This window comes from Pecten maximus, chromosome 18, assembly GCF_902652985.1.
Source record: "Pecten maximus chromosome 18, xPecMax1.1, whole genome shotgun sequence".
Lineage (NCBI taxonomy): Eukaryota > Metazoa > Mollusca > Bivalvia > Pectinida > Pectinidae > Pecten > Pecten maximus.
In genome coordinates, this window is record NC_047032.1 from 23336060 (window position 1) to 23457507 (window position 121448).

At 39.3% G+C, this 121448-nt stretch overlaps 3 protein-coding genes and 1 long non-coding RNA gene across 5 annotated transcripts; 2 read left to right on the forward strand and 2 right to left on the reverse strand.

Moving 5' to 3' along the window:
* Positions 1-15102: 15102 nt before the first annotated feature.
* On the reverse strand, positions 15103-47210 carry LOC117316711 (lipid droplet-associated hydrolase-like). The gene is made up of 4 exons (XM_033871463.1): positions 47130-47210; positions 39425-39572; positions 37522-37713; positions 15103-18452 (listed from the first exon to the last, which is right to left on the reverse strand). Exons 2-4 carry the CDS (start codon positions 39546-39548, stop codon positions 17758-17760), a joined length of 1011 nt encoding a protein of 336 aa, XP_033727354.1. The 5' UTR covers positions 39549-39572; positions 47130-47210; the 3' UTR covers positions 15103-17757.
* Positions 47211-47406: 196 nt separating this feature from the next.
* On the forward strand, positions 47407-84280 carry LOC117316833 (ubiquinol-cytochrome-c reductase complex assembly factor 1-like). 2 transcript variants are annotated; one of them, XM_033871613.1, is made up of 9 exons: positions 47407-47544; positions 50586-50684; positions 51448-51558; positions 55950-56022; positions 56494-56551; positions 71537-71645; positions 78871-78951; positions 81802-81915; positions 83535-84280. In XM_033871613.1, the coding sequence occupies exons 1-9, from the start codon at positions 47473-47475 to the stop codon at positions 83676-83678; spliced, it is 861 nt and encodes a 286-aa protein (XP_033727504.1). In that variant the 5' UTR covers positions 47407-47472; the 3' UTR covers positions 83679-84280. The 2 variants fall into 2 exon arrangements, with proteins under 2 accessions (XP_033727504.1, XP_033727505.1); XM_033871614.1 differs by lacking the exon at positions 50586-50684 and having other exon boundaries at positions 47410-47544.
* Positions 84281-87472: 3192 nt separating this feature from the next.
* LOC117316163 lies at positions 87473-92405 on the forward strand. The gene is made up of 2 exons (XR_004529837.1): positions 87473-89669; positions 89878-92405. It is a non-coding gene; the product is annotated as an uncharacterized LOC117316163 (long non-coding RNA).
* Positions 92406-93697: 1292 nt separating this feature from the next.
* LOC117316164 (phosphatidylserine synthase 1-like) lies at positions 93698-121035 on the reverse strand. Its single transcript, XM_033870674.1, has 12 exons — positions 120860-121035; positions 117768-117904; positions 116960-117078; positions 116431-116589; positions 115149-115300; positions 114708-114767; positions 113822-113903; positions 103677-103789; positions 102528-102593; positions 101687-101786; positions 101059-101121; positions 93698-100224 (listed from the first exon to the last, which is right to left on the reverse strand). The coding sequence occupies exons 1-12, from the start codon at positions 121030-121032 to the stop codon at positions 100075-100077; spliced, it is 1374 nt and encodes a 457-aa protein (XP_033726565.1). The 5' UTR covers positions 121033-121035; the 3' UTR covers positions 93698-100074.
* Between the last annotated feature and the right edge of the window lie 413 nt (positions 121036-121448).

Below are 121448 nucleotides of genomic sequence, written 5' to 3' on the forward strand. Positions count from 1 at the left end.
TAATCAGGTGAAAAATGACGGAGATATGGCACTTTGAAAATTTCAAAGTTTTTCCCGCCAAAATTCAAAAATCAGGCAAAAATGCACTTAAAATGCTTCTTCTCTGTCATCTATACACCTACAGACTTGATTTTTGGTACAACAATAATATATACGAGTGGCTACAAAACTAATTACTTTTCATTGAACTTGACCTTCATTCAAGGTCAAATAGTCCCAAAAACTTAAATTAAAAAAAATCTTTTAACTGTAGCTCTTTGTAAGTTCGTTTTTTTCCTTTCACAATCGGTTCATCTTGTAGATTATGGTCAGGGCTAACTTTTCCCTTAAACATGTTATCAAAAAACATGCCAAGGTCAAGGTCTAAGCGCGAGGTCAAATCAAGGTCAAAAATTCAAATTCAAAATGAGTTAATTTTTTTATTGCATTGCAAAGTGCGTGAATAATCAAGACAAACGGTGCAAATTTTATGGTTGGGCGTTAAAAAATGACGTAGAAATGGCACTTTGAAAAATGTTCGTTTTCCCGCCAAAATTCAAATTTGTCCTAAAAATGCACTTAATTACCCTCTGCTCCAATATCTTTACATACACAGATATGATATTCGGCACAGTGATAGCTTGTACGGATGCCTACAAACTTGTTTGCTTTTCAATGACCTTGACCTTCGTTCAAGGTTACAGAGGTTAAATGACCAAAAATCGAAAATTTCAAATTCTCTTTCAAACTGTTTATTTTCATCGTTTATTGAAGATAACGATCGTTTGAAGATGTTTGCAACGTTCCAGGTCAAAACGTCAACTTTATCTCAGAAAAAATACATAGGAAACCATTTTACTGCCAAAATTAAATATTATCCTACAATTGCACTTGAAATGTTTTTCTTCCAATACTCTGACACCAACAGACTTGATAATTGAAACAACTATAGCATGTATGACTGACTACAAACGGTATACAAATATTTGACCTTGACCTTCGAATTTCATGGTCACAGACAGGGTTAAATGTCAATTAATCGGTTAAAGAAGGGAAGCGAAGAGAAAACAAAGAGAAATCGTAGGTAAACGTACAAAAGCGTTCGTCAGAATGAGATCATGTCTGCGATCATTTTCTAGTTGGAAATCCCGTGTTTTGATCTTGATCAAATCTAGTTATTATTATTATTCTTTTCATTTTTTGATAACACTTTCGTTCGAAAACGGAAACGAACAAAACGTTCATATTTTGATACTTGATAGAGAACTTCAAGCCGAACATTACACTAACATTTTGGTGATCATAAATTCAAAGGTCAAGGTCACAGATCTAAAAATAGATTTTTTAAAAACGATTTAAGTACGACCCTAACTTCATAGAAGTTTGTTCGATTTCATCCGCACCCAGTGCGTCTTGTAGATCATAGTCGGGGCTAACTTTTATTCATGCCATCTTATGAGAGAATATGTCAAGGTCACGACCTCGCTTTGGGGTAAACAAATTGTCGGAAAAAAAATTCTGAAACTAAATATTTTTTTCATCTCGTTTGAAAGAGCATGAACCACTGAGACGGTGCGTGCAAATATTTTAATAATCGGATAAAAAATGACGGAGATATGGCACTTTGAAAATTTCAAAGTTTTTCCCGCCAAAATTCAAAAATCAGGCAAAAATGCACTTAAAATGCTTTTTCTCTGTCATCTATACACCTACAGACTTGATTTTTGGTACAACAATAATATATACGAGTGGCTACAAAAGTAATTACTTTTCATTGAACTTGACCTTCATTCAAGGTCAAATAGTCCCAAAAACTTAAATTAAAAAAAATCTTTTAACTGTAGCTCTTTGTAAGTTCGTTTTTTTCCTTTCACAATCGGTTCATCTTGTAGATTATGGTCAGGGCTAACTTTTCTCCGTAACATGTTATCAGAAAATATGTCAAGGTCAAGGTCTAAGCATGAGGTCAAATCAAGGTCAAAAATTCAAAAATAAAATTGAGTTAATTTTTTAAGTTCATTTTAAAGTGCATGTTTAATTAAGACGAACTGTGCAAGTTTTATGGTCGTGCGATAAAAAATGGCGTAGAAATGGCACTTTGAAAAATGTTTGTTTTCCCGCCAAAATTCAAATTTGTCCCAAAAATGCACTAAATTTCCTTTTACTCCCATATCTTTACACATACAGATTTGATTTTTGGTACAGTGATAGCTTGGACAAAGGGCTACAAACTTAATTGCTTTTCATTGATGTTGACCTTCGCTCAAGGTCACAAAGGTCAAATGATCAAAAATCGAAAATTTCAAATTTTCAAAATATTTTCATCATATGTGAAAGAAAACGTTATTTTAAAGATGTTTGCAACGTTAGAAGATCAACTGATCGGTTAAAGAAAGGAAGCGAAGAGAAAACGAATAGAAAACGAAGAGATTCGTAGGTAAAACATACAAAAGCGTTCGTCATAACGAGAACATGTCAGCGATCATTTTCTTGTTGGACGGGATAGACGATAAATGTTACAGGATACATAATACAGTACGGGATACACGATACATGGAACGGGATACACAGTACAGTAAACACGATACAAGGTACGGGATACACAGTTCAGTAAACACGATACAAGGTACGAGATAAACGATTCACAGTATAGTAAACACGATACAAGGTACTAGATACACGATTCACGGTTTAGTAAACCCGATGCAAGGTACGAGATATAGGGTACAGTTTACACGATACAAGGTACGAGATACACGATTCACGGTATAGTAAACACGATACAAGGTACGAGATACAGGGTACAGTTAACACGATACAAAGTACGAGATACAGGGTACAGTTAACACGATACAAGGTACGAGATACACGATTCACGGTTTAGTAAACACGATACAAGGTATGATATACAAGTACAGGTAACACAATACAAGGCACGAGATACAGGTACAGCAAACACGATACAAGGTGCGAGATACAGGGTACAGTTAACACGATACAAGGTGCGAGATACAGGTACAGTTAACACGATACAAGTACGAGATACAGGTACACTAAACACGATACAAGGTACGAGATACAGGTACAGTTAACATGATACAAGGTACGAGATACAGGTATAGTAAACACGATACAAGGTACGAGATACAGGTACAGTTAACACGATACAAGTACGAGATACACGATTCACGGAGGTCAAAGGATACAAAATCTAAAAATTTAAATTCTTTTAAACCGGTTTATTTTTATCGTATGTGAAAGAAAAGGGTTATTTTAAAGATGTTTCCAACGTTAGAAGGTCAACTGATCGGTTAAAGAAGGGAAGCGAATAGAAAACGAAGAGAAAACGAAGAGATATCGTAGGTAAAACGTACAAAAGCGTTCGTCAGAATGAGAACATGTCAGCGATCATTTTCTTGTTGGAAATCCCGTGTTTTGATCTTGATCAAATCTAGTTTTAAATGGGATTCTCTTTCTCAAATCAATACGCAACGTCAATTGTCTCGTATTGTGAAGTCACATTTTTCGCACCATTCTCGGAATTTCTTTCATATATGGATTGAATAGATTTTTTTAATTTTCATTGCAGCTTTGAATACCAGTAGCTAGCTTCGTAACTCGTGGCGCGCGGTAGCGTGCCTCGGAGGATATGTAGCTAGCTACTGGTATTCATAGCCGCAATGAAAATTAAAAAAATCTATTCAATTCATATATTTACATAACCTTGATTTAAAAAATTTATATCGAGAAAACGAGAAATTTTATTAAAAAGAAAAATTTGTCATGTATACGACGAAACGCCAAATTATTAGAACAGCCGGGAGATCCCGCCTATGCACCATCGTTTACCGTGTCCTTCCGCTCCGCAGTTTGCAGTAGTTTATTTATTTATTTTTTGCTTGTTATTTAAAACAAAGAGACATGAAATAACATCGAATACAATAATTTGTGTTAAATTAGATTTAATTTATGTAAATAGATAACAAAGAAAACATAATTTACGGAAATGAAACGAGGACTATTTTTCAAGCGTATTGATATTTTTTTCTGATGTTATGTGTGGAAAATCAGCACGAGAGACAACGTTTTTCATAGTGTATTCATGGTCATATGTTTGTTGTTTCCACTTGGTATGTTCATATCAGCAAAGCACATTAGGAATGTAAATATAGAAGAATGAAAAGAATTTTTCGATTAATCACATTTGAGTATTTACCATGAAAACAAAGAAAAATTAAATATTTGATTATATTCGCGAAGGCCATTATTTTATTATATTCGCAGAGGACAGTATTTCATTATATTCGCGGAGGACATTATTTTATTATATTCGCGAAAGACATTATTTCATTATATTCGCGGTCATGAAAATGAGTAACCATTAAATATTGATATATGATCACAAATTTATAGAAGTGTTAACTACAAAATAATTACAGGGCATGGTTGCGTGAATATTTTTACCCGCGAAGCAGGTCTGACTGGGACAACCGCGAAATATGATGTTTTATTCGCGGCTCAGGGAAATGTAAGGTTTTATTTCCCGGCCATGTGATGCGTTTCGGCTAATCACAGGCACTGTTTTAAACATAAGGTACAATAATAGTCCACAAACAGTCTCCCATCTATCAGCGCACAAGCTGTGGGTAAGGTATGTTCTGTGTAGAGACGAGCTGGGAAAGAGAACATGATAACTGGGCAATATTCCTCACATTTATCATACTGTTAAGTTGTAAGCTGACCTTGCTGAGAATTCTTTACGTACATTGTAATAGAGGCTCTTATTCCATTAACATTATGTTTGGCTTGATTCAGTATTTTCGGAGTAAGCGTCCTCTGTTATAATTAGAAGCTATGAGGTCTAGCCACTAATGAATGGAATGGGATCACCGTATAAATGCAGCTCAGATCACATGGCGTCACTTCCGTCAGCGTAAATCAAATGAAACCTAGCAAGGATTTCGACTTCGAGCAATCGCGTAAATATGACGTCATTTTGGTGCTTTGTTGATCATAGTCACGCCGAGGCTTTGTATTACACATCAATTTGAATGCAAACCAAGCACTACAATGAAATCGATTTCACATGTGCCGTTCTTTCAATTGAACAAACAGGGGAATAGCTTAACTTAAATCCCAGATTTAGCAAAGAGAAAGTGAAGTTTAACGTATTTTAATGTAAATATAACAATTAAACGCTTGTTAGATTGTATTTATTGTCAATATCAATGCAATCTGGGTGACAGATCAATATTCATGACGCCCTAATCATTCTATTTATCTGTCACCCAGATTGCATTGATCTTGCCAATAAATACAATCTACCAGGCGTTTAATTGTTAAAAGAATTCACAGTCAACCAACATTTCACACCACGCTATTCAGGGTAATGATGCCCATCAAAATGGTGAGATTAGCCAATTTATCAATTTTGCGTGTAAAACCATCGTAGACACGATTATTCTTCAACATTCTGTGTGCAAATTCTGTACTTGTTTACACTTTGGTGGACTCCACCGACTCGAAGGGGCTTGGCACGATTTTCCAAATGATGGTCCATATATATATGTATTAGACACTATAATACATATATATATGGACCATCATTTGAAAAATCGTGCCAAGCCCCTGTGCACCGACTCATTCACTCACAGAGATTCGAGATCCGACTGTCCATAGATCTTTTTAAAAAATTCAAGGCGTCCACACGATGTCTTCATCAATACAACCTAAACAATGGGTGCGCATTTAGATATGATTCTCTAAACATTATCAGAGTTGTTTTTTTTGGGGGGGGGGGGGGGGGGAGGGAGGGTTGATTGTCTATAAATGTTTACCTACGCAAACAATGATGACGCGTACATGATGGAGTATTCCCAATATCAGACGATGTAGCTAAAGAAGGAAACATCATTAACACTATTCCTAATGAATTTATTACCCAGCAATTAAATAGCTTGTCATAATTCCCGATCAAAGGGAAGCAACTTGACCCTACAATGTTATATTCCTAACTCATACTGCCCAGAATGGCCTGTGTTACTGTCTATCTTGGACTACTAAGTCTACTGTAAATTGCATCAAACATCATACATTCCAGTAGTAAATATAATACATATATTTGTATCTGAAGTGCTTTTCATATTCCTAAATCACTTAAGATACTAGATAGGAGCGAGACTGGATGGATGAACTTCTGTTTCTGTATTTCTGTCATAAAAGTTCAAGGTATATCCACATGCCGACATCTTTCCGTGAAGACTTTTGCAACATTCTCAATATAAACAGATTGGTCAGATTAAGCCATACAGCTGAGATATATAATGGTATATAAGTCTACACTTACGTCGTCAGTATCACACAGTAGACAGTGTATAACGATATATATATCACATCATACATGTCTCGGTAGATTTAATCGGCAAGGTTTTGGCCAGATAGGACTTTACGTTGAGTAACCGGCTTAATTATTTGTGAAATAGTAATTGGAATACCAGTAAGTTGATTGCATGTTGAATTATTGTGGAATTATTGTGACTATTGAAATCTACCATAGCTGACGCAGTCTTTCTGACTTATTTTAGACTGAAGTGTTTAGCAGTCATGTGAGGGAAGCAATGGAAACTGTCTCTAAGCCATGACATACACTTTATAGACGATAATCGCTACCGGACGCCTATCCCTTTAGGAGATGCACATGGAAACAAAAATGATATTTTCTGTTGTAAAGGACTGGGAGATGAAATGGTAGTATGCAACATAGCATTTTACAGAACTGACCGTATCTGATGGCCCAGGGGTAGGCCAAAACCAGGAGATATAATCTAGCTGTTGTAAATATATCGTAAGCCTTTTAAACAGTAACTGATATTGTCTTGTGACTCGCATTCGTTAAACAAAATCTATATATGCTTCAAATACGTAAAATACGGTATTACTGGTAAACAAGTGTAATATGTATGACACACTAAATAAATAACCATTGCTTCATCGAAATGATTTTCAAGAGAGAAAAAGTACATGCGTAAAAAAGGCACAGAAATAAGAAAGAGTCGTTTTAACTGGTTTCTAACTGCTATGTACGAATACAATTTTTCTAGTTTCTCTTTATTTACAGTTTAACCAAAATTTGGAGGATTTCTATTAGCAATACCAAAGCATAGCTGTCTTGTTCACTATTGTTTATTAAAAGTTCTTATTTATGATATCCCTACCATTGAAGCTGTGCAACCAACGGGCATGCCACATCAAACATTAGAATGTAATAAAAATAGATGAAAACAATTATATACTGTTGTCGTCGTCATATATATATTTATAACATCGCTATAGAAACGTGAGTATTGATTATTATTTGTCCATGACAAAAACACGTGAATCAGTTTATACACGATATAATGTTAAGGCCTAATTAGTTTGAAAATGTCCTTGTGGTCATTGATACATGTACCTTCATGTACCATTATCTTACGGATTATGAAAGGTCACATGATGGTCATTAATAGTTCATTTTGAAATCTCGTGGTTAATAAATATAAACAAATTATACAACAACAATACATAGAAACCATTTGTTTTGTGACTCGTCGTCGTCATGACAACCGCTTAGTTTACGGCAACCAATCACTGGACTTGATTTACCCTCTGACAGTTAAATATCTCTTGTAAAAGCTCATAATGCGTAGAATATATCAGGTTATGATATAAGTCGATAAGCATCATTTTAATGTTTATTGGATATATACTATTTACAAATATGTTTAATGAGTCTCTGTTCTTCGTATACGTACTTAGTACACGATCAGGGGTCTGATGATGTGATAGTCTTCATACATAACAGGCACAGTATATTTTAAATTTATGAAATTAAAGAATAATACAATATGGACTAGGATATTCAAGGTTTCCTTCAGTATAACAAAAAAAAAAAACTTCAGGGGTTTCAGTATAGTCAATAATCATATCTATCGAAAGAGTAAGCTAAATATTTACATAAATAGTTGTTAGATAATTCTCTTAATACATATAAATATCAGTCGGGTTTCCAACCAGGCCATTCCACTGTTCATCAGCTCATAGAAATTTACCATGAAATATGTGAAAATATGGGGAAAAAACAACCTACCTGTCTAGTTTTCTGTGATATTTCCAAGGCTTTCGACAGAGTGTGGCACATGGGGTTGGAAGTGAAACTAAAGAGTTATGGTATATCTCGCAAGTTGCTAGACTGGTTGGTGGATTATGTGTCTGATAGAAAGGAACAGTTATTTTTGGTAATAGTAAATCTGCTGTAAAATATACAAATGCCGGGGTGCCTCAGGGCTCCGTCATATACCCACTTTTATTCATCATATATATTAATGATATAACTGTCAATATAGTTAGCTTCTCAAAACTGTTTGCTGACGATACATCTCTTTTATCCTCCAATCAATCTCCGCATCTTATTGAACATACCATTAATAATGATCTTTCCAAAATACAATGTTGGGCTAAGAAGTGGTTGGTTAAATCTAATCCTTCAAAAACTAAAGCATGGCTTTTCTCTTATAATGAACTAGATCATGTAATTGATATACATTTTAATGAGGTAAGTATTGAACTTGTAAACTACCATAAGTATCTAGGAGTATACATCGATTTAAACTGTAAGTAGAGCTATCATATAGAACACATCAGTAAAACTGTCGAAAATCAATTTGGTGTCCTTCCTCAATTAAAATATATCCTTACTAGAAAAGCATTAAACAAAATATATAGATCCTTTATTCTCCCGGTTTTTGAATATTGTAGTGAACTTTGGGACGTTTGTTCTATTGCTGACGCATAAAGGTTAGAAAACTTACAACTTGAGGCTGGCCGCTTTGTCACTGGTCTACCTTCTTATTCAAGCAGACAATCGCTCTATACTGAAACGGGTTGGGAAACTTTGGTCCAGAGACGATCCCGTCGAAAACTCCAACTGTTCTTTAAGAAACATAATCATCTTACTCCTAATAATCTGAACACCCTACTCTCCCCTCTTGGTGCTAATAATTCGCAACACAATCTCCGTAATGCTGAAAACTATAACTTGCCAAACAACAGACTAGAGTCCTCTAATAACCTATCCTTCTTTCCCTCTACTATAAGACAGTGGAATATATTGCCTTTAAACATCAGGCACGGTGTATCATTTTCTGTTTTTAAAATGCCATTCACAACACACAGACTTACCCCATGTACCAATTTTGTATTCCTATGGTGAAAGAAAAAATAATATTCTTCATACACGTTTAAGAAACCATGCTAGTGCATTAAGGAATCACCTATGAGAGTGTGAGATAATGCATTTTATGCCATCTTGCGTTTTGTGTTTAAATACCAACGTTATATTGTAGGGAAAGGGCTTTGAATAAGTTGCATAACTTTTGCCCAATCCCCTTGCTATGAAAAGGCAATAAACTATGTTTAAATCAAATCATATCTTAACCACAAACGCTTTTCTTTTTAAATCACATCCAGTTATTTCTCCACTTTGTAATCTATGCAACTCTGAAACTGAACTATCATACATATATTATTGAAATGATATGAAGTGGAGAACTTAATAGAAAGCCTTATAATTGTATTAGATGTTCTTTTTATCCCATTCAATTTCAATAAGCAAATTTTTATTTTTGCACTACAATTTTAATAACGAAAAAACTGATACAATTTGGGCCATTTTTCGGCCAATCAGTGATAAGGATAATATTTTGCAGAACGATACTTCAAGGTCAGCTTCATATGGTATGCTATTCTAAACATCAGTTTTTTCTGGGCTCATAAAAATTCCAGGGGTCGAAGGTCACAGGCTGTAGATACAAGTTCAATATTGAATTTAAAATGATATATTTGAAGTTTCTGTTATTGGATTGCAGAGTGCAGACATTTCATTGATTTTAAAGTCTTTTTGACCAATTACTTATTCCTTTTGTCTATAACAACAACTACAATATGTATTTTTGAGTAGTGCCACAATACTGTAATCATGTGAATAATGAAATGAATTCTTATCAAACATTCTACAAAACCAGATGCTTCAGCAACTCATTTAACCTCAATGCACTCATCAATGTTACCTAAGATAATATCCTAGTTCAAAAATGTGTAAATGACGGTAAAAATCGGCGTATAAAGGAGCATTTCGAAAAGGTTGGAGAAATTGAAACCTCTTATGGAATTATAGTGATATAATCCAAATAATATATATGTTTTCTTTTCTTTTTGTTTTTGTTTTTTCAGTATCAATATTTACACTATGATTATGTGAAATACCATCCTACAGTTGGTTCTTCCTTCAAAAACTCGCCAGTGATGTTAAGGATCAACAGTGTAACAGTAATTTGTAATTTGTAAATGAAACACATGGAAGGAAATTTAGGAAAAGACCATAGAATGAGAATTTGTACATATAATGTATGGTAAAATGGAAAATAAAACCCTCGTAGATATGATATACAGTGTAAATAACAAAATGGTAAATAAAACTACACCACACAGGTTTTACATCATTCCAGCTCCATGCAAGGCACCAAAGTGTGTTAATTCAGAACTAAGGCAAGGAATAATGAGTCAATCAAAATAATTCATATTTCAAAAAAAAAAAAAAAAAAAATCTATCTGGTAGAGTTATGATATTTGATCATTTAGAATATTAGATATAACAGTTTATAATGTCTTGTCCTCTATCAGACATGGGAGTCTGGATATCTGATAATTTAGAATATTAAACATAACAGTTTATAATGTCTTGTCCTCTATCAGACATGGGAGTTTGGATATCAACCTTCGTATAAATGCATTTCAAAACAATATATACCAATGTCTCCACCCATCCTCATATAACCCAGTGATGGATGTTGAACCCCCAACATATGCACAAATGCACTTAGCTTTCGACATACATATCAACATCGATAGAACGGCTCGGGAGACAATTTTAATTACCAATCTTGGGCCATTGATCATAGCGCTTTGTGTTTTGAAAAGAAACAAATCGATATTTTGATTTGGCAGTGATGACGAATAGATGCAATTATATAATAACTATTTAACAGCCTTTGTAAAGTGAAAAAAAATCTAAAGACGCTTTTCATAAATCTCATGTAAAATGAAAACTCGTGTAGGACATCCATAGGACCATGCGTTACAAAGTGTAGTAGTACATTCACAGTGGTTATAACAAAGGTCATTATATGGGTCACCAAAGGTCACAGGTCAAATTTGTATTCAATGTCCATCAATATCGTGTACATGTTACATGAATGTCTTGTAATTATAGTGTCAAGTTATTTCAAAGGTCATTATATGGGTCACCAAGGGTCAAAGGTCAAATTATTAATCAATGTCAATCAATATTGTAAACATTTTGTATGCATTTTTTAAAACAGTGTAAAGTTATACGAACGGTCATCATCTTGTTAAATAAAGGTCACGGGTCAAAGTATCAATCAATGTCGATAAATCGTATACATGTATAGGGACATCTTATTTAAAGTGATGCTAATGGTCATTATCTTGGTCACCAGATGTCACGAGTTAAAGTGTTAATCAATGTACATAAGTATTATATACATTTTATATACACTTCTCATAACAACCTAATGTGATATCAAAGGTCACCTGAGGTCACAGGCTATTTTATTTTACCAATGTCCTTCAATATCGTTTATACATTGTATCATGTAAGCATATCTTATCACAACGTCTATGACAATATAAACTGGTACCGAGATCCAGTACTTTTATGTGGTTCACTATTCAACGGGGTTCATTTTCAACGGGTATGTAAAGAAAATTTAATATTTGGTTCTGTTTTCCATGGCATCCCGGTTCCATTTTCAACTTGACACCGGCGGAATGTTAATGCTTTTGTAAAGAGGATTTATTACATTTTTTTTTTATTTTGATAATGTTTTGCTATAAATATTTCAAAATAAATCAAAATATAATAATTTCAGGAGTTTTAGGCAACCGTGTTTATTTTGACGACTGTATCAAGATCTGCTGTTCCGAGTCGTCTGACCACAGACAGATTTTGATTATAGGTACATGTACCGTGCTTGTTGGAGAGATTAGAGTTCTATATAACTATCATTATTATCTATAACAGGTGAGGTGAGTTAAGCCCGCCTACATAAATGTCAATCAATGTATACCAACACACCTAAGATAATTAACCTGACTACCTATTAGGCTACTGGTACTGCATCCACGGTCTGATCATGTGATCACTTATCACTTGTCTGTCTGTATCTGTCCGTCGATAAAATTGTACATACATATATAATGTGTTTTAAATTTGAAATACAGTTTCAGAAATTAATTTTAACCATTGATGTCAATATTTTTAAGTTTCATAGGGGTAGGGAAAAAAAATGTTTGCAAATTTTTTCATACCCCTATGAAACTAAAAATATTGATATCAATGATTAAAATTAATTTCTGAAACTGCTTAATTGTTTAATATGACACAAGTCATGATTGGTCATGATGAGATTTTTTATGTCTGATTAAATACCAATCATTAATTGTCAAGAGACAGACTGAACAAAAAACAATCAACTATATTCAACAGCAGTAAATTTATTTTCTGTTAACAAACATTGAGAATTACAAAAAAAAAGTGAAATATATTAAGATTTAAAAAAATACAATATTGTTCATATCAACAAAATTTTAGCACTAACTTTGGAGTGCTGAATCGTATACACCATTAAAGCAGGTAACATGTACGTTGTGTGTGACCATATAAGGACACATACATGTAGCATTATCTGTGCACCTATATTTAACAATATGTGTTCTTAATAAAAGCACATAACAAGGCTGCTTACCTCCCTTATCTCTAAATCAAAGACTTAATCACTAAAAAATGAAAAGCAGTCTATGTATGAACGGTGCTAAGATATATGTGTACATATAGACAAAGAGCTAAATATAGAAGTCAAACATATTGACAAAAGCTTGTAAGTTTATTAAGACAAAAAATGACCCTGCAAAGATTATAATCAAATGGCAAAAATTGTCAACAAAGATTTCATCTGTAATAAAGTAACAATTATTAAAATATTGAACAATAACAATAATTCAATTGCATATAAATGTGAAAGACGATTGGAGATATTATACAATAGTGATAATGTTTTATAAACATGTGTTGAATTTGACAAGAGGATCTCCAGTAACATAAAATATGATTGCTCCCTTTAGGGTAAAAAAGATAAAATATAGCATGCTTTCAAAATGGCCCCCTTTTGGAGAGAAATATGTCAAAATGAAGTATATCTCCAGACAAATTGAATTTTTGGAAAGAAATCCCAAAAACTGGAAACAATGATTATTCCAACCAAGATTGTAACATATCCAATTCTTATTTAATCTGTTTGTACAGAAAATTCCTTTCCTTATGCCTCTTTATAGGGAAACCCTTTACATGTAATTTGCCAACTGACTTTATATGGTAAACACCAAAGGGAAGTATCCTCATCCCACACTCTTTGTAGGGAAATTCCCTCAATCAAAACACTAAGTAGGGAAATCCTCTCACTCAACACACTTTGTATGGAAATTCCCTCACTCAAAACATTGAGTAGGGAAATCCTCTCACTCGACACACTTTGTAGGGAAATTCCCTCCCTCTAAACATTGAGTAGGGAAATCCTCTCACTCGACACAATTTGTAGGGAAATTCCCTCCCTCTAAACATTGAGTAGGGAAATCCTCTCACTCGACACAATGTGTAGGGAAATTCCCTCACTCAAAACATTGAGTAGGGAAATCCTCTCGCTGGACACAATGTGTAGGGAAATTCCCTCACTAAAACAATGAGTAGGGAAATCCTCTCACTCGACACACTTTGTAGGGAAATTCCCTCACTAAAACAATGAGTAGGGAAATCCTCTCACTCGACACACTTTGTAGGGAAATTCCCTCACACAAAACATTGAGAAGGGAAATCCTCTCACTCGACACATGTTTTAGTGAAAACATCTACCACAGCCAAGTTGTCATAAATAAAAGCATCTTTAGATTTAACATGTACATATTTAAAGTGTATACACAAACTATCTTTTTCAACATTAAAAATTTTGATAAATACAATATTACTTGATGAAATGAAGTGACTAGTTTTAGCAACATGAAAAATGTTATATTATGTATGTATATTATAATCCTATATACTGATGCATACAGAATAAATAAAATTGTAAAAATGATTGTAAAATTGTTTGTTGTTTCTATAAGTGTCAATGTTGTACAAGAGATCCCTTAGGGGTCAGGGAACCCACCATCATCTGATCTATTAAACAAAGCTTGTTTTGTCTAGTGACAACATTGTAAGTATGTTTGTTTTGTCTTGTGACAACATTGTAAGTATGTTTGTTTTGCCTTGTGACAACATTGTAAGTATGTTTGTTTTGTCTTGTGACAACATTGTAAGTATGTTTTTTGTTTTGTCTTGTGACAACATTGTAAGTGTGTTTGTTTTGTCTAGTGACAACATTGTAAGTATGTTTGTTTTGTCTAGTGACAACATTGTAAGTATGTTTGTTTTGTCTAGTGACAACATTTTAAGTATCTTTGTTTTGTCTTGTGACAACATTGTAAGCATGTTTATTTTGTCTAGTGACAACATTGTAAGTATGTTTGTTTTGTCTAGTGACAACATTTTAAGTATGTTTGTTTTGTCTTGTGACAACATTGTAAGTGTGTTTGTTTTGTCTTGTGACAACATTGTAAGTATGTTTGTTTTGTCTTGTGACAACATTGTAAGTATGGTTGTTTTGTCTAGTGACAACATTGTAAGTATGTTTGTTTTGTCTTGTGACAACATTGTAAGTATGTTTGTTTTGTCTTGTGACAACATTGGAAGTATGTTTGTTTTGTCTAGTGACAACATAGTAAGTATGTTTGTTCTTTCTAGTGACAACATTGGAAGTATGTTTATTTTGTCTATTGACAACATTGGAAGTATGTTTGTTTTGTCTTGTGATAACATTGTAATTATGTTTGTTTTGTCTTGTGACAACATTGTAAGTATGTTTGTTTTGTCTTGTGACAACATTGTAAATATGTTTGTTTTGTCTAGTGACAACATTATAAGTATGTTTGTTTTGTCTAGTGACAACATTGTAAGTATGTTTGTTTTGTCTTGTGACAACATTGTAAGTATGTTTGTTTTGTCTAGTGACAACATTGTGAGTATGTTTGTTTTTCTAGTGACAACATTGTAAGTGTGTTTGTTTTGTCTTGTGACAACATTGTAAGTACGTTGTTTTGTCTAGTGACAACATTGTAAGTATGTTTGTTTTGTCTTGTGACAACATTGTAAGTATGTTTATTTTGTCTAGTGACAACATTGTGAGTATGTTTGTTTTGTCTAGTGACAACATTGTGAGTATGTTTTTTTTGTCTTGTGACAACATTGTAAGTATGTTTGTTTTGTCTAGTGACAACATTGTAAGTATGTTTGTTTTGTCTTGTGACAAAATTGTAAGTATGTTTATTTTGTCTAGTGACAACATTGTAAGTATGTTTATTTTGTCTAGTGACAACATTGTGAGTATGTTTATTTTGTCTAGTGACAACATTGTAAGTATGTTTGTTTTGTCCTGTGACAACATTGTAAATATGTTTGTTTTGTCTAGTGACAACATTGTAAGTATGTTTGTTTTGTCTTGTGACAACATTGTGAGTATGTTTGTTTTGTCTAGTGACAACACATACAGGTGAAATTTCAGAAGGAACAAAAAAAGAACTAGACAAATTGACCAATCAAAATCAGAAATCTGATCTGCCATTTTGATTTCTCATTAATCATTATCAGAACAAAGTGTGGCAGGCATAATAAGGACTAACACTGAATTTTTTCAAAGTTTCATGAAGATTCTGTCGGTAATTTTCAGAAACATTGATAATGGAAATGGTTTTATAAGACAAATGGAATGGTGGACTGATACACAGACCAGATTAGAAATAATTTGAAAATTCAACTCTCAGATGATGGTGGGCTGAAATTTCATAAGAGTGTAAAAGGTGGCTACATGTAAAAGAAATCTCAATGTGGTATACTATCTGTGGTTGAGGATACAATCAAAATGGCTATACACTTTAAGTAAAAACTTTGTATTTTGATTTGTGTATTGAGACAGTTACAGCTGATGGTGTATCACATTTACAATAAGTAAACATAAAATGTGCTACATCACCAACAATATAATCATTGCTTTTCAAATAAAGTCACCCACCATATAGAAATTTGTATAATTAACGCAAACAAATAAAGTCCTAATTAACAAAGACAAATGAAATCTAATTAACACAGACAAATAGTCCTAATTAACACAGACAAATGATATCTAATTAACACAGACAAATAGTCCTAATTAACACAGACAAATAAAATCTAATTAACACAGACCAATAGTCCTAATTAACACAGACAAATGAAATCTAATTAACACAGACAAATAGTCCTAATTAACAGACAAATAGTCCTAATTAACAGACAAATAGTCCTAATTAACAGACAAATGAAATCTAATTAACACAGACAAATAGTCTGAATTAACACAGACAAATGAAATCTAATTAACACAGACAAATAGTCCTAATTAACACAGACAAATGAAATCTAATTAACATCGACAAATTGGATATAACACAGACAGATGGAAACTAATTATCACAGACCAATTGATTCTAACACAGGCAAATGAAATCTAATTAAGTCAGGCAAATGAAATTAAATTAATGAACAAACAACTCTTTAAGAACACTATCTTTGTTTCTGTTAACATACCAGATAAACAACACTTTAAAGTTTTATTCCTTCTATTTCAAGGAAGACTATGCTCAAGATTCCTTCTCTCTAGAAGCTTAATAAAATCTATTAAAAAATGAGAAAAGTCTTCCAAACATGTTCAGGTATATAAGTAGAAACATGTGTTGTATTTAAGGCTTAAAAACACATCTTTTGTATCATGTACATCGTATATATCAACAAGTGAAAACCAAAAGAAATCAGAACTGATCATGAGCTTCTTAAAACTTACAATAGTTAAATGTTGAGTTCTGATTTCTTTGTGTTTCTTCAATTTTTCATTGTTTGTAATCTGTATATGAATATTCCGTATAATCACATGTCATCAAAATTGTTACTTTTGTATAAATAATGAATTAAAAATTATAAGAAACACTTAATGTTCCACTTAAAATCAGCTTAAATGTCAATTTTCTCATTCGTTGCATGGTACATGTAAATCATTCAAGTACAACACCTTAACATTTCGTTGAATGGTTGATGTAACTTAAAAAGTACACCTTTTATGATTTCTAAGTTTTGTAATGCTTCACTACAAATAATTATCTTAAATCTGAAACAAGGAAATGATAAACCAAGTGATGTTTTACTCAAAGAGTCAATCTTGAATGACTTTGAAATCTAATCTTTATATATCTATACTCAAAATACAAATTAATTGATACATATTTCTTGTCTTTTTTGTCCTATAAAGGTTTTCTAAATAAAAATTGTTTAATCATAAATAGATTATCATCCTACTTATCAATATTCCATGACTCTTTGATAGAAAATAAAATTAAGTTGTAATATTCAAACTTATCTTACATCTGGTTATTAGATTAGTGGCATCTCGAAAACAGTGTTAATTGCAGGCCATAGGACAATAAGAAAAGACATGTGCTTCCATTTTTGTTTCCGTAATAGTGTCAATGTGGAGAGTCGAATTGTCACAACTCCTTGAGGTTTTGTAAATACATCTGAAACCATGCCCATACAATGTCTGCCATTTCATCGCTGGCTTTGATCACAAACGCATGTTCATAGCCCCGATTACACAGACGGATATCAGAATTAAATGCCTTGTCGCGTAAATTGTAGAAGTATTCCCGCGGACACCAGGCATCTGACTGGCCGTAGTACAAACAAAGCTTGTCAGCATGTTGTCGGACTAGATCCTCCTCCAGTGTGTCGACTTGTTGCATCTCTTCGTTAGCCATAAACAGTACGTTTGCTAAACAGGAAGGTGTGAATAGTTCCATTGTTGCTTTATAAATACAATCAGGAATTTCTTTATGTGATTTTTTTGCACGAAAATGCCACAAAACAAGCTGATACTTAGCTTTAGTAGAAAGAATGGAAAGACTGTGAGCGGCTCCAACCGCAAGCCATCTTAGCCACTTGAGTAGAGGAGTGGCAAGCTTGCCGTTCGGTGAAGCTGCCATCTGTTCTATCGTTGGGAAAAGAAGAAAACATCTGGAAACTTTTCTTGGAGATAGCTCATTAAGCATCTTGAGTATCATGTAGCAACCAATTGAGTGACCAATCAAAATCAGTCTTACATCTTCTGGAACGTGCTTGTTGATAAACTCAATTTTGTTCTGGATTTGTCCCTTCAGTGTAAATGGTTCATTTGGATGGTGGCCTATGGAAATCAAATAAATGTTCTAAACAATCTGTCAAATATATCACACAATGTATGCAAAGTAACTTAGAATAAATGATTAATAACCCCAGGTACAACTTACAACCCGTCGATAAAAAGTGATCTAGGGGTGGACCCTGGGCTTGATTTTTCATTCTGGTTCATAGGAACATGCCAAGCCCTGTGGTATCAACTATATACCAAAAGTCTAGTGCTTTAAAAACTAGTCACATATTGACAATTAGTTTATTAGTTTAGGGTACACCTACACAATAAGGTCATTCAGAACATTAAACAAATTAGAAGTGTGGTTTTTATCAAGTGAGCATAATTCAGAATACCTGTAAGGGGCCAAATGTAAAAATGTAGCATGTAAGTCACCTCACTCAGACTTCTAGGTATTTCTCTTTAGCTTAGTGTAAAAGTAGAGAGTATATGTCACCTCACTCAGACTGGTAGGTATTTCTCTTTAGCATAGTGTAAAAGTGGAGAGTATATGTCACCTGACTAACTCAGACCCTGAACTAGTAAGTTGACCTATACTCTCCACTTTTACACTACTCCATCTTTAACAGAGTCTTTGCTTCAGCCCAAAGACAACTACAACCCAGGTTCTTTGGCTCCAAGGATGCCTCTCAGCCTCCTTTAGCTTTCACTTGGAATAGTCAAGGACAAAAAACTGTAATAGGAAGGAGTAAATAAAAATAGCCTTCTGTACCAGGCTTCCCATAGTGACCTCTGGCTCTCCAAGTGGATATCCTCCACTACGCTTAATGGAAAATCTTGCTAGCCTGAGCTAGTAAGGTGACCTTATAATCTCCCCCTTTACATCACTAGCTCGGACTAGTAAGGTGACCTTATACTCTCCACTTTTACATGACTAGCTCAGACTAGTAAGGTGACCTTATACCCTCCACCTTTACATGACTAGCTCGGACTAGTAAGGTGATCTTATACCCTCCACTTTTACATGACTAGCTCGGACTAGTAAGGTGATCTTATACCCTCCACTTTTACATGACTAGCTCGGACTAGTAAGGTGACCTTATACCTTCCACTTTTACATGACTAGCTCGGACTAGTAAGGTGATCTTATACCTTCCACTTTTACATGACTAGCTCGGACTAGTAAGGCGACCTTATACCCTCCACTTTTACATGACTAGCTCGGACTAGTAAGGTGACTTTATACCCTCCACTTTTACATGACTAGCTCGGACTAGTAAGGTGACCTTATACCCTCCACTTTTACATGACTAGCTCGAACTAGTAAGGTGACCTTATACCCTCCACTTTTACATGACTAGCTCGGACTAGTAAGGTGACCTTATACCCTCCACTTTTACATCACTACCTCGGACTAGTAAGGTGACCTTATACCCTCCACTTTTACATGACTAGCTCGGACTAGTAAGGTGACCTTATACCCTCCACTTTTACATGACTAGCTCGGACTAGTAAGGTGACCTTATACCCTCCACTTTACATGACTAGCTCGGACTAGTAAGGTGACCTTATACCCTCCACTTTTACATGACTAGCTCGGACTAGTAAGGTGACCTTATACCCTCCACTTTTACATGACTAGCTCGGACTAGTAAGGTGACCTTATACCCTCCACTTTTACATGACTAGCTCGGACTAGTAAGGTGACCTTATACCCTCCACTTTTACATGACTAGCTCGGACTAGTAAGGTGACCTTATACCCTCCACTTTTACATGACTAGCTCGGACTAGTAAGGTGACCTTATACCCTCCCACTTTTACATGACTAGCTCGGACTAGTAAGGTGACCTTATACCCTCTACTTTTACATGACTAGCTCGGACTAGTAAGGTGACCTTATACCCTCCACTTTTACATCACTAGCTCGGACTAGTAAGGTGACCTTATACTCTACACTTTTACGTCACTAGCTCGGACTAGTTAGATGACCTTATACTCTCCACTTTTACATCAATAGCCTGAACTAGTAAGGTGACCTTATACCCTCCACCTTTACATCACTACCTCGGACTAGTAAGGTGACCTTATACCCTCCACCTTTACATGACTAGCTCGGACTAGTAAGGTGACCTTATACCCTCCACCTTTACATCACTAGCTCGGACTAGTAAGGTGACCTTATACCCTCCACTTTTACATCACTAGCTCGGACTAGTAAGGTGACCTTATACTCTCCACCTTTACATCACTAGCTCGGACTAGTAAGGTGACCTTATACCCTCCACCTTTACATGACTAGCTCGGACTAGTAAGGTGACCTTATACTCTCCACCTTTACATCACTAGCTCGGACTAGTAAGGTGACTTTATACCCTCCACTTTTACATGACTAGCTCGGACTAGTAAGGTGACCTTATACCCTCCACTTTTACATCACTAGCTCGGACTAGTAAGGTGACCTTATACTCTCCACTTTTACATCACTAGCTCGGACTAGTAAGGTGACCTTATACCCTCCACCTTTACATGACTAGCTCGGACTAGTAAGGTGACCTTATACTCTCCACCTTTACATCACTAGCTCGGACTAGTAAGGTGACCTTATACCCTCCACTTTTACATGACTAGCTCGGACTAGTAAGGTGACCTTATACCCTCCACCTTTACATCACTAGCTCGGACTAGTAAGGTGACCTTATACCCGTCCACTTTTACATGACTAGCTCGGACTAGTAAGGTGACCTTATACCCTCCACTTTTACATGACTAGCTCGGACTAGTAAGGTGACCTTATACTCTCCACTTTTACATGACTAGCTCGGACTAGTAAGGTGACCTTATACCCTCCACCTTTACATGACTAGCTCGGACTAGTAAGGTGACCTTATACCCTCCACTTTTACATGACTAGCTCGGACTAGTAAGGTGACCTTATACCCTCCACCTTTACATCACTAGCTCGGACTAGTAAGGTGACCTTATACCCTCCACTTTTACATGACTAGCTCGGACTAGTAAGGTGACCTTATACCCTCCACTTTTACATGACTAGCTCGGACTAGTAAGGTGACCTTATACCCTCCACTTTTACATCACTAGCTCGGACTAGTAAGGTGACCTTATACTCTCCACTTTTACATGACTAGCTCGGACTAGTAAGGTGACCTTATACCCTCCACCTTTACATCACTAGCTCGGACTAGTAAGGTGACCTTATACCCTCCACTTTTACATGACTAGCTCGGACTAGTAAGGTGACCTTATACCCTCCACCTTTACATGACTAGCTCGGACTAGTAAGGTGACCTTATACCCTCCACTTTTACATCCACTAGCTCGGACTAGTAAGGTGACCTTATACCCTACACTTTACATCACTAGCTCGGACTAGTAAGGTGACCTTATACTCTCCACTTTTACATCACTAGCTCGGACTAGTAAGGTGACCTTATACCCTCCACTTTTACATCACTAGCCCGGACTAGTAAGGTGACCTTATACCCTCCACTTTTACATGACTAGCTCGGACTAGTAAGGTGACCTTATACCCTCCACCTTTTACATGACTAGCTCGGACTAGTAAGGTGACCTTATACCCTCCACTTTTACATCACTAGCTCGGACTAGTAAGGTGACCTTATACCCTCCACCTTTACATCACTAGCTCGGACTAGTAAGGTGACCTTATACCCTCCACCTTTACATGACTAGCTCGGACTAGTAAGGTGACCTTATACCCTCCTACTTTTACATCGACTAGCTCGGACTAGTAAGGTGACCTTATACCCTCCACCTTTACATGACTAGCTCGGACTAGTAAGGTGACCTTATACTCTCCACTTTTACATGACTAGCTCGGACTAGTAAGGTGACCTTATACCCTCCACCTTTACATGACTAGCTCGGACTAGTAAGGTGACCTTATACCCTCCACTTTACATGACTAGCTCGGACTAGTAAGTGACCTTATACCCTCACTTTACATGACTAGCTCGGACTAGTACGGTGACCTTATACCTCTCCACTTTACATGACTAGCCGGACTAGTAAGGTGACCTTATACCCTCTACCTTTACATGACTAGCTCGGACTAGTAAGGTGACCTTATACCCTCCACTTTTACATGACTAGTCTCGGGACTAGTAAGGTGACCTATACCTCCACCTTTACATAACTAGCTCGGACTAGTAAGGTGACCTTATACCCTCCACTTTTAAATGACTAGCTCGGACTAGTAAGGTGACATTATACCCTCTACTTTTACATGACTGTCGACTAGTAGGTTGACCTTATACACCCACTTTTACATGAATAGCTACGGCTAGATAAGGTGACCTTATACCTCCACTTGTACATGACTAGCTCGGACTAGTAAGGTGACCTTATACTCTCCACTTTTACATGACTAGCTCGGACTAGTAAGGTGACCTTATACCCTCCACTTTTACATGACTAGCTCGGACTAGTAAGGTGACCTTATAATCTCCCCCTTTACATGACTAGCTCGGACTAGTAAGGTGACCTTATACTCTCCACCTTTACATCACTAGCTCGGACTAGTAAGGTGACCTTATACCCTCCACTTTACATGACTAGCTCGGACTAGTAAGGTGACCTTATACCCTCACACTTTACATGACTAGCTCGGACTAGTAAGGTGACCTTATACCCTCCACTTTTACATCACTAGCTCGGACTAGTAAGGTGACCTTATACCCTCCACCTTTACATGACTAGCTCGGACTAGTAAGGTGACCTTATACTCTCCACTTTTACATGACTAGCTCGGACTAGTAAGGTGACCTTATACCCTCCACTTTTACATCACTAGCTCGGACTAGTAAGGTGACCTTATATCCCTCCACTTTTACATGACTAGCTCGGACTAGTAAGGTGACCTTATACCCTCCACCTTTTACATGACTAGCTCGGACTAGTAAGGTGAACTTATACCCTCCACCTTTACATGACTAGCTCGGACTAGTAAGGTGACCTTATACTCTCCACCTTTACATGACTAGCTCGGACTAGTAAGGTGACCTTATACCCTCCACTTTTACATGACTAGCTCGGACTAGTAAGGTGACCTTATACCCTCCACTTTTACATGACTAGCTCGGACTAGTAAGGTGACCTTATACCCTCCACTTTACATGACTACGCTCGGACTAGTAAGGTGACCTTATACCTCTCACTTTTACATGACTAGCTCGACTAGTAAGGTGACCTTATACCCTCCACCTTTTACATGACTAGCTCGGACTAGTAAGGTGACCTTATATCCTCCACTTTACATGACTAGCTCGTGGACTAGTAAGGTGACCTTATATCCTCCACTTTTACATGACTAGCTCGGGACTAGTAAGGTGACCTTATACCCTCCACCTTTACATGACTAGCTCGGACTAGTAAGGTGACCTTATACCCTCCACTTTTACATGACTAGCTCGGACTAGTAAGGTGACCTTATACCCTCCACTTTTACATGACTAGCTCGGACTAGTAAGGTGACCTTATACCCTCCACTTTTACATGACTAGCTCGGACTAGTAAGGTGACCTTATACCCTCCACTTTTACATGACTAGCTCGGACTAGTAAGGTGACCTTATACCCTCCACTTTTACATGACTAGCTCGGACTAGTAAGGTGACCTTATACCCTCCACTTTTACATGACTAGCTCGGACTAGTAAGGTGACCTTATACCCTCCACTTTTACATGACTAGCTCGGACTAGTAAGGTGACCTTATACCTCCACCTTTTACATGACTAGCTCGGACTAGTAAGGTGACCTTATACCCTCCACTTTTACATGACTAGCTCGGACTAGTAAGGTGACCTTATACCCTCCACTTTTACATGACTAGCTCGGACTAGTAAGGTGACCTTATACTCCTCCACTTTTACATGACTAGCTCGGACTAGTAAGGTGACCTTATATCCTCCACTTTTACATGACTAGCTCGGACTAGTAAGGTGACCTTATACCCTCCACTTTTACATGACTAGCTCGGACTAGTAAGGTGACCTTATACCTCCACCTTTACATGACTAGCTCGGACTAGTAAGGTGACCTTATACCCTCCACTTTTACATGACTAGCTCGGACTAGTAAGGGTGACCTTATACTCTCCACCTTTTACATGACTAGCTCGGACTAGTAAGGTGACCTTATACCCTCCACTTTTACATGACTAGCTCGGACTAGTAAGGTGACCTTATACCCTCCACTTTTACATGACTAGCTCGGACTAGTAAGGTGACCTTATACTCTACACTTTTACATCAATAGCCTGAACTAGTAAGGTGACCTTATACCCTCCACTTTTACATGACTAGCTCGGAAGACTAGTAGGGCCCTTAACCCCAGCATTTTAATGACTGAGTGGACTAGTGAAGTTGCTTCGGTTGATAGCTGCCCATTGTATCTATCGTGGACAGAAGGACTTAGACACAAAACTAGCTCGGACAAGGTGACTTTTCTATTTTCAGACTAGCTCACTATAAGGACTTATACTCATTAAGCACCATGAAGTGGACCTATATCAATCATTTTACATGACGTGCTGTGATAAATAATTGACCTTATACCCTCCACCTTCAGGTACAACTGGTTCATAGTAAGGTGAGCCTATGGAATCAAACTGTTTCTCAATACCAACTGTAAGGATTATACTCACTTACAATGAGTGAAAGTAACTTAGAATACCACTGACTTAATCAAACCCTGAATGTAAGTGACTATAACTCCTCGCACTTACATACTAGTTCGACTAAGGTGGACCTAGGACTCTCCATTTTCATTCTGGCTATAGGACATGCCTCCAGCCTCCTGTAGCCGGTAGTAAGTGACTATCCCCACTTAAACTAGTGGACTATAAAAACCTCCAGCTTTCACCATAGCTCGGACATAGTGACTTATCCTCCACTTTAGATACACCTACACTATAAGGTGACTTATACACTCAAACTTTACATGATAGCTCGGACTAGTAGGTGACTTTATACTCATACACTTTTACAGAATAGCGACTGTAAGGGGACCTTATAACCTAACTTTACATGCTACCTCGGACTAGTAAGTGACCTTATACCTCACTTTTAAGACTAGCTGATAGTAGTACCTTTACCTCTTTTAGCTAGCTCGGACTAGTAGAGTGACCTTATACTGTCCACCTTTACATACTACCGACTGGTAGGTGACTTATATCTAACTTTTACAGATAGCTCGACTATAAGGTGGACCGTTATATCTCCACTTTGACTAACTGACACTCGAACTAGTAAGGTGACCTATACCTCCACTTTTACATATTAGCTCGGCTATCAGTACCTTAACACGCCACCTTTACATGACTAGCTCGGACTAGTAAGGTGACCTTATACCCTCCACTTTTACATGACTAGCTCGGACTAGTAAGGTGACCTTATACCCTCTCCACTTTTACATGACTAGCTCGGACTAGTAAGGTGACCTTATACCCTCCACTTTACATGACTAGCTCGGACTAGTAAGGTGACCTTATACCCTCCTACTTTTACATGACTAGCTCGGACTAGTAAGGTGACCTTATACTCTCCACTTTTACATGACTAGCTCGGACTAGTAAGGTGACCTTATACCCTCCACTTTTACATGACTAGCTCGGACTAGTAAGGTGACCTTATACCCTCCACTTTTACATGACTAGCTCGGACTAGTAAGGTGACCTTATACCCTCCACTTTTACATGACTAGCTCGGACTAGTAAGGTGACCTTATACCCTCCACTTTTACATGACTAGCTCGGACTAGTAAGGTGACCTTATACCCTCCACTTTTACATGACTAGCTCGGACTAGTAAGGTGACCTTATACCCTCCACCTTTACATGACTAGCTCGGACTAGTAAGGTGACCTTATACCCCTCCACTTTTACATGACTAGCTCGGACTAGTAAGGTGACCTTATACCCTCCACTTTTACATGACTAGCTCGGACTAGTAAGGTGACCTTATACCCTCCACTTTTACATCACTAGCTCGGACTAGTAAGGTGACCTTATACCCTCCACTTTTACATGACTAGCTCGGACTAGTAAGGTGACCTTATACCCTCCACTTTTACATGACTAGCTCGGACTAGTAAGGTGACCTTATACCCTCCACTTTTACATGACTAGCTCGGACTAGTAAGGTGACCTTATACCTCCACTTTTACATGACTAGCTCGGACTAGTAAGGTGACCTTATACCCTCCACTTTTACATGACTAGCTCGGACTAGTAAGGTGACCTTATACCCTCCACTTTTACATGACTAGCTCGGACTAGTAAGGTGACCTTATACCCTCCACTTTTACATGACTAGCTCGGACTAGTAAGGTGACCTTATACCCTCCACTTTTACATGACTAGCTCGGACTAGTAAGGTGACCTTATACCCTCCACTTTTACATGACTAGCTCGGACTAGTAAGGTGACCTTATACCCTCCACTTTACATGACTAGCTCGGACTAGTAAGGTGACCTTATACTCTCCACTTTTACATGACTAGCTCGGACTAGTAAGGTGACCTTATACCCTCCACCTTTACATGACTAGCTCGGACTAGTAAGGTGACCTTATACTCTCCACTTTTACATGACTAGCTCGGACTAGTAAGGTGACCTTATACCCTCCACCTTTACATGACTAGCTCGGACTAGTAAGGTGACCTTATACTCTCCACTTTACATGACTAGCTCGGACTAGTAAGGTGACCTTATACCCTCCACCTTTACATGACTAGCTCGGACTAGTAAGGTGACCTTATACCTCTCCACTTTTACATCACTAGCCTGAACTAGTAAGGTGACCTTATACCCTCCACCTTTACATCACTAGCTCGGACTAGTAAGGTGACCTTATACCCTCCACTTTTACATGACTAGCTCGGACTAGTAAGGTGACCTTATACTCCTCCACCTTTACATCACTAGCTCGGACTAGTAAGGTGACCTTATACTCTCCACTTTTACATGACTAGCTCGGACTAGTAAGGTGACCTTATACCCTCCACTTTTACATGACTAGCTCGGACTAGTAAGGTGACCTTATACCCTCCACTTTTACATCACTAGCTCGGACTAGTAAGGTGACCTTATACCCTCCACTTTTACACCACTAGCTCGGACTAGTAAGGTGACCTTATACCTCTCCACTTTTACATGACTAGCTCGGACTAGTAAGGTGACCTTATACCCTCCACTTTTACATGACTAGCTCGGACTAGTAAGGTGACCTTATACTCTCCACTTTTACATGACTAGCTCGGACTAGTAAGGTGACCTTATACCCTCCACTTTTACATGACTAGCTCGGACTAGTAAGGTGACCTTATACTCTCCACTTTTACATGACTAGCTCGGACTAGTAAGGTGACCTTATACCCTCCACTTTTACATGACTAGCTCGGACTAGTAAGGTGACCTTATACCCTCCACTTTTACATGACTAGCTCGGACTAGTAAGGTGACCTTATATCCCTCCACTTTTACATGACTAGCTCGGACTAGTAAGGTGACCTTATACTCTCCACTTTTACATGACTAGCTCGGACTAGTAAGGTGACCTTATACCCTCCACCTTTACATGACTAGCTCGGACTAGTAAGGTGACCTTATACCCTCCACTTTTACATGACTAGCTCGGACTAGTAAGGTGACCTTATACCCTCCACTTTTACATGACTAGCTCGGACTAGTAAGGTGACCTTATACCCTCCACCTTTACATGACTAGCTCGGACTAGTAAGGTGACCTTATACCCTCCACTTTTACATGACTAGCTCGGACTAGTAAGGTGACCTTATACTCTCCACCTTTACATGACTAGCTCGGACTAGTAAGGTGACCTTATACTCTCCACTTTTACATGACTAGCTCGGACTAGTAAGGTGACCTTATACCCTCCACTTTTACATGACTAGCTCGGACTAGTAAGGTGACCTTATACCCTCCACCTTTACATGACTAGCTCGGACTAGTTAGGTGACCTTATACTCTCCACTTTTACATGACTAGCTCGGACTAGTAAGGTGACCTTATACCCTCCACTTTTACATGACTAGCTCGGACTAGTTAGGTGACCTTATACTCTCCACTTTTACATGACTAGCTCGGACTAGTAAGGTGACCTTATACCCTCCACTTTTACATGACTAGCTCGGACTAGTAAGGTGACCTTATACTCTACACTTTTACATCAATAGCCTGAACTAGTAAGGTGACCTTATACCCTCTACTTTTACATGACTAGCTCGGACTAGTAAGGTGACCTTATACCCTCCACTTTTACATGACTAGCTCGGACTAGTAAGGTGACCTTATACTCTCCACTTTACATGACTAGCTCGGACTAGTAAGGTGACCTTATACCCTCCACCTTTACATGACTAGCTCGGACTAGTAAGGTGACCTTATACTCTCCACTTTTACATGACTAGCTCGGACTAGTAAGGTGACCTTATACCCTCCACTTTTACATGACTAGCTCGGACTAGTAAGGTGACCTTATACTCTCCACTTTTACATGACTAGCTCGGACTAGTAAGGTGACCTTATACCCTCCACTTTTACATGACTAGCTCGGACTAGTAAGGTGACCTTATACTCTCCACTTTTACATCACTAGCTCGGACTAGTAAGGTGACCTTATACCCTCCACTTTTACATGACTAGCTCGGACTAGTAAGGTGACCTTATACCCTCCACTTTTACATCAATAGCCTGAACTAGTAAGGTGACCTTATACTCTCCACCTTTACATGACTAGCTCGGACTAGTAAGGTGACCTTATACTCTCCACTTTTACATGACTAGCTCGGACTAGTAAGGTGACCTTATACTCTCCACCTTTACATGACTAGCTCGGACTAGTAAGGTGACCTTATACCCTCCACTTTTACATGACTAGCTCGGACTAGTAAGGTGACCTTATACCCTCCACTTTTACATCACTAGCCTCGGACTAGTAAGGTGACCTTATACCCTCCACTTTTACATCCACTAGCTCGGACTAGTAAGGTGACCTTATACCCTCCACTTTTACATGACTAGCTCGGACTAGTAAGGTGACCTTATACTCTCCACTTTACATGACTAGCTCGGACTAGTAAGGTGACCTTATACCCTCCACTTTTACATGACTAGCTCGGACTAGTAAGGTGACCTTATACTCTCCACTTTACATGCACTAGCTCGGAACTAGTAAGGTGACCTTATACCCTCCACTTTTACATGACTAGCTCGGACTAGTAAGGTGACCTTATACTCTCCACTTTTACATGACTAGCTCGGACTAGTAAGGTGACCTTATACCCTCCACTTTTACATGACTAGCTCGGACTAGTAAGGTGACCTTATACTCTCCACTTTACATGACTAGCTCGGACTAGTAAGGTGACCTTATACCCTCCACTTTTACATGACTAGCTCGGACTAGTAAGGTGACCTTATACCCTCCACCTTTACATGACTAGCTCGGACTAGTAAGGTGACCTTATACCCTCCACTTTACATGACTAGCTCGGACTAGTAAGGTGACCTTATACCCTCCACTTTTACATGACTAGCTCGGACTAGTAAGGTGACCTTATACCCTCCACCTTTACATGACTAGCTCGGACTAGTAAGGTGACCTTATACCCTCCACTTTTACATGACTAGCTCGGACTAGTAAGGTGACCTTATACCCTCCACCTTTTACATGACTAGCTCGGACTAGTAAGGTGACCTTATACCCTCCACTTTTACATGACTAGCTCGGACTAGTAAGGTGACCTTATACCCTCCACTTTTACATGACTAGCTCGGACTAGTAAGGTGACCTTATACCCTCCACTTTTACATGACTAGCTCGGACTAGTAAGGTGACCTTATACCCTCCACTTTTACATGACTAGCTCGGACTAGTAAGGTGACCTTATACCCTCCACTTTTACATGACTAGCTCGGACTAGTAAGGTGACCTTATACCCTCCACTTTTACATGACTAGCTCGGACTAGTAAGGTGACCTTATACCCTCCACTTTTACATGACTAGCTCGGACTAGTAAGGTGACCTTATACCCTCCACCTTTACATGACTAGCTCGGACTAGTAAGGTGACCTTATACTCTCCACTTTTACATGACTAGCTCGGACTAGTAAGGTGACCTTATACCCTCCACTTTTACATGACTAGCTCGGACTAGTAAGGTGACCTTATACCCTCCACTTTTACATGACTAGCTCGGACTAGTAAGGTGACCTTATACCCTCTACTTTTACATGACTAGCTCGGACTAGTAAGGTGACCTTATACCCTCTACTTTTACATGACTAGCTCGGACTAGTAAGGTGACCTTATACCCTCTACTTTTACATGACTAGCTCGGACTAGTAAGGTGACCTTATACCCTCTACTTTTACATGACTAGCTCGGACTAGTAAGGTGACCTTATACCCTCTACTTTTACATGACTAGCTCGGACTAGTAAGGTGACCTTATACCCTCTACTTTTACATGACTAGCTCGGACTAGTAAGGTGACCTTATACCCTCCACTTTTACATGACTAGCTCGGACTAGTAAGGTGACCTTATACTCTCCACTTTTACATGACTAGCTGGGACTAGTAAGGTGACCTTATACCCTCTACTTTTACATGACTAGCTCGGACTAGTAAGGTGACCTTATACCCTCCACTTTTACATGACTAGCTCGGACTAGTTAGGTGACCTTATACTCTCCACTTTTACATGACTAGCTCGGACTAGTAAGGTGACCTTATACCCTCCACCTTTACATGACTAGCTCGGACTAGTTAGGTGACCTTATACTCTCCACTTTTACATGACTAGCTCGGACTAGTAAGGTGACCTTATACTCTCCACTTTTACATGACTAGCTCGGACTAGTAGGTGACCTTATACCCTCCACTTTTACATGACTAGCTCGGACTAGTAAGGTGACCTTATACCCTCCACTTTTACATGACTAGCTCGGACTAGTAAGGTGACCTTATACCTCTCCACTTTTACATGACTAGCTCGGACTAGTAAGGTGACCTTATACTCTCCACTTTTACATGCACTAGCTCGGACTAGTAAGGTGACCTTATACCCTCTCACTTTTACATGACTAGCTCGGACTAGTAAGGTGACCTTATACCCTCCACTTTACATGACTAGCTCGGACTAGTAAGGTGACCTTATACCCTCCACTTTTACATGACTAGCTCGGACTAGTAAGGTGACCTTATACCCTCCACTTTTACATGCACTAGCTCGGACTAGTAAGGTGACCTTATACTCTCCACTTTTACATGCACTAGCTCTGACTAGTAAGGTGACCTTATACCCTCCACTTTTACATGACTAGCTCGGACTAGTAAGGTGACCTTATACTCTCCACTTTTACATGACTAGCTCGGACTAGTAAGGTGACCTTATACCCTCCACCTTTACATGACTAGCTCGGACTAGTAAGGTGACCTTATACTCTCCACTTTTACATGACTAGCTCGGACTAGTAAGGTGACCTTATACCCTCCACCTTTACATGACTAGCTCGGACTAGTAAGGTGACCTTATACTCTCCACTTTTACATCACTAGCTCGGACTAGTAAGGTGACCTTATACCCTCCACTTTTACATGACTAGCTCGGACTAGTAAGGTGACCTTATACTCTCCACTTTTACATCACTAGCTCGGACTAGTAAGGTGACCTTATACTCTCCACCTTTACATGACTAGCTCGGACTAGTAAGGTGACCTTATACTCTCCACTTTTACATGACTAGCTCGGACTAGTAAGGTGACCTTATACTCTCCACCTTTACATGACTAGCTCGGACTAGTAAGGTGACCTTATACCCTCCACTTTTACACCACTAGCTCGGACTAGTAAGGTGACCTTATACCCTCCACTTTTACATGACTAGCTCGGACTAGTAAGGTGACCTTATACCCTCCACTTTTACATGACTAGCTCGGACTAGTAAGGTGACCTTATACTCTCCACTTTTACATGACTAGCTCGGACTAGTAAGGTGACCTTATACTCTCCACTTTACATGACTAGCTCGGACTAGTAAGGTGACCTTATACTCTCCACTTTTACATGACTAGCTCGGACTAGTAAGGTGACCTTATACCCTCCACTTTACATGACTAGCTCGGACTAGTAAGGTGACCTTATACCCTCCACTTTTACATGACTAGCTCGGACTAGTAAGGTGACCTTATACCCTCCACTTTTACATGACTAGCTCGGACTAGTAAGGTGACCTTATACCCTCCACTTTTACATGACTAGCTCGGACTAGTAAGGTGACCTTATACCCTCCACTTTACATGACTAGCTCGGACTAGTAAGGTGACCTTATACCCTCCACTTTTACATGACTAGCTCGGACTAGTAAGGTGACCTTATACCCTCCACTTTTACATCACTAGCTCGGACTAGTAAGGTGACCTTATACCCTCCACTTTTACATGACTAGCTCGGACTAGTAAGGTGACCTTATACTCTCCACCTTTACATCACTACCTCGGACTAGTAAGGTGACCTTATACCCTCCACTTTTACATGACTAGCTCGGACTAGTAAGGTGACCTTATACCCTCCACTTTTACATGACTAGCTCGGACTAGTTAGGTGACCTTATACCCTCCACTTTTACATGACTAGCTCGGACTAGTAAGGTGACCTTATACCCTCCACTTTTACATGACTAACTCGGACTAGTAAGGTGACCTTATACCCTCTACTTTTACATGACTAGCTCGGACTAGTAAGGTGACCTTATACCCTCCACTTTTACATGACTAGCTCGGACTAGTAAGGTGACCTTATACTCTCCACTTTTACATCACTAGCTCGGACTAGTAAGGTGACCTTATACCCTCCACTTTTACATGACTAGCTCGGACTAGTAAGGTGACCTTATACTCTCCACTTTTACATGACTAGCTCGGACTAGTAAGGTGACCTTAAGCTTATACTCTCCACTTTTACATGACTAGCTCGGACTAGTAAGGTGACCTTATACCCTCCACTTTTACATGACTAGCTCGGACTAGTAAGGTGACCTTATACTCTCCACCTTTTACATCACTAGCTCGGACTAGTTAGATGACCTTATACCCTCCACTTTTACATCACTAGCCTGAACTAGTAAGGTGACCTTATACCCTCCACTTTTACATGACTAGCTCGGACTAGTAAGGTGACCTTATACTCTCCACTTTTACATCACTAGCTCGGACTAGTAAGGTGACCTTATACCCTCCACTTTTACATGACTAGTTCGGACTAGTAAGGTGACCTTATACCCTCCACTTTTACATGACTAGCTCGGACTAGTAAGGTGACCTTATACCCTCCACTTTTACATGACTAGCTCGGACTAGTAAGGTGACCTTATACCCTCCACTTTTACATCACTAGCTCGGACTAGTAAGGTGACCTTATACCCTCCACTTTTACATGACTAGCTCGGACTAGTAAGGTGACCTTATACTCTCCACTTTTACATCACTAGCTCGGACCTAGTAAGGTGACCTTATACCCTCCACTTTTACATCACTAGCTCGGACTAGTAAGGTGACCTTATACCCTCCACTTTTACATGACTAGCTCGGACTAGTAAGGTGACCTTATACTCTCCACTTTTACATGACTAGCTCGGACTAGTAAGGTGACCTTAAAGCTTATACCCTCCACTTTTACATGACTAGCTCGGACTAGTAAGGTGACCTTATACCCTCCACTTTTACATGACTAGCTCGGACTAGTAAGGTGACCTTATACTCTCCACTTTTACATCACTAGCTCGGACTAGTAAGGTGACCTTAAAGCTTATACTCTCCACTTTTACATGACTAGCTCGGACTAGTAAGGTGACCTTATACCCTCCACTTTTACATGACTAGCTCGGACTAGTTAGATGACCTTATACCCTCCACTTTTACATCAATAGCCTGAACTAGTAAGGTGACCGTATACCCTCCACTTTTACATGACTAGCTCGGACTAGTAAGGTGACCTTATACTCTCCACTTTTACATCACTAGCTCGGACTAGTAAGGTGACCTTATACCCTCCACTTTTACATGACTAGTTCGGACTAGTAAGGTGACCTTATACCCTCCACTTTTACATGACTAGCTCGGACTAGTAAGGTGACCTTATACCCTCCACTTTTACATGACTAGTTCGGACTAGTAAGGTGACCTTATACCCTCCACTTTTACATGACTAGTTCGGACTAGTAAGGTGACCTTATACCCTCCACTTTTACATGACTAGCTCGGACTAGTAAGGTGACCTTATACTCTCCACTTTTACATCACTAGCTCGGACTAGTGAGGTGACCTTATACCCTCCACTTTTACATGACTAGTTCGGACTAGTAAGGTGACCTTATACCCTCCACTTTTACATGACTAGCTCGGACTAGTAAGGTGACCTTATACTCTCCACTTTTACATCACTAGCTCGGACTAGTAAGGTGACCTTATACCCTCCACTTTTACATCACTAGCTCGGACTAGTAAGGTGACCTTATGCCCTCCACTTTTACATGACTAGCTCGGACTAGTAAGGTGACCTTATACTCTCCACTTTTACATGACTAGCTCGGACCAGTAAGGTGACCTTAAAGCTTATACTCTCCACTTTTACATGACTAGCTCGGACTAGTAAGGTGACCTTATACCCTACACTTTTACATGACTAGCTCGGACTAGTAAGGTGACCTTATACTCTCCACCTTTACATCACTAGCTCGGACTAGTAAGGTGACCTTAAAGCTTATACTCTCCACTTTTACATGACTAGCTCGGACTAGTAAGGTGACCTTATACCCTCCACTTTTACATGACTAGCTCGGACTAGTTAGATGACCTTATACCCTCCACTTTTACATCAATAGCCTGAACTAGTAAGGTGACCTTATACCCTCCACTTTTACATGACTAGCTCGGACTAGTAAGGTGACCTTATACTCTCCACTTTTACATGACTAGCTCGGACTAGTAAGGTGACCTTATACCCTCCACTTTTACATGACTAGCTCGGACTAGTAAGGTGACCTTATACCCTCCACTTTACATGACTAGCTCGGACTAGTAAGGTGACCGTATACCCTCCACTTTTACATCACTAGCTCGGACTAGTAAGATGACCTTATACTCTCCACTTTTACATGACTAGCTCGGACTAGTAAGGCGACCTTATACCCTCCACTTTTACATGACTAGCTCGGACTAGTGAGGTGACCTTATACTCTCCACTTTTACATGACTAGCTTCGACTAGTAAGGTGATCTTATACCCTCCACCTTTACATGACTAGCTCGGACTAGTAAGGTGACCTTATACCCTCCACCTTTACATGACTAGCTCGGACTAGTAAGGTGACCTTATACCCTCCACCTTTACATGACTAGCTCGGACTAGTAAGGTGACCTTATACCCTCCACTTTACATGACTAGCTCGGACTAGTAAGGTGACCTTATACCCTCCACTTTTACATGACTAGCATGAGCTAGTAAGGTGACCCAGTATATACAGTGTTTGAACAGTGAATAAAGTATTTGGATAGTGAATACAGTCTTTGGACACTTTGGACAGTGAATACAGTGTTTGGACAATGGATACAGTGCTTGGACAGTGAATACAGTCTTTGGACAATGAATACAGTCTTTGAACAGTGAATAAAGACTTTGGACAGTAAATAAAGTCTTTGGACAGTGAATACAGTGTTTGGACAGTGGATACAGTCTTTGGACAGTGAATACAGTCTTTAAAAAAGTGAATACAGTTTTTTGACAGTGAATACAGCCTTTGGACAGTGAATACAGTCTTGGTCAGTGAATACAGTGTTTGGACAGTGAATACAGTGTTTGGACAGTGCATAAAGTCTTTAGACAGTGCATAAAGTCTTTGGACATTGAATACAGTGTTTGGACAATGGATACAGTCTTTGGACAGTGAATACAGTCTTTAAAAAGTGAATATAGTCTTTGGACAGTGAATACAGTCTTTGGACAGTGAATACAGTCTTTTGGTCAGTGAATACAATGTTTGGACAGTGAATACAGTCTTTGGACAGTGAATAGTCTTTGGACAGTGAATACAGTCTTTGGACAGTGGATATAGTCTTTGGACAGTGAATACAGTCTTTGAACAGTGAATAAAGTCTTTGGACAGTGAATAAAGTCTTTGGACAGTGAATACAGCCTTTGGACAGTGAATACAGTCTTTGAACAGTGAATACAGTCTTTTGGTCAGTGAATACAGTCTTTGGACAGTGAATACAGTCTTTGGACAGTGAATACAGTTTTTGGACAGTGAATACAGTCTTTGGACAGTAAATACAGTCTTTTGGTCAGTGAATACAGTCTTTGGACAGTGAATACAGTCTTTGGACAGTGAATACAGTCTTTGGACAGTGGATATAGTCTTTGGACAGTGAAAACAGTCTTTGGACAATGGATACAGTCTTTGGACAGTGAATACAGTCTTTGAACAGTGAATAAAGTCTTTGGACAGTGAATAAAGTCTTTGGACAGTGAATACAGTGTTTGGACAATGGATACAGTCTTTGGACAGTGAACACAGTCTTTAAAAAGTGAATACAGTTTTTGGACAGTGAATACAGTCTTTGGACAGTAAATACAGTCTTTTGGTCAGTGAATACAGTCTTTGGACAGTGAATACAGTCTTTGGACAGTGAATACAGTCTTTGGACAGTGAATACAGTTTTTGGACAGTGAATACAGTGTTTGGACAGTGAATACAGTTTTTGGACAGTGAATACAGTCTTTGGACAGTGAATGCAGTTTTTGGACAGTGAATACAGTCTTTGAACATATCATAGATATTTTTTTAGAATGCTATTCGAACCCACTAGAAATATAAAGAAATGTTCTGAACACACCATGATTGGACCTTTACCTAGATCTACAAAAATAAGTCCTGTAGCAGTGTCAGGTGAACAAGTGAGCACAATTCAGAACATGATTAAAAACATCATTATACACCTGTCCATCAATGACCTATATAATGGGTGATCGTTTAACTAGACCATGCAATATTTAGTACATACCTATACTCAAACGATCTGGTGATGAACAGCTGGATGGATCATTTTGTTGAATGCTTGATGAGTGACTGGATGGATTGGCTGGATCATGGACATGGCCTGTATGTGATACACCCCACACTGGTATACCACCTTCATTGGCACGAAACAGACGCTCCATAAATCTCTCGTAGTACTGGATTACACCTGGGTTACCTGTGGATTATATACAGTGTAAGTATACAGACACTCCATAAATCTCTCGTAGTACTGGATTACACCTGGGTTACCTGTGGATTATATACAGTGTAAGTATATAGACACTCCATAAATCTCTCGTAGTACTGGATTACACCTGGGTTACCTGTGGATTATATACAGTGTAAGTATACAGACACTCCATAAATCCTGTAGTACTGGATTACACCTGGGTTACCTGTGGATTATATACAGTGTAAGTATACAGACACTCCATAAATCTCTCGTAGTACTGGATTACACCTGGGTTACCTGTGGATTATATACAGTGTAAGTATACAGACACTCCATAAATCACTCGTAGTACTGGATTACACCTGGGTTACCTGTGGATTATATACAGTGTAAGTATACAGACACTCCATAAATCTCTCGTAGTACTGGATTACACCTGGGTTACCTGTGGATTATATACAGTGTAAGTATACAGACACCCCATAAATCTCTTGTAGTAAGGTATAGTAAGGTAGTCTACCATGATAAACACACATCCCCTATAGTAAGGTAGTGTACCATGGTAAACACACATCCCCTATAGTAAGGTAGTCTACCATGATAAACACACATCCCCTATAGTAAGGTAGTGTACCATGGTAAACACACATCCCCTATAGTAAGGTAGTCTACCACAGTAAACACACATCCCCTATAGTAAGGTAGTGTACCACAGTAAACACACATCCCCTATAGTAAGGTAGTCTACCACGGTAAACACATATCCCCTATAGTAAGGTAGTCTACCATGATAAACACACATCCCCTATAGTAAGGTAGTCTACCACGGTAAACACACATCCCCTATAGTGAGGTAGTGTACCATGGTAAACACATATCCCCTATAGTAAGGTAGTCTACCATGGTAAACACACATCCCCTATAGTAAGGTAGTGTACCATGATAAACACACATCCCCTATAGTAAGGTAGTGTACCATGGTAAACACATATCCCCTATAGTAAGGTAGTCTACCACAGTAAACACACATCCCCTATAGTAACGTAGTCTACCATGGTAAACACACATCCCCTATAGTAACGTAGCCTACCATGGTAAACACACATCCCCTATAGTAAGGTAGTCTACCATGGTAAACACACATCCCCTATAGTAAGGTAGTGTACCACAGTAAACACACATCCCCTATAGTAAGGTAGTCTACCATGGTAAACACACATCCCCTATAGTAAGGTAGTCTACCACGGTAAACACATATCCCCTAGAGTAAGGTGGTCTACCACGGTAAACACACATCCCCTATAGTAAGGTAGTGTACCACAGTAAACACACATCCCCTATAGTAAGGTAGTCTACCATGGTAAACACACATCCCCTATAGTAAGGTAGTGTACCATGATAAACACACATCCCCTATAGTAAGGTAGTCTACCATGGTAAACACACACCCCCTATAGTAAGGTAGTGTACCACAGTAAACACACATCCCCTATAGTAAGATAGTCTACCATGGTAAACACACATCCCCTATAGTAAGGTAGTGTACCATGGTAAACACACATCCCCTATAGTAAGGTAGTCTACCATGGTAAACTGACCAGTTTCACTGTTTTACTTTATCTTCTAACTCTGAAAGGGCTCTTTTGCTTCAATGCAGGTTTCATGTGTAGAGACTTACGGTCAAGAAAATTAAGTTCTTGAAAATGTTTTGTACCTGGAATGATGAGAAATAGAAGCCTGTCTGTAGGTGTAGATGTTTGCGGCCATACACCACACTTGAGGATATGTGTTGACACTCCGTTCAAAGGAACAAACTCACTAGCCCAAGGAATCTCCATTATAAGGGGTGATTGTGGTCTTATCTGAAAGCAAGTCAAAATAAATATGCAATCATTCCTTCAGGAACATTTGATGATTTCTGAGTTTTCAATACATCATAATAATTTTTTTATTTTTAATGCAAGCATATATATGTTTGGTGCACACAAATTTTAGTGCATTATTGAAGTAAAGTGTAACAAGCATCAAGTTATACTGGCAGATAGCTACTGGCTGACTAAGAACATTTTCCTACATAGAAACAATAACAAAAGATCCAAGAGGAATCTCCATAAAAACCATAAAAAGATATCAACTAAGTATGTCACATGTAAATATAGGATACAACAAATCAAAAACACATTGATAGTTGTGGATACAAAAGGCTGCAGCAGCAAATTAAAGTCACTCAAGCATAATTGGTCACAAAGTATTTAAAAAAAAAAAATGTTTTTACTTTACGACTGGAAATTGCATACACCAACTTGACACACAAAAAGTGTTTTTGTATTGGTAATGGTACAGTATTTATTGCTTAACTTTTTCTTATGATATGTCAGTGTGCATAAAAAGTAAACAAATTAAACGCTGCAGTTTGTATGACTTGCAAAATGTTTGTTTGAAGTTTGGTAACTCATTTTTAAATAAAGTGATTAATGATCGATAAACAGCAAAAACCATTTTACTCATCCAACATATTTGATTTCAGCATGTTCTACGCAAGTGTGCTTTACTGTAGTTAATAGTACACCTATTTCTTGGTATCATGAAATTATTTTTTGATATATGTCAAGAATTTGATTTTTTTATATCAAATATTGTAATCAGAAAACAGACTTTTGAATATTTTATATCAAAACTTTGATATAAAAAAAAAAAGTTAAACAGCATCTCAGACATAGGTCGATTTAATAGCTCACCATATGATGATGGTGGGTTGAAAAGGGGGGGGGGGGATATTGTGGCAGATGTTCTTGCTAGAGGGGAAGTTCCTTTAGCTCAGTCTGTAGAGCAGTGAACAATTGAACAGAGGGTCACTGGTTCGATCCCAGATGGAGTCTCATATACACTAAAAATGTACTCCTTTCCTGTTATAATTACAGATGTATCAGCTTATTTTTGAGATAGAATTTTATGTATTGCAGCCCAAGTTTCCTCTGGCCCTGACACCAGACTTGAACATTGTGACAGAGAGATATCTGGTGTTGGAACATCTGACACCAGACTTGGACAGTATCACAGATAGGCAGATCATCTCAATGTTCAAGTCTGGTGTCAAGGCCAGAGGAAATCCATGGTAGTAGCATGTTTTCGAGAAAACATTGAATTTTCACACATTTAGTCCACGTTAGTCCAAGACTTATCAAGAACCTGACATTACATCAATCAGGAGAATCACTTTATCAACAGAAACATCAACATTTGGAGTTTGTAACCGAGATAAATTGTTATATAATTACTGCATCACAGTCAACATCACATAAAGAATTGCTTCAACAAAAACCTACTGATAGCAATGCCCAAGCAAAGGGGAGATAACTCGTATTGGAAATTTGGGATTGAAGAAAATAATGTCACAAAATAGGTCTTCGGAAGTATGGTGATTTTATCGTACTTGCAGTAAATCAATGGATGGTGGGTGACATTCATTCATTCGATAACCCTCTATGATTTACTATCTACAATACTGAAGAAATGGCTCGTAGGTAAAACGTGCCAGCTTTATCAAATTTTTACAAAGTGCTCATTTCCTTATTAATGCAAGTCCATCCATCAAAAACATATCACAATGCTAAGCAATATTCACTTTAAATAGTTAACTATACTATAATTAAGGTGTTTCCTATGATATGGACAATTTGTTGTCGGGGGAGGCAACTTTGTAAAATATAATAGCTTCAAACTCTGTGCCTGTGGACATATTTAGCATGAATTTGTTGCTTTTTATATTAGAATATGATGTTATTTAAATTATGGTCAAAAAACTCTTCTGAATCATAAGTATTTTCATAGTAATTGGATATGTACGCTTTTTATTGATTTTTTGGAAAAGTGGTGTTTTGAAGATAAAAATTTCCATATTTCAAAAATTCACTAAAAAAATCAATTTTGTTGATAAACTTGTTCTGATTGCTGTTTTACAATCAGGTGGTGATACTCTTCAAGAAAATTACTCAAAATTACTTCTAGAATTAATATATAAAAAAAAATTGCTTGGGCATTGCTACTACTGATACTGTACAAATCAGGAAATCGTATGACAATTCACTTTCATCTAAAACAATATTGTTTTTCGTCAATTATTATAGCTTTAAACAACTATGATAACGATAAATTAACATGTGCACAACCTGGGAAGTAGAGCAGCCATAACATACATACACACATTTGTAGTCGTAAGGCTAGAACAGGTGAAAGATGGAAAGGATTATTTCCATTGCAGCCCCACTCGATTTGCACTCTTCTCCTTCTAGAATATATCTTCCGGTCACTCGATTTGTAGCTCTTCTGCTTCTGGAAGATCTTCTACCTCTTCCGTCTCGAAGCTGGAAGATTTATCTTTCAAGATGGCGGCGACCATGTTTTAAGTATGAGAGTGATGAGTTTCACTAGAGAAGGATATATGACACATACATGCATGTGTTTGTGTCATAGTGTTTGAGAAATCTTAAAAACTTGTTTATTTTGGGTTATATTCTCCCTGTTTACTCAATTTACATATAACGAAATGCGATCTTCATGTGCTGACTGCAGCCGGAATACAGGGCAACGTCATCCTAACTTCGTAAGATTTAATGGTAAAATTACGTATTATGCGCTCGTCTGATCGAAGTGAAATTTTGCATGATGTTAGATAAAGGTATAATCTGTATGTTATAGAAAAAAATAATCAAAAAAAATAAATCAACGACTTCCTGGGCGTGTAAAAACCTCCCTGGACACTCATGTGCCGACCTCAGCCCTAATACAGGGCAACTTCATCGTAACTTCGTAAGATTTAATGGTAAAATTTAGTATTATGCACACATCTCATTCTGATTAAGTGAAATTTTGCATGATGTTAGATAAAGGTATAATCTGTAAGTTACAGAAAAAAATATCAAAAAATCTTCATTAACGACTTCCTGGGCGTGTAAAATACGTCCTGGACACTCAAATGCACATTCAGTGGTACATTTCCATATTATAAAATCATTTGATCGAAGTGAAATTTTGCATGGTGTTAGACAATGATGTCATTAATATGTTACAGAAAAAAATATCAAAAAATCTTCATTCGCGAAATCCTGGGCGTGCAAAATGTTCCTCGACACCCGAGTGCACGCTGCACTGCAACTTCAGAGGTGCACTTCTACTTCTACCGATTGTTGACCTCCTTCAACATTATGAAGATGCTGTCAATGATCTGCGCTATGCTTAAAGGGAAAAATAAGAAGTAGCACTAAATTATCAGGTTAAAACTATGTACATTGAGGACGAAATTAATATTTGTAGGAAGAGAGCTGGGATTTGAAGGCAGTAATAGTGTTTGCAGAGATGAGATCAGGAGGGAGTTTGTTCCATTCGGATATGGTGTTTGGAAAGAAAGATTCTTTACGACAGGTGGTGCGGCAGTGCGGGACTTGATAGGAAAAGGAGTGTGATAGTCGAGTTTGACGGTTTTGAGTGGTGAGATGATTGTCTTTGTTGATGGCAACAAGGCTGTGTGTGAAATTTTATACAGCATAGTGAGTCTGGCATCCCTACGCCTGTCTGAAAGACTACGCCAGCCTAGTCTTTGGAGCATATCGCCAACACTGGATGTGTTGTGATACCTGTGTGTCACAAAGCGGGCGGCTCGTCGTTGGACCATTTCTAGTTTGTCAATGTCGTTTTTTAGATGTGAGTCCCAAATTGTACAAGCATATTCTACTGAAGGCCGAACTAATGATTTATATGCTTGCTGTTTCACAGAAATGGAATTGATGTTTAAATTTCGTTTTAGAAAACCTAGTGTTTTGTTGGCTTTATTGCAGATGTTTTGTATGTGGGGGCCCCATTTAAGATTTTGTTGGATGGTAACTCCCAAGTACTTAGCTTTATCCACATGTTGCACTGGGTTTCTACGTTGGGTAACGGAGAGGACATTACATTTTTTAGGATGGAATGCCATTTTCCACTTAGATTCCCAGGCTGCCAGTTTGTCTAGGTCAGACTGCAATGTTTGTGCATCCCTGTCTGAGGAGACAGTGATATAAACAATAGTGTCGTCAGCGAAAAGTCTGATAGAGGAGGATAAACCTTGGGGCATGTCGTTTATATAAAATAGAAACAGACTTGGTCCAAGGACTGACCCCTGGGGTACCCCTGACTCTACTGGTACAAGTGAAGAATGTTCGCCTTCGAGGACTACTGACTGGCGTCTGTTTTCTAGAAAATTTCCAATCCAGCGGTGTGTATTACCCACAATACCATACTGTTTCAATTTGTGAGATAGGAGCTTGTGGCTGACTTTGTCGAATGCTTTCGAGAAATCAAGGATGAGGGCGTCGGTACATTTATTTTTGTCAATATTTTTTGTAATGTCTTCCACAAACTCTAGGAGTTGGGTTTCACAAGATCGAAATTGCCGAAAACCATGTTGGAAAGGGTATAAGATATTATGTTGGTCTGCGTGAGACATTATGCTGCTGACAATAATGTGCTCAAGGAGTTTGCTGCAAATACATGTTAGAGAAATAGGTCTATAATTTTCTGCATCATACTTTGAACCTTTTTTATATATAGGAGAAACATGTGCTGTACGCCAGTCAAGAGGGACTACGCCAGTATTTAGAGACTGTTGGAAAATGTGTGCCAGTATTGGAGCTATTTCTGTTGCAAGTTCTTTCAAAAATTTTGGTTTGATACTGTCTGGGCCTGGGGCCTTTGCGGGTTTAAGGTTTAGGAGGAGTTTCTTTACACCCTCTACAGTGATGGTGATGTCTTCAATGGGTGGAAATGTTGGAAGGCCCAGGTTATATTTTTGTGTGAGCTGTGCATCTGAGAAGTGTTCTGATGGTGTAAACACAGACTGAAATTGTTTGTTTAAGATGTCTGCCTTTGTTGAGGGATCAGTTATTAGTTTCCCATCGCTTTTTAAAGAGGGGACACCTGAATAGTTTGCTTTTTTGTGTTTAATGTATGTCCAGAAGCGTTTCATTGGTGAGTAGTCGTTTTCGCCAGAAGAAGAAATAGGGGGGGAGACAACATCTTCAATATATTTCCAATATGACTGCCTAATGAGTTTTTGTGTGTTGCTCTTTAGTAATTTGTATTTGTCTCTATCTTCTGTGCGTCCTGATTTTTTCATTTTTTTGTAAAGTCTAAATTTGGTGCTGATCAGGCGCTTAATTTTGGGTGTTATCCATGGGTTTCCATCTTTGCTTTTGGCGTTTCGAAAACAATATCGTGATCTGAGATACCGGGCATGATTTCTAAACGTTGGAAGAGGGTGGGTGAATTGGTGATGAGGAGATCAAGAGTGTTTTCATTTCGGGTGGGATCAGTTACCAGCTGGGTAAGTCCAGTGTCGTCTAAAAGGCTGAGGAAATCTGTATGGATAGCTTGATTAGCACAATTTGGTTTGAGTTGCATATTTTTCCAGTCAATGCCTGGGAGGTTAAAGTCTCCCCCAATGAGGAAGGAGGCATTTTGAATTTGGGTGGCACGCCTAATGGATATATCAAAACCTCGGGAACTTCTGTCGTCTGTGGTCTTAGGTTTGTAGTAGGAGCAGAGATATAGTGACGTACTGCCTACAATGTCTATCTTGGCCCAGATTATTTTGCAATCCTGAGGTGGTGCGAGGACCTCAACTTCAGAGCTGATGTATTGGTTATTTATGGCTATTAGAACTCCACCCCCATCTTTGCTAGTGTCATCCTTTTTTCTATCATTTCTATAGATGGTAAAGTCAGGAGGAAATATTTCTGCATCACCGATGTTTGGGTTTAGCCATGTTTCTGTGCCTAGGATGATGTCAGGTTTAGAACTCTCTAAGATATTGCAGAGGAGATGTTTTTTGTTTCTGATAGATTGGAAGTTGATATTGAGTACTCTGAGGGGCTTTGGTGGTGATTTTTTTCTGCCCTTGGCATTCCTATTGGGTGTTGATGAGTGGATAGGTTTGGGGGGAGATTGTGGTAATTGTGAAGAGTTGTTATTAAGCCAGGAGAGTACATCAAATCTGTTTGATGAACTAATACCATGTAGGTCGTAGTTGATGGAGCTATAATTAGGTTGGTTGCAACATAAGCAGTGCCAGCTTACCATGCTGTCATTTAAATTATCGTAGGTTTGTGTATGAATATTTTGGCAGTCCGTGTGAAACCATTGGTCACATGTTTCACAAACAATACCCCGGTGATCCCAGGTTACAGTTTTATCACATGAGCCACACATAAATTTAGAGCTGTCGTTTGCTGGTCCAGGATTTTGCTCTATGTCATTTGCTGACAGAAGGAGCAAGAGTATATAGAGAGAGGTAAGTTTACCTGATTTAAGTTTGACAGGGATGAGTTTGTTTTTGTTTCGGAGGAAACGATACAATGCTAGATTTGTACAAGTAGTTTGTATACACAGGTTGTCAGAGTATACCAGTTTATATTGGAGATGATTAGGTTGTATATCTGGTGTTGCGGGGGCGTTGTAGGTAATATACAAGGCATCTAGGACAGGGCTGCTAATGAAAGTATTGATTGATGCAACACTCACGTCATGAGGCACATCTGTAAGCGGCAAGATTATAATGATACATACCGAGAGCATGATAACTGTACTGGTAGCCATCGCACATGGATTGGTCGACTTCCGATGTAGTGAAGGGGAGGACCGGTGAAAGACAATGCACACAGTACAATATTATCACAGATGAATGATTATAGCTTCGTCCCTAGTGCGACCCTAGGGCACAAATGATAGACACACAAATGAGCAAGTGTTAGTATGATGATGAAATGTGGGAGAATGGTGGCCCCCAGTGCAAGTTTGTTTACACCGGAAGTCTGGAGCGGAAGTGCGAGAATCTCGTGGAGTTGAAGTCAACTCACCAGGTGGAGATTAACTACGGTTTTGTACAGGGTAGTATTCAAAATGAAAATATATGAGTTAGAATATTTTCCAAGTTAGTATCTGACCACAAAAATGTCAGAATACAAGAGACAATGGGCAAATTGAGGTTAGAAACACTAAAATTCCAGGTAAGTGTCGGAGCTGAGAGAAGACATCTTTCCTCCCCCGGAGCATGTGCATTTCCGTATTATGCAATCATTCGATCAAAGTGAAATTTTGTATGGTGTTAGATAATTGTCTCATAAGTATGTTACAGAAAAAAAATCAAAAAATCTTTGTTAACGAATTCCTGGGCGTGAAAAATGTCCCTGGACACTCCCTGGTCACTCTATTCTATATTAGGTACACCGGAGAACGGTGCAAATCGAGTGGGCTCCCTCGATTTTCTGTTCCAAATCAAATGAACATCAGTTTAACACGGCCCGTTGATCATATTCATTCACATGGCCTTCTGGTACAAAGCAACAACTTAGCATGTATAATGATAAAATGTCATTTTAGGTACAAACCTGTTAAAAATCTATCTCCTCCCCGGGGAACATGTGTTTTGGTTGTCGATTGTGTGCCGGGTGAAAGTTCAAAATAATTGTCGCTTAAAGCAAAGAAAAATATATGGAATACTTAAAAATTGAAGAAGAATATTTATTGTATTGTCATGACCAATAAATTATTTTGAAATAAATTCAAATGATTCAATTGTTTCGTGTAATGTTTACAAATGTTTAGTTTCGTTTCATATTTCTGAATGTTTTAAGCGATTTATAGTACAAACTGTCCTCCCCACGCGAGAGAGTTACTACACATGTGCACCAATGTCAAGTTGGTTGTTTATGTAATTTAGTTCGGGACATCATGTTGGGAATTCGGTTGTTAGCACAGATACCCAGGTGTGCCTGTCAAAATGCAATAAAAATTGGGTTCAAGGTAAGCAATAGAATTAAATATTTATCTAAAAAACGTTGAAGACGTAATTCTTCAAAATATCCAGGCACAGTTAACCTGTTCGGCCTTATTTTGGTTTACTATGAATGAGTTTCATAACTAGTAGATATACATAATATACGTGTGTATATGTATAAAGATATTAAAAAATGCAAAAAATTGAACTTAAATTATCATGTATCCACTGTAGCACCAACTTTCCTGTCATACAACTTACACGTAGAACAAGGCTTGTTAAAAGATATTTCAAAAGCTTCATATGTAGATTCCTCATTCCTCATGCATGGTCCCAAGATGTGTCAGTAAAATTTTGAATGTGATCGGAAAAAAAAGAAATGTTAGACTGCCAACTTGCATGTTGAGAGTTCGTTATCTGATTATAACAGTATCACCATTTCTTGTGAAGTACTTGGGATATATGCAGGTTCCCTTTGATCCCTATTGTACCATAGCTATAGGTGCTTAGAACGTTTATAAGTCCAAGACCGATTATAGACTAATATATAAAGAAAGGTCTGGAACTCCTCCGTCCTGCAAAAATTGGTCAATTACATTCAAAGTGTCGTCAAAATTTTACCAGAAAAGATTTTTCAATGGCGATAGTCTTAATCAAACGTTAAGATACAAATTGTAGTAACCTTTAACATGATACCAAGAAATCATACCTATAAATAGTCTATTTCTTTAAAGTGCACCATCGAAACTCTGAAAACGGATGGATTTTCTTTAGTCGGACACAATCGAGAACATTTTTTCAAACGAAAATGTCTATTCGCGACACAGAAAACGTGACGGTCTGCAATTACAGGGTTTGGTGTTAACAAATATAAGGTCAAAACAAACTTATTTACTTGTCTAACACTTCACTCCATTTCTCCTCTCGTGCTCCCCATGGTTGTTTTCTGCATCGACAGGTATCAGTGTCAAGTCGAATAAGGTTAAATGGCTTAAAGGGCTCAGCAAAGTTTGATTGCCACTTTGCCAGACTTTATTTGACAAGAGTTACAGCCCCTTGATTAACTAAAAAACATCATTTTCTGCCATTTCCATTTTCCATGCATTGACTGCAACAAACAGATTTTCTTCTAATAGAACTTGCTAAAAAGGTTGATGCCTTATATAATCAAGGGCTTAATTGCTGCCCAAGCTTTATTGCCAGACGTTATTTGATGGAGTAATGGCCCCTTAATTAACTGAAATTGTTGTTTGCAGCACTTCAATTTGCGAGCAATAACTGCAACAAAATAGGACAAATGTTAAAAGATTTTCTTCCTAAAAAGGTCAAGCTTGATTGCCACTTTTGCCAGGCTCACAGATTTGACCCCTTGATTGATTAACTGAAAACCTGTTCTTTGCTGTTTCTGTGAAAAAACTATAAGATTTGTTAACAGTTGGCTCCACAGAATTAATCTGTTTGAGCTGTAATGACATTTTAACTCCTAACCTCAAAAATATCTACCTACAATATTCAATATTTGTCAGGAAAGTGGGGGACATATAAGTTCTATAAGTTTTTAATTGTTTGTTATCACTATTTCTGAAAAACTTCTATCTTTCTTAGATTTCATATGAATGTTTTCATTGTCAATTTATTAGGGGAAAAGGATGGAAAGAATGAAAATTAGAAAAAAATCAGTCGTTACATGTATATATATGTAGAACAATAATAAAAAGACCATTCAATGCATGGCACCAAGATCCCTCTGTGATCTCTTTTTAACTGCCTGAAATATTTTTATGTAGGATATATGGTTGTGTCCTTTTCTTTTTGGGACATTTTGACAACATTTCGTAGAGTTATTCTCAAAGTAGGCCTACTAAGTCCTTATAATTATGATAAATAGCTAGTTGTGCCCTTCCGCATTTTGTTAAATTTTTTTAGGGGCCGCGGTGGCCGAGTGGTTAAGGTGTACCGACACTTTATCACTAGCCCTCCACCACTGGGTTGCGAGTTCGAAACCTACGTGGGGCAGTTGCCAGGTACTGACCGTTGGCCGGTGGTTTTTCTCCGGGTACTCCGGCTTTCCTCCACCTCCAAAACCTGGCACGTCCTTAAATGACCCTGGCTGTTAATAGGACGTTAAACAAAAAAAAAAAAAAAAAACTAAATTGTTAAATTTCAACTCAATATCTTACAGTTGTGCCCCTTTCTGTAAAAAAACAAGTGGCCATCTTGGATTTTGGCAGAAAGTTTGCTATACCTATTTCTTGATAACTACTTGATGAATCACTTTCAAATTTCATATGTAGGGTTCGTTTGGTGCCTAGTTGTGAATTGTGCCTTTTTTGGATTGAAAAGAAGAATTTGCCACTGAAAAATTCCCAATTTTGAAGTCACTTTTGAATGATTAAGTATGTTTTATATACAAAAACCTATATTAAGGCAATTTTGAAAAATAAAAAACAGCAACAGATAACAAAATTATAAATAAAAAATAATATAAAGGCAATATTATTAATTAAAGAAAAACTGAAATTTGTATGAATTTCGATTTTTTTGTTTTTCCAAATGTCACATTTTGTCGCTTAGAAATGGACCCTGGACCCAGTTGGAAAATTGTAGGAAAATCCCTGACAACACACAGCATTCTTCGATTTTGGCACAAATTGCTTTTTATCGCTCTTTCTTGACACCTGCTGGATGCATGGATCTTTCTAAAATTTTGTATTTAGGATAACTTTTTAAGATCCATCACATAAAAAAGTGATCAAATAATCTATCGATGATGGGAGAAATCTCTTGTTTTAACTAAACTTTACAGAAATATTAAAGGGACCGTGTGTAGATATGCATGCCACTGATTTTTTAATTAAAATTTTGATGACGGTGGTAACTGATCACTAGGATTTTCAGAAATGGGGGCATGCACAGAGTATCTTATATATATATTACTGGGGGTAATTAGTTATCCTCTGAATAACAGTTCCAGTTGTCCTTTGACTCATGGGAATTTTGGGGAAGTATTAGTCAGACATCCTGCCGACTGCAGTTCTAGTTGAATTTTGTTATGTTTACAAAACAGATCAACAAACACAAAAGTCAGAATCTACTGAGCGGCCAAATTCTACAGAGAATTCCATCACATCTTCCTGTTGTCAGCTGTTCAAGTAATATAATCAAGGTAATTAAAACTATATGCCATTAATTACAGAATTACTATAGTGGTCCTTTCAACCTATAACTTTTATATGCTTTGTACAATATTATATATATAATGTCCATCAGGAGTTGGGACGAGTAAGTCTAGGTATGGATCGGACCATTTATTACCATTTTAAGAATATTTAAGGGTCTTTTGTTATTAGTCCCATCTTACACTTTTGTAACCCCAAAGTTTGTCAGCACATGCACAGCTAGTAGCTTCATTCCTAAAGCTTCATACAATGATGAAGAACCTGGTAGTGGACAGTATGTTTGTTCACCCTGTGTAATTTGTTATCTATGAGAATTTTTATAACCAGCTATGGCTGATGAGAGTTAATATAATGTCTTACTTAATTTGAATTCTCAACCCTATAAATTCTCAACACTATAAATTTAGTACAGTGCCTATCATACAAAGTATAAGTCAATGTTAAAAGCCTACTCATCCTGAATGGCTATATAATCAATCAGTAATCAGATTTCAATAAAATTTTGAGAAAAGATCAGGGTGTGCATGACCATCTCAAAGGAGACAGCGTGGCCATGGGTCCAAAGCTAGAAATTTTGATTCAGAATACACATATCAATAAATAAAGTATACTTAATCAATCCAGTTTGCATACATATGTGTAGGTTGCTTTTTATGCAAGTATGTGTATGTGTGTAACACATGACCAATGAAGAAGAAACAATGACTACGATTAAGTTCCTGATATTTTATTTTCATTTTGATTTTTCAGACAGAAGAACAAGTACCAAATGCAGATACAGAGGAGTTTCATAACATTTCATTTTTCAGGAAAGTCAAACATGCTTTTGGATTTGACAGAGATTTAAAAGTACCATATAAGGTATGAGATTTACTTACGTTGATTACTTGATGTATCTAGATTAAACTTCTGACAATCATACATATCACCCAGTTCAGTAATTAAAGATATACATTATTTCTTTCATCTTGTAGTTAAATATCAATACACTGTAATCAACTTTTTCACATGTGATTTATATATTACTTCAATGAATTTCACAATTGAAACAAAAGTATGTCAATTAATTTAATTAAGACAAGGAAATTAACACCAATTTATAACCAATAGAATCTTTTTTTTTAGGTCATCTGACCCAAAGGGTCAGGATGACCTATAGTCATCGTGCTTCGTCCGTCGTCGTGCGCCGTCCGCCGTGCGCCGTCCGTAAACTTTTTCTTTCAAAACGCTACTCCTCCTTAACGCTTGGGTGGATTACTTCCAAATTTGGTTTGAAGCATCATTGGGGGAGGGCAATCATATTTTATATAAATGAGGCTGGTCTGACCCCTGGGGCCAGAAGGGCGGGGCCCCAAAAAGGGAACTTAGGTGAATATTGCTATAAAATCCTACTCCTCCTTTACCCTTGGGTGGATTACAACTAAATTTGGTGTGAAACATCATTGGGGGAGGGCGGTCATATTTTATATAAATGAAGTTGGTGTGACCCCTGGGGCCTGAGGGGCGGGGCCCCAAAAGGGGAACTTTGATGAAATTTTGCTATAAAATCCTACTCCTCCTTAACCCTTTAGTGGATTTCAACCAGATATGTTGTGAAACATCATTTGGGGAGGGCAGTCATATTTTATATAAATGAGGCTGGTGTGACCACTAGGGCCTGAGGGGCGGGGCCCCAAATGGGGAACTTTGATGAAATTTTGCTATAAAATCCTACTCCTCCTTAACCCTTTAGTGGATTTCAACCAGATATGTTGTGAAACATCATTTGGGGAGGGCAGTCATATTTTATATAAATGAGGCTGGTGTGACCCCTGGGGCCTGAGGGGTGGGGCCCCAAATGGGGAACTTTGATGAAATTTTGCTATAAAATCCTACTCCTCCTTAACCCTTTAGTAGATTTCAACCAGATATGTTGTGAAACATCATTGGGGGAGGGTGGTCATATTTTATATAAATGAGGCTGGTGTGAGCCCTGGGGCCAGAGTGACGGGCCTAAAAAAGGGAACTTTGATGAAATTTTGCTATAAAATCCTACTCGTCCTTAACCCTTTGGTGGATTTCAACCAGATATTGTGTGAAACATCATTGGTGGAGGGTGGTCATATTTTATATAAATGAGGCTGGTGTGGCCCCTGGGGCCAGAGGGGCAGGGCCCCAAAAGGGGAACTTTGGTGAATATTTGCTATAAATCCTACTTCTCTCTAACCCTTGGGTGGATTAATACGAAATATGGTGTGAAACATCCTTTGGGAAGGGTGGTCATATTTTATATAAACGAGGCTAGTGTGACCCCTGGGGCCTGAGGGGCAGGGCCCCAAAATGGGAACTTTGGTGAATATTTGCTGTTAAATCCTAATCCTCCCTAACCTTTTGGTGGATTACAACCAAATTTGATGTGAAACATAAGGTGACGGCAATCATAGTTTTTAATGAGACAGGTTTGACCCCTGGGGAAAAAAAGATGGGGCAAAAGGAGCGCTTAGGTTAAACATTTCTTAAAAATGCAATTCCTCCTTAATGCCTGAATTGATTACAACCATATTTTGTATGAAACATCATTGGGGAAAGGCAATCCTAATTGATATAAATGAGTCTTGTCTGACCCATTGGGACAGAGGGGCATGCCCCAAAAATGGGAACTTGGCTAAAATTTTGCTTTATGATGCTGCTCTTCCTGGACAAGCTAAATGGATAAAAACCAAATTTGATCTAAAACATAACTGGCTGTGATAAATAATTTATGGTAATAATGCTGGATTGGGGTGTGTGTCCCTGCTGTAAGTGTAAGTGTTTGTCAGATGACCGTTAAGGCCCATGGGCCTCTTGTTTTTTTTTAAAGTCTAGATCTACCCCAAAATCAACCTTGCATTGGGGTACACGTTTGTATTTTTAGGTCATCTGACCCAAAGGGTCAGGATGACCTATAGTCATCGTGCTTCGTCCGTCGCCGTCCGCCGTGCGCCGTGCGCCGTCCGTAAACTTTTTCTTTCAAAACGCTACTCCTCCTTAACGCTTGGGTGGATTACTTCCAAATTTGGTTTGAAGCATCATTGGGGGAGGGCAATCATATTTTATATAAATGAGGCTGGTCTGACCCCTGGGGCCAGAAGGGCGGGGCCCCAAAAAGGGAACTTAGGTGAATATTGCTATAAAATCCTACTCCTCCTTTACCCTTGGGTGGATTACAACTAAATTTGGTGTGAAACATCATTAGGGGAGGGCGGTCATATTTTATATAAATGAAGTTGGTGTGACCCTTGGGGCCTGAGGGACGGGGCCCCAAAAGGGGAACTTTGATGAAATTTTGCTATAAAATCCTACTCCTCCTTAACCCTTTAGTGGATTTCAACCAGATATGTTGTGAAACATCATTTGGGGAGGGCGGTCATATTTTATATAAATGAGGCTGGTGTGACCACTAGGGCCTGAGGGGCGGGGCCCCAAATGGGGAACTTTGATGAAATTTTGCTATAAAATCCTACTCCTCCTTTACCCTTGGGTGGATTACAACTAAATTTGGTGTGAAACATCATTAGGGGAGGGCGGTCATATTTTATATAAATGAAGTTGGTGTGACCCTTGGGGCCTGAGGGACGGGGCCCCAAAAGGGGAACTTTGATGAAATTTTGCTATAAAATCCTACTCCTCCTTAACCCTTTAGTGGATTTCAACCAGATATGTTGTGAAACATCATTTGGGGAGGGCGGTCATATTTTATATAAATGAGGCTGGTGTGAGCCCTGGGGCCAGAGTGACGGGCCCAAAAAAGGGAACTTTGATGAAATTTTGCTATAAAATCCTACTCGTCCTTAACCCTTTGGTGGATTTCAACCAGATATTGTGTGAAACATCATTGGTGGAGGGTGGTCATATTTTATATAAATGAGGCTGGTGTGGCCCCTGGGGCCAGAGGGGCAGGGCCCCAAAAGGGGAACTTGGATGAAATTTTGCTATAAAATCCTACTCTTCCTAACACCCATAGTGAATTATTACCAAATTTGGTGTGAAACATCATTGGAGGAGGACAATCATATTTTATATAAATGAGGCTGGTTTGACCCCTAGGGCCAGAGGGGCGGGGCCCCAAAAGGGGAACTTTGGTGAATTTTTGCTATAAATCCTACTTCTCTCTAACCCTTGGGTGGATTAATACGAAATATGGTGTGAAACATCCTTTGGGAAGGGTGGTCATATTTTATATAAACGAGGCTAGTGTGACCCCTGGGGCCTGAGGGGCAGGGCCCCAAAAGGGGAACTTTGGTGAATATTTGCTGTTAAATCCTAATCCTCCCTAACCTTTTGGTGGATTACAACCAAATTTGATGTGAAACATAAGGTGACGGCAATCATATTTTTTAATGAGACAGGTTTGACCCCTGGGGAAAAAAAGATGGGGCAAAAGGAGTGCTTAGGTTAAACATTTCTTAAAAATGCAATTCCTCCTTAATGCCTGAATTGATTACAACCATATTTAGTATGAAACATCATTGGGGAAAGGCAATCCTAATTGATATAAATGAGTCTTGTCTGACCCATTGGGACAGAGGGGCATGCCCCAAAAATGGGAACTTGGCTAAAATTTTGCTTTATGATGCTGCTCTTCCTGGACAAGCTAAATGGATAAAAACCAAATTTGATCTAAAACATAACTGGCTGCGATAAATAATTTATGGTAATAATGCTGGATTGGGGTGTGTGTCCCTGCTGTAAGTGTAAGTGTTTGTCAGATGACCGTTAAGGCCCATGGGCCTCTTGTTTTTGTTTTTTGTCCTGCCCTAATCGGAGTCAGGAAAATAAGCATGATTACTTATATAATTACTAGACCAACTACGAAGTATAGAATTAGAAGTGGAAATCTAGTTATTGGATAATATACGTGGGGTGAATGACTATTTCGCAAGACCAGCTTCACACTTAAGATACCTGGAAATTGTGAAAGAAATAAAGTGTGATACTGAAGTGAAGTAGGTCATGGTGATGATATATATAGTGCTATAGTAAAGTAGGTCATGGTGAGGATGACATAAAGTGTCATAATAAAGTTGGCCATTGTGTTCTAGGCCTATTTAGTGTTTCATCAAAGTTAAATATCACAAATTTGTAAAGTGGATATCACGAAAATTAATAGCTGGAAAATAAATCTGGTTTACCGTAGTAAGAGTTCAATTTTACAGGTTCGATACAGTCACCATTTTGATATGATTTAATTGAATAAAGTTTCTCACTTCTAAAACATTATATTTCTTTTTCAGCATATAGAATTAGCAGCATATAGAATCTGGTTGTGTATATCCGACCATACAGATCATGGTCAGTTTATTGAAGGTGGGTATACGTATGTCCTTATATTTTACTGTACTCTAATGGTACAAAGGCCATCACACAAGATGTATGTTCATTTTGTAATATCTCTCTCTGTCTGATGTCTGCCCCTGTACTTCAATCTATTTGCACAATGTACAAACAAAACCTATCATCATATATCCAAGTCATGAATGTGTTGTTAATCATAGTTTTCTCAAGTTGATGGATTGAATAGGTCAGTCAAAATACATGTTCATGTTGCTATGTAATTATATAAATAGCAGTTTAGTTTTAATTCAGTTAAGAATTCTGATCATACTGAAAAATATTTGTTGTTTTACTCTAAATGCAAAATGTACCAATTAAACTTATACAACTTTACACTTTTTCTCCATATAAACAACTGGGTACTGCGTTTTCACCCAGAAGTACCTGACTGGGTTGTTGTTAAGGTTTCCCGTAATACATGACCTTGACCTTTTTATTTTTCAGCTCTCGGTCTACCTGATACATTTAATACCTGGTTCCTAGTAAATGAGCTACATATTTGGTAAGTCAGTGGGTTACGACCACATGAAATGCTGATAATTCTTGTCTTTTGAGGAACAACCATTGTCAGATACCTGCGGTTGATTGCACACCACTATGCTACACTTACCAACCGTGAGGCGCAACTCGATGAAAAATCTTCATTTTGATTTAAGGGTATTTGATTGGTTCCATCACATTTTTCTACAGGAATTTCAGTCAATCAGATTGAAGGTATCATATGCTTTATAGAAGCTGCATATCAACAACATTGGTGGCTTGTGATCTTGAAATCGTGCTCCAGAAATTCATCATCATTGGGTTTCAACCATTTCAGTAGAATATTATTGATACCCTTTTGTCTAACAGAGATGTCTTCCGATCAATTAAAACAGATCTTAGTGATGGAAAGCCAGTTATCAGGAATTTCAGCAAATTTGAACACTGACAATTCGTTGTTCAATTTCGATATTATATATTTGTTTATTGATGCATAAATGACATTCTGCCACACCTGGGCTGTTCCTAATATCTCCACAATATTGCTGTAATAGATTATAATCATTTTAAAACACCTGGGGACTATTGCCGCCACTATATGATTGTCACAAAATCATGTCTCCATAGACCCTCATATTCTTGCATGCAATCTTTGATATTTTCCCCTCTAAACTGAAGAGTTCTTATTCTGAAAGAGTATGTAATATTGATTGCTTTCTATTTATAAATTAATGTCATTGAAATGACAATTTTTCACTGAGTTGACCAATTGGTGTTTAGCGAGTGTAGTGTAGTGGAATCAACCGTGGGTATACCATGATTAGCAACAACACAACTAATATGACTCGTCAATATAGTCAATATTTTCATATCTTTATCTGATTTTAAAATTTTTATTTAAGGGAGAGAATCACTTCACTTCTCTACTGTACACAGGCTAGGCCTTGTTAAGGGAGAGAGTGTCCCATCACTTCTCTACTGTACACAGGCCTTATTAAGGGAGAGAGTGTCCCATAACTTCTCTACTGTACACAGGCCTTATTAAGGGAGAGAGTGTCCCATCACTTCTCTACTGTACACAGGCCTTGTTAAGGGAGAGTGTCCCATCACTTCTCTACTGTACACAGGCCTTGTTAAGGGAGAGAGTGTCCCATCACTTCTCTACTGTACACAGGCCTTGTTAAGGGAGAGAGTGTCCCATCACTTCTCTACTGTACAAAGGTCTTGTTAAGGGAGAGTGTCCCATCACTTCTCTACTGTACACAGGCCTTGTTAAGGGAGAGTGTGTCCCATCACTTCTCTACTGTACACAGGCCTTGTTATTCTACTGTACACAGGCCTTGTTATTCTACTGTACACAGGCCTTGTTAAGGGAGAGTACAGGCCTGTTATTCTACTGTACACAGGCCTTGTTAAGGGAGAGTGTCCCATCACTTCTCTACTGTACACAGGCCTTGTTAAGGGAGAGTGTGTCCCATCACTTCTCTACTGTACACAGGCCTTGTTATTCTACTGTACACAGGCCTTGTTAAGGGAGAGAATGTCCCATCACTTCTCTACTGAACACAGGCCTTGTTAAGGGAGAGTGTCCCATCACTTCTCTACTGTACACAGGCCTTGTTAAGGGAGAGTGTCCCATCACTTCTCTACTGTACACAGGCCTTGTTAAGGGAGAGAGTGTCCCATCACTTCTCTACTGTACACAGGCCTTGTTAAGGGATAGAGTGTCCCATCACTTCTCTACTGTTCACAGGCCTTGTTAAGGGAGAGAGTGTCCCATCACTTCTCTACTGTTCACAGGCCTTGTTAAGGGAGAGAGTGTCCCATCACTTCTCTACTGTACACAGGCCTTGTTAAGGGAGAGTGTCCCATCACTTCTCTACTGTACACAGGCCTTGTTAAGGGATAGAGTGTCCCATCACTTCTCTACTGTACACAGGCCTTGTTAAGGGAGAGTGTCCATCACTTCTCTACTGTACACAGGCCTTGTTAAGGGAGAGAGTGTCCCATCACTTCTCTACTGTACACAGGCCTTGTTAAGGGAGAGTGTCCCATCACTTCTCTACTGTACACAGGCCTTGTTAAGGGAGAGAGTGTCCCATCACTTCTCTACTGTACACAGGCCTTGTTAAGGGAGAGTGTCCCATCACTTCTCTACTGTACACAGGCCTTGTTAAGGGAGAGAGTGTCCCATCACTTCTCTACTGTACACAGGCCTTGTTAAGGGAGAGTGTCCCATCACTTCTCTACTGTACACAGGCCTTGTTAAGGGAGAGTGTCCCATCACTTCTCTACTGTACACAGGCCTTGTTAAGGGAGAGTGTCCCATCACTTCTCTACTGTACACAGGCCTTGTTAAGGGAGAGAGTGTCCCATCACTTCTCTACTGTACACAGGCCTTGTTAAGGGAGAGAGTGTCCCATCATTTCTCTACTGTACACAGGCCTTGTTAAGGGATTACACAGGCCTTGTTAAGGGAGAGAGTGTCGCATCACTTCTCTACTGTACACAGGCCTTGTTAAGGGAGAGTCTCCATCACTTCTCTACTGTACACAGGCCTTGTTAAGGTAGAGTGTCCCATCACTTCTCTACTGTACACAGGCCTTGTTAAGGGAGAGTGTCCCATCACTTCTCTACTGTACAGGCCTTGTTAAGGGAGTGTCCCATCACTTCTCTACTGTACACAGGCCTTGTTAAGGGAGAGAGTGTCCCATCACTTCTCTACTGTACACAGGCCTTGTTAAGGGAGAGTGTCCCATCACTTCTCTACTGTACACAGGCCTTGTTAAGGGAGAGTGTCCCATCACTTCTCTACTGTACACAGGCCTTGTTAAGGGAGAGTGTCCCATCACTTCTCTACTGTACACAGGCCTTGTTAAGGGAGAGAGTGTCCCATCACTTCTCTACTGTACACAGGCCTTGTTAAGGGAGAGTGTCCCATCACTTCTCTACTGTACACAGGCCTTGTTAAGGGAGAGTGTCCCATCACTTCTTTACTGTACACAGGCCTTGTTAAGGGAGAGAGTGTCCCATCATTTCTCTACTGTACACAGGCCTTGTTAAGGGATTACACAGGCCTTGTTAAGGGAGAGAGTGTCGCATCACTTCTCTACTGTACACAGGCCTTGTTAAGGGAGAGTCTCCATCACTTCTCTACTGTACACAGGCCTTGTTAAGGTAGAGTGTCCCATCACTTCTCTACTGTTCACAGGCTTGTTAAGGGAGAGTGTCACATCACTTCTCTACTGTACACAGGTCTTGTTAAGGGAGAGTGTCCCATCACTTCTCTACTGTACACAGGCCTTGTTAAGGGAGAGTGTCCCATCACTTCTCTACTGTACAGGCCTTGTTAAGGGAGTGTCCCATCACTTCTCTACTGTACACAGGCCTTGTTAAGGGAGAGTATCACGTCACTTCTCTACTGTACACAGGCCTTGTTAAGGGAGAGAGCGTCCCATCACTTCTCTACTGTACACAGGCCTTGTTAAGGGAGAGTCTCCATCACTTCTCTACTGTACACAGGCCTTGTTACGGGAGAGAGTGTCCCATCACTTCTCTACTTTACACAGGCCTTGTTAAGGGAGAGTGTCCCATCAATTCTCTACTGTACACAGGCCTTGTTAAGGGAGAGTCTCCATCACTTCTCTACTGTACACAGGCCTTGTTAAGGGAGAGAATGTCCCATCACTTCTCTACTGAACACAGGCCTTGTTAAGGGAGAGTGTCCCATCACTTCTCTACTGTACACAGGCCTTGTTAAGGGAGAGTGTCCCATCACTTCTCTACTGTACACAGGCCTTGTTAAGGGAGAGAGTGTCCCATCACTTCTCTACTGTACACAGGCCTTGTTAAGGGAGAGTGTCCCGTCACTTCTCTACTGTACACAGGTCTTGTTAAGGGAGAGAGTGTCCCATCACTTCTCTACTGTACACAGGCCTTGTTAAGGGAGAGTGTCCTATCACTTCTCTACTGTACACAGGCCTTGTTAAGGGAGAGTGTGTCCCATCACTTCTCTACTGTACACAGGCCTTGTTAAGGGAGAGTGTCCCATCACTTCTCTACTGTACACAGGCCTTGTTAAGGGAGAGAGTCTCCATCACTTCTCTACTGTACACAGGCCTTGTTAAGGGAGAGTGTCCCATCACTTCTCTACTGTACACAGGCCTTGTTAAGGGAGAGTGTCCCATCACTTCTCTACTGTACACAGGCCTTGTTAAGGGAGAGAGTGTCCCATCACTTCTCTACTGTACACAGGCCTTGTTAAGGGATAGAGTGTCCCAACACTTCTCTACTGTACACAGGACTTGTTAAGGGAGAGAGTGTCCCATCACTTCTCTACTGTACACAGGCCTTGTTAAGGGAGAGTCTCCATCACTTCTCTACTGTACACAGGCCTTGTTAAGGGAGAGAGTGTCCCATCACTTCTCTACTGTTCACAGGCCTTGTTAAGGGAGAGAGTGTCCCATCACTTCTCTACTGTACACAGGCCTTGTTAAGGGAGAGTGTCCCATCACTTCTCTACTGTACACAGGCCTTGTTAAGGGAGAGAGTCTCCATCACTTCTCTACTGTACACAGGCCTTGTTAAGGGATAGAGTGTCCCATCACTTCTCTACTGTACACAGGCCTTGTTAAGGGAGAGTGTCCATCACTTCTCTACTGTACACAGGCCTTGTTAAGGGAGAGAGTGTCCCATCACTTCTCTACTGTACACAGGCCTTGTTAAGGGAGAGTGTCCCATCACTTCTCTACTGTACACAGGCCTTGTTAAGGGAGAGAGTGTCCCATCACTTCTCTACTGTACACAGGCCTTGTTAAGGGAGAGAGTGTCCCATCACTTCTCTACTGTACACAGGCCTTGTTAAGGGAGAGTGTCCCATCACTTCTCTACTGTACACAGGCCTTATTAAGGTAGAGTGTCCCATCACTTCTCTACTGTACACAGGCCTTGTTAAGGGAGAGTGTCCCATCACTTCTCTACTGTACACAGGCCTTGTTAAGGGAGAGAGTGTCCCATCACTTCTCTACTGTACACAGGCCTTGTTAAGGGAGAGTGTCCCATCACTTCTCTACTGTACACAGGCCTTGTTAAGGTAGAGTGTCCCATCACTTCTCTACTGTACACAGGCTTGTTAAGGGAGAGTGTCACATCACTTCTCTACTGTACACAGGTCTTGTTAAGGGAGAGTGTCCCATCACTTCTCTACTGTACACAGGCCTTGTTAAGGGAGAGTGTCCCATCACTTCTCTACTGTACAGGCCTTGTTAAGGGAGTGTCCCATCACTTCTCTACTGTACACAGGCCTTGTTAAGGGAGAGTATCACGTCACTTCTCTACTGTACACAGGCCTTGTTAAGGGAGAGAGCGTCCCATCACTTCTCTACTGTACACAGGCCTTGTTAAGGGAGAGTCTCCATCACTTCTCTACTGTACACAGGCCTTGTTACGGGAGAGAGTGTCCCATCACTTCTCTACTGTACACAGGCCTTGTTAAGGGAGAGTGTCCCATCAATTCTCTACTGTACACAGGCCTTGTTAAGGGAGAGTCTCCATCACTTCTCTACTGTACACAGGCCTTGTTAAGGGAGAGAATGTCCCATCACTTCTCTACTGAACACAGGCCTTGTTAAGGGAGAGTGTCCCATCACTTCTCTACTGTACACAGGCCTTGTTAAGGGAGAGTGTCCCATCACTTCTCTACTGTACACAGGCCTTGTTAAGGGAGAGAGTGTCCCATCACTTCTCTACTGTACACAGGCCTTGTTAAGGGAGAGTGTCCCGTCACTTCTCTACTGTACACAGGTCTTGTTAAGGGAGAGAGTGTCCCATCACTTCTCTACTGTACACAGGCCTTGTTAAGGGAGAGTGTCCTATCACTTCTCTACTGTACACAGGCCTTGTTAAGGGAGAGTGTGTCCCATCACTTCTCTACTGTACACAGGCCTTGTTAAGGGAGAGTGTCCCATCACTTCTCTACTGTACACAGGCCTTGTTAAGGGAGAGAGTCTCCATCACTTCTCTACTGTACACAGGCCTTGTTAAGGGAGAGTGTCCCATCACTTCTCTACTGTACACAGGCCTTGTTAAGGGAGAGTGTCCCATCACTTCTCTACTGTACACAGGCCTTGTTAAGGGAGAGAGTGTCCCATCACTTCTCTACTGTACACAGGCCTTGTTAAGGGATAGAGTGTCCCAACACTTCTCTACTGTACACAGGACTTGTTAAGGGAGAGAGTGTCCCATCACTTCTCTACTGTACACAGGCCTTGTTAAGGGAGAGTCTCCATCACTTCTCTACTGTACACAGGCCTTGTTAAGGGAGAGAGTGTCCCATCACTTCTCTACTGTTCACAGGCCTTGTTAAGGGAGAGAGTGTCCCATCACTTCTCTACTGTACACAGGCCTTGTTAAGGGAGAGTGTCCCATCACTTCTCTACTGTACACAGGCCTTGTTAAGGGAGAGAGTCTCCATCACTTCTCTACTGTACACAGGCCTTGTTAAGGGATAGAGTGTCCCATCACTTCTCTACTGTACACAGGCCTTGTTAAGGGAGAGTGTCCATCACTTCTCTACTGTACACAGGCCTTGTTAAGGGAGAGAGTGTCCCATCACTTCTCTACTGTACACAGGCCTTGTTAAGGGAGAGTGTCCCATCACTTCTCTACTGTACACAGGCCTTGTTAAGGGAGAGAGTGTCCCATCACTTCTCTACTGTACACAGGCCTTGTTAAGGGAGATAGTGTCCCATCACTTCTCTACTGTACACAGGCCTTGTTAAGGGAGAGTGTCCCATCACTTCTCTACTGTACACAGGCCTTATTAAGGTAGTGTGTCCCATCACTTCTCTACTGTACACAGGCCTTGTTAAGGGAGAGTGTCCCATCACTTCTCTACTGTACACAGGCCTTGTTAAGGGAGAGAGTGTCCCATCACTTCTCTACTGTACACAGGCCTTGTTAAGGGAGAGTGTCCCATCACTTCTCTACTGTACACAGGCCTTGTTAAGGGAGAGTGTCCCATCACTTCTTTACTGTACACAGGCCTTGTTAAGGGAGAGAGTGTCCCATCATTTCTCTACTGTACACAGGCCTTGTTAAGGGATTACACAGGCCTTGTTAAGGGAGAGAGTGTCGCATCACTTCTCTACTGTACACAGGCCTTGTTAAGGGAGAGTCTCCATCACTTCTCTACTGTACACAGGCCTTGTTAAGGTAGAGTGTCCCATCACTTCTCTACTGTACACAGGCCTTGTTAAGGGAGAGTGTCACATCACTTCTCTACTGTACACAGGTCTTGTTAAGGGAGAGTGTCCCATCACTTCTCTACTGTACACAGGCCTTGTTAAGGGAGAGTGTCCCATCACTTCTCTACTGTACACAGGCCTTGTTAAGGGAGTGTCCCATCACTTCTCTACTGTACACAGGCCTTGTTAAGGGAGAGTATCACGTCACTTCTGTACTGTACACAGGCCTTGTTAAGGGAGAGAGTGTCCCATCACTTCTCTACTGTACACAGGCCTTGTTAAGGGAGAGTCTCCATCACTTCTCTACTGTACACAGGCCTTGTTAAGGGAGAGAGTGTCCCATCACTTCTCTTCTGTACACAGGCCTTGTTAAGGGAGAGTGTCCCATCAATTCTCTACTGTACACAGGCCTTGTTATGGTAGAGTGTCCCATCACTTCTCTACTGTACACAGGCCTTGTTAAGGGAGAGTCTCCATCACTTCTCTACTGTACACAGGCCTTGTTAAGGGAGAGTGTACCATCACTTCTCTACTGTACACAGGCCTTGTTAAGGGAGAGTGTACCATCACTTCTCTACTGTACACAGGCCTTGTTAAGGGAGAGTGTCACATCACTTTTCTACTGTACACAGGCCTTGTTAAGGGAGAGAGTGTCCCATCACTTCTCTACTGTACACAGGCCTTGTTAAGGGATTACACAGGCCTTGTTAAGGGAGAGTGTGTCCCATCACTTCTCTACTGTACACAGGCCTTGTTAAGGGAGAGTGTCACATCACTTCTCTACTGTACACAGGCCTTGTTAAGGGAGAGAGTGTCCCATCACTTCTCTACTGTACACAGGCCTTGTTAAGGGAGAGTGTCACATCACTTCTCTACTGTACACAGGTCTTGTTAAGGGAGAGTGTCCCATCACTTCTCTACTGTACACAGGCCTTGTTAAGGGAGAGTGTCCCATCAATTCTCTACTGTACACAGGCCTTGTTAAGGGAGTGTCCTATCACTTCTCTACTGTACACAGGCCTTGTTAAGGGAGAGTGTCCCATCACTTCTCTACTGTACACAGGCCTTGTTAAGGGAGAGTGTCCCATCACTTCTCTACTGTACACAGGCCTTGTTAAGGGAGAGTGTCCCATCACTTCTCTACTGTACACAGGCCTTGTTAAGGGAGAGTGTCCCATCACTTCTCTACTGTACACAGGCTAGGCCTTGTTAAGGGAGAGTCTCCATCACTTCTCTACTGTACACAGGCCTTGTTAAGGGAGAGAGTGTCCCATCACTTCTCTACTGTACACAGGCCTTATTAAGGGAGAGAGTGTCCCATCACTTCTCTACTGTACACAGGCCTTGTTAAGGGAGAGAGTGTCCCATCACTTCTCTACTGTACACAGGCCTTGTTAAGGGAGAGTGTCCCATCACTTCTCTACTGTACACAGGCCTTGTTAAGGGAGAGTGTCCCATCACTTCTCTACTGTACACAGGCCTTATTAAGGTAGAGTGTCCCATCACTTCTCTACTGTACACAGGCCTTGTTAAGGGAGAGTGTCCCATCACTTCTCTACTGTACACAGGCCTTGTTAAGGGAGAGAGTGTCCCATCACTTCTCTACTGTACACAGGCCTTGTTAAGGGAGAGTGTCCCATCACTTCTCTACTGTACACAGGCCTTGTTAAGGTAGAGTGTCCCATCACTTCTCTACTGTACACAGGCTTGTTAAGGGAGAGTGTCACATCACTTCTCTACTGTACACAGGTCTTGTTAAGGGAGAGTGTCCCATCACTTCTCTACTGTACACAGGCCTTGTTAAGGGAGAGTGTCCCCATCACTTCTCTACTGTACAGGCCTTGTTAAGGGAGTGTCCCATCACTTCTCTACTGTACACAGGCCTTGTTAAGGGAGAGTATCACGTCACTTCTCTACTGTACACAGGCCTTGTTAAGGGAGAGAGCGTCCCATCACTTCTCTACTGTACACAGGCCTTGTTAAGGGAGAGTCTCCATCACTTCTCTACTGTACACAGGCCTTGTTACGGGAGAGAGTGTCCCATCACTTCTCTACTGTACACAGGCCTTGTTAAGGGAGAGTGTCCCATCAATTCTCTACTGTACACAGGCCTTGTTAAGGGAGAGTCTCCATCACTTCTCTACTGTACACAGGCCTTGTTAAGGGAGAGAATGTCCCATCACTTCTCTACTGAACACAGGCCTTGTTAAGGGAGAGTGTCCCATCACTTCTCTACTGTACACAGGCCTTGTTAAGGGAGAGTGTCCCATCACTTCTCTACTGTACACAGGCCTTGTTAAGGGAGAGAGTGTCCCATCACTTCTCTACTGTACACAGGCCTTGTTAAGGGAGAGTGTCCCGTCACTTCTCTACTGTACACAGGTCTTGTTAAGGGAGAGAGTGTCCCATCACTTCTCTACTGTACACAGGCCTTGTTAAGGGAGAGTGTCCCATCACTTCTCTACTGTACACAGGCCTTGTTAAGGGAGAGGTGTCCCATCACTTCTCTACTGTACACAGGCCTTGTTAAGGGAGAGTGTCCCATCACTTCTCTACTGTACACAGGCCTTGTTAAGGGAGAGAGTCTCCATCACTTCTCTACTGTACACAGGCCTTGTTAAGGGAGAGTGTCCCATCACTTCTCTACTGTACACAGGCCTTGTTAAGGGAGAGTGTCCCATCACTTCTCTACTGTACACAGGCCTTGTTAAGGGAGAGAGTGTCCCATCACTTCTCTACTGTACACAGGCCTTGTTAAGGGATAGAGTGTCCCATCACTTCTCTACTGTACACAGGCCTTGTTAAGGGAGAGAGTGTCCCATCACTTCTCTACTGTACACAGGCCTTGTTAAGGGAGAGTCTCCATCACTTCTCTACTGTACACAGGCCTTGTTAAGGGAGAGAGTGTCCCATCACTTCTCTACTGTTCACAGGCCTTGTTAAGGGAGAGAGTGTCCCATCACTTCTCTACTGTACACAGGCCTTGTTAAGGGAGAGTGTCCCATCACTTCTCTACTGTACACAGGCCTTGTTAAGGGAGAGAGTCTCCATCACTTCTCTACTGTACACAGGCCTTGTTAAGGGATAGAGTGTCCCATCACTTCTCTACTGTACACAGGCCTTGTTAAGGGAGAGTGTCCATCACTTCTCTACTGTACACAGGCCTTGTTAAGGGAGAGAGTGTCCCATCACTTCTCTACTGTACACAGGCCTTGTTAAGGGAGAGTGTCCCATCACTTCTCTACTGTACACAGGCCTTGTTAAGGGAGAGAGTGTCCCATCACTTCTCTACTGTACACAGGCCTTGTTAAGGGAGATAGTGTCCCATCACTTCTCTACTGTACACAGGCCTTGTTAAGGGAGAGTGTCCCATCACTTCTCTACTGTACACAGGCCTTATTAAGGTAGTGTGTCCCATCACTTCTCTACTGTACACAGGCCTTGTTAAGGGAGAGTGTCCCATCACTTCTCTACTGTACACAGGCCTTGTTAAGGGAGAGAGTGTCCCATCACTTCTCTACTGTACACAGGCCTTGTTAAGGGAGAGTGTCCCATCACTTCTCTACTGTACACAGGCCTTGTTAAGGGAGAGTGTCCCATCACTTCTTTACTGTACACAGGCCTTGTTAAGGGAGAGAGTGTCCCATCATTTCTCTACTGTACACAGGCCTTGTTAAGGGATTACACAGGCCTTGTTAAGGGAGAGAGTGTCGCATCACTTCTCTACTGTACACAGGCCTTGTTAAGGGAGAGTCTCCATCACTTCTCTACTGTACACAGGCCTTGTTAAGGTAGAGTGTCCCATCACTTCTCTACTGTACACAGGCCTTGTTAAGGGAGAGTGTCACATCACTTCTCTACTGTACACAGGTCTTGTTAAGGGAGAGTGTCCCATCACTTCTCTACTGTACACAGGCCTTGTTAAGGGAGAGTGTCCCACACTTCTCTACTGTACACAGGCCTTGTTAAGGGAGTGTCCCATCACTTCTCTACTGTACACAGGCCTTGTTAAGGGAGAGTATCACGTCACTTCTCTACTGTACACAGGCCTTGTTAAGGGAGAGAGTGTCCCATCACTTCTCTACTGTACACAGGCCTTGTTAAGGGAGAGTCTCCATCACTTCTCTACTGTACACAGGCCTTGTTAAGGGAGAGAGTGTCCCATCACTTCTCTTCTGTACACAGGCCTTGTTAAGGGAGAGTGTCCCATCAATTCTCTACTGTACACAGGCCTTGTTATGGTAGAGTGTCCCATCACTTCTCTACTGTACACAGGCCTTGTTAAGGGAGAGTCTCCATCACTTCTCTACTGTACACAGGCCTTGTTAAGGGAGAGTGTACCATCACTTCTCTACTGTACACAGGCCTTGTTAAGGGAGAGTGTACCATCACTTCTCTACTGTACACAGGCCTTGTTAAGGGAGAGTGTCACATCACTTTTCTACTGTACACAGGCCTTGTTAAGGGAGAGAGTGTCCCATCACTTCTCTACTGTACACAGGCCTTGTTAAGGGATTACACAGGCCTTGTTAAGGGAGAGTGTGTCCCATCACTTCTCTACTGTACACAGGCCTTGTTAAGGGAGAGTGTCACATCACTTCTCTACTGTACACAGGCCTTGTTAAGGGAGAGAGTGTCCCATCACTTCTCTACTGTACACAGGCCTTGTTAAGGGAGAGTGTCACATCACTTCTCTACTGTACACAGGTCTTGTTAAGGGAGAGTGTCCCATCACTTCTCTACTGTACACAGGCCTTGTTAAGGGAGAGTGTCCCATCAATTCTCTACTGTACACAGGCCTTGTTAAGGGAGTGTCCTATCACTTCTCTACTGTACACAGGCCTTGTTAAGGGAGAGTGTCCCATCACTTCTCTACTGTACACAGGCCTTGTTAAGGGAGAGTGTCCCATCACTTCTCTACTGTACACAGGCCTTGTTAAGGGAGAATGTCCCATCACTTCTCTACTGTACACAGGCCTTGTTAAGGGAGAGTGTCCCATCACTTCTCTACTGTACACAGGCTAGGCCTTGTTAAGGGAGAGTCTCCATCACTTCTCTACTGTACACAGGCCTTGTTAAGGGAGAGAGTGTCCCATCACTTCTCTACTGTACACAGGCCTTATTAAGGGAGAGAGTGTCCCATCACTTCTCTACTGTACACAGGACTTGTTAAGGGAGAGAGTGTCCCATCACTTCTCTACTGTACACAGGCCTTGTTAAGGGAGAGTCTCCATCACTTCTCTACTGTACACAGGCCTTGTTAAGGGAGAGAGTGTCCCATCACTTCTCTACTGTTCACAGGCCTTGTTAAGGGAGAGAGTGTCCCATCACTTCTCTACTGTACACAGGCCTTGTTAAGGGAGAGTGTCCCATCACTTCTCTACTGTACACAGGCCTTGTTAAGGGAGAGAGTCTCCATCACTTCTCTACTGTACACAGGCCTTGTTAAGGGATAGAGTGTCCCATCACTTCTCTACTGTACACAGGCCTTGTTAAGGGAGAGTGTCCATCACTTCTCTACTGTACACAGGCCTTGTTAAGGGAGAGAGTGTCCCATCACTTCTCTACTGTACACAGGCCTTGTTAAGGGAGAGTGTCCCATCACTTCTCTACTGTACACAGGCCTTGTTAAGGGAGAGAGTGTCCCATCACTTCTCTACTGTACACAGGCCTTGTTAAGGGAGATAGTGTCCCATCACTTCTCTACTGTACACAGGCCTTGTTAAGGGAGAGTGTCCCATCACTTCTCTACTGTACACAGGCCTTATTAAGGTAGTGTGTCCCATCACTTCTCTACTGTACACAGGCCTTGTTAAGGGAGAGTGTCCCATCACTTCTCTACTGTACACAGGCCTTGTTAAGGGAGAGAGTGTCCCATCACTTCTCTACTGTACACAGGCCTTGTTAAGGGAGAGTGTCCCATCACTTCTCTACTGTACACAGGCCTTGTTAAGGGAGAGTGTCCCATCACTTCTTTACTGTACACAGGCCTTGTTAAGGGAGAGAGTGTCCCATCATTTCTCTACTGTACACAGGCCTTGTTAAGGGATTACACAGGCCTTGTTAAGGGAGAGAGTGTCGCATCACTTCTCTACTGTACACAGGCCTTGTTAAGGGAGAGTCTCCATCACTTCTCTACTGTACACAGGCCTTGTTAAGGTAGAGTGTCCCATCACTTCTCTACTGTACACAGGCCTTGTTAAGGGAGAGTGTCACATCACTTCTCTACTGTACACAGGTCTTGTTAAGGGAGAGTGTCCCATCACTTCTCTACTGTACACAGGCCTTGTTAAGGGAGAGTGTCCCACACTTCTCTACTGTACACAGGCCTTGTTAAGGGAGTGTCCCATCACTTCTCTACTGTACACAGGCCTTGTTAAGGGAGAGTATCACGTCACTTCTCTACTGTACACAGGCCTTGTTAAGGGAGAGAGTGTCCCATCACTTCTCTACTGTACACAGGCCTTGTTAAGGGAGAGTCTCCATCACTTCTCTACTGTACACAGGCCTTGTTAAGGGAGAGAGTGTCCCATCACTTCTCTACTGTACACAGGCCTTGTTAAGGGAGAGTGTCCCATCAATTCTCTACTGTACACAGGCCTTGTTAAGGTAGAGTGTCCCATCACTTCTCTACTGTACACAGGCCTTGTTAAGGGAGAGTCTCCATCACTTCTCTACTGTACACAGGCCTTGTTAAGGGAGAGTGTACCATCACTTCTCTACTGTACACAGGCCTTGTTAAGGGAGAGTGTACCATCACTTCTCTACTGTACACAGGCCTTGTTAAGGGAGAGTGTCACATCACTTTTCTACTGTACACAGGCCTTGTTAAGGGAGAGAGTGTCCCATCACTTCTCTACTGTACACAGGCCTTGTTAAGGGATTACACAGGCCTTGTTAAGGGAGAGTGTGTCCCATCACTTCTCTACTGTACACAGGCCTTGTTAAGGGAGAGTGTCACATCACTTCTCTACTGTACACAGGCCTTGTTAAGGGAGAGAGTGTCCCATCACTTCTCTACTGTACACAGGCCTTGTTAAGGGAGAGTGTCACATCACTTCTCTACTGTACACAGGCCTTGTTAAGGGAGAGTGTCCCATCACTTCTCTACTGTACACAGGCCTTGTTAAGGGAGAGTGTCCCATCAATTCTCTACTGTACACAGGCCTTGTTAAGGGAGTGTCCTATCACTTCTCTACTGTACACAGGCCTTGTTAAGGGAGAGTGTCCCATCACTTCTCTACTGTACACAGGCCTTGTTAAGGGAGAGTGTCCCATCACTTCTCTACTGTACACAGGCCTTGTTAAGGGAGAATGTCCCATCACTTCTCTACTGTACACAGGCCTTGTTAAGGGAGAGTGTCCCATCACTTCTCTACTGTACACAGGCTAGGCCTTGTTAAGGGAGAGTCTCCATCACTTCTCTACTGTACACAGGCCTTGTTAAGGGAGAGAGTGTCCCATCACTTCTCTACTGTACACAGGCCTTATTAAGGGAGAGAGTGTCCCATCACTTCTCTACTGTACACAGGCCTTGTTAAGGGAGAGAGTGTCCCATCACTTCTCTACTGTACACAGGCCTTGTTAAGGTAGAGTCGCCATCACTTCTCTACTGTACACAGGCCTTGTTAAAGTAGAGTCCTTCCCCCCTGTCTGCCATATACAGACTTTGTGTCTTTGAGTCAGTTGTTTTAAGACTAACTAACTTCTTTGTCATGGTTAAATAGAGTTGATAAATAGAACTGATTCTGTATTTTGAACAGGATCATTCTTACACGGCTGAATTTTGAAGGAGTAGAAGGCAGATACTTCAGAAATGTCCTTATCACTATGATGTGGAAAAGTACAGAAACTCGAATGAAGGAAATGGAGGTAACATATAACTTGATTTAGACTTCACCGCATTCCTTTATATTAAAGATTAACAGTGACCAGCTTAGCAGTTTCTTACAATCTTGGTGTAATGCTACCTACAGGTGAACCTACATCATGAAATTTGAGATAATGATTACTGGTGTGTTATGGTTAAATGAAGCCCATGGTGAAGTGAATCCCCTTCCCCTCATGGTAAAGTGAATCTTTGTTCTTTTTTTTTGGGGGGGGGGTCACCAATTTCAAAAATAAATATGATTGGGGTCAGGAAAATTAAGCTGGGGCGGCCGGGCACTTTACTTTACCATGGCCATGCTAACCGTGGCTGCCCTAAATTTTATTACCCGAGACATATTCTTGTTATTGTGTTGAGAGGAATGAATGAAGGTAATCTGAAAAAGATTTGGTGAAACAATTTCAGTTAGCAAGAAAACTGTGAAATGCTTTTCCTTTACCATATATAGTCATGGTAAAGTAAGGCAACCTGCCCCACACTGAATTTTTGTTTGATCATGTTTGGAGAAATAGTTCAGCTAATTGATAAAAAATTCAGTGAAAAAAAATGAATTGAAGACAAATTTAGATTTAAGGTGCCTTCATTTTACAATAGAGGGGATTCATTTCACCAATATGATATTTTGACTACTTTTCATTTCACCAATATGATATTTTGACTACTTTTCATTTCACCAATATGATATTTTGACTACTTTTCATTTCACCAATATAATATTTTGGCTACTTTTCATTTCACCAATATGATATATTGACTACTTTTCATTTCACCAATATGATATTTTGGCTACTTTTCATTTCACCAATATGATATTTTGACTACTTTTCATTTCACCAATATGATATTTTGACCACTTTTCATTTCACCAATATGATATTTTGACTACTTTTCCTTTCACCAATATGATATTTTGACTACTTTTCATTTCACCAATATGATATTTTGACTACTTTTCATTTCACCAATATGATATTTTGACTCCTTTTCATTTCACCAATATGATATTTTGACCACTTTTCATTTCACCAATATGATATTTTGACTCCTTTTCATTTCACCACAACGCAATATGATATTTTGGCTACTTTTCATTTCACCAATATGATCTTTTGACCACTTTTCATTTCACCAATATGATATTTTGACTCCTTTTCATTTCACCACAACGCAATATGATATTTTGACTACTTTTCATTTCACCAATATGATATTTTGACTACTTTTTATTTCACCAATATGATATTTTGACTACTTTTCATTTCACCAATATGATATTTTGACCACTTTTTATTTCACCAATATGATATTTTGACTACTTTTCATTTCACCAATATGATATTTTGACTACTTTTCATTTCACCAATATGATATTTTGGCTACTTTTCATTTCACCAATATGATATTTTGACTCCTTTTCATTTCACCAATTCGCAATATGATCTTTTGACCACTTTTCATTTCACCAATATGATATTTTGACTCCTTTTCATTTCACCAATATGATATTTTGACTACTTTTCATTTCACCAATATGATATTTTGGCTACTTTTCATTTCACCAATATGATATTTTGACTCCTTTTCATTTCACCACAACGCAATATGATATTTTGACTACTTTTCATTTCACCAATATGATATTTTGACTACTTTTCATTTCACCAATATGATATTTTGGCTACTTTTCATTTCACCAATATGATATTTTGACTCCTTTTCATTTCACCAATTCGCAATATGATCTTTTGACCACTTTTCATTTCACCAATATGATATTTTGACTCCTTTTCATTTCACCAATATGATATTTTGACTACTTTTCATTTCACCAATATGATATTTTGGCTACTTTTCATTTCACCAATATGATATTTTGACTCCTTTTCATTTCACCACAACGCAATATGATATTTTGGCTACTTTTCATTTCACCAATATGATATTTTGACTACTTTTCATTTCACCAATATGATCTTTTGACTACTTTTCATTTCACCAATATGATATTTTGATTACTTTTCATTTCACCAATATATTTTGACCACTTTTCATTTCACCAATATGATATTTTGACTCCGGTTCACTTCACCATATTCGCTTTTTGACCCTGGTTCATTTCACCATGCTTCAAAATACCATGCCACACTAGTACTGGTACAAATTTCTTTAAAATGTCAAGATCCAACATGGCCTTCTATTGGTCTTATTTTACATTGGGTAAATCTAACATAGAATATTTAGGCCTAAACGGTCTATCATTGATACACTTAAGTCCCTGTGTTACCCGTCACTGTTAACAGTTTTACAGTCTTTGTTATATATTTATCACCAGAAGCGAGGACCTGTGTTACGCGTCACTGTTAACAGTTTTACAGTCTTTGTTATATATTTATCACCAGAAGCGAGGACCTGTGTTACGCGTCACTGTTAACAGTTTTACAGGCCTTTGTTAGGTCATCCGCCGTCCGCCGTGCGTAAACTTTTCACATTTCAAACTTCTTCTCAAGTTCCACCAGTGGGATTGAGCTGAAACTTGCCTGAAATGATGCTGGGATGGTCCCGACCAAGTGTTGTTATTTTTCGGGTCAGTCTGAAATCCAAGATGGCCGCCACAGCCGCCATTTTGAAAACACATTTGAAACTTCTAATCGAGTTCCACCAGTGCTATTGAGCTGAAACTTGCCTGAAATGATCCTGAGATGATCCCGACCAAGTGTTGTTATTTTTCAGGTCGGTCAGATATTCAAGATGGCCGCCATGGCAACCATCTTGAAAAACACATTTTAAACTTCTTCTCCAGTTCCACTGGTGCCATTGAGTTGGAAATTGTTGAGGATGTTAAGGAGGGAGAGCCAACAAAGTGTTATTATTTTTCGGCTTCGTAAAAACTTTGACATGGCAGCCATGTCGGCCATTTTGTAACATGATTGCGCAATCACGGTTCTTCTGAACAACACCTATTTGAAACTTCTTCTCAAATTCCACCAGTGGGATTCAGTTCTTACTTACCAAAAATGATCCTGAGATGGTCCTGACCAAGTGTTGTTATTTTTCAGGTCAGTCAGAAATCCAAGATGGCCGCCATGGCAACCATCTTGAAAAACACATTTTAAACTTCTTCTCCAGTTCCACTGGTGCGATTGAGCTGGAAGTTGGTGAGGATGTTAAGGAGGGAGAGTCAACAAAGTGTTGTTATTTTTTGGCTTTGTAAAAACTTTGACATGGCAGCCACGTCGGCCATTTTGTAACATGATTGCACAATCATGGTTCTTCTGAACTACACCTATTTGAAACTTCTTCTCAAATTCCGCTGATGGGATTCAGTTCTTACTTACCAAAAATGATCCTGAGATGGTCCTGACCAAGAGTTGCTATTTTTCAGGTCAGTCAGTAATCCAAGATGGCCGCCATGGCAACCATCTTGAAAAACACATTTTAAACTTTTCCTCCAGTTTCAATGGTGCAATTGAGCTGGAAACTGGTGAGGATGTTAAGGAAAGATAGTCAACAAAGTGTTGTTATTTTTTGGCATCGTTAAAACTTTGACATGGCAGCTAAGGTGGCCATTTTGTAACATGATTACGCAATCATGGTTTTCCTGAACTATTTGAAACTTCTTCTCAATTTCCACCAGGGGGATTCAGCTCTAACATACCAAAAATGATCTTTAGATGATCCTGGCCAAGTGTTGTTATTTATGGGTCAGTCAGAAATCCAAGATGGCCGCCATGGCAACCATCTTGAAAAACACATTTTTAACTTCTTCTCCAGTTCCACTGGTGCGATTGAGCTTGAAATTGGTGAGGATGTTAAGGAAGCAGAGCCAACAAAGTGTTGTTATTTTTTCGGCCTTGTAAAAACTTTGACATGGCAGCAGCAATGGCAGCCATTTTGTAACATGATTGCGCAATCATGGTTTTCCTGAACAACACCTATTTCAAACTTCTTCTCAAATTCCACCGGTGGGATTCAGCTCTAACTTACCAGAAATTATCCTTAGATGGTCCAGACCAAGTGTTGTTATTTATTGGGTCGGTCAGAAATCCAAGATGGCCACCATGGCCAACAGTGCCACTATATACTTGCTACAGAGAATACATACTACAATAATATAAGGGTTTTAATTTAGAGACAGATGACCGTTAAGGCCCCTGGGCCTCTTGTTATATATTTATCACCAGAAGCGAGGACCTGTGTTACGCGTCACTGTTAACAGTTTTACAGCCTTTGTTATATATTTATCACCAGAAGCGAGGACCTGTGTTACCCGTCACTGTTAACAGTTTTACAGCCTTTGTTATATATTTATCACCAGAAGCGAGGACCTGTGTTACGCGTCACTGTTAACAGTTTTACAGGCCTTTGTTATATATTTGACACCAGAAGTGAGGACCTGTGTTACCCGTCACTGTTAACAGTTTTACTGGCCTTTGTTATATATTTGACACCAGAAGTGAGGACCTGTGTTACGCGTCACTGTTAACAGTTTTAAAGCCCTTTGTTATATATTTGACACCAGAAGTGAGGACCTGTGTTACCCGTCACTGTTAACAGTTTTACAGGCCTTTGTTATATATTTGACACCAGAAGTGAGGACCTGTGTTACGCGTCACTGTTAACAGTTTTACAGGCCTTTGTTATATATTTGACACCAGAAGTGAGGACCTGTGTTACCCGTCACTGTTAACAGTTTTACAGGCCTTTGTTATATATTTATCACCAGAAGTGAGGACCTGTGTTAGGCGTCACTGTTAACAGTTTTACAAGCCTTTGTTATATATTTATCACCAGAAGTGAGGACCTGTGTTACCCGTCACTGTTAACAGTTTTACAGGCCTTTGTTATATATTTGACACCAGAAGTGAGGACCTGTGTTACCCGTTACTGTTAACAGTTTTACAAGCCTTTGTTATATATTTATCACCAGAAGTGAGGACCTGTATTACGCGTCACTGTTAACAGTTTTACAGGCCTTTGTTGTATATTTGACACCAGAAGTGAGGACCTGTGTTACGCGTCACTGTTAACAGTTTTACAGGCCTTTGTTATATATTTATCACCAGAAGCGAGGACCTGTGTTACGCGTCACTGTTAACAGTTTTAAAGCCCTTTGTTATATATTTGACACCAGAAGTGAGGACCTGTGTTACCCATCACTGTTAACAGTTTTACAGGCCTTTGTTATATATTTATCACCAGAAGCGAGGACCTGTGTTACGCGTCACTGTTAACAGTTTTAAAGCCCTTTGTTATATATTTGACACCAGAAGTGAGGACTTGTGTTACGAGTCACTGTTAATAGTTTTAAAGCCCTTTGTTATATATTTGACACCAGAAGTGAGGACCTGTGTTACCCGTCACTGTTAACAGTTTTACAGGCCTTTGTTATATATTTATCACCAGAAGTGAGGACCTGTGTTACGCGTCACTGTTAACAGTTTTACAGGCCTTTGTTATATATTTATCACCAGAAGTGAGGACCTGTGTTACCCGTCACTGTTAACAGTTTTACAGGCCTTTGTTATATATTTATCACCAGAAGTGAGGACCTGTGTTACCCGTCACTGTTAACAGTTTTACTGGCCTTTGTTATATATTTATCACCAGAAGTGAGGACCTGTGTTACGCGTCACTGTTAACAGTTTTACAGGCCTTTGTTATATATTTATCACCAGAAGTGAGGACCTGTGTTACGCGTCACTGTTAACAGTTTTAAAGCCCTTTGTTATATATTTGACACCAGAAGTGAGGACCTGTGTTACCCGTCACTGTTAACAGTTTTACAGGCCTTTGTTATATATTTGACACCAGAAGTGAGGACCTGTGTTACGCGTCACTGTTAACAGTTTTACAGGCCTTTGTTATATATTTGACACCAGAAGTGAGGACCTGTGTTACGCGTTACTGTTAACAGTTTTACAGGCCTTTGTTATATATTTATCACCAGAAGTGAGGACCTGTGTTACCCGTCACTGTTAACAGTTTTAAAGCCCTTTGTTATATATTTATCACCAGAAGTGAGGACCTGTGTTACGCGTTACTGTTAACAGTTTTACAGGCCTTTGTTATATATTTATCACCAGAAGCGAGGACCTACATTGTATGAATGCTGTACCTTGTCTGACATGTATATATGAGTTGACATTGACAGATTCAGTTAGTTGACATTGTCTTTTAAACTCTAATTAAACAAAAACAAACAAAATAGGGAAAACAAATGCAATAATTGATTTTTGCAAATTTCTCTTTCTTTCAATTTTCGAGGATAGTTTTAAGAAATATAAGAAATGTATATATATACCGTATTTGACCTAATAAGGGCGCCCCTACCTTTTTTCAAGGAAATAAATCTTTGACCGAGTGTCAAAATGGTGTCAAAATGGTGTTGAAAAGTAATAATTCATGTGAAATATTTTGCTACTTTTTGTGTTCAATTTTCTTCAGCAAATTAAGTAACTGGAACACATGTTTTCGCCACATTTTGTGTATTCCTACAGGCTACAGATGACATGTCAGTGCAAAGAGCACCCAAAACTAAACACACATACAAATAATAACTTACCATCTTTATTTGAAGATAAAGTAAAGACTTCATTCTTGTAAATGTTGATAAATAACTTTTGTTCAGAACAGAAAGCTAGTAAAAGACATTGTAAATCAATTATTAGGTAAAAGAAAAAGATGTCTGATATGATCTGGGAAATCACCTATTTCTATAAATAGAACACAAATGGTAGAACACACGTTCTCTGGTCTAAAGATCAGCTGGCATAGTTTACAAGTTTACATGAGTATTCAAGTGATGTTTAAGCTTAATATATGATAATGAACAGATATCTTCATCTGGAATATGTTTATGACTGAATATTTTACCGTTTCCACAACCTTGGGTATTCTGCTATAAGGTATATAGTCTGTTTCATAAAACTTCGGAATAATTAATCTGAATAAGGGCGCCCCACTGTCAATTACCCGCGCCCTGCGCCCTTATTAGGTCAAATACGGTATGTATATAAGAAATGCAAAATTAGATTCCTGGAAAATACAACTGATTAACTACATATACATGTAATAGCTATGTATTGGGCCATTTCTATATATTTCAATGAATAATTCTCCCACTTTGCTTAAAGCATTTGATAACACCACAAAAAAATCCACCTATTAAAAACAGTCATTGCATTGTATGAATTACACCTTATGTTATAGACTGTGACCTTCAGCGAAAGAAAAGAGTATTCTGAACAAATGAAGCACCACCTACAAAATGCCTTCCTGTTTTATGACGAGGTAAGGTTGTATTAGCAGAATATTTTTCTGACTATCAATTATATAAATAATTGTCCAAATGATATCAATGTGGATGTTATTTGTTTATTATGTGATGTTTATAATCAATAACTGAAGAGTTTCTCCCAAAATCTTTTTCAGTACTTATTGATTAAAAATGTAAATCATATCGATCACCGCAACGTGGTATCACAAACCGTACAGAAATCAATTGTATGCTTCAATTCTAGAACTTTGAGAACTCTGTGACGTATATTGTGTTAGTTCTTGATATCTTTAGCACAAAATCTAGATCTGTAGAATCTATTTTTAATTCTTTACATTTTCCTAAGAACCAAGAGACATGAATGTATAGAATGTAGTATAGTTTCGACTATTGCAAAAATCGTCGGTAGTGTCAGGTAGTCGGTAGTGTCAGGTAGTCCGTAGTGTCAGGTAGTCGGTAGTGTCAGGTAGTCGGTAGTGTCGGGTAGTCAGTAGTGTCGGGTAGTCGGTAGTGTCGTGTAGTCGGTAGTGTCGGGTAGTCGGTAGTGTCAGGTAGTCGGTAGTGTCGGGGACGTAGTCGGTAGTGGCGGGTAGTCAGTAGTGTCAGGTAGTCAGTAGTGTCAGGTAGTCGGTATTGTCGGGTAGTCGGTAGTGTCAGGTAGTCGGTAGTGTCGGGTAGTCGGTAGTGTCAGGTAGTCGGTAGTGTCGGACAGTCGGTAGTGTCAGGTAGTCGGTAGTGTCGGGTAGTCGGTAGTGTCAGGTAGTCGGTAGTGTCGGACAGTCGGTAGTGTCGGGTAGTCGGTAGTGTCGGGTAGTCGATAGTGTCAGGTAGTCGGTAGTGTCAGGTAGTCGGTAGTGTCGGGTAGTCGGTAGTGGCGGGTAGTCGGTAGTGTCGGGTAGTCGGTAGTGGCGGGTAGTCGGTAGTGTCGGGTAGTCGGTAGTGGCGGGTAGTCGGTAGTGTCGGGTAGTCGGTAGTGTCGGTGGTAGTGTCGGGTAGTCGGTAGTGGCGGGTAGTCGGTAGTGTCGGGTAGTCGGTAGTGGCGGGTAGTCGGTAGTGTCGGGTAGTCGGTAGTGGCGGGTAGTCGGTAGTGTCGGGTAGTCGGTAGTGTCGGTTAGTCGGTAGTGCCAGGTAGTCGGTAGTGTCGGGTAGTCGGAAGTGTCGGGTGGTCGGTAGTGTCTGGTAGTCGGTAGTGTCGGGTAGTCGGTAGTGTCGGGTAGTCGGTAGTGTCAGGTAGTCGGTAGTGTCGGTTAGTCGGTAGTGTCGGGTAGTCGGTAGTGTCGGGTAGTCGGTAGTGTCGGTTAGTCGGTAGTGTCTGGTAGTCGGTAGTGTCGGTTAGTCGGTAGTGTCGGGTAGTCGGTAGTGTCAGGTAGTCGGTAGTGTCGGACAGTCGGTAGTGTCGGGTAGTCGGAAGTGTCGGGTGGTCGGTAGTGTCAGGTAGTCGGTAGTGTCGGGTAGTCGGTAGTGTCGGTTAGTCGGTAGTGTCTGGTAGTCGGTAGTGTCGGTTAGTCGGTAGTGCCAGGTAGTCGGTAGTGTCGGGTAGTCGGTAGTGTCTGGTAGTCGGTAGTGTCGGGTAGGGTCAGGTAGTCGGTAGTGTCGGGTAGTCAGTATTGTCAGGTAGTCAGTAGTGTCGTGTAGTCGGTAGTGTCGGTTAGTCGGTAGTGTCGGGTAGTCGGTAGTGTCAGGTAGTCGGTAGTGTCGGACAGTCGGTAGTGTCGGGTAGTCGGAAGTGTCGGGTGGTCGGTAGTGTCAGGTAGTCGGTAGTGTCGGGTAGTCGGTAGTGTCGGTTAGTCGGTAGTGTCTGGTAGTCGGTAGTGTCGGTTAGTCGGTAGTGCCAGGTAGTCGGTAGTGTCGGGTAGTCGGTAGTGTCTGGTAGTCGGTAGTGTCGGGTAGGGTCAGGTAGTCGGTAGTGTCGGGTAGTCGGTAGTGTCGGGTAGTCGGTAGTGCCAGGTAGTCGGTAGTGTCGGGTAGTCGGAAGTGTCGGGTGGTCGGTAGTGTTGGGTAGTCGGTAGTGTCTGGTAGTCGGTAGTGTCTGGTAGTCGGTAGTGTCTGGTAGTCGGTAGTGTCGGGTAGTCGGTAGTGTCGGAAGTGTCGGGTGGTCGGTAGTGTCTGGTAGTCGGTAGTGTCGGGTAGTCGGTAGTGTCGGGTAGTCTGTAGTGTCGGGTAGTCGGTAGTGTCTGGTAGTCTGTAGTGTCGGGTAGTCGGTAGGGGGGGTCAAAGTTCTATAGTATATTTTGGTGTAAACTTTCCTATAAGAACATATCAATTTATGGACAAAGGGAGGCAACTCCTGTGGATTTGTATGTGGTACCGTATAACTTGCCAATCGATTACCGTTTCTGATGGTAGCTGTATTTGAGGCTTAAAACAACTATAGAATTTGGATTGATGCCTATGAATTATTTTGCTCTAGTTTTTACTTTTTACAGCCGTCAGGTCTTGTGAGTTATGTAGGTGAAAGCCTTTCGAACTGTAAGCCAACAATGTTGAGTTTGCCCTTTGGGTCAGTCTACTAATCTAACCTTCTCTCACGGTCAGAATAATAGTTTATCAAACATGCTATATTGGATAGCAATTGTGTATAACATTTAATCAATGATGTTAGACATTCCTCCTGTTGATCTGAGGACTCATTCCTTTAGGTAATATAATTTAGGGTTTTTTTCATTCCAACCTGACAATGTTTTATGTCAAAACCCAATTTTTAGCCCAAAATGACCTAGCTGGCTGTAAATCTTTAAATCAAGTTAAAAAAAAGGTATTGCATATTCAATGATCAAAACATTAGGCTTACTAAAGTGTTATTGTAGATAATCTTGATACTGAGATAAGAGCTCATCATATAGGGTATTTCTTTTTGTTATAAGGGACTGCTATCAGATGACAAAGCCCTTGCCAATGCCCTTTGGAACATATTGTTTGAACGAAATGATGTCACTGCATCTCAAATGGAACTCATCGTACACTATGTAAGGAGAGAGGTAAATATATGTCAGGACAGATGGCCACGCTTACTTAAACTAGACCTGCTGCAAGAAAATTAAGAGAGGAGTTTGGTATACTGGAATCAGCTTGTTCCCAGCCAGCTGTCTGTCCACCCATCTTTAGATGTAATTTTGTACTGCTCCCGATATTATTTGTGAATTTCAATAAAACTTTGCATACTTGTTGTATATTCAATGTTCTTGTGCCTTCTTGAATGCCATTAAGGGGATACAACACCGTCAGTAATAATCAATTATACTGATTATCATAAATATTGACGAGTGATCTTTGTGTCATCATTTGCTTTGTTGCAATGCCTTTCTAATCTTCTCGATATCTAGACTTTAAACTGCTGGACAAAGCCCACCAGTTTATGTTTATGTTAACAGGCGAAAGGGCTTGTAGACAGGAGAACTGGAAAATGAGGGATCCGTTTTTGTTCATCTTTTCCAAATCTGGTGGGGGTAGTTTTGAAACGATCCCAAGATGGTCCTCACCTAGTGATGTTTTTTTTCGGGTTGTCAGAAAATCAAGATGGCTGCCAACAGTACCACTATAGTGATTCAGCTCAAACATTCTTGAAATGATCACTGTGGTCTCGACCAAGTTATGTTATGTTTAGGTTGGTCCTAAATCCAAGATGGCCACCATCTTCTTCTCATGTTCCATATATGGAATTCAGCTTAATTTTCTTTAAACGACACTTATTAAACACTTTTTGTACACATTCTGTTGTGTATTGTACTCTTTCTGTTGTTTAGTGTATACTTCCTGTTGTTTATTGTACACTTCCTGTTGTTTATTGTATACCGACCGGTACTTCCTGTTGTAAAGTGTGAACTTTGTTATTTATTGAACACTTTCTACATTTCCTGTTGTGTATTGTACACTTCCTGTTGTTTATTGTGCACTGTCTGTTGTTTATTGTATACTTTCTGTTGTTTTTGCCCACTTTCTACACTTCCTGTTGTTTATTGTATATCGACCGGTACTTCCTGTTGTAAAGTGTGAGCTGTCTGTTATTTATTGAACACTTTCTACATTTCCTGTTGTTTATTGTATACTTCCTGTTGTTTTTTGTATACCGACCGGTACTTCCTGTTGTAAAGTGTGAGCTTTCTGTTATTTATTGAACACTTTCTACATTTCCTGTTGTTTATTGTATACTTCCTGTTGTTTATTGTATACTTCCTGTTGTTTAGTGTGCACTTTCTGTTGTTAATTGAATACTTTCTATGCTTCCTGCTGTTTTTGTATGCTTTCTTGGGCTGCGATAGCTCAGTTAGTTGATGCGTCGGCCAGTCAACCTCAGGTGAAGATTAGAGGTGCTTGGTTGTGACATTCCCTACCTGTGTCTGTTTGTGTTTCTCTGGAAGCTGAGAAGCGGGCCATTCTTTGCAGTCGTGATGTGTCCTTGGGCAAGACATTACCTTAATTGCTCTGGAAGGCATGCCAGGGGCCTCCATATGTTGTTTAGTTAGGTAACCACCAACTACTACAAGGAATCACAGCCTCAAAATTATCCTGGCTGTTCACAGGAAAATAAACCCAGCAAACTTCCTGTTGTTTATTGTACACTTCCTGTTGTTTATTGTAATTATTTCCTCTATTCTAGGTGTTTCGTGTCGACCAGATTGACAGCAAGGCATTACTATCAAAGGGCTTTGTTCCATTTGGGACTCTGTATGGAGAAAGAAAAAATGAAGAAAAGAAGAAAATTGCTTTAAACATTCTTAATGTTGAGTTTGTGCCAAAGTGATTGACAAAAAGAGAATCTATAGTGATATTTTTTTCAGATTGTGTTTAAAAAAACTTTCCTCAGATTGCTATTTATTATTTCCTGTGAACTATCTACACACATATGTACCTTCATTTAGAACAGACTTGAACTTTTCAAAAAGTCCAAAGGAGCATCAAAATGATGAAATGACATTCAACAGTTGTCTTCCTCCTGAGCTGTACAGTGCTCAAGTGTACCTATATATGTAAGAATATGTTTTCCTAAAAGGAAAATGCATTACCTACTACTCTGTGCAAGTGAGGAAATTAAAATTACATATTTAGAATGTGTCCAAATTGCATTTTATATTAGGAACAGAATTTTTTTGTTTTGTTTTGTTGAAATACATAAAAATACAATTACCGGTTATGTTATATTTTCCTTTTTGCTTAAAAACTATTGATGGTTTTTCTCATTGTCTCTTCAACTGTTCTGCATCATTAAACAACAAAAGACCTTTTTTCACAAACAATAGAATTTTATCCACAAATCAATTTGACCAAAACCAGATGTTATTTGTAGCACCTTTAGAGTGAACACTTGAGATAGGTTTTTAACATTCAAATACAATGTTATTGATATCGCTGTTTTTGGAATTTTTTCTTCAGTTTTTTGTTTTTCAAATGATGATATGAATATTTTTGATGCAACTTTTAATATGATAGTATCTATGAAACTATATCTGAACACAAAGTAAGAGGCCCAAAGGGGTCTGTATCAAATCAGCAAAACACTAAATAAACACACCAGAAAACTACTTGCATTATCAACAAAAACAATTATTAAAGGTCTTTTCACCTAAGGTGAAAAGCCCTAATAATAAGAGAAAGAGCAAAAACAAAACATGTATGTTGTTTGGGGGACACAACAAGGACACAGTCGTTAGGTCCAATGCCTAAGTCAGAACCAGTCGTCGACAGACATCAGACTGACAACAAGGACAGTCGTTAGGTCCCCTACCTAAGTCAGCACCAGTCACCGACAGACATCACACTGACAACAAGGACATAGTCACCCAGATCCCCTACCTAAGTCAGCACCAGTCGTCGACAGACATCACACTGACAACAAGGACATAGTCGTTAGGTCCCCTACCTAAGTCAGCACCAGTCGTCGACAGACATCACACTGACAACAAGGACATAGTCGTTAGGTCCCCTACCTAAGTCAGCACCAGTCGTCGACAGACATCACACTGACAACAAGGACATAGTCGTTAGGTCCCCTACCTAAGTCAGCACCAGTCGTCGACAGACATCACACTGACAACAAGGACATAGTCGTTAGGTCCCCTACCTAAGTCAGCACCAGTCGTCGACAGACATCACACTGACAACAAGGACATAGTCGTTAGGTCCCCTACCTAAGTCAGCACCAGTCGTCGACGGACATCACACTGACAACAAGGACAGTCGTTAGGTCCCCTACCTAAGTCAGCACCAGTCACCGACAGACATCACACTGACAACAAGGACATAGTCGTTAGGTCCCCTACCTAAGTCAGCACCAGTCGTCGACAGACATCACACTGACAACAAGGACATAGTCGTTAGGTCCCCTACCTAAGTCAGCACCAGTCGTCGACAGACATCACACTGACAACAAGGACATAGTCGTTAGGTCCCCTACCTAAGTCAGCACCAGTCGTCGACGGACATCACACTGACAACAAGGACAGTCGTTAGGTCCCCTACCTAAGTCAGCACCAGTCACCGACAGACATCACACTGACAACAAGGACAGTATTTAGGTCCCCTACCTAAGTCAGAACCAGTCGTCGACAGACATCACACTGACAACAAGGACAGTCGTTAGGTCCCCTACCTAAGTCAGCACCAGTCACCGACTGACATCACACTGACAACAAGGACATAGTCGTTAGGTCCCCTACCTAAGTCAGCACCAGTCACCGACTGACATCACACTGACAACAAGGACATAGTCGTTAGGTCCCCTATCTAAGTCAGCACCAGTCACCGACAGACATCACACTGACAACAAGGACATAGTCGTTAGATCCCCTACCTAAGTCAGCACAAGTCGTCGACAGACATCACACTGACAACAAGGACAGTCGTTAGGTCCCCTACCTAAGTCAGCACCAGTCACCGACAGACATCACACTGACAACAAGGACAGTCGTTAGGTCCCCTACCTAAGTCAGCACCAGTCACCGACAGACATCACACTGACAACAAGGACAGTAGTTAGGTCCACTACCTAAGTCAGCACCAGTCATCGACAGACATCAGACTGACAACAAGGACAGTCGTTAGGTCCCCTACCTAAGTCAGCACCAGTCGTCGACAGATATCACACTGACAACAAGGACATAGTCGTTAGGTCCCCTACCTAAGTCAGCACCAGTCGTCGACAGACATCAGACTGACAACAAGGACAGTCGTTAGGTCCCCTACCTAAGTCAGCACCAGTCGTCGACTGACATCACACTGACAACAAGGACATAGTCGTTAGGTCCCCTATCTAAGTCAGCACTAGTCGTCGACAGACATCACACTGACAACAAGGACAGTCGTTAGGTCCCCTACCTAAGTCAGCACCAGCCGTAGACAGACATCACACTGACAACAAGGACAGTTGTTAGGTCCCCTACCTAAGTCAGCACCAGTCGTCGACAGACATCACACTGACAACAAGGTATAGTTGTTAGATCCCCTACCTAAGTCAGCACCAGTCGTCGACAGACATCACACTGACAACAAGGACATAGTCGTTAGGTCCCCTACCTCAGTCAGCACCAGTCGTCGACTGACATCAGACTGACAACAAGGAGATAGTCGTTAGGTCCCCTACCTAAGTCAGCACCAGTCACCGACAGACATCACACTGACAACAAGGACAGTAGTTAGGTCCCCTACCTAAGTCAGCACCAGTCATCGACAGACATCAGACTGACGACAAGGACAGTCGTTAGGTCCCCTACCTAAGTCAGCACCAGTCGTCGACAGACATCACACTGACAACAAGGACATAGTCGTTAGGTCCCCTACCTAAGTCAGCACCAGTCGTCGACAGACATCAGACTGACAACAAGGACAGTCGTTAGGTCCCCTACCTAAGTCAGCACCAGTCACCGACAGACATCACACTGACAACAAGGACAGTCGTTAGGTCCCCTACCTAAGTCAGAACCAGTCACTGACAGACATCACACTGACAACAAGGACAGTCGTTAGGTCCCCTACCTAAGTCAGAACCAGTCACCAACAGACATCACACTGACAACAAGGACATAGTCGTTAGGTCCCCTACCTAAGTCAGCACCAGTCGTCGACAGACATCACACTGACAACAAGGACAGTCGTTAGGTCCCCTACCTAAGTCAGCACCAGTCACCGACAGACATCACACTGACAACAAGGACAGTCGTTAGGTCCCCTACCTAAGTCAGAACCAGTCACCAACAGACATCACACTGACAACAAGGACATAGTCGTTAGGTCCCCTACCTAAGTCAGCACCAGTCGTCGACAGACATCACACTGACAACAAGGACAGTCGTTAGGTCCCCTACCTAAGTCAGCACCAGTCGTCGACAGACATCACACTGACAACAAGGACATAGTTGTTAGATCCCCTACCTACATCACCACCAGTCGTCGACTGACATCAGACTGACAACAAGGAGATAGTCGCTAGGTCCCCTACCTAAGTCAGCACCAGTCACCGACAGACATCACACTGACAACAAGGACAGTAGTTAGGTCCACTACCTAAGTCAGCACCAGTCATCGACAGACATCAGACTGACAACAAGGACAGTCGTTAGGTCCCCTACCTAAGTCAGCACCAGTCGTCGACAGATATCACACTGACAACAAGGACATAGTCGTTAGGTCCCCTACCTAAGTCAGCACCAGTCGTCGACAGACATCAGACTGACAACAAGGACAGTCGTTAGGTCCCCTACCTAAGTCAGCACCAGTCGTCGACTGACATCACACTGACAACAAGGACATAGTCGTTAGGTCCCCTATCTAAGTCAGCACCAGTCGTCGACAGACATCACACTGACAACAAGGACAGTCGTTAGGTCCCCTACCTAAGTCAGCACCAGCCGTAGACAGACATCACACTGACAACAAGGACAGTCGTTAGGTCCCCTACCTAAGTCAGCACCAGTCGTCGACAGACATCACACTGACAACAAGGTATAGTTGTTAGATCCCCTACCTAAGTCAGCACCAGTCGTCGACAGACATCACACTGACAACAAGGACATAGTCGTTAGGTCCCCTACCTAAGTCAGCACCAGTCGTCGACTGACATCAGACTGACAACAAGGAGATAGTCGTTAGGTCCCCTACCTAAGTCAGCACCAGTCACCGACAGACATCACACTGACAACAAGGACAGTAGTTAGGTCCCCTACCTAAGTCAGCACCAGTCATCGACAGACATCAGACTGACGACAAGGACAGTCGTTAGGTCCCCTACCTAAGTCAGCACCAGTCGTCGACAGACATCACACTGACAACAAGGACATAGTCGTTAGGTCCCCTACCTAAGTCAGCACCAGTCGTCGACAGACATCAGACTGACAACAAGGACAGTCGTTAGGTCCCCTACCTAAGTCAGCACCAGTCACCGACAGACATCACACTGACAACAAGGACAGTCGTTAGGTCCCCTACCTAAGTCAGAACCAGTCACTGACAGACATCACACTGACAACAAGAACATAGTCGTTAGGTCCCCTACCTAAGTCAGTACCAGTCGTCGACAGACATCACACTGACAACAAGGACGGTCGTTAGGTCCCCTACCTAAGTCAGCACCAGTCGTCGACAGACATCAGACTGACAACAAGGACATAGTCGTTAGGTCCCCTACCTAAGTCAGCACCAGTCACCGACAGACATCACACTGACAACAAGGACAGTCGTTAGGTCCCCTACCTAAGTCAGCACCAGTCGTCGACAGACATCACACTGACAACAAGGACAGTCGTTAGGTCCCCTACCTAAGTCAGCACCAGTCACCGACAGACATCACACTGACAACAAGGACAGTTGTTAGGTCCCCTACCTAAGTCAGCACCAGTCGTCGACAGACATCACACTGACAACAAGGACATAGTCGTTAGGTCCCCTACCTAAGTCAGCACCAGTCGTCGACAGACATCACACTGACAACAAGGACATAGTCGTTAGGTCCCCTACCTAAGTCAGCACCAGTCGTCCACAGACATCACACTGACAACAAGGACATAGTCGTTAGGTCCCCTACCTAAGTCAGCACCAGTCGTCGACAGACATCACACTGACAACAAGGACATAGTCGTTAGGTCCCCTACCTAAGTCAGCACCAGTCGTCGACAGACATCACACTGACAACAAGGACAGTAGTTAGGTCCCCTATCTAAGTCAGCACCAGTCACCGACAGACATCACACTGACAACAAGGACATAGTCGTTAGGTCCCCTACCTAAGTCAGCACCAGTCGTCGACAGACATCACACTGACAACAAGGACACAGTCGTTAGGTCCCCTACCTAAGTCAGCACCAGTCACTGACAGACATCACACTGACAACAAGGACAGTCGTTAGGTCCCCTACCTAAGTCAGCACCAGTCATCGACAGACATCACACTGACAACAAGGACACAGTCGTTAGGTCCCCTACCTAAGTCAGCACCAGTCGTCGACAGACATCACACTGACAACAAGGACAGTCGTTAGGTCCCCTACCTAAGTCAGCACCAGTCACCGACAGACATCACACTGACAACAAGGACATGGTCGTTAGGTCCCCTATCTAAGTCAGCACCAGTCGTCGACAGACATCACACTGACAACAAGGACATAGTCGTTAGGTCCCCTACCTAAGTCAGCACCAGTCACCGACAGACATCACACTGACAACAAGGACATAGTCGTTAGGTCCCCTACCTAAGTCAGCACCAGTCGTCGACAGACATCACACTGACAACAAGGACAGTCGTTAGGTCCCCTACCTAAGTCAGCACCAGTCACCGACAGACATCACACTGACAACAAGGACAGTCGTTAGGTCCCCTACCTAAGTCAGCACCAGTCACCAACAGACATCACACTGACAACAAGGATATAGTCGTTAGGTCCCCTATCTAAGTCAGCACCAGTCGTCGACAGACATCACACTGACAACAAGGACATAGTCGTTACAAAATGTAGGTCCCCTATCTAAGTATTTGAAATAGCAGCATTCTGCTAAATAATGATTGTGCTTTTTGGAGTTTCTGTATAGGGCAGGTATTGTCTTTGTCAATTCATTATTGTGTTAATCTAGCCATTTAATTTGGTAATGCGCTAAATGTTGAGTACAACAGCGATACATTTAGAGTATTCCGCGCCAAGCTTTGCTGGGTGGGGGATAAGGAAATGCAGAAATCAGTGATTTTGACTTTGTTTTTATAAAAAGAACACAAAATGTATGTGATTTGTCAAATACATTTAATTTCATACATCTTAACATAAACATGTATTATACAATAAATGCAACCGACACAAAGGCTAAAAATTGATTGCATACACATGTACAATTAGTTTTTCTACTAAAGCTTGTGATATTTTGGCAACACATTTGGAATATAAGGTAATTTCAAATACGAGCTAAAATAATACTGGACTGCATGCTACAATATCAAATGTAATAAAAACCAATTTATTACATGTTTAACATGGTAACATACTAACTGTTATGATCAGATGGCACAGTGAAGTTTTTGTCTCAATAATATTACCTGAACTTTCTATATAACTAGTCGTGTTTTTATTCCAGTTGTATGTAATTTGCTGATATACATATGTAAAGTTTGAAGTAGGGGGGTTACAAACTTCAAAACTTTTATTTTTAAACAGGGAAAGATTGTCAATAATCCATTTAATTTTTTTTCTTCTTACTTTAATTTTTCCTGAAATCTCCAAATTCCAGACAATTACATGAGGAACTGAGATTTCTAGATTAGCATTTGTCCGATATATCCAAGACTCAAAATTGTTATATATAACATACAATGGTCACTGCTTATGGTATTCATATATAAGTTTGTACTGAACCTACAAGTATCCATTTATATTATATCATTTATATTCAATTAAGTTTACTTTCATACACCTATCCATGAAAGCTTTTTTCCACGAAAAAAAAAAATTCTGCCTTCGGTATTTATAGTTAGTATGGAACCCACAAAAATACAAACTAATAAAATCTTACTTAGGCCTGTTCAATGGACAGGGATATCTCAACCCTGTATATAGTGCAAGAGTTCGACTGGTCAGCACTTGGCAATATCTCAACCTTTGAATAAGAGTTCGGCTGGTCAGCACTTGGCATTAATATCTCAACCCTTGAATAAGAGTTCGGCTGGTCAGCACTTGGCAATATCTCAACCTTTAAATAAAAGTTTGGCTGGCCAGAACTTGGCAATATCTCAACCCTTGAATAAGAGTTCGGCTGGCTTGTTGAATGGCGGCCAGCGAAAGTCTTACAAGAGGGTTGAAATATACCTGTCCACAGTACAGACTAGCGTTTGATTATTTTTCTCACATACTTTAAAAAAGGTAACAAACTGTAAGGTGTTGGTTAATGTTTTCATCTCTTCATTATAAAATGAAATGAGCATTGAAATCGATGACATAATCAAATTGCGACATGGTTAGCTACATAAAATGATAATGTTATGCTATTGCGAGTGGCATCATAGCACATGCCAGTTGTCTTTCCCTTCCCATGGGAGATTGCTTTATCCCATCCATAGCAACCAGAGGATCACCCTGTGAAGTATGTGAGAAATATACATCAAGTTTAGTAAATACCATTTATATCTAATTAATTTTAGTTTTACCGTCATATCTATGGAAACTTGTTCCACAAAAATTCAAACCATTTAAGACAGTAACCACAAAAAATGTATATTTGTACCACATGGAGTTTATATCCTCAAAGTATGCAGAAAAATACTGCCCGATCTAAACCTCCAGACCAGAAGATAACACAGATACCAGCGATACCACCAGGATAATCCTGACACTTGTGGACTGTTAAACATTGATTCTTACATCATCTGTAAGAAACAACAGTAAAGTTGCAGTCATTCCACCGGGAAACACCAAACAGTACAGAAACTGTAGGCATTGTAATTGACTGTAACCACCTGGAAGATACCACTGTCTCTAGCACTGTAGTGGAGTCATTCAAGCTCGCCCTTGTAATTATTAGTCACCCCTGATAAAGTCACTCTCCCTCCATCATATTATAGCTTAGCTGGAAATCTATGACGTCTAGATACATATGTAATTTTATACCTGGTTAGATAGTAGATATTTCTGGTTATGCCAGTCAGACAAAATCTTAACATGTACAACTGTTTATAAAAATGTATGTACACAGTCCTTCTGTTCAATTTGTGGCACTTTAGTTTTGACAACAGTGTAAATATGACAATATGAAGAAACTATAAACAGTTTGGCAGGTGAAAATATGGTGAATATAATCGTGCAACCTTGTTAGTGTGACCTTGGCCACTTAAGTACTAATGTTTTATAGTAGCGAAGGTCAAATGTTTGGCAAAATCTCTTTAAAATACGCAAGGTCAAAGGGTGACAACTTTGTTAAACATTATACACAAGTCATAATTATATAAATTTTTCGACAGGTTTACATGGCTAATAATAGAACATCGGGAATTTCTACATTATGACGAAAGTCTCTACAGAACAATATTAATCAGGAAAAACAATGATGTATAATGAAATGTAATATAAATGTAGAATATGTTATTATCAAGATAGGTCAGATCTTTATAACAGAAGTGTATAATGATGATCTGTATTTAATTTGAATTGATTCTATCACCTGATAACCTGATTTATCACCCGATATAAACCTGTGTATGGAATGGAAGCTAAACCTGACCTGTTGTGGAATGTTACTGAACTAAAGCTCAATGATTGAGCTAATCCTTAGCTACATACCTCAGTAATTTTTATTTATCTTTTTTTTTTCGCACCAAGAGTACTGTTTTCTTCAGAGCTTTCCTAATGAGGGAAAAACATTTAATTTCGGCTTTAGTTTAATTTTAACGATGAAATGTATGATAGTGAAATAGGTGAATTTAACAGCACGAAAATAATGTATAAAAAAATGTACATTGAAATTCCACTTTTTTCTCTGACTGGACAGATAGACTAGATGTACCTCAGTAGCCCCTCTTTTGTAATACTGAAAACATTTTATACAAAAACTATGACATTAAATAACAATAACTAATTTATCTCATAAATTATGTAGATATAGTGTACCTTAATCTTTTGATTTCCCTTTGATCTATTCATCTGCCTTAGTTCTGCAATCAGGGCCGTTTTCGTTTTTGCGGTCCAAACGGTTAGACCACGTGGGCCGGTGTTGTTCGTTTATGAAATAAAGATGGACCTGGTGATTTTATATTGTTTTCAGACGAGCCTTGACAAAGACTTCCAAGGCCTGTATTAACATTTGCAGATCCATCAAGATATATGTTTGAAATATTACATTTAAAAACTGACGAAGCGGTTTGTCCGCATAAACGAATCGGCCCCAGATTCAATTTTTTTTAAAAAAAGAAAAAATGATTTTTTTTTTCAATTAAATTAATCTATACAAATTAGCTTTCAATCATAATGTTATCTATGGAAAAAAAATCAATTAATCCATGCAAATACAAAATGAAAATATATCTTATCAATTAAATATAGTTAAGCCATATTCATTGTTCGGACTAATTTACAACAATTAAAATGATTACCTACATTTCTCTACATTTCTCTCTGCTTCCACAGGAAAATACATGTGTAGAACCTTATGTACAAATACAAGTCATAAATATGTAATATTTACTCTGGGTTGTAAAATATCACTGATAGCAGGGAATATACAATATATCCTACACATTTTAATGCTGACAAAACAGGAATAACACATCATACAACAAAATAAGAGGCCCACAGGGCCCGAATCAAATGTTTCATTATGATCAGAATCTATTTAGCTGATCAGAAGAACTTTGAAGATTTAACTTCATCCCTATCTGCCCCTAAGGCTGTTATAATCTCCACTGATGAAAAACAGTCCAATTTATCCAAGAATACTGCAGACCAAGATCAATATCTGGGCAGGTGATTACACAGTAGTGATTTAAAGGAAAATGTCAGCAGGTGACAGACACACAATGACATGCCATGGTATAAGTTCAGATCAGGTGAACTAAAAACTGATATCAGAAAGAGTAAAACAATGCTGAAACATTAAAATAATATTATAAACACACTTAAAAATTGAGAAAATAAAGTAACATTTGCCCTTTTTTATCCTATAAAATTTTGCCAGTGTTAACTACATATATCCTTGGCTGTCAAGATTTGCCCTCTATCATATTCCATGTGTTTTCTATAGACATTCTCGATAACAAAAGGGGTAACAGTTATAAATGATTTTTAGTGATTAAGAATAGTGCTGACGATTTCATTAACTATTATTAGTATCGGCAAAAGTAAGATGGTCATGTAAATAAGCCTTACTTGCCCTACAGGATGTAAATGACTCTGAAAATAAGACGGCCTTGAAAATAGGCCTGCTTCGAAAATAAGCCTGGGATTCCTTACCAAAAAAGAAAATAAGCCGTGGCTTATTATCGAGATTCTAGAGTATCTATAAATCCCTGGTAAAAGTTCTACCACTGTATTTCAAAATAGGGTCAAATGATTGTGGAAATAGCTGGCAAGCAATACACAAAAATGTAACATTTACATACCACAGAATGACTTCAGACAACATACATTTACAACAAAACATGACTTCAACATCTCTGAAAGCACAACATTCACAGTTTGTTAATATATTGTGCAATAAATTCAAACTTGAAACAAAAATACCCTCAGGGATGTATGTCTGGTAACAGAGAAACTTTACTTCTAGTTACAGGGAAACTTTACTTCTAGTTACAAGGAAACTTTACTTCTAGTTACAGAGAAACTTTACTTCTAGTTACATGGAAACTTTACTTCTAGTTACAGAGAAACTTTACTTCTAGTTACAGGGAAACTTTACTTCTAGTTACAGGGAAACTTTACTTCTAGTTACAAGGAAACTTTACTTCCAGTTACAGGGAAACTTTACTTCTAGTTACAGGGAAACTTTACTTCTAGTTACAGGGAAACTTTACTTCTAGCTACAGGGAAACTTTACTTCTAGTTACAGGGAAACTTTACTTCTAGTTACAGGGAAACTTTACTTCTAGTTACAGGGAAACTTTACTTCTAGCTACAGGGAAACTTTACTTCTAGTTACAGAGAAACTTTACTTCTAGTAACAGAGAAACTTTACTTCTAGTTACAGAGAAACTTTACTTCTAGTTACAGGGAAACTCTACTTCTAGTTACAGGGAAACGTTACTTCTAGTTACAGAGAAACTTTACTTCTAGTTACAGAGAAACTTTACTTCTAGTTACAGAGAAACTTTACTTCTAGTTACAAGGAAACTTTACTTCTAGTTACAGGGAAACTTTACTTCTAGTTACAGAGAGACTTTACTTCTAGTTACAGGGAAACTTTACTTCTAGTTACAGAGAAACTTTACTTCTAGTTACAGAGAAACTTTACTTCTAGTTACAAGGAAACTTTACTTCTAGTAACAGAGAAACTTTACTTCTAGTTACAGGGAAACTTTACTTCTAGTTACAGAGAAACTTTACTTCTAGTTACAGGGAAACTTTACTTCTAGTTACAGAGAAACTTCTAGTTACAGAGAAACTTTACTTCTAGTTACAAGGAAACTTTACTTCTAGTAACAGAGAAACTTTACTTCTAGTTACAGGGAAACTTTACTTCTAGTTACAAGGAAACTTTACTTCTAGTTACAGAGAAACTTTACTTCTAGTTACAGAGAAACTTTACTTCTAGTTACAAGGAAACTTTACTTCTAGTTACAGGGAAACTTTACTTCTAGTTACAGAGAAACTTTACTTCTAGTTACAAGGAAACTTTACTTCTAGTTACAGGGAAACTTTACTTCTAGTTACAGAGAAACTTTACTTCTAGTTACAAGGAAACTTTACTTCTAGTTACAAGGAAACTTTACTTCTAGTTACAGAGAAACTTTACTTCTAGTGACACAGGGAAACTTTACTCATGAAAATAACTGGCGAAAACATTCTGTTATACTTGACCAATCAAACAATTTTACTGGCACATATGTAAACCAGGCTTATAGAAAACGGCCAGCTTATTAAATCACAACTACAACCACAGACTAATACAAGTCAATACTACAACACCTCAACACAAAGTTGTCTGTTTATGTCCATCATCCAACTAATTCTAAATGTTAACACCTTAGGTATGTATGTTACCTATGATTTGGCATAGAGTTATCTCCCTCATAAAAACATCCCACTCGGAATTGCACACAGCATTATCAATGCATGATCTATTAAAATCTGCTAGGCTTGAAACTATTTTGTGGACAGGAGATTCCATTTGTGGTAACATAGCATATATCCTAAAGGAATCTTCTACATCATCCTACTAAAAGGACATTAAGTATATGTATCTTCAGGTAAAGCCCCTTGTGGTCTCCCATCCAGCCATCAGGAGTGACTAATGGAAGTTGGTATAACATGTTTCACAATTGTTGTAAAATAAAGCTTACTTTTCACATATATCTTTATCATGAATCCAAGTAATATTTACACCTAAAACATTATATTGAACAGCATTTGACCCCATTCTAGTATACACCCAATCTTTTCCACTGTCTGCTAAATAGTAGCTGCAATATTGACAGAGAACTTAAGAGTTTATTAACAAAAGACACCCCAGTATAATTCAACCACTGGAGAGAAAACCACTAATTCCATTAATTTGAGATCAAACCAAAACATACACAATAATTCATAAGGGACAACAAGAAAACTTCCACCAATTTCTCAACCCGTAACCTCGAAATTTGATCACATTAGATACACAGCATGCAATATAATCCACATGATCTAGCCACTTCAGAACTTGTTCTCAAGTCTTTTGAAATTTTCATCATGTCCGATATTGTGACCTTGAATGTGGATTTTACTTGGACAGATTTCACTATGAGATATGATTAAAATTTCTGGTCATTGTTTTAATTTGTGGTTCATTCATCTTCACTTACTCCAGAAATTATTGTTCCAGGCCCTTTCAGGTTGTAGATGGCCTCCCTGCTACAGAGGTTACAGGTCTAAAGGTCATGGGACAGGTCAAAGGTCAATGCTTAGATTGCTCTCATTCCCAGGAGTATTTTTACGGGAATCAAGTTTATGATCAAGAGTTAAGTGCTATCCCTTGATTGTCTACTCTAAAAAAAGAGTGACGTTTCATTCTGACGTAGAATTAATACATCATTCTACATAATATATATGTTATCATTATATACATAATCATGCTTAAAAAGTTAACACACATCAACATCCGAGAGTCTATAATGAATATTGTATCCTATTACAATTAAAATATTCTTAATTAACCTCACAACAGAATAGAGATGAGGTATTTAGTCTGACTGTCCTTATAACACCATTTACACAAACAGTAGAATCCATTACCAGTGGTAGTCAGTAATCAAACAAATTTAAATTTAATCATAATGATAATGTTGTGCCCAGTCTTTAACTAGTCGCCCTTAAACAGCATCAGATTATTGTAATATTACCCAGCGAGACCACAAAGACAGCACAATACTTATCATGATTACAGTTATTAAATGATTTGTCTTCACAAGACAGAGATCCAACAAAACTGACCATGAAGCCATTTTGAACATTACACTTTACATATGATATAGATATGATAAACAAGAGGTCACTGATCTGGTAAAAAATCATCCAGACTTGATAGATCTATAGATGTTATTTCATTGACCCAGAGGTCAGAGATCGGCAACATTAAACCAGAGGTCAGAGATCGGCAACATTGACCTAAAGAATCATAGAGTTCTGCTGACCACTGATCTTCTGGAGAAACAGTATCATAGAGTTTTGCTGACCTCTGACCTTTTGGAGAAACAGTATCATAGAGTTCTGCTGACCACTGACCTACTGGAGAGACAGTATCATATAGAGTTCTGCTGACCACTGACCTACTGGAGAGACAGTATCATATAGAGTTCTGCTGACCACTGACCTACTGGAGAGACAGTATCATATTAAGTTCTGCTGACCACTGATCTTCTGGAGAAACAGTATCTAGTACACTTAATCTACACTTATAGATAGCTGTTAACCTTGTGTAACATTTCAACCTCACAACCATAGTATTAATCAAATATGAAAACGCTTAGAAAATGTGTTAGTGAGATCAAAAACAAAACCACACATACAAAGGATGCTGTTATTCCACATACATGTAATTAAAGATGAACTCTTGAAACCTGCATAATGTGAATAGAACATGTATGTATCTGCAGCCAGAGTTTCTCTGCACCTGACACCAGACGTCACCGTTCTGACAGATAAATGTGCTGTGTAGCCGGAAATATATGTAACTGCAGACAAAAATCTGTCAGAATGCCTAAGTCTGGTGTCAGTGCCAGAGGAAACTCCAGCTAATGCATCTGTCACATGCAAAACATCAAAGACTACCAATAACCAAGTTCTTATGAAACTTGTGTTGACAGACATGTTTCATTGTTTTCAAGGATTTGTTTCACTTGGTATACTGTAAAAGTGGATATTTTGAAGAATGGAAATTTCACTTTTCAATGTTTCCAGCACTTCTCAATATGAGTACTTCTGTAGATATTTAATGAGAAATTGGTCCACTGAAGGTGTGCTACACACTGTATTTGTATAAGTACTTAAACTAAAAAACGTAAACGGGGAAACTTCTATGAGTGTCATAACAGGAATCTTAATAAATAAATTTTAATATGTCATCAGCCTTTCAGGCAAGCAACATATAAATCTATTAAATGTGTTTAATAGATTTCATATTACTATGACACTAGTGAAAGATTCTATTCATCACATAACTCGCATCTATAACAAAATAAGCGAAAACTTTCAAGCTCATTTCACATTTTAGAACACCAACTAATTTTTAACTTGAATGGTATTTTTAAAATTTTCAACCACGGAAACATATGATTATCATGTTATTATCATCTGACTTCATTTATTTCTTGCATCACAACAGTGCTATTACAGATTTGTATGACAATATTTGACATGGCCATATCAAATGGTAAAACAGGCCAGTTATTTGATAAAATAAGTCATTTAACTACAAATAGTAAAACCTTTATGTTTATCACACCTCCACATTGATGTTTAATGAATTTAATATCCAAAATAGAAAAAAGTACAAGCATGATATTAATTTCTTGAGTATTCTTAAAAGGGACAAGGTGGATAAAACAGATCATGTACTGTATATAATCCAGAACACATTCTAAAAACTTAAACTTATACTATACTATGTATATAATACCAGTAATGACCAGTGGGGGTCACTGTAATGACCAATCAGAACAATGTAAATCTACATAGTATACTTCAAACTAAAGGTTCTTTGTGCATGTACATGTATATAATGCATTGTCCCGACAAATTTACTGACATTTTAATTTCCCCATGGGAACAATCACCGAATCAAAATTGGTAGGTAATATACACAGTATGTAGAGAAGTCATAGTGAAAATGTAGACATAGAAATAAACGTTGTCTGTCCTGTCGTTATTACTTCTCTTCTGATGAATCCATTAAGTATATACACAGCCAATTAACTCCGGATCCAGATTAGTTTAATTGGATCCATGACCTAGCTATACTGGGTGATCCCATCATTTTTACTAACGAGACCTATATATTCAATGAGAAAGATATGCATCTGTTTTGCAATCATAATCTTCAAATATCTTAATATAATAGTGTAAATATATTAACACATTAATATCATCAACAAACAGCAACATAAGAGATACAATTCAACTTGTTAATTAATTACTACATGTAAAACTAAACAATGGGTGATCTTATTCTTTTTTTCCTGACATTATGACATAATTATATGATGTGGTCCAATTTTAATCTGATTACTGGTGAATTCCGACGGATATATAAAAAGTGAATACAAGCCATGTATATGTATAACAAAAAGCAACATGGCCGTAGCATTGTCCTTTGACATGATGAATGGTGGTTACCCAGTAAACATTCTAGAATATTTGATGGAGTCTGTAGCATCTAAAATTTTAAGTAACAGATTTGTCAACCTAATAAACTTTTTATCCATAGCAATAAATGTCACATGATCAAATTCCAGCTTGACTATTGGCTGAAATTTGTCACATGACAACTATGATTTATCCTGCATTTCCATTGGCTGGCTGCTGTCTCTTTCTGAGGTTGTATCCATTAGCAGCATTGCCATTGCTGATTTTCGGAACTTTCTTTGGTGTTGAGGAGTCCTGTGTGGCCTCCGAATCTGTGACAAAGAATCCATCCTCTAGGGACTGTGAAGGAAACAGAAGTTTAAGTTTTTAAGTTCAGTCAACTGTGACCCATGTTTAAGCAAGGTGTTTTTACAGTTTTCATCTGTGACCCATGTTTATGTAAGGTGTTTTTACAGTTTTCATCTGTGACCCATGTTTATGTAAGGTGTTTTTACAGTTTTCATCTGTGACCCATGTTTATGTAAGGTGTTTTTACAGTTTTCATCTGTGACCCATGTTTAAGTAAGGTGTTTTTACAGTTTTCATCTGTGACCCATGTTTATGTAAGGTGTTTTTACAGTTTTCATCTGTGACCCATGTTTATGTAAAAACCACAGCAGGTAAACATCAGTAGAAATATTTGGGTTTTTTTTATTTTCCATCTCTCTACTGCCAGTCTCAATTTACTTCTAAGCCTCATTAAAATATACAAAAATATGATGACAGCATGACAACATGTTGATATCATTGGTAAGTTTATTACACAAGTCATTTGTAATCCACATCAAATGGTCTGACACCATGAATAGAATCGTACCAAAAATAAGTTTGGTAACATTGTTACTTTTCTACCTTTGTGTACAACATATTGAAAGTTTGTATTTTATTCTAGAGGTGTGTTGGATACACTATTTGATGTTTATTGATTCTATGTAAGTCAAATATTTTCTCTTTATAATGATCTGTTCTATCGACATGTAGCATTCACATAATTAATAAAATATAAGGTTGTACTTGTCTTCTTCTGATCAGTCCTAAAAGCTTTTGAAATTAAAAATGACTCTACCAATCTATCTCAAAAGTGAACATGATCAGTCTCCAAATATGACGACTGTGGTACAACATCATACTTACTGTCCACCTCAAGTTCTTTGCATACACAGCACACAGGTAAACACAAATGATACTGCCTATAAGCTGAAAAGGTAAGTTAGATTCTACTGAATATCTGGGTCAAAAACTCATTTGCATATCCCCAGCCAACTTCATTTGCATACAAAAAAAAACTCATTTGCATATCCCCTGCAAACTTCATTTGCATACAAAAAAAAAAAAAAAATCATTTGCATATCCCCTGCCAACTTCATTTGCATACATGTATTAATGCAATCAAACTTCATTTGCACATCCCCTGCTATCTAAACTTCATTTGCATATCCACTGCCAACTTCATTTCACTCCTATGACAGCATGCCATTATATTTTGTCATATAAGTGAAAAAATAATTATAGTCTATATATATGAAACCCCGTACTACTGTACCTGCACTCCATATTATAGAGGGAGACTCAATTAACTGTTAATGATCAGTTAAACTTCTGTTCAAAATCTTTAAAATCTAATCGGTCCAAAACAGCTTCAAATATTATTACTTATTTTGTTAAAATGAGGTCTAAAAATGTCCGTAAAGCTTGGAAATTTGGATATGTGCAATCTCCCAGATAGAAATTCCAAGAAGATGACAGGTAAACCAGTACTTACCTGTACTAAAAACCAGTACATCACATACACTACATCTGTTTGCTTGAATAAATCTGTTCCGAATTTCAAACAGATGATGGCTTCTGTCAGTGTGATAGCACTGTAAGAAAAAGTCACAAAACACTGTTTTAATAACAGTAGGAATACTATATTATAATTATAATATCATGAACCAAACAAAAAACAGATTTTTCGCCATCAGATTAATTTTTGATTTTCAAAGACCTGTTTTACTACTTTAAAAACTTAATACCATTTTGTAATATTTTTGATGGAATGGATTGGTTCAAATTCACAGTTACTGTAGTCCAATCATTGAGAAGAAGTTAAAGACAACCTCAACAATGTCCATTTATTCTATTAAGATAACCTTTCTCAACTGAGAGTTTCAGCAGGAATAAGGCTGTTTTCAGGGCATTGGTTTCTATGAGGCAAAGAAGGCAATGAAAACATCAGTGAACTTCCACCATTATTTGGATTTGATATGTTTTGGGACTATTTCAATTGTATGATGGTAAATGCTGATTACATCATCACCTTTAGCAATGTGACATGATGGTAATTAAATGGTGAATACACTTAACCTTTAGCTATGTGACATTATGGTCTATGCTGGATACATCTTAATCTTTAGCTATGTGACATTATGGTAAATTAAATGCTGAATACACTTTGACTTTTAGCTATGTGACATTATGGTAAATGCTGAATACACCTTGACCATGACTTAACAGACCTTGACCATGACTTAACAGACAACTCCAAACAATCCATCGAGGATTAGTTACAGCAGTAAGAGAATTGTTAGTAGGCTGGTAAAGGGCAGACATTTGATACATACCAAAACATCCAACATTGTGTTCCTAGTCGTTTACACTGGCGGTCTGTTACATACACGTAGTACTGTCTGTAAAACAATCATAAAAACATTATTTCAGAGCTAGCCAATATTGGTTATACAAACGACATTATAGAAACGTTATTCATATTGTTAACAAGAATGAATGGATGCAACACAATCAATTTCTTGCATAGTGAAATATATAAAGAAAATTCAATAACATGTAACTGGTATTAGTGCTACCAAGATAAGAAAGCTTAGTCAAGAGCAGTAGCTCACAAAAATAAAGCTAGAGTACTCATTTATACACTTGAACAAGGCATTCCTTCCATATTGAGAAATGCAGAATTGAGAGCACTAGCCTAACAAGAAGTTGGCTCTCAATCAAGGGCAGTAACTCCCACAAAGAATCACCCTGCCAATCTGTTACAACATTGTAAAGGCATTGGAACATGAAGCCCATTGATTTGATTTTAGAGTGTATTTATTCTGTAATAATTATTCTGTAATAAGCCAAGGTTTTATATATACATACTGTATAGTTGGTGTTGATACCAGACAGATAAGAACCATCAATTTATATTTACATATTGTATAATTAGTGCCGATACCAGACAGATAAGAACCATCAGTTTATATATATAAACTGTATAATTAGTGCCGATACCAGACAGATAAGAACCATCAGTTTATATTTACATACAGTATAGTTGGTGTTGATACCAGACCGATACATGTAAGAACCATCAGTTTATATATACATACTGTATAATTAGTGCCGATACCAGACAGATAAGAACCATCAGTTTATATTTACATACTGTATAATCAGTGCCGATACCAGACAGATAAGAACCATCAATTTATATTTACATACTGTATAATCAGTGCCAATACCAGACAGATAAGAACCATCAGTTTATATTTACATACTGTATGATTAGTGCCGATACCAGACAGATAAGAACCATCAGTTTATATATACATACTGTATAATTAGTGCCGATACCAGACAGATAAGAACCATCAATTTATATATACAAACTGTATAATCAGTGCCGATACCATACAGATAAGAACCACCAGTTTATACATACCGTATAGTTGGTGCAGATACCAGAGAGATAAGAACCACCAGTTTATACATACCGTATAGTTGGTGCAGATACCATACAGATGAGAAACAATCTCCATACATTTAGGTTGTGATTCTGAGGAACCTCCATAACATGCTTCAGAAAGAAAGTGTTCAGCTCCGACAACTGTGAAAGAATGTATACAAAATGTAAACAAAATGGATCGATGACTGGTTGAGATGTATTATAACAATAGCTTTGCTATCATATATAAAACAGTATACCAAGGTAAGCATCTCAGAGAGCAGAAGTTGGGATGGCAGTTCTCCAACACTGTAATCAGGTAAACACCTGTTGATTGACAGGTTGGTGTGGATATGGGAGATCCACAGTGCATATGTAGAAGGAATGTCAAGGAACAATATGATATTCAATAGTCCTTTTTGGGTTTTTTTCCTGTTACCATGGAAACGCACAGCCAGAACCAACTATCATGCATTCCCAAAGTGTTTCCATCCTACTGTAACAGGGAGAGAAGTGAGAACAATATTTGATAAAGAAGGGAAAGGGAGTTAGTAAAATGGAGAGTAATATAGACATAGTGTCAATTGACTATTAGGTAGATGTGCATATAAAGATTTTATTAAGTTATTTTAACAGATTTTGAGAAATACTCCAGAAACATCATTAATCAGACAAAGATAGGGACAGACAGAACATTTTTTTCCCCACCAATTTCATTAGGCAGCGATTTTTTTTGTAACTTTGTCTTCATGTTAAAACTAATACACATATATATTTTCTGAAAGTAAGCAATAAAGATTCTGCTTTTATTTCAATCTACACTGTAGCCTTAAAAGTACTTACTTTTTACAATAGGCCAATGGGGCCTGTATCGCTCACCTGATTGGATTTGACCAAATGTCAAAATAATGTTCATGTTCAATTCGTTTTATTTGTCCATCTCAAACAATTCTACATATGGTTAAAGTGTGGGGATCCCAACTGCTTTAAAGAAATAACGAAGTCCAGACTCTCTAAGGGTCTGAAAGACCTCAAGGATTGTTTTTACAACATGCATTCATAACTTTATGACTAGTAGCGATTTAAAGGAATTACCAATATTTCCCCTATGGGGCCCCACCCCTTGGCCCCTTGAGGATCAGAGTCACCATTTATGTAAAAACTGTTCCCCTTACCCCCAAGGATGTTTCTCAGACCAAATTGGGTTCAAATCCTTTCATAACTTTATGGCTAGTAGCGATTTAAAGGAATGACCTCTATTTCCCCTATTGGGGCCTGTCCCTTTGGCCCCTTGGGGGTCAGAGTCACCAAAATCCAATAAGAACTTTTTGACTAGTAGCAATTTGAAGCAAATGTTGACGGACGACGGACTGACAAAGGACGGACGACGGCCGGACGTCACAAGCGTCATGACATAAGGCCGGATAAATCATAAAGAGTTAAATACCTTTTGCACTTAATGACCAGTTTTTGAATACTAATATTTATAAACAAATTAACTTTATCTCATACACTCTACCACAGTAAGATATAACACACACATATCTAGATGGTCACATTAATCTTAAGTAAACAGCATACACACTTGTGTATTTACCCAGTACTAAAATCTATTATCTATGCGCCATATTAAGGCAGATTCCCCAATGCACTATATCAATCTTTTTTTATATTGTCTCGGGTGATCCCAACAATTTTACAAGTCAAAAATGACAAAAAGAAAAATATTTTGAAGCTAACAACAGTTTTAAAAGTCATTAGAAAGTGTAATTAAGAGATACACTGAACAGCCAGAAATAATGCAACTTGTGCAGAATATCCTTATAAAGTAAGGTTATGTTAATCTATATTCTTACTTATCAAATACTTTCTGAAAGTATCAATACAGTACCACTACCTTCCCCCCTCAGGACTGTACAACTAAATAGATACAGTATCACTACCTTCCCGACTCAGCACTGTACAACTAGATAGATACAGTACCACTACCTTCCCCCCTCAGGACTGTACAACTAAATAGATACAGTACCACTACCTTCCCGCCTCAGGACTGTACAACTAGATAGATACAGTACCACTACCTTCCCGACTCAGGACTGTACAACTAAATAGATACAGTACCACTACCTTCCCGACTCAGGACTGTACAACTAAATAGATACAGTACCACTACCTTCCCGACTCAGGACTGTACAACTAAATAGATACAGTATCACTACCTTCCCGACTCAGCACTGTACAACTAAATAGATACAGTACCACTACCTTCCCGACTCAGGACTGTACAACTAAATAGATACAGTACCACTACCTTCCCCCCTCAGGACTGTACAACTAAATAGATACAGTACCACAACCTTCCCCCCTCAGGACTGTACAACTAAATAGATACAGTACCACTACCTTCCCCCCTCAGGACTGTACAACTAAATAGATACAGTAACACTACCTTCCCCCCTCAGGACTGTAAAACTAAATAGATACAGTACCACTACCTTCCTGACTCAGGACTGTACAACTAAATAGATACAGTACCACTACCTTCCCCCCTCGGGACTGTACAACTAAATAGATACAGTACCACTACCTTCCCCCCTCAGGACTGTACAACTAAATAGATACAGTACCACTACCTTCCCCCCTCAGGACTGTACAACTAAATAGATACAGTACCGCTACCTTCCCGACTCAGGACTGTACAACTAAATAGATACAGTATCACTACCTTCCCCCCTCAGGACTGTACAACTAAATAGATACAGTACCACTACCTTCCCGACTCAGGACTGTACAACTAAATAGATACAGTATCACTACCTTCCCCCCTCAGGACTGTACAACTAAATAGATACAGTACCACTACCTTCCCCCCTCAGGACTGTACAACTAAATAGATACAGTACCACTACCTTCCCCCCTCAGGACTGTACAACTAAATAGATACAGTACCACTACCTTCCCCCCTCAGGACTGTACAACTAAATAGATACAGTACCACTACCTTCCCGACTAAGGACTGTACAACTAAATAGATACAGTACCACTACCTTCCCGACTCAGGACTATACAACTAAATAGATACAGTATCACTAACTTCCCCCCTCGGGACTGTACAACTAAACAGATACAGTACCACTACCTTCCCCCCTCAGGACTGTACAACTAAATAGATACAGTACCACTACCTTCCCCCCTCAGGACTGTACAACTAAATAGATACAGTACCACTACCTTCCCGACTCAGGACTGTACAACTAAATAGATACAGTACCACTACCTTCCCCCCTCAGGACTGTACAACTAAATAGATACAGTATCACTACCTTCCCCCCTCAGGACTGTACAACTAAATAGATACAGTATCACTACCTTCCCCCCTCAGGACTGAACAACTAAATAGATACAGTAACACTACCTTCCCCCCTCAGGACTGTACAACTAAATAGATACAGTACCACTACCTTCCCCCCTCAGGACTGTACAACTAAATAGATACAGTATCACTACCTTCCCCCCTCAGGACTGTACAACTAAATAGATACAGTACCACTACCTTCCCCCCTCAGGACTGTACAACTAAATAGATACAGTAACACTACCTTCCCCCCTCAGGACTGTACAACTAAATAGATACAGTACCACTACCTTCCTGACTCAGGACTGTACAACTAAATAGATACAGTACCACTACCTTCCCCCCTCGGGACTGTACAACTAAATAGATACAGTACCACTACCTTCCCCCCTCAGGACTGTACAACTAAATAGATACAGTACCACTACCTTCCCCCCTCAGGACTGTACAACTAAATAGATACAGTACCGCTACCTTCCCGACTCAGGACTGTACAACTAAATAGATACAGTATCACTACCTTCCCCCCTCAGGACTGTACAACTAAATAGATACAGTACCACTACCTTCCCGACTCAGGACTGTACAACTAAATAGATACAGTATCACTACCTTCCCCCCTCAGGACTGTACAACTAAATAGATACAGTACCACTACCTTCCCCCCTCGGGACTGTACAACTAAATAGATACAGTACCACTACCTTCCCCCCTCAGGACTGTACAACTAAATAGATACAGTACCACTACCTTCCCCCCTCAGGACTGTACAACTAAATAGATACAGTACCACTACCTTCCCGACTAAGGACTGTACAACTAAATAGATACAGTACCACTACCTTCCCGACTCAGGACTATACAACTAAATAGATACAGTATCACTAACTTCCCCCCTCGGGACTGTACAACTAAATAGATACAGTACCACTACCTTCCCCCCTCAGGACTGTACAACTAAATAGATACAGTACCACTACCTTCCCCCCTCAGGACTGTACAACTAAATAGATACAGTACCACTACCTTCCCGACTCAGGACTGTACAACTAAATAGATACAGTACCACTACCTTCCCCCCTCAGGACTGTACAACTAAATAGATACAGTATCACTACCTTCCCCCCTCAGGACTGTACAACTAAATAGATACAGTATCACTACCTTCCCCCCTCAGGACTGAACAACTAAATAGATACAGTAACACTACCTTCCCCCCTCAGGACTGTACAACTAAATAGATACAGTACCACTACCTTCCCGACTCGGGACTGTACAACTAGATAGATACAGTATCACTACCTTCCCGACTCAGGACTGTACAACTAAATAGATACAGTACCACTACCTTCCCCCCTCAGGACTGTACAACTAAATAGATACAGTACCACTACCTTCCCCCCTCAGGACTGTACAACTAAATAGATACAGTACCACTACCTTTCCGACTCAGGACTGTACAACTAAATAGATACAGTACCACTACCTTCCCCCCTCAGGACTGTACAACTAAATAGATACAGTATCACTACCTTCCCGACTCAGGACTGTACAACTAAATAGATACAGTACCACTACCTTCCCGACTCAGGACTGTACAACTAAATAGATACAGTATCACTACCTTCCCCCCTCAGGACTGTACAACTAAATAGATACAGTACCACTACCTTCCCCCCTCAGGACTGTACAACTAAATAGATACAGTACCACTACCTTCCCCCCTCAGGACTGTACAACTAAATAGATACAGTACCACTACCTTTCCGACTCAGGACTGTACAACTAAATAGATACAGTACCACTGCCTTCCCCCCTCAGGACTGTACAACTAAATAGATACAGTATCACTACCTTCCCGACTCAGGACTGTACAACTAAATAGATACAGTACCACTACCTTCCCGACTCAGGACTGTACAACTAAATAGATACAGTATCACTACCTTCCCCCCTCAGGACTGTACAACTAAATAGATACAGTACCACTACCTTCCCCCCTCAGGACTGTACAACTAAATAGATACAGTACCACTACCTTCCCCCCTCGGGACTGTACAACTAAATAGATACAGTACTACTACCTTCCCGACTCAGGACTGTACAACTAAATAGATACAGTACCACTACCTTCCTGACTCAGGACTGTACAACTAAATAGATACAGTACCACTACCTTCCCCCCTCAGGACTGTACAACTAAATAGATACAGTACCACTACCTTCCCGACTCAGGACTGTACAACTAAATAGATACAGTATCACTACCTTCCCCCTCAGGACTGTACAACTAAATAGATACAGTACCACTACCTTCCCCCCTCAGGACTGTACAACTAAATAGATACAGTACCACTACCTTCCCCCCTCGGGACTGTACAACTAAATAGATACAGTACCACTACCTTCCCGACTCAGGACTGTACAACTAAATAGATACAGTACCACTACCTTCCCCCCTCAGGACTGTACAACTAAATAGATACAGTACCACTACCTTCCCCCCTCAGGACTGTACAACTAAATAGATACAGTATCACTACCTTCCTGACTCAGGACTGTACAACTAAATAGATACAGTACCACTACCTTCCCCCTCAGGACTGTACAACTAAACAGATACAGTACCACTACCTTCCCCCCTCAGGACTGTAAAACTAAATAGATACAGTACCACTACCTTCCCGACTCAGGACTGTACAACTAAATAGATACAGTATCACTACCTTCCCCCCTCAGGACTGTACAACTAAATAGATACAGTACCACTACCTTCCCCCTCAGGACTGTACAACTAAATAGATACAGTACCACTACCTTCCCAACTCAGGACTGTACAACTAAATAGATACAGTACCACTACCTTCCCCCCTCAGGACTGTACAACTAAATAGATACAGTATCACTACCTTCCCCCCTCAGGACTGTACAACTAAATAGATACAGTACCACTACCTTCCCAGCTCAGGACTGTACAACTAAATAGATACAGTACCACTACCTTCCCCCTCAGGACTGTACAACTAAATAGATACAGTATCACTACCTTCCCCCCTCGGGACTGTACAACTAAATAGATACAGTACCACTACCTTCCCCCTCAGGACTGAACAACTAAATAGATACAGTACCACTACCTTCCCCCCTCAGGACTGTACAACTAAATAGATACAGTACCACTACCTTCCCAACTCAGGACTGTACAACTAATTATATATTACATAAATCGATACAGTACCACTACCTTCTTTTTAATTTTGTAACACCATGACTTAAAGATTTGGACTATCTATTGTATCTTCATAATTGAATAAGTTCTGCAAAAACAAAAATTCTTTAATACTCTGTATTCATTTTTGTTTTAATATATCTTACGTGTTTCATTAGGGTATTTCAATAATATTATATTACTTACACAAATATTGATTGATTTGATCAGTTCCTTTTTGCTGTATTTTTATTCCTGATAAGATATTACCCAGTATAACCTGGGACCACACAATTCAACCGGTTTACACAGGTAACCGGTTTATAGAGTTTGGTAATAATCAACATCTGAGAAATGGGTTTTGACTTTAATTTAAAACATAGACAAGAGGCCTATGGTCTTAACGGTCACCTGAGATTTGAAATGTTTCAAAAAATTTAATTGACCCTTTTTGGATAGATCCATCAGTCAAGGGTTCAGTCAGGGCCAACATGTGCATACCATTAAGCTGTCATTCCATGCTGATAATATTATCAAAGTTAGAATGAATTCAAATAGAAATCAAACAAAAAATGATAGTCAACTAGAACTGTCGCCAGGATGGCTGACTAATACCCCCGCAATCTGCACGAGTCAATGATGAATTGGAACTGTTAATTAGAGGCTAACTAAGATAACCCAGTAATATAGTGACCAGTTGCCATAACAACCATAATTTTGAGAAAAAGAAAGTGGCATGCACATCTACCCATGGTCCTCTATATTTGTGCGAAGTTTCATTGAAATTGGCCCTTCGGTTTAGGAGGAGTTGTCCGGACAAACTTAAAGTTATGGTTCTTATCGGAAAACCTGTTTATAGTGACCAGTTGCCATAGCAACCATAATTTTGAAAAAAAAGAAAGTGGCATGCACATCTACACATGGTCCTCTATATTTGTGTGAAGTTTCATTGAAATTGGCCCTTCGGTTTAGGAGGAGTTGTCCGGATAAAATGTGTCTACAGACAGACAGACGGACAGACGGACAACCTGATTCCAGTATACCCCCCTAACTTCGTTGCGGGGGTATAAAAATGTGATTTCCCTATATAAACTATAGTAAAGTTTACCACCTCCCCAGGCGCAAACGTGAGACCCCAGGGTCATGAAACTCACAATTTTGGTAAAGCACCATAAGACCCTTCCATCTATGAAGAGTATAGATTCTACCTTATTTAGGTCTTGAGAAGAAGATTTTTGAAATTTCGGTCAATTTGACCCTTTTTGGCACCACCCATCAGCCCCGGGTGTCAATCAGGGCCAACATGTACATACCATCAAACTGGCATCCCATGCTGATAATGTTAACCAAATTAGAATGCATTCCAATAGATATACAAGAAATCATAGTCTAAAATGTATATAAACTATAGTAAAGTTTAAATCACCTTAAGACCCTTCCATCTATGAAGAGTGTTTGATTCCACCTTATCTAAGAGTAGAGAAGAAGATTTTTGAAGTTTTAGTCAATTTGACTCTTTTTGGCCCCGCCCCTCAGACCCACAGAAGCTCCCTGCCAAATTTCATTGAATTTGGTTCAGTGGTTTTGGAGAAGAAGTTGAAAATGTAAATTGTTTACGGACGCACGACGGACAAAAGGCGATTAGAATAGGTCACTTGAGACTTCGTCTTAGGTGACCTAAATATGTACTCCCCAGCTTTTCATTTACTACAACAGAGGATTAATCGGCTGTTTCACGATCTGGATGTTTTATTTACAGGTGCATAATAAAAAGAAGGTTTTTGAGTCAATACAGATAGGAAATACTAATCTCTTAATTTCATTCCAAACAAGAATAACAGATTCTAAATGAAGGTGTGAGAACAAATCTCGGCTCTGTCCATGCTGAAACTTGCAGTGTATGAATCGCCAATGCTCTCGTCGCTATTTTTCCCACAAGTATTTTACCATCTAACTATAGTCACTGACCAAATCGTTTTCCTAGTCCCCCGAGTAAGTCAGCTCAGGTTCTATGACTGCCTTGCTAGGCACACGTAACATTTAAAACTGTTTACACATCCGAGCTTCCTTAGGTCTTTATCAACTGCTTTTTGAGAAAACATGACGGCCAGTTTGACCAGGTCGATTTTAGAAGTATACTTATACCATGGTCAGTTAAACAACATCGGTTTTCAGAACAGACAGGTTCCAGATTATACAGGTTTTAACTACTATAATGTAGTAGGGAAATTGCCGGGACCAAGCTGGAATAGGCAGGGTTCTGGAATAAACAAGGACCGTTTTCGATAAGTTATCCAATATACAGCTTTATCACGGCAATGTAGCTGTTTCTGAGCAGTACATGATCAGTGGTTATCAGGCTTTTAGTTACCAACATTTTCCTCAACTCCCTAGGGAGATATAGTCAGGAGATTTAGTGCTCAACTCCCTAGGGAGCATACAGTCGCAAGATTTAGTGCTTAACTCCCTAGGAAGCATACAGTCGGGAGACATAGTGCTCAACTTCCTATTGAACATAAAGTCGGGAGATTTAGTGCTAAATGTTTTCACAAAACATTTCCAGCATTTCCATATTAAATACAGCCAAGTCAACTGGGACACGATGGACTAATTTATCTTGTTCAAGGATACAACACAACGCTCATGTTTGGACTTACTATAGCAGCCCTTCGGTCACAATGTACCTACAATGTACCTACCTGCCACACAATGATGAGATGACCCTCGTACCTACTTGTCACACAATGAAGAGATGACCCTCGTACCTACCTGCCACACAATGACAAGGAGATGACCCTCATACCTACCCCCACAATGACAAGGAGATAACCCTTGTACCTACCTGCCACACAATGATGAGGAGATGACCCTTGTACCTACCTGCCACACAATGATGAGGAGATGACCCTCGTACCTACCTGCCACACAATGACAAGGAGATGACCCTCATACCTACCTGCCACACAATGACAAGGAGATGACCCTCGTACCTACCTGCCACACAATGATGAGGAGATGACCCTCGTACCTACCTGCCACACAATGATGAGAAGATGACCCTCGTACCCACCTGCCACACAATGACAAGGAGATGACCCTCATACCTACCTGCCACACAATGATGAGATGACCCTTGTACCTACCTGCCACACAATGATGAGATGACCCTCGTACCTAACTGCCACACAATGATGATGAGATGACCCTTGTACATACCTGCCACACAATGATGAGAAGATGACCCTCGTACCTACCTGCCACACAATGACGAGGAGATGACCCTCGTACCTACCTGCCACACAATGACAAGGAGATGACCCTCGTACCTACCTGCCACACAATGATGATGATATGACCCTCGTACATACCTGCCACACAATGATGAGAAGATGACCCTCGTACCTACCTGCCACACAATGACGAGGAGATGACCCTCGTACCTACCTGCCACACAATGATGAGGAGATGACCCTCGTACCTACCTGCCACACAATGATGAGGAGATGACCCTCGTACCTACCTGCCACACAATGATGAGGAGATGACCCTCGTACCTACCTGCCACACAATGAGGAGATGACCCTCGTACCTACCTGCCACACAATTATGAGGAGATGACCCTCGTACCTACCTGCCACACAATGATGAGGAGACACACTTCAGCCACACGTCGATAGGAAGATAATGGATCCAACCATTTTACATCCGACCAGCTTTAATATGAAACAAATAGAGCTAGAATTGATCCAACCATACGATTTATTAAAAGGATCTCTGTTCAAGTATGAATGTCACTGAGCTATTAAGGGTGTATGTTACATAACAAAAACACCTCTTTCTAAAAGAGTTCCTCACCTAAAAAAAATTGTCATCCTTCTTTTTTCCCCAAGTGAGAATCCTTTTGATATATTATATAACTAGCCAGCACAATGTTTAATATTCTATTACTAACCAGTACAATGTTTAATATTCTATTACTAACCAGTACAATGTTTAATATTCTATTACTAACCAGTACAATGTTTAATATTCTATTACTAACCAGTACAATGTTTATTATTCTATTACTAACCAGTACAATGTTTAATATTCTATTACTAACCAGTACAATATTTAATATTCTACATGTATTACTAACCAGTACAATGTTTATTATTCTATTACTAACCAGTACAATGTTTAATATTCTATTACTAACCAGTACAATGTTTAATATTCTACATGTATTACTAACCAGTACAATGTTTAATATTCTACATGTATTACTAACCAGTACAATGTTTATTATTCTATTACTAACCAGTACAATGTTTAATATTCTATTACTAACCAGTACAATGTTTAATATTCTACATGTATTACTAACCAGTACAATGTTTAATATTCTATTACTAACCAGTACAATGTTTAATATTCTATTACTAACCAGTACAATGTTTAATATTCTACATGTACATGTATTACCTAACCAGTACAGATGAAAACTCAATAGCGTTGAAATAGACTAACACACTTACCTGACAGGTGTAAATTGAAGTACTATCCTTCTCAATTTTCCAGTTGTGGTGTGGATATCTCTGTAAGATTAGTGAACTATCAATTAACACTTTTACAACAGAGAATTTCAGAATTAAATTAAAAATTGCAAGGTACTGATACCCCAGGAGTATGATTGACATACTTTGATGCAAGCATCAATAGAGAATCTCACTGTATGTTTAGTTTTATTATGGTTAGTGTACACGTTCAAGTTTTCATCACCATTTCAACACTTGAAATCCTCATTTAGTTATTCCTGATTGGTGAATCTTATCTTGTGATATACTACAGTTATGCTTTTCCCATATGTACTACATGAAGTATCTTAAACCTAATTTCTGGTCATACATATACTTGATATTTTTTCCAGTCACAGTATCACAAGGACTTTCTGATCCCTACTTTCTGACAACACTTACTTGATACTTTCCCAGTGGTAATTTCTCATCTCCAGTTTTTTACACAAGTACATGCCAATCCAGATACCCAAACCATTACACACAAGTACATCCAGTATCCATGCGTCCCACCAACACTCCGCAAAGTTTGGAAGCAAGTGACAAAATGCCATCTACAATCAATATTTCAGGAGCATTAACATCTTTGTACTTATAATATCCTTAGTCCCCCACTAATGTGAAATTATATGCCAAGAATTCACATAAGGTGAACCCATACCTCAAGTATTAAGTTCCAGTGAAGGAAGGAAGGAAGGAAGGAAGGAAGGAATATTTCTCTCAGTTCCCATTGGGTGACTATATAATAAGGAGAAACCTTTACGTTTATAAGGCGCTCCTTAGAAAACTATGACATGTAAGATATTGGTGAAAATTCTTTGCTTGCTTGTTTTTTGGGGGTTTTTTTTTAACGTCCTATTAACAGCCAGGGTCATTTAAGGACGTGCCAGGTTTTGGAGGTGGAGGAAAGCCGGAGTACCCGGAGAAAAACCACCGGTCTACGGTCAGTACCTGGCAACTGCCCCACGTAGGTTTCGAACTCGCAACCCAGAGGTGGAGGGCTAGTGATAAAGTGTCGGAACACCTTAACCACTCGGCCACCACGGCCTCAAATTCACACGTATTGCTAATTCAACAATAGCAATATATTTAAGAGGACTTTGTTAGGTTTTTATAGATGAAAAATCTACATGGATACCCATGGGGCTACTACTGGTCATTTGAGAGCAGAACACAGACCTCACGGGGAATAGAGAACTAAGGTAAGGAACCAGTCTACAACACTTCAGACAAGGAAATAATTCTGGTGTTTAGGCAGGGGAAACAATTCTGTCTAGAACACTTCCGACAAGGAAATGATTCTGGTGTTTAGGCAGGGGAAATAATTCTGTTTAGAACACTTCAGACAAGGAAATAATTTTAGTGATAACACTTTGGAGAAGGAAAGTTATAACACTTCAAACAGGAAATAATTCTTCAGACAGGGGATATGACCGAGACTCGGACCAGGGTCAAACCAGGGGTAATACTGAATATATCTGCAGACAAGCCCTTGTCCACCAATAAGTTAATTTTACAGAATCTTTGTCCACCAATACGTTAATTTTACAAAATCTAACAATTTTATAGCAGTAGCCAATTAAAAATGTGATTCACAAATAAGCTCTTACCAAAGTTTGGAACTAAAATTTTGTACTCTGGGATGGGGCTTAATTGAGAATAAATATGGTAAGTGTGTTACTACCTCTGTGATCTCCCACTGGATACTAATGGTCCAGAGGATACCATAGTGACGAATCAGCACCGCTTTCGTTATCCAGCCCAGGAAATGTGCTGTGGCAAAACAGTCCAGATGTGAAACAATGCGCGGCAGGTCTATCTCTGAGCAGTTTGCAGCATATTCCTGAAAATGTACAAAATTGACTTTAACTTTGAATCACTTTTAATATTAATTTCTTGAATCACCATAGTTTTGATAATATATATATACACACAAATGTATTTAATATATATATTTTTTTAGATTTCCACAGGTTTTGTTTTCAAAGACAATACATGCTTAGTTCAGTAACAATATAAAGTTGAACATAAAAGGGAATTTTTCTTCATATGAAGAAATTTAATTTTATACATGTGTATTTCAAAACTATTAAGATTTTCATTTTGAAGTAAATCTGAACACCATTCAAGCTGATAAAATTAACATTGTGAAATATTTCCTACTGGACATACTGGTACAAAATTACAACTGGATCAGCACGATTCAGCAGTACCTTTTCCTCGATCGTGATGCCTTCAAGCTCTGGATACAACCATTCCAATATCCTTCGGAAGTCTTTCCGTGTTTGAAACAGCACAAACACAAGGAAGATAAAGTAGAATACACTCATCCCTGTCAACAACAGACAATATAATCTGAGACATGGAAAGACCGGCATTACATCCATCAACAATTATTGAGGGCTAGTAATTAAAAATATAACAAAACTTGTTATAAACAATTTCAAAGAAACACAAAGTCATTATTCCTATATAATCCTAATAAAATGTCTTTAATTGTTCGTCATCTACCAATGAAACTGAAGAGATTGTAGATTTCCTCTCTGTCCATCCTACACATATGTACGTAGCATCAAATATTGTCAGTGCTCTAACGGCTATATTATTTGAGGGATATATGCGATTTTGATCAAACTTCACACAATGATAAAGGATAACAATATCTCAGACCATTTTATAATAAAACATACTACTAAATAATATATAAGTCACAAAGAGATCAGTTTAAAAATGTCGTCGGAGATCTTTGGTTAAAAATCAAATAGTAAAATAAACATTACACCAGATGGACAGACAATGCTATAGCTATATGTACAATATATAATACTTCCATCAATTATTTTATAAATATATAAGTTACAATCAAAATCAAATTATGAATTACATTATTAAAGTGTTTACTGTATGGTCATGATCATGCAATGAATACTTATTAGATATATTACTATATACAAAATACAGCTTTTAATTTTGGAAAATAGTAAATTTTTCATCAACAATTAGTTGAAGCTGAAGACTTACCAAACACCATCCTCCAGATAGCAGGGTGAGGACGTGTGAACGGACCATTGGGGAAAGCGAGAACGCTGATGACCAGGAAAAAGAACAAAACAGCACAAAGCCCCGTCCATATATTGTCACTTTGTACATTGTCATCTCTACAACACAACAAGTAAGAACCATTGCATTACAAGAGGTCCAGCGGGTCTGTATTATCAACCTGTTGACTCACAACATTCACAAATACATCCAAAATATATGCTATATATATACTGCATGTTCACAGGATGAATATAAAACTTCCAGATTTATTTAAAATACTATAAATTCATGATACTTTTAAAAGTAATATTCAATTTAGCTTCAATATAAACAAATAATGACATAAATATATTACTCAAAAACTTTAAAATAACTTATTTGACCTATAAGCACATTCTTTGTAGACAAAAACACAAAAAGGGTCACTGAAAGAAACCCCCTGCAGAGAAAAATTTCCATGCGAAATCCGGATTCTGGTGTGAAAAAAAAAAAAAATTTTTTTATTCACATACAGTATATCTTTATGAAGTGAAAACAATCCCGAGTCTTTATATATAATTAGTTAAAAGATTAAAGATTACATCAACAGATCGGTGAAGTAAGGAACTTTCTATGTTTCAATTAGCGCACCAATCATTTCACAGAGGCAGGGGCACATATTAGGTCAAATACGGTATATTGTTACTGTCACACGGTGTCTATCAAGGACCTTATTAATTCATTTTTTTTTCATTTGTTTGTGTCCAAGAAACTAGCTATATATGTACTGTATATAGAAACAAAGTAGGGCCAAATTTCTAACACAATTTCCCAACCAGTCCATATTTACGTATGTATATAGAACAATGGTAGAGAATTATTTAATTAATTTAAAGTCTCTGTATTCAATAAGAAGATTATCTGGAAAACTTTGATAGACATCAAAAAAGAGTGATCTACAAAAATCAGTGTAGCTAGATGATGATATGAAGTTGTTGAAAGTTTTTTTTGACATCAGACCCTTCTGACCTTTAATTCTGTCAATTAAAGTTTATCTAATTATTTCAACACAGTTTATTACTCTTTCAACCAAATAATATCATTATTATATTTATCTATTGTGTTAAAATTAACTCTTGTGATGACTATATCATACATGGCTTTCAGTTGCCCCTCGACTTTTAGCAATTTCAGAAGTCAAATAACTATTTCTGAGAAATCTGGAGGGTCAAAACATATGTCAAATAGACATGTCCCTTCAAACCAAAAAGTCAGATCTCAATTTGGGGAGTCAAAAACATACTCTCAAGTGTCTACTGATATACATTCCAGTCCTTGCTATTTTGGAGGGGGAATTTTCTATCAATGAAACTTCCTCATAATTTCAAAAATTCAATTAATGATCAATCAAAAAAAAACAAAAAAAAAACAGCATGCAATATGTATGTAATTAGTTTTGTTCTGATAGGTTTTCAACAAAAATTTTAGCCATGTACATGTACTTATAGTGAATAATTAGGAAATGACAACCACTCGGTGACTCACCCAAAAAAGTCCTAATCGAAAATGTTTTAACATAATACTTGAGTGACAATGATGATAACATATAAGACAACTTAATCACAAACTAAGATGTAGTACTCCACTGAACAATATCATGTTCATGTTCTAAAATTGTGAATATAGCAGGAATCATTCTGGGTCACAGAATCAATTTCATTTTCCTACAAAACATATATAATATATATAGTAATAATACTACATTCTGAAAATTCAAGAGATATTATCAAAATAATGTGTTAAAATCCAATAATCTGGCCTTCATAAAGTTTTTCTGATAAAGACCTTTCAATTTTAAACTTTTGATAATTTTCTCTATTTATCATTTTTGTTGCTATTTTTGTCCATGATATATATAATCTAGCTTGAATTCACAGTACAAGAAACTTGAGACACCATATAATTACATTATATATAGGTTAACAATAGCGGGAACCTGTATGCCATTAATGCCACACAGCATGTCAGCAAGTCTCCAACAACAGATCTTTTGTTTGCTTTAGTGATCAAGAAACTGCGACTCGGAGCCATGCCCTAATCTGTTGGACACAATACACATTACCTTGCCTGAAGTGAATTAACAGTTCTACTTTGAAAATCGGGGTGAGAGTGTGGAGTAGGAAATTATCAAGCATAGGCCTACATTGTAATGGTGTATATCGCAAAGATATGTTATCATGTTATTAAATCCTATTGTTTCATCATATTATTTAATCCTATTGTTAAAATAAATCTAAGGAAATATTAGTTGGGATTTTATTATATTGTTATATCATTCACTGGTACTTGTGGACATGATTATGATGTTTTTAATCAAAATGTTACATTATAGACAAGTAAATTATTGTATTACAATCAGTGAATCACATGCTTTATTTGTATTAAAAGAAAAATATATATCGTACCTAGGCCTTATAAATACTAAGTATTTCAGTATTTATAAATTTAGTATTTATAAGGCCAAGGTACGATAATTTTTTTTTAACAAATTAAGCATGCGATTGTAATACAATAGATCTACTTTACTCGTCTATAATGTAACATTTTGATTAAAAACATCATAATCATGTCCACAAGTTCCTGTGATATCATTACGACAAAATCCAACGAATTCCCTACACCAAAAAACATTCCAAAACTTGTCCATTTATTTTTCAAACGATGAAACCATCTACACTAGTACTAGATCTAAACAGAAACGTGTATATCCATGTAATATACACGTCACTGATCTAAAGCTTATTTATAGTATCTTATAAAGACATATAGCATTATTTCAGAGTGTCACGCGTGATTTTTCCCCTCCGGTGTAATTATGTCAATTTATGGACCATGGGGTCATGTCGGCGGTATGTGTCACCTCAAATGAATAAACCAGAGATCATTTTAATATGGAAGATAATGTTACACCGATGACCCGCATAAATATAGAATCACAGACCGAAATGAGCGTTATGAATGACAGTTATTACCGATCTCAATAACAACAATCCCCCTTTTACAAGCAGCCGACAACGCCTTGGACGCCTTACCGTGTGAACGCGGCATAGAGTAATCCCAGCACAGAAACAGTCAACAAAGTTATAGTGTGTGGTTTATAAAACACATCAAGAGATATATCGTCCACAGATTTTTCATTTATAAACCGAAAATGTTCCACCTCCTCGGCGCGAAGTTCGCGAAGATCGGTGGACATAGTGGCCATGCCTATGAGATTATCAATCAAAGATTGATCGGACCTACTAATTACAGCCCGGTGCTGCCCGGTACTGCCCGGCACCGCCCGGTACTGCCCGGGGAATATATATTGACCGCCCGGGCTTTTATTTATATCCAAACACTATTTAACCTATTATATATGGATAGATGGTAGCTTAATCAATAATATGGCAAAAAATGGTGAAAATATATTAATATTTGACAGAGTTATAGCTATGTGAAATTAGCGATCTCGCAACCTAGCGCTCGGGATGAGCCATAATCTTGTTATTTGCATTTATACGACCGCCCGGGCTTTTATTTATATCCAGACACAATTAAAACTTAATATATGAATAGATAATAGCTTTATCAATAATATGGTAAAAAATTGTGAAAAAATATCAATACTTGGCAGAGCTA

Excerpts from the sequence above, each read along its gene's own strand:
- LOC117316711 (XM_033871463.1), bottom strand. The coding sequence starts at position 39,548 with ATGGAGATTCCTTGGGCTAGTGAGTTTGTTCCTTTGAACGGAGTGTCA. Across the intron at positions 37,714-39,424 it reads TCTATTTCTCATCATTCCAG|GTAACCCAGGTGTAATCCAG; the intron begins GTACAAAACATT and ends TATAATCCACAG. Across the intron at positions 18,453-37,521 it reads ACCAGATCGTTTGAGTATAG|GCCACCATCCAAATGAACCA; the intron begins GTATGTACTAAA and ends TGATTTCCATAG.
- LOC117316833 (XM_033871613.1), top strand. The coding sequence starts at position 47,473 with ATGTTGGGAATTCGGTTGTTAGCACAGATACCCAGGTGTGCCTGTCAA. Across the intron at positions 56,023-56,493 it reads TCATGGTCAGTTTATTGAAG|CTCTCGGTCTACCTGATACA; the intron begins GTGGGTATACGT and ends TTTATTTTTCAG. Across the intron at positions 81,916-83,534 it reads TACACTATGTAAGGAGAGAG|GTGTTTCGTGTCGACCAGAT; the intron begins GTAAATATATGT and ends CCTCTATTCTAG.
- LOC117316164 (XM_033870674.1), bottom strand. The coding sequence starts at position 121,032 with ATGGCCACTATGTCCACCGATCTTCGCGAACTTCGCGCCGAGGAGGTG. Across the intron at positions 103,790-113,821 it reads TCCTCATCATTGTGTGGCAG|TTGTCGGAGCTGAACACTTT; the intron begins GTAGGTACGAGG and ends ATTCTTTCACAG. Across the intron at positions 102,594-103,676 it reads GTATCTGCACCAACTATACG|ACAGTACTACGTGTATGTAA; the intron begins GTATGTATAAAC and ends ATTGTTTTACAG.